Raw genomic sequence first — 126,461 nt, 5'->3', positions numbered from 1 at the left:
AATATCATGTAAAATCAGATAAAACTGTTATTATTATCATCAGAAACAACAGCTATCTGCTAATGCTCCTTTCCCGTATATCTTCCCAACTATTCGTGACATATGGAGACAGGCTCTTAGTACTGTTTAAAGTTAACCGAAAGCTGATGCCTACAGAGCAGGACGACACGACCTGAGATCACTTAACTGAACGTAGTCCCTGTCTCTTGTCTGTCTCTCTTGTTACACTCTATAGGCTCCATCCTTAGAGGTTACTATTCTCAGTGGTTTGCAGATTTTAAAGGCACCACGAGAGCTAAACGAGGATTCCATACAGGGAAAACATTCGGTCGGAAAACACAAAATTAACCATTATTATACTGTAGTTCATCCCTTTTTCTTCAAACAGACGAAGAAAACGAGGATTGATGACTGCGTTGGCAGATACAGCGGCAATCTACTGCCATCATTTGGCAATAAGTCAACTACGATTCTGTCAGTTGACAAAATGGCCTTTCAGTCAACGAAGAGGTTTCTCGTTGTCTTTGAAGGTGACGACTAATTTTGAGCTCCAAATAGAAATATGCACTTCTTGACGCGTATAGATTCATATGGCGGGAGGCGAACCCGTTCTTGCTGTTTGTTGGTAACTGGGTTCGGAGGCGCGAGGCCTAACTGTGGTAAACGTTCATCATTGAATGAAACGGTGTATTTTGAACGCTTTTGTAAACAATTTAGCTACGAGTAGTGGCAGTTGGTTAAATAGGCTCTAGTGCCAACAGTAACAGCAGGAGAAGTAACACGACACTAAGTGTGGCAGCTGTGTCAACGAAGATCTGTCGAAGTTTGGGCTTTGGGGGAGTTCGAAATGCTCATAAGAACGTACGAACACGTATTGGTCAGTAGCTAAATCAGTTCGAAAGACATTTTAATTTCGCCAATTTATAAGCCTCTTCTTGATTTGACCAGATTTCGTGTAAATTGTCCCTTCTAAATCTACCCTACAGTATCGATTGCTTGTCCGGTATCGCCCGTGCATTTATAACCGGGCTAACTGAGTTCTAATGTTTCTGCCATTCAACAACCATCGGCACGTTCATATTCGTTGGCGTCATCAAGCTCTCACCGACCTCAATGATCTATAAGTCAAAAATGGTGCCATTGTGGGTCTCCATGAGACATTTGTGCTAACGCTCTTTTTGTTTTGCGTAGCCCCCCAGCCATTTGGAACTTTCATCGGACAAAGATGATGATGATGTTGTTGAAGAACCTCGCTCCATTAAAACTTAAATTGTATTTGTTGAGAAAAAGGATGCAATTGATTGTAGAAACCTTTTTGATACATGTCAGGATATATTTCAGAGGGGCATTATAGTGCACAAATTTTAGCTTACTCTATTTTAGATTCATAGAAGAGTCGTTCGTGTGAAGACTGAAACTGTGAGTGACAGTACAAGATACCGGAAGCGCCACAAACGGAATACTCTCGAGTGGCAATCTTCGTATCTTTAGAATGCGTATTGTATTTACGTGACATTGGCGAAACAACGTTGAAACAACGGGGAAAATGCAACCCCACCAAACAACGCTCATAATACCGAGACAGGGGTCCAGTGCTGATGCTAAGGATTGATAATCGGCAGATGATGCTAAGAGACTATAATCTAACGTAATGCATTGCTGCAACCTCAAGAAATTGCTAGAAACATTATCAAATAGGTATATGGCAAGATACCGGCCTAATGAAGCTTGACTTTAAATTGTTCCTGTAAATTTTTTTTAACATGCAGCTTGTGAGCGTAAAGCCTGGCGGTGGCATACGTATTACCGTTCTGGTTACCTGTCCCGTTGCTGCAATGTGGAACATTGTAGTTATTCAAAAGATTACTAACTACTCTTAGTACCTACAAAAAAACCTAATAAAGACCGGCTTTGAAGTCTCTGAAACCAACTGCGTTTACGAGAGTAGATGTATCTAAGGGACCAAACGAGAAAATGAACATGGAACATTACGCCAAAATATCCAAGCCAGCCTCCAACCTCCTTTGACCCTTTCTTTTTTTGGGTTCTAGAGATAATTAGGTGTAACCTAATGATTTGCTCGGTAGCGAATTACTGGCTGTCGAGTCACCAATGGACATAAGAACGATTTGTTCTCACGAGTTCTCTCTGTACCATTTTTTAGCGACTTTAGAAAATCTATTCAGCGCTTTTGCGGTTTCAATAAAGTTATCCTTAATTAATCGCGTTTTATTACACAGTGGCTCTAACCGTATATCGGCTGTTTAAACGATTTGGAAAAGCGTGACTGCTATCTATAAAAGGAAAAGCTATCTTACAAGAGCTTTTATTCTCATATGAACAAATAATATTTATAAACATTTTCCAACTCCAACTCGCTGGCAATGATCCAAGCGGGTAGTCGCATTATAGTCTTAAGCCGATTTTGTAAGGTTGGAAACTTCTCGAATATAGGGCCCGCTTTTCAAACGTATATGTAAACAGTTACTTAGCTGTAAGGCGCTAAATCGCGTACTAGTACTACAGGGATTGTCATATAATGCAGAAACAACTACTACTACCCTACGTGCACCTCTAACATGATCCGATTGTTGTTAGCTCAGAATTTGAGTCTGCGTGCATTTGCTTTGTCGATGGCAAGTGTTTGTCAAACGAGAGATAACGATGCTCTCCATCGTGTTATTATTAATACTAACAAACGTATCGATACTAGGCACGAAATTTCCTCGCAAGACGAGGCGGCGGGTGAGTGAAATCTATTTTGAAACAAAATGGTTGATCCCGATGGGACTCCTGAGATTCCGAGGCTAATGACATCCGAATTGAAGACCGTTCTCGCGTTTCTTAGCTGCGCCGACAAGCTCTTAAGCCGGCAGCTGATAAATCTCTTCGAGCTGCATAATGAAGCAACGCGTTTAAAGCCCACGATTCCCCCAGCTTTGTTCTATGGGGCTCGACTTCAAGTGCGATGCACTTTGCGACTTGTCCACTTCCGGAATACAGGACTATATCGGAAGAAAGTTCACATGTTTATTCAGGATTGTGATGGGAAGATCTCTCTCAGAGGCCGCACCGATGCCAACGGGAAGATCTTGTATACGATGACTTCAGACGACGTCGATTTTGACGCCTTTGCCGGAATTATCGTTACCGTATACAAGGACTCTATTGTGAAAAACCAGTGTCTGTTTGGAGACTATTTAGGATTCGTATTTGTTCGACCAGTTTCCGTATTCTGCCACGGTCTACTGCTTAAAAAGACGCTCGATATTCGTTTGACGGTAGATTCTTTCGTTATTAATTTGTGACGAAGGGACGAATAGATAGAGGAGCGTTCGGTCATTCCGAATACGGCAATGTAAGACTGATCATACAGCTTTAACTCGGGGGTTACGAACGAGTTCGGGTGTTATGGATTTTATCAATGTACATTCATTGACGTTGATGGAGGTCCCCTGCGTCGTGGAACCGCTTGACACCTACATCTTGGTAAATGCCAAGTAGTGTTTGAACACTACGGGCAAAGTTCGTGTTGCAGGGCAATTCGACTACGATGGATCGTTGCTATAATATAGCTGAGACTATCGAACTTTAGAAATAAAAATTCAGTTCGACACAATTGGCCAGTACATGTTGTGGCCAAATCAACTTACTAAATCGTTTCTGAGGCTGTACAGCCCAGCCAGTTTAATATTCTAATAAAATAAGCTAAGCCTTAGGGCCCGAAACAAACGAAAACCTTTTTTATTACTGGCGTTATTTATTTGTTGTCCAGGGCTAAAGCAGCCATCATCACGATGCTGCTTCGTTAGCCACTCATTACTCACCGCGATAAAAACTCCTGTCCGAAGTAGGTGCTGAGTCGGTTGGCGAAAATAAAAGTATCTCTGTTTTATGTCATTTATAATATGACATCAATATAGAATAATAATAATAATAATAACACGACTAGCTAATTTGTAAGAAATAATCTTACAAATGACTGAAGTGGTGACGCCTCGTATCGTCATGCAAATTTTCATGTCTAGAACCTTGGCTATAGTTACTGACGACTCTTCAGCTCTGGAACACTGAATATTATTGCACCTTCTCTCTATAAAATCGACATTGCACCTTCTCTCTATAAAATCGACGTTAAAAATGTATTCATAACCCAAACTAAATAAAAAAAAAAGCACATCTTTATGGAGGTTCTGGGTATATGTTCTAAACTGGGACAGATCCGGATCAAGTAATCCTTTACTATATTCCACTTAATGCGTCTGCCTTGGCCCGACGCCCGCTCTATTGCAGCTTCCCAGTATCATAGGTGTGGCCCTGCCCAACTTTTCGACCCGTGCCATAAGTCACGCACCTAGGTATAACAAAGCAAAATTCAGTTTTTGGACCATAATAGTCTGGGAAGTTTCTCTAGGTTGCGTTTTCCATTTTGTTGAAGTAGTGATGCAGCCTGAAATTTCACCTCATACTTCCAGGTTAGCCAAAGGCTAGCTCAACTCGATAGCCGGTAGCTTAGTAGATATGGAATCGAGAATGCTGGCACGTTTTCGTCTCGATTTGTGAGCGTGGGACCCATTATCAATACTAGTGCATGTAATAGATATCATAGGAAGTGGCTTACGTCAAAATCGCTGGTGATTGCGAGTTGAGCGCTCATATAGCTCGAACGTATAAACTGTACTCGGTCTACGAAGGTACCGGGGAAACAAGCACTCGCGACGTACATTCGAGTAAGTAGAACATTTATTTGTATTGCTCTAGAGAAGTTCCGCGGGCTGGCTGAGACGAGAAAGAGGAGACCTTGGAATCAGTGAGGCATAGCCTGGAATGAATAGATAAATGCCAAAACGGAATACTTAAATAAAAACAACTGTCATAATAAACGATTGCCCCATAGCAGCGAAAACGCGATCATGATCCGCGCAATTTTCTGATGCCCATTTTGTGAATAATCTCCTTTTCGATGTAATAACTATTCAGAAGACCCAGAAGTTACAAACACGTACCGTAATGTATTATTTACGACGACTCACCGAGAGCAATGAAGCGACAGAAATTTGGAATGCCGCAGCTCCGTTGAAAACTTTTTCGGAGCTGAAATCGTGGGGATTGATTTCGCATACGTAGCAACACTTGCGGAGTAAGGCAGCAGAAACGGAAAGCTATGAAGACGCTCACAGTCGTTCGAAGATGAATGAGAAGCATAACATTTCGACAATTACCAGACGAAGAAGGAAGACCGGCATCGGCCGATGACTCGCTCGTGTATGAAATACATAATGCAGATTTAAGGCTGGCAGCGGCAATTTCAGATAGAAATCAGTGTGTTTATGGCTTTGAACTGCGCGCATTGGAAAACCACGTTCGTTACACCCGTTTTTTCGTATTAAACATTTTCGAAAAATCATATCTATACAGATACACAGGCCGCGATTGCAATTAACGTTGATGAATTCGGTACTGGTCTGATCATGCAACATATTATTTTACCGCGTACAGCACGCGATAATTGCACGATTGTCCGATGAGCTGATCTACAATGTATGGACACACACCGGCGCTATTGTACAATGCCTTGGAACAGATAGTAGTAGTTCGTGCTATGTCGAGTGTTAATATTATCATTAAATCGAATTAGAACTGGTAGAGAAACGCTGCTAGCTGGCCACGAATAAGACATTTACGGAAAACAATAGGACGCTTTTGTTTTAACCAACTAGCGGCGACATTTGGCATAAGTAGTAAACAGGCACCTTTCGTTTGGCCGGCGCCTGAGCGAAAGAATGCAGGTATAATAACCAGAATAGAGTCATATTTGATTACAAAAGTTATTATTCTTTCACTAGAGAAATAGCATTCTGACGCACGATGTTTCTATCCTCGCGACCGCCCAAATAACGTGCGCCCACATGGCACTGACGTATTGGGCTAGTAACGCGGCGTGCAGTTCGACTAGTATACGTACTGCTGTAGAAATCAGTTATGACCCACGGTGTGTGTCGTCCAGATTTCGATACATTATGGGCTAATACGACCCACTGTCGTTCCTGTTTTTTTATAATGTCAGTCAATGATGCTGGTGAGCAAGTGAAGTTCTCTGTGCAGTAACAGTTTTTCTACACTTCGTTCTTTTTTAGATTTATTAAAGGAAAGGAAAGGAAAGGAAAGAAAATACGAGATTTAGAAAGGAAATCTTGCTACGGCTCTGAGAGTCCCGTTTACAGCGAACGATACTCAAACCCTTTAGTCAGTCAACCAATTAGTGCATCAAAAATTTGTCCTAGGTCATTCATACGGAACACACAATTGGTTACGATCGCTGTGTGGACAAAGTCGATCAAAAAAGCTTCCCTTGACGTGTCCTACAATAGCCATATTCTGTGACGGGTCGCGTTGTTGAATTTAAATGGGTCCGTATATTTTCATTGAAACATCGCCCATTTCTTGTTGCACCAGAGTCTCGATAGTTGCACATCAGTCATTGATAACGATAATCAAATATGATACAGCTCAGCTGATAGAGTACTTTAGTGAAAATGATATCTTTTTCTTGCATGTATATCCGCACTTTTCAAGCTCGCCGGCCCTTTTCTCTGGAAGGCCAACTTTAGTTCTGCCGTAATTTTCTCCATGCACACTTGCCAATTCCGTTTAGCCTGTTTGCATTACTGTTTCTGTGCTTACAACCTACACGCAAGCCATTGATTCCCATAGTTTACATCGGTATTAACTGCTCGTTGTGTGCAGCAACGCCAATAAGACTGAGGCTTTTCTATGGAAGATGGAGACTTCGGGCTATGTTCATTGATAGTGAAGTATTGCGACGTTCGGGTGACAACAACAACTACTACTGCGATATTAGATAAATTGTATTCTATATAAAAAAATATATATATATATGTATATAAATTCAGTGAATAGAAACGCTTAGGAGTGCTTAAATTTACATGATATTTGGCTGTAGAGACAGACGTTGAGGCAATTAATAGAAGTTTGGTAAAAATAAAAAAAAAAGTGCAAATAGCTTTACCATCGAACAACTGGTCATCTTCTATAACGAGTATTCGAAACGTACGCTAGCTGGATGTAGTGTAACAGGGGGAAGCTACCAAAACGTTGCGAAAAATGGGGATTAAAATTATTTTTCTAATTATAGTTCTTCTTTTCTTCGAAATTGCAGTCTATAACAAGTATCTTGTTTAAGGAGTAGATCAACCTAAACATTAGATCATCAGACAGTTTAAATGGATTAAAATATCCTGATATAGCATTATGTTCTTTTAGAAAAAATTGAATTTAGGGTGGCTCAATCCCATATTTTACGCATTAGTTCGGCCCTTCCGTCATTTTCTGTGTTGCTGTGGTGCTGAGATATTGATAGTTTTTGCAAACTTAGATTCTAAAACTAAGTGTAATGAAATGTTCAAAAGGTGACCCGACCCAACCCAACGGAAGGCTGGTCATCATTCGATGGTTTTTACGTAATTTTTGGGTGGCTTTTTTCTAATATGTGGTTCATAACGGACGGTACATTTAAAAATGTAGTAAAAAGCATATATCTACAGGAAATGATCTTTGAAAAACTGCTAACTCTGGTTAAAATCCCGTAAACGCTAGATTTGCCTTCTTTGAGAAAGATCGTTTACAGCATCGTTCGGTATTTAAGTTTTGCCTACTTCACTTATGTCTTCACTAAAGGACAGCTGGCCGAAGTATTAGTTCTAGCGTCGAAGTAGGATCTTCCACATTTTCCCAAACGAGCAACAGAACAGCGACTCGACGAGGAAGTGACAACCATCAACCAGTTTCGTAGAGGTATTACAGAAACTATTGCCCGTATGGGAATTGTCGCTTGAAATCGTACAGAAACTTACACATTAACCGCAAAATTTCGCGCGGTGTCCATTTGGCTGACGTTTCTCGACGTCGTCACCGAAAAATCAGAATAACGTCATCATCAGAAAATGGTGGAACGAGTAACAGAATTACTTTGTGTTCCACTCGTCTGGGATGCATCATGTAACTTGTGCGTGGAGTCGTCAACTTTCGCAAGTTTATTCAGATCTGTAAGTTTTCTTGTTTTTCTATCATTCCTCTGAGCGTTTTGTAGACTCCTGCAGCCATCCCCCACTGGTCTCACTCAAGTGATTTTGGCTGGAGAACAGGTAGAACATAAACCGAATTTTCGAGAAATGTCAAGTATGTGCAACTCATCGTTCCGCTGTTGTTAAAAAAAAAAAAAAAAACTGTGAGTGACAGGTTTCGTTCAACGATTTCATCTCCTATTTATACCCTATGATTAACGCTCTGCGACTATATAAGGCGAGAGTTACATGCAATGAATCGCGGACAGCCTTAGGCGGTCTGTTGCTACGTGTGTTCATGAAGGCAGTGCATGACGCTAGAGTTATGAGAATACGAGCCGTCGTGAGTCAGCCGTGGGCAGAAAAAAAACAGGTAAAATAGAAATTCCGTTTGTTACTGGTATAGTTTCTGCGGCCTTAATAGATGGATGATCCTGAACGACAGGCAGAACAAAAGGCGGTGACTATCCGAGTAACAAGGCGCCGATATCAGTTGAAAAGAGCTGTCTGTCGAGTTAAGCCAAACAGAGTGCAAACAAATAAACTACACAGATATCGGAGTAGTTAGATCGTTCATGACAAAAAAATATTTCACGTACTTACCTAGTTTTATAGCACAATTGGTTACTAATAAATTACATTACACAATACTATCTGTTTGATTTGGCTGGAATTAGATCATTTCCGATCCGCTAGGCTGCTCCCCAATAGTTCTAAATGAATCTCCTCCGATTCATAGAAACAAACTGTACATATGAAATACTATGGCGCCTTATTCATACATTACATAGATGTCGAAACGAAAGCGACCTTTGATATAGCGACAAATAAGCTAAGGACGGACAACAAGTCTCGAACTTGTAACGATGAGTATCGTTGGGCGGACGTTATCGATGCCCGAGTCCAGCTATGTGAGTATACAAATGTATTTCTATGAGCTGGCTGGTCGCGGCTTCCTTTGAAGTCTGTCTGTATTAGGGCATGGGTTGGGGCAGGCCGTTCGCATTGGCCTCGTTTTACATAGGAGATTTATTGTCTGCAACGCATTAGACGCAGGTCGAGACACCGTCGAGTTATCCATGTACTACAAGGTGCATTAAGCTAAAGGCCAGCTATAACTATCATACGATGGTACGTTGACGGACAAGATTGTCGCAGTAAAAGTTTCGGCTAGTAGGCTAGCTTTCCTGCTTTCATTTGTTCTAGCCTAAGCAGCCATCAGCATAAGGCTGAAACTCGTAAACGTTTCAACGAGCTAGTTCTGGTAGACACGCCGAAATCAGCGTCGTACTCTTGTTAGACGTAGCGCTATGGGTACTCGGTGTGAGGTGGCAGCACGAAAAGGACAAGATAGTCGTACACTGGCTATACCATTGTAGTAGGTGTGGACTATCCAACGAGATCCATAAAAAGGGGCGAAGAGGGATCTAATAATCTCGGGTTAATGTTTTGTTGAAACTAAGCCATGTCCAACAAAGGGACCTAACGCTATTCAAACTTGCCACGAATCTCCTTATTTCGATAGATATATCATATAATATAAAATACTTGTGAATAGATATATTATCACTAATTAAAAAATCATTGTCAATTTAAAAAACAACGCGATCGTTACGGAAGATATGATAAAAATTTTCAACATTTAGTTTTTCAATTGTAATTTATAACGGAATGCCAGAGTAATAGTTCTCAGCGATTCATAGACGATGGGAAAACCGGTGAAATAGTAATAAATGTACAGCTTAAAAGCTAAATGAGCCATTTGTGAATTTATTTCATTATGACTAAATAAAGAGCATCCGTAGATAAACATTGTACCATCAATCGCGCCTTCTGTAGCCCTGGACATCTAACCTTGTTCTCTACGCTATCCCACTGGACAGCAACCCTTTGCCCTAAGCAACTAATCACAACACTGACATTACTTAATTTTATAAGTATTAAATTCTGAGCTATATGTATTTTTCGAAAATTCTCAACCGAAATATCATCCTTACATTAGAACTCAATACCGAGATTGAGTAAATTTTCAAGCCTGATTTTGAACCTTGCGCAGAACTTAGCAGAAGTTAGCTAGGCTGGCTTTACGTTTAAGCATTTTGCGTCTTGTCAGCCAGTGCTGATATAACGTCTCGAAACATGATTTTCCGCCAAGTTAACTTTAGAGCCTATGAATGCTGTTTGTTTGTTTGTTTTTTTTTTAACTAAAATAAGCCGCGTGTGGGTCAAGCGATGATACACTTGGCAAAGCTGAGTAGAGAGCGTGGCGGTACAATCTAAGTTCTTGTTCTAAATCTAAACTTGTTTCTAGTGCGGGTAAGTTTTTCAGCAAGCAAACTCCCTCTATCCTGTGTGCTTATTGATCACATTAATAGAACTGCTAAATTCCTCCGTTGGCGATAAGTGCCTCTTGACCCAGTCACAAATCTGTCAAAGCAATAACACAAAGGCAACACATCAATCAATTGCGTACATTTTACTCTAAATACTATTTCGTCTCGTTGACGTACATACGCGGACGAAATGATGTTCTTAGAAGTGTCACAAATATATCAAATGATCTTGGACGGTGCAGCATAACAATTAAAGACATCGGTTAGATGTTAAAGCCCGCGCAGCCAACGAGACTGGGCAGCCGGTTAAATCGTTGTCGATTATTAGGCCTTTTTTTTTGCTGCCTCGCTCTGGGCCACTTTCTAGCTACTGGTTTTCCCGAACTGCATTGTCTATTGATCCAATTATAATCCTTTCAATCTAAATGTATACGATTAAGTATGCGAACGCATTGTTAACGAATGCCCTTGAGATGTTCTCTTATCCGATGAGACCTACCCGTCATGTTGGACATTAGTCGTTCCTTGTCGTGATCATCTCCCGTGCGTCCTATAAGAACCGCCGTGCTTCACAGCATCCCATCGAACACTTATATGTCTACTTAGACAATTTGCAAGATCGCATAACCGTGCACACGTTATATCACAATGCACATTTTCTATTTCTTTCGACATCATCCAGAAAATAGTTCTACACTGAAACAGATGTTTGTAAAGTTTATTTTTACTAACAAATACGATGTTTATACGACATAACAATACTGGTTCAAGGTTGTCGATGGAAATCGTCAGCGTACGCGTGTTAGACCAAATTAAGTACGCAGCCAGAAAGGCAGTGCCAGTGAATCGGGTCTCTCCGTTCCTGCACTCGTTCACTGCGTCGTCTTGTTTCGGTTTTCATTTGAGCGATAGTAAGAAACAATCGAAAAGATAAGAGCTCGCATAATGTACAACAGCTAAATAGAAACATTTACATTAGTACTGCTGTTAAATCCAAACGATCTCTTCCCTGCCATATCAAAGTAGCCTGCCATTGGAGTAGAGTCTCAGTCGCTTTGCTAAAGCGCGCGTCGCGCTGATTCAACCAACCTTTTCGCTTCGGCAAGAGCGAAACTGGCCGTGAAATGGATAGCCGCTACGACTAGAAACGCTACCGTTGCTCCATAGACCCGAATAAAAAGGCCCGAAAAAAGCAAAACGAGATCCCAGCCAACGAGAGTCGAAATTGTGGTCCGCACAAAAAACAATCATGAGAAGCGTAGATATCCTTTGTTAATATGTAAGTAATTGTAAATGTACAAACGTTTATCTATATTTATCCTGAGGAATAAATATTGCCCACGTCTACGGAAGCCAAAATACGAATCAGTTCAAATATTTTATCCTCATTTACGTCACTGGACATAATAATGATTCAATCCTCTTTACGTTAACGAACAAGCGCAGGAGTTTCTAGTCCTGTTGCCTATGTGACGCTAAGTCGAAGTCGCGCCTCATACCAGCTCAAAAATCAACAAAGGAGAACTAGTCGACGCTGACGAGAACAGTGTGAAAAACGCAGCATTCTTAGATAATTTAAAATGTGTAATGGAATTAGGACATGTAAAGGACATTTAACTGTGTGGCAATGTGATGGCTCCGCGACCGAAGCCTCGCTGCTGTAGCCAGCAGACGGTATCGTAGCTTGGTGCTCCGCATTTCGAGAAACCAGTAATTTCTGTGATTATTTTTAGCTTATATTCTTAACATCTTACTGTAGTATATGCTGCTAGCGGTTCATTGAAAGCAAAAAAAAATCAGAAAAATGCCCTATTTTGAGTTACCGTTTGCTATAGTTGAGACTAACGTTAGTTGTCGAGTAAGTTAACAGACAATTGTCGCCTGTCGAGTTTCAGGTTAAACCACGATTTCCGTCGAACGTGCAAGGTCGGTGTTAATCACATAGCATTAGCAGCGAGTAGTAACGAATTCGAGGAAAACTTAATTCTATCATCTTTTGTTTTGAACTATTCAACTCAAAATGTACATATTTAAGAATTACATATGCGAAATGAGGGCACAATAAAGTATCATCGTTTGTGAGAAGCTTCTTGGCTGACCGACCAGAAATCGCATTAAGCTTTCTTTCTACGTTAGCTAGTTGCACAAAAATGACCCTTACCCGTGTACTTCACCGACAGTGATTTAGGGAACCGCCGCAAAATGGCGGCGTAATTTCGCTCCCGTAAACGCTTATCGAACAACACAAACTTCAACGCGTTCTTGCTGTTTCCACAGTTGTGTCAGCCTGTTTTGAGGGGTATGCTTGCCACCTCAGCACCCACGTGTACGTTTCGGCGCGAGATTTGTTCATGTTACCATGTGCAGAAAACGGACGCCCAGTGCTTAATTGGTTCTACCTTGATGACGAGATTGAACCGAAACGCGGCGACGGCAGGATAAAGAAGAGCGATGCTTACTCGACCTTCCTCATAAAAGTGCCCATCGAAAACCCATTTACTTTTTGACAGCTAAAATCAATTTATATCTCTGTCTAGAGGGCCCGTCGATTAATAGTTCCTGGTGGCGATTATCCCTTATCGTCTTGCGTGTGGGAACGAAAAGTTGAAAATCATGTTTAATGCAAAAGTTGTCCAAGATTTAAGTGGCAGCGTCCAAGTCGGGATCTGGCCATGTCACATACAGACCGATAGTTGCCACTGTTGGTATGTATGCGACATGTTGGTAACATGTTTGTACGGGGGGCGATCTGTCTCGGAAGAAGGATAGCTTTTAATCGGTATGTTTAAGATTCGTGCTGGTTGCGGCCTATGAATCGAATACGAATCAAGCAGAAATTTATACTGCGAGTTGTCCGTGTAACACAGAAAAAAAATTGATTAGTAACTTGTATGACGAAAAAAAAAAAAAAAAGCAGATTCAGTCCACTAACGTCATAAATTCGCCGGTGTCCACACAGCGACGGAGATATATTAAACACGTAACCATATTATGCATAGGCGTAGACTCACGTTAACGTTAGCTACCGTGGCGAATTTTCTTCAGATGCAAACATAAACGGCATACGTAATTATGTTGTAGCAATGCCCGGTATCTTATCACAGAGTGTAGACTCCCAGTCCGGATTATCTTCTTAAGTTTCAAAGACGGAAACCGTCGCAAAGCCAGATACGGGCGTATAAGCTTCGCAGTCCTAAATGCTTGAACATGTGAGTAATACCCGCTTTTGTCTAGCAGACATTTTCCAATTACGTTCATTTGCCAGATTCATCCCTGACGAAGTCTTAGTTTTATATTAGAAAAATCTGTTAAAATAGAGATAACGTGAAATTTATCTCTAGCTTCGTGACTTGATATGCCATACGGCCAGCCAATATCTTCGTAGCTCCACCTGTCGCGGCGCGCTTCAAATTGCCCCCTTCATTTAGTTGAGTTAAAAGCACTTGCGTCACCTTGGATGTGATTTTTCTTCGTGAAGATAGCGCTCATCCCTCAAATCCTGAAATCCAGCTAACCGTTTGAAACGCAGTGAGATATCGCTGCACCAGCCACCCCTAATCGCCTTGAACACGATCCGACCGTAAAGGGTTACGACGCCTATAATTTACTTTGTACGTATTTTTTATCTCCTTCTCTATGAAGGTATTTTCCTTTTTTCTTCTTCTTATTTTTTGTTTTAAAAGAGAAACACAACGTAGAGCTGTTTTTCGCTAAATTGTCATTATTACAGATCGCTTGGCATAGTGCATCATAGAGCCGCGCTAATGATAAGAGTGCGTTGGACACTCGCATTGCTCTTGCTCGCCAATATACAGAAACGTTTAGCCGTAATAGAAATAATTAGCTAACAAATCATATGGAAATTGTACGTAAGTAGTGTATGCCATCAAAAATTAAATCTAAATCAACTGTATATAAAATATCGTTCCACGTACATCCATCTAAATCATTCAAGAAACTAAATGAAAAAAACAAAATAACACCTCTTCAACATTAAAGTACGCCGTCCGGAACCTACAAAGAAAATCTATAGCTCATGCCTACAAACTGATCCGTCGAAAAAACTGATTGCATATTTATATCATTGAGAGATTATATCATGTGATGAAGTGCTTGAAGATACCGGCATTACTTTTCTGCCCAGATAAATTATTTCTCACGTTGGACATAGGCAACACGTTTCAACAGTGGCTAATGTCTACTGTATATAAAAAGCACCTTCGTTTTTTTTTTTTTCCGTGAGGCTAAATATGTACTGTAAAATGTATTTCACCGCCTGTTCAAAGCTGCCAGTCAGTATCGTTTTGATGTGCAGCGAGCTTCATTGATTGCAATAAAAAGTCATCGTCAGCAACAAATCAGTTCTGTCGAGCATTTTTGTTCAGGCAAAAGGCGCAGACGTCACGTGAGAGATACAGGCCATTTTGCAAGCGTTTCAAGTAAGCGAGCGATATAATGCTTCATCGTCGTTGCATCCGTTGTTATCGGCCGTATCGTAGCGGGTCGCTGTGCGATCGTATGTACATCGGTGTCTTTCACAGATATGTTGATCGTATTACGGGATAGACGTGTGTTTTTCCAAAGGCTGCGGTGCGCTAGCAACTCGGTTGCACGCTCAGAGGTTTACCATGACGGGGGGGAGCAAGTGGGGGCCTGTAGGGTGGGATGTAGCCTACAAGCGCGCCGGTGTCGTTCAAAGAACATCTTCAAACCATCCGTCTAGCTGCATGCTCAATCCTGGTAGTATGCGCAGCCGATGATGCCGAATCGGATTGCTTATCGCGTACTACATGGCGTTCGACCATTGTGCTAGTCTACCGTAAAGCTTCAGACGATCGTTCCGAATACGTAGTCTACCGGTATTGAGTTATTACGCAGTAATCTAAAGATACTGCTGCAGTACAAAGACAAATTATCTAATTAGTAGGGAATTCATTATTGTCTGATGTATCACAGAGTTCGCCGTTCTGATTGCGGTAGCTAGTTCTCAACGAAATGTCGCGACTCACACAGAAGAAATCGTTGTCCGACCGTCTTGACGGTGAATTAAGTTAGCCCAGTCTGACGTTGGCCTCGTGCTTCTTGTGTCGTCTTTCAACTTCGTGGTTAGTTGATAGCGTCGAAGAGGCCGCGGATGACATTAAACAGTATTTAACTGCGTTCTCACCTGGGCAAATCGTCCTGTTGCCGATATCGCTTCCAACTGAGCGTTTTGCTAAAATTTTCGACAGTGGTCCGATGTCTATCGTTATCGATAATTACAGGACTATTGTTACTATTCGGATACGTTTTATTGCATAACGCCCATCGTGGGGTCGGTCACACAATAACCTGGCGATGATGCCTAGCCAAGCCAAACGGTCTCGCTGGCGACTATCCTGTGAGCCACCCGAGTTGCAGTTGCTCAATATTTAATAAATCCTCCCCAGAGAGACTAGTGGCGTTCCTGTATTTTACGATACGAGATGATGTGCAACGTTCATATATGTTCTATGTTAGTTATTATCAAGGTATTTTTTGTTGTTTTATCTCGCGATGTTATCACCTATTCAACGAAGCATCATCGCGAAGTCACCATCCGTAACGATCGTATAAAGCTTTCGCTCCGCTTTAAAATCTATAGATTGTACGAATAAGGCAAGCACGAGGCTTCTCGCTTGCCATATTCTTGCGGTCCGTAAATGGACCGTGTGCGTCGACAATCATTATCATTTGCGCGCTTGCATTAGTAGATAATTCGTCGGTTTATCATTGATTGAGAACGAGGCAGGCCACGGAAGGCAACTCGACTAGCGGACATTTTCGTCGATTTTTACCAAAACGAAGGCTGCAATGTTTGAGCTCAGTGTAACGCACGTGCAAGATTTGTTGATGGAACTAAAATTTACGTTGCTATGGGCAATGACTCTTAGGTAGATTGCGCTTTTTCATGACCTGGGCCTCTGAGAAGCTGGAGTCAGGCCATTCTGCCAGCGGCGAGTTAGTGTTTAACAAATTACCCTGACGAACCTAAGCTGAAGTGCTATTGTTGTACTTTGGGCCGTCGTAGAGTTGTGCTGAGTATTTCATAGGTACGATTTCCAATCCGGCAATGATCGAAACTAGTCATGTAATTGTACATGATGATCTAAGATTAGTGTAAAACGATACTATTCAGTAACAGTCCTCGATCGCTGACGCTGATCCTGGTGAGTTAGATGTGGCCTAGTCCGGTAAGGTCTATTATCGTGTACGCTAAAGTACGGTCGATTTTATCGAGTTATTCATTAACTTGCTTGTAAAATACACTATGTTTCGTTTAAAGGGAGTTCCTAAACGGAAGGCTCACCAATGATGCTTAAGCCGTTGTTCTCATTTCCACACTTCGACAGTCCTATAACAAGGTGACAATCAAGTTCGACCAGTGAAAACATATTGCCTTCAACTTGAAATCGATGTTTTTTCATTCAGCTACGCAATCCTGGCTCATCAAGTGACGCTAGCTTTGCTGTAACAAATTCGATATTATAGGAAATGTTTTACCGGTGCAATGGGCTAGTGCACAGTACCGATATGCCAGCCCACTGGGGCAAATCGCACCAAAGTTGTGGACGCCTGGAAGCTAGGCGTTAGATTCTCTAATTGGTAGCCTTCCAACCGCTAATTTAGTTGGGCGACTAAATGTTACGACGGGCTATTATTATTTTTACTGCTAAGAAAATATTCTACTGATACAACGACAACGTAATTTAGGAAAAGAAACGTTCCTTGTCATATACTTCTTCCCATTAAGAGTGCACTGCACAGATGCTCGTTTACTGATCTCAGTGACGTGAGATCTGGATTCGAAATCTCCTATGGTCACACCTCGTCTCTAGCAGAACGCAAGCTATAGAACACCATGTTTGAGGGCGGCATGTGAACCAGAATCCGAATAATTACATATCAAGCTTTGTAAAGGCTTTCATTCTATCAAATAGTTTAAACAACCGATCCAGATGAACAGGGGGCCCAAACGAGGCTAACCTCTAGTTCGTTGAACGCATCTCCTAGATAGACCGGCTAGTAGGCCCGGCTATTTTTGAGATCAGAGAAAGCTTACTGATAAAATAAAGCTGACTGTATACATAATAGTCTATTGTTGCTCATTTAAGTATTAGCAACAATGTGATCTCTATGGCAGAACGCAGCCCACATCAGCCACTGTATCAGGAAAGTGAGGTGATCACTTGTTTAAAAGTGTGTAATAAATTTTGCTATAGGGCAAAGATTCAACGAGTAAAATCCTGTTATCTATTTATATATGCAATACAAAATCTCCTTTATCCAAGGGATTATTTTCGACAGTCGTAACTAGCTAAGAACGTGCCAACGAACGAATGAATTATGTATGCGTGTCTCGTATACGCTACTGCCAACGTTCGAACACGCTGACACAACTATGAAGATTATTCATTAATTTCTCAAACACATAATGCAAGATCAATCGCTTCTGCTCAAAACGAGATTTTACAGCGTAGTTTAATACGAACCAAGCGAGAGGATGGGCCGAACGTCAGCTAAAGACGTTATGGGCTATTCGGCGAGCTGGACGCATTCCCTACTACGAATATTATTCGATCTTATTCCGTGACCGTTCTGTCGTTCGAAATTCGTTGTAAATCCACAATGCGATAGCGGCACCATATGTATATGCTACTTATTTTACAAAATTTTTACAAAAATGCAAAACGCTCCGGAAGGAATAAATCCCGTCGGTGAGAGCGAGATCGGTGTGTGCATTTAGGTACCCCAGTGCATTTTGTACAACCTAAAGTATACATCCTATTTTTATCACGGTCTTCGGGATTACTTTGCGAAAACGAGTGCCGCTTTGACCGCTTACGAAATATGCCCATTAACCTTTATAACGTTGTCGAACATAGCTCTGAAATCCCCGTATATTCTGATATGTCAGATGTTGTGCGATAATTTAGAACATGCATCATTGTATTTGGTATTGCCGAACATATATCTCGTTAATGCTATATTATTTATTCAGAAGATTGATAATTTTTTGCAGCTTTAGCTGTTCACTTTAGCTGTTGACGTGTGTGTGTGTGTGTGTGTGTGTGTGTATTATAAGATTTTTTTAATGCCCAGCATACATTTTAGAAGTAAATGTAAGTTGTCGTAAAGAATCCACAGTGAAATCTTTTGCCAATGTCACGTACAATAGTAGACTTAAGCATTAACACTGGGGGGTGAAGAATCGAGCTTCAGAGAAAACGTGACAAAAAAACGTCACAATAGCAACTTGGTATTTTAGCATTTGTAGAATTAGTCCAGCGCCTCTATATTTAGACGTGGAATCGCATGGTCCACCCGACTGAGCGTATGTGAGCCATCAAAAAAACATAACACGCAGAAATACTCGAACAATGGCGGTGGCATCATTTTTGTCCGATAAAACAGAACGCTGTACTCGACGGACCCAATTGGGTGGCAGTTTTTGGCGTTGAACAGGAAATGTATCAAACCATCCTCAAAATGAAAAGCAGGGACGATACATATAGATTCAGCCAAGGTAACCAAATACAATCAAGTGTTATGCCACCAGTGCCACCTTGCTAACAGTACAGAAAACATCATTTGAAGCATATCAGATGGCTGGCTATCAGCACTATACCCGTGCTAAATGTACACGGTTCCGAGTACACTACACACTGATTCAAGATGTTCAAGTTACTGATGGACAAGTTGAACAAGGTTCGGTACATTTATCGATAACTTGTTTTTAAACACTTATAAGTAGCATGCACATCCCTGGCTAAACAAGGCATTATACGAATCTATCTTGGCGACAGCAAGACAAGCTTGATAAAAAATTTGATCAAAAAGTACTGAAATATCATACTTTAAATATTCTTCACAGGTTAGACCCAGTTTGTTGGGTGGCTGGAAAAACTTCGACACAGTTCGAGAACCTAGAATACCAAGAAACTAAAGCGTTTTAACAAGCTGCGATAAAACCATTTAAAAATACACCTGGGCAAAAACATTAACCTATTTTATTATCGCAACAAAAGTTGTAATCAGCTGAGCCTGCTAACATCGCCAACAATATGTACATCGTTAGCATTACAGATACTGCAAAAAAAATAAATAAATAAAGATCGTCGGACAACTTAATTCTGTGAACGTACTTGTCTAGAGACAATCGATGTTGATGAATAGGAAAGACCGGAAGGCCATTATAAGTAACAGTATTTGATCAACCGTATTGCAATGTATCATAACAAAATGTGTTGGAAGACATTTTGAGAATGCATTGAAACAACACCAGCCATAACATTTTCAGCCATTTTTCCTCTGCAAAACGACCCGCAGCTGTCATTGTGTTGTGACCTGATCGTTTTTGTTTTAACTGAAGGTCTGCTCATCTCTGTGCTGTGCCAATATCGATTTCTCGATAGAAATCTCTGGTCATTAATCAGATCTCGACGCCGTCGTCGTAGTATCCCCGGTGGCGTAATTGGTTAACGCGCGGTACTTATGTGGCAGTCGCCGTGAGCAATGCTGAGATTGTGAGTTCGAATCTCACCTGGGGAATAATCTTTTTGATCTGATCTACAGGCGGTCGTACATTATCAAAGACATATGTTACTCCTCTAGATTTTAATAGATATCTTATGTTGGTAGTTGGCTTCCATATTCAGTATGATCGATTCAACTGCATATTGGAACCGATCTTGCACCGTTTACGGTAGAAGGTAGAGTCGTTCAGAGGGAAGGGTTTTCTAAAATGTCGTACGTATAACTATTACTGGCAATCCACGTTAACTGGATCAAATACTATCGAATAGTATTTGATTTAAACGGACACGTTTATCTTATACATCTACTATTAAGATTTACGTTAGTATGTACGTCTTTATTAAAGGTTTGTTATCAGCGTTCGTACACTGATAAAGAGGTTGGTAATAGTTCAGTTATCGTTAGGAGGTGCGCCGACGACAGGGCAACAAAGCGCCCTTTAAACAAGAAATTTTCAATATGTTTTTGCATGAACATCATGACTCTGAGAAAGATTATGCGATTCAGGCTTTCTTTCTTGTCCTCAACAAGGTTTATCCGGAAATCACAAGCATCCATACGTAAATACGCTGCCATACCGAATATGACGCGACAATTTAAGCTAAAAACATTTTACGCTAACCGTCGTGGCGCCAGGCAGATACTTACTGCTGCAGTATCAATTCCAGTCAAGCCAGCCTTCGAAACAGAGACAAATGGTACAGGATACGATTCACATATAATACGGTCTATTTAGATAAACAGGAGGGGCAATAGCGACGCATTGATATTAAAGTAATTCAAGTTAAAAATAAATATTTTCATTTCGAAACATATTTAGCTAGCATATTAAAACAAATTACCAAAAATTTTGATGGATAATTAGAAAATTATACCAAAGCTTTTGACATACCGCTGAGATTCTTCTAAAATCAATTCTTTTGTTCAAACTCTTCTCATTAACCCTAATCAAACTAAGCTTACGTTTATTTATTTCTATATTATATATTTCTTTTCAAATACTACAATTTGATTGGATTGGATACAAACAAACTGGAATAAGTTTATCAAACTGACTATAGTCTATAAATTTTTTAAGGGAGAACATTGCAGAGTTTTTTTTTTTAATTTTTTTGTAGTTTTTCTATAGAAAAGGTTTTTAAAAAAATACGCTTAGCAGCTCTCGGAGTACACAAGCTTTCTCAAATAGGAAGTAACAAAGCAAAGGGTGAGGCTAATAGTAAGGCATATTTCTTGATTCGAGTAAAGTTAAAGTTGCGACTCCAATCGTCGTCTAAAATCACTTTAAATAGCCCAGCGGTGATCTCTTTGCCCGTAAAGCTTAGAGATACGTGATAGTCTAGATAGAACTCCGAACGTAGGCACATTTTGTTTTACGCTCGGATTAGCCGTGTGGAGTGATGTCTAATGGTCGAGGTATCGGACAAAAAACACGAGCAACAGACATACCTGTCTCAATTCGTTTTATCTCAAAATGATCATTGATTCTACAGTTTACAGCTAATTGTTTACGTACTTCATACGGTTTCCAGTCGAACAGCACGAAAGTTGTCAGCAACGACAGATGACTAATTCAGTGTCCGTATATAGAAATTGTGTAGAAACAGCGTTGTCACTTGACAGTTTTAATACACGATCTGGCTCGTATTAATCTGAATGTCTATTACGAGACATGATCGTGTAGTTCCTTTTCTAGACTAGCAGATAGAACACTTTAAACGAAGTATTACATATATGTTTTGTTTCTTAAGTTTTTTTTTAAAACTTTCAACTATTCCAGTTCCGGGGTTTACGTGCGCTGAAGGCTGCGGAATGGTGACGCCAAGATTAGGCAGGACCTGTCAACGATTATGGCGGGAACTTTTCTACATCGGGTAGGTATGTCGCTACGAAGATGGTGAAGTAAACTATGCAATAGATATGGATAGTGTAAAAGTATATTTAGCCCTAATAGCGACTTTACGCTTATTCCGTATAAAATAGGGTAAAGAAGTCGCATTTTAGTCGAACTTGAAACACCTTTTCGTGTTTTTTTTTATTATGCTAAAAATGCAGTGACCGTGTAGTTGTTAAAAAAAAAAAATTATAAATATGAATAATGTTCAACTCGGATATTTTTTCTTGTTATTTTTTTATATTAATATCTAATTTGATTAGCCGCTAGGGCAGTCGGTGGTCGTATTGCAAATATGTCTTTCGCCCTTGCCATTGTCAAGAGCTTAAAAGTTATACACTTATTTCAAAAAGGACTATACTGTAGTTATTTTTACCCTACCTTTTTTCATATTTACACCGAAAAAAGCAATTAATTTCTTGTGCCTATCCTATTATAAACAAGCATTTTTGCGGTCAACATCGCTTATCAATGTCCTGTTCTATAAAGTTCTTTTTTAGCGTAAGATTCATTCTATAGCAAATGGCTTCCTTAGCCCGATGCTTTCCTATGAGATAGCCATTCAGCCACTGATGGCACGGCTTTCACAAGTAGTTTTTTCTAGCCATGTAAAAGAAATTATTGTTATCCTGATTAAAGGCTATTTATCTGCGCACCTATTACGGGGCAACCTGATGTGGCTAGTCAATCGGGCCTGATGCTGGTCTTTACTCTCTGTTACCGCAAAATTGTATTGGAAACTAACATATTATCCCCACTGTCTATATATATATATGTAGGTATTTATTTAAGCATCCCTGTATGTATCTAGGCATCACTGATAATGGACATTTTCTCTATAAAATGTTCGTTGTACACCTAGTTTGTATAGTATATATTAAAAAAAGCTCAATATCGATCCGGGGCAAAAGGGCGAAAGAAGGCTACATTTGCGATCTTATATTAATTATACCTGAATTTTTGCTATTAACGAAGATATTCCGTAACAATTTTTATTATCTTAATATTGCAGTTTCTTCGTAATGGAAAAATACCTCAACTGAGATGTCCTCTCTATCATATGGATTTCATTGGTACTATAGCTATATATCTCTTACTATCCGCCTGATAGTAGGCCCAGTGTTACTGCTATTTTATTAATATTTAAGATTTGGAAAGAAAATCACTGTCTCACAGTTATACACTGCTGTTTGTTATGATATTTATTTGTTTTCCTCCTATAATAATTAAATGCGGCTATCCTCATCTGCTCGTCCACATTGTCACGAATCAAAAAAAACCCACTGGTTATTCATCCATCATGCCGCAGCACTTAAGCAGAAAAACGCATGGAACGACAACGCAGCTTAGCCATTACAAAACAAAACAAATCGCACGAGCAATTCATAACGTTTCCCATTGCCATGGGGTGTTTGTGTTTCTCAACGGATATTTGCTATCTGCAGCATTTTTTTTTTTTTTTACAGATTTATACGTCAGGCGTCACTCCGCACGACTGCCTGGCTGTCAACAGAGATATTCCCGCTGCCTTGCCTCAACAACGGTATCTCTATGAAACTTAGTTACCCCTTTTCTCTTGGGTCACTCATCAGGGCTTCCATATCTCCTTCATGTAATGCTTCTGCACAAACAACTTCTACCTGTTCATCCTTCCGAAATTCAACGTCGTCTGCTCGCCACTCGACATTTCTTATAGGAATTGAGGATTTGCTCGTTCTTAGTCCTATTTTTAAAAACAGGAGGCTGTTGCCCTTTGTGTGCGTACGCTTGTTTGGCTGAAAGGCAGGTAAAGAAGAGAAATTCGGTCGGCAGTGGAAGCTGACACGACGTAGCAATAGTGGAGCCAGCTCGCAACGACGAGCAACTAGTTTGGGTCAGTTTCATATCCAGCGTTGCAAATCTATCGTGTTGGCGAATCAGCACATGCTGGGTTCTGTCGTCTCTACGTGCGCCCAGCGTCCTCGTTCGTCGCCCACTTCCAACACGGCAATAGTGAACCGCCGATTGCCTCGATTCAGCTATATATCCAATAATACCAGCTATTTAGATCGCTCAATGAAATCTGTCCTTCACCGAGTGACAGGGTGATAATTCTATCGGTTCATACTACTACTCTCACTCGATAGAGTATAGATTACGTATGACAGCCTCTTAACCAATGAAGATTTCAAGACAGAAAACATAAACAGTGGACTCTTAAAGAATGGAAACGAATGGCAGCAGAAATGCCGTCAAGAGAAAACACGGGGTTATTTACATGACTACATAGGGAAGCGCAAACGATATTAAAGGGGTATCACTCACTCCCCATTTGGCCAGCTATAGTACCTCTTAACGTTCACCCTCGTCGTCACTTGTTACAAATTACAATTATGCAACGCTATACTGCCTGTGCATTGATGTGTTCGGTATTGATTAAAAAGATGTGTGCAAATACTTGTACCTTTCATTCGGAGCGATGTAACGCAGGATACTAGACGTGTGTTTATGTTATAGCGTTCCGCTCGTTCGTGCCGTTCTAAAAATTCGCCATTCCCATTGTAAAATCGTGCGAACATACATATATGTATGCCTCCCCCTACATATACTGCACGTAGGTTTTTGCGCGTGCCCTATATAGGCTTGTGCGTTAGCTGTGATCGGTTCATATCGTAGAATCGTGCAGACACAATCTCAACAGCCCGAAAAGCTGATTGTGACTAATTGTGATTGTGACATAATATTATAAACCGCGTCTTGGCGATGGATAAACATGTAGGTGACGGCTGGCCCATTAACAGGGAGCTATATATATATATATATATATAGATGGACTAGTTTTTGGCCACTCATGTCGTCTACAGCTGCAGCTGATTACGTTATCAGCGGTAAGTGGATCTGATGATTGTACGAACGGGCAGGAGTATTAATTATGCAGACGCTGGATCGAGCATTTACAGCATAATGAGATGCTAGCCTATGTGTTTAGTTTCTGTGACTTTTCCACATTCATATTGTCAAGCGCGGATAGACAAAAACAATGATACGAACAAATGAATCGAACATAAAATGGAGCCATGTGTCGTCCACCATCTTGTGTGTGATATAGTTTAATGTTTGTATTGAAGTACCAATGATCCTTGCGCTCGTCCCATAGATAACGCAATTTTCAAGCTTGACTTCTCCGACGGCCGCACGCGCACAATTATCATTGTGTTATCATTGTGCCGATACCCCTCAAGTTTAGCATTGCGTTTGCGCGTCAGAACTGAATTCATTGACCACGTAAATTATTCCAAGTCCATTGGCATCAGCTTAGGTTCACGTTTATCCAGGATCTGGGGGCGTAGATTTTTCAATTCGTTCTTCGTGTGCAAAAAAATTTTCACTCTAAAAAAGGTACACTGGCCATTTTCTAGAAGAATTTTTTCGTGTTCACATAAAAGGGAGTAGGAAAGCTGATGATCGCTGATTTACGCGGAGTGCACAGCGGCTGACGTTATTTCCGAACAACTATTTCAAATCAAAATTTATACATCTCAAATTAGCCATTTTAAGTAACATCTAAGGCTATGCTTAAGCGGCAATATGTCGTATAAATGTTTCTCTTTACTCGTACACATATGCCACAGGTTATCGTACGCGACGCAAGATAGTACTGCTATCTATCTTCAATCAACGTATTATCCGCTAAAATTGTGTTGACAGTTGGGGAAAAATGAATGGAATGGGAAAATAACTCGAGCCTCGCTCCACGGTCGCATAAAACAGCGTCTCAAAAACACAGTATTACAGATAACATTAAAAAATTATGCAGTGCTTTAATCTCGTCGATAGTGGCAAAGGTCTTATGCGTTTCCAAGCAAAGCTTCATTGATTTTTTTGATGTGCCACTTGCAGCAGAAAATAAATGCAAATTTATTACAAAACTTTCGACATATTCCAGGGTATTAATTGAAAACATCAGCTCACCCGTAAATTCAGATTTTCGCTTCATTCAGACGACGTCCAGCTATCGGACAGCTGAAGTAGTGCTCAACCAGCGCCGAACTGTAAAACGTGTGGACAACACGCTGGCAGCGTTGGCAATGTTACCACGTGTGGTCGGCGACGGATTTTGCTCGGAGAATAGCACTCAGCAAGAATAGGATCAATTGAAACAGGGCAACACTGGTGATAGTAGCAAGCACACAGATCGAGTCGTCCAAAATCGCCAAGTGTTACGCCAGGCGACACCCGCGGCGCTAGTGGACGCCCATCGGACTCCCGTAGAGAAAAGTGCGTCATCGAACTTAACTCGACGTTCTTCTGTTGGGTTCGTCCACAAATCCCACATTATGTCGATACGTTGTAGGCGTGTTCTGTGGACTATCGATGGTGGCAGCAACGCTGGTTAGCGTTTAATTGATCATAATACAATAAAGTAAATAGAAACATCGGACTCCGGGCTATCAGACTAACAGCCAAAGTAGTGTCTTATCAGATCTTGCTTTGGTGCTGGACCTTCTTCGATAAGTGGCTTGTACACTGTCGTGAGTTTGTGTTATATTAGTACATGTGCGCGTCACAGATTGGGGCAAAAAAAAGCGAGCGTAAGAGAATTTGTTTGTTATGTTCTGCGACGAACAGAACGTCATGATAACAAACGGACGTTGTCTATCCAATACATGCGTCTACTGTAGATCGGCTAGCTTGATATGCGTTATGTCGGAACTTGAGCAAGGTATCACACCGCGCCTAGAAAGACATAAAAGAAAGTCACGCAAGTTGCGCATGGTAAAAGAAGGATCGTTGGAGTGACTATCTGACAAATTTACGCAAACGAATTGGGAGACTTTGTCTATTGAGTTCTTACTTGCAGACGTTTGTTGTCTCCCCGGATCTCAGCTCTGCCATCTGCGTCGCTTGCTACAGCTTTCAGTCCTAAAATGACCCGTCTAGTTTGAGTTGCTCCTGGGGGCTTCCTTTGTTGCGGTGCTGTTCGACTTACAATGACGAAAGGTAACCGCCCATACGTCAATATGCATTAGCACTATCGTTTTTAATAGTGAAGTAAAACAATTGCAGTGGGCTACGCGTCCGCCGTCTTTCCTTAGCCCAAGCAGGCGAGAACCATTGAAAGGGTTGTTGACAATTCGGGTCTGGCTTTGTCAACCACGCTGCATCGAGGGTACGTCCAGCGACTATCTAACGAAACACTCTGGGGTCCTTGCATTGCCTCTGATTGAAGCAAACGCTTTGTGATATGTATAGCCGGCACATATTAGTTGGATATGCCAACGCTTATTAAATTCGGCGACTTTTGTTTAGACACACTTTGACATCGTTTCTTATATCCGACTCGTATAAATCCACACTCGTTCGTTTGTTAAACGCCAGACATAGATAGTAAGTGGTGCTTTTCAGCGCTTTTGAGGTAATGCCGTACTGCCGCTGCGGTCGTCGACTGCCATTGGCTCTACAGCTCATCCGGTGACAAAATTTCGTCACCGGTGCGATCGCGGCCAGACGCAACGGGAACGGCCATCAGGAAAAAAAAACAGGTAGGTAGAAGTTTACGAAATGTAGTAGCACAACGGGCCGTATCAAAAAATACATGCAAGGCAAATCAGCAAAGATTAAAGATGTGGAGCCGCCAGGAGCTTATCGCAGTCGTTCGCTGAACCGTCTTAGTCGACTTGTATTCTCAGATATAGATTAATGCAAATCTTCCATTATATGAAAATGATATACAATTAGATGTTCTTACTTTTCTGGTGACGATTTGTTCATCTAAAGACCGTTCTCGTTTTGTTCGGGACAACCCGTTTATCCTATTTCGTTAGGCGTTTACCATCTGCTGAGGGGTGCGCAGCTGTCAATGGCGTTGCCTTCATTAGCGTTTTGCTTTCCGTTTGACAAAGGGAAGAAGATCCCATTTGAACAATTTGTTGCCGCTTAAAAGGTAACTACGTGCAGACGCCAAGGTAACCTTCGGAGTGACGCAGTAAAATTGTTCTGTTTCATCAAGCTTCATTATTTAAATATACACCACAATATAAATTTTCTTTTCGCTCTCGGCGACAGGCTTAATAAGAAAAAAAAAAGTCATCAGTGACGCCTTCGCTAGAAGAAGAGTTCTTCTTTCGTTATCCTTTCACGGCAATGATTAGTCGTGATACAATTACGAAATCTCATGGTTTAGTTTGTTCATGGTGTAATAATGCAGAACTTGTTAAGGCACCTTTAGGCGCCACTTATTTTCGGTTACGTTTAGCCCTAAACGCTGACGCCTTTGATAGAAGTTATGACCTTCAGCCATTTGATTTTATTGTTTTTAAACTCGTTAAAAAGCGAATCATCGAGAGTTACGTCAGTCGTAAGTATGTAGCAGTGAGAATAAGATCATAACTAAAGTCGATGATGCAGATCCGTATTGAGATCTTTCGCTAAATCCATGTTCACCCGCTGCTCCTGCTTCTAGATTCCGTGCTCTATAATAAAACACCAAACTCGTTTTAGCGAAAAACCGCATGTCGTTTTCGAAATATAAGTAAAAATTGGCTACAATCGACAAGTCTGATCAAACCTAAAAACGCGTTTTTTTTTTTATTTGCCCAAAATTGCGACTTCTAACGAAGATCCAGAGAAAAGTTTCGTGAAGTACATCGGAAGATTCACAATAGATTTACACCTAGGTTTTCGATGCATGGTCCTCCTACGGAGGAGCGAATATCACCTCTTAAGTTTCAGCGTTTTTTTCCGAACCGTTTGGAATATGGTTTCCGAAGATTTGTTTACACTTGGGCGACACTTTGACACAAATGTTAGATGTAAATAAGAAAAAAAACAAGGACTATTCCTCAAATAATTAATTAATAATTTATGTTTTGAATTACAGCTGTGACTGATGATCATATTATGAAGAAATGACATTTGCATATCGTGCACGCGAAAAAAAATTAGCCAAATTTCTATTTTTATTTAAATATAATCCTAGAAGCAAGGTGCAATCAAAATTTTCGGTTTGTAACAAATCTCAAATTGGACCTAGCATCTTATTCTACTTATGCTGCTAATGAATCAAACGGATTATATACTGCTCCGATATTACGTCTCCTCTGGTTAGCATTAATCTCGCGTTTTATAGTTGAATAGAACCGTTATTCACGTAACTATATGTAAGTTGACACGCATCGGAGGTAGAAGGGCTTGTTCAGAATTTTCTACCTGATCAGCTTGCCAGACAGTGCCTTAACGGAACTACTATATCGCAACTGCGCTATCCTAAGAACTTATTTCAGGAGCAAACAAGAAAAAAATAGATACAATGATACGAACTAACTGCTGGGACTTAGGGCACTCTACGCTCTAAAAGCGCGCTGTCATTTGGGTCGATCGCCGAGCTGAACTCTTTCTGAGCTTCACGACCGATCTATATGTCACCGAATGTATATTTCTTCAGGTGGCTGCTTCAGACATGGCGTACTCGTTCGTCCGCCGTTTTTCGCTATACGCTTGTCGTCAATGTAGCAGATCAGATCGAAATCAGATTTCGGGGATGATCTCCGTGGAACCTTCTGTCCCCGCCGTCGTGCTATGCTCTGCTAGTAATCGGATGACAGAAACATCGCAACAAAATAAAGGGAATGATAATATGGATTAATGAGACAGAAGAGACACAGAATGATTGCACAGTGCGGTGATCGCCGAAAACTTTGACTATAAAGCTGCTACGGTGGCTGTTACCGGAAGTGACGTACGAAACAAGCACAGCGCATACGCTGCTCAATGTGTAGGTCTCGTCTTTTAGAGAAGCGAACTCATATTGCCAACGGGTTTGTGACGATTGACTAAAAAATTGAATAGACCGAGTTGACGCGGGGTGGTTGGTCGTACACGAAGGCAAACATCAACAATAGTCGACTGCCCAACGTGTCGGACTTGATGATTTGTATTCATTTACGTACGATATGATCTATACATATATGAATTACAGATACATCCGTTGAGATCTCAAGTATTTAGGTTACGTAGGTAAAAAAACATATATAGCTTCATCAGAAATTACGTATGATAGTGCTGTTGAAGTACAGTATATTCTAAGTGTGATGCTGACGGAAACGTTGACGTTTCTGGAAAAAGATTCCTGTGACCTTCAATTTTTTAAGAAAGCAATTTTTTTTTACTGCAATATGTTTTCGAAAAACAACACGTAAGCTGAATAAATAAATCATGGGTAACAATAGAGAATAGTAACATTTTAGCATAAATAGTAGTAATTGCTTACACGATTGTTAGTAAAGATATTGTGTTTATCTAACATTGTTAAACCGAAAAAAAAACACGTGCTAAAGAGCGTCGTCACTATTTTGTTTCATTATATACGGGGCAGTCATCGGGTTCTTAAAGTATAGATTTGTACCATGTGATACGGCTGTTTCAAGCCTATAAAAGGAACAGAACTAGAAAAGATAGGACACATTCGAAAAAGCTAGGTTCTCGCACGTAGTCGAAACTCTGTGACTAAAGCATATAGGTATATCTGACAATCGTTTTCTTTCAAGCTGGTTTAAGCTGAGTCTCCCCATACCGGAAAAGTGAACTAAGATACATTTTTCAGACCGAGGATGCCATCTTTTAACTTAGTAAACGGCCCTTTAATACTTTTCTCAGTCATAGAACCTTCATCGTCACCTATTCCGGGTTGTTCTCGGCTAAAGACGGATAAAAAGTGTCGATCGAAGATATTGTTTTTTGCAACTCGACCTTGCAAATACATAAGTACTTGCTAGAAAAAAAACGAAAGGATAAAATCCTAATAAGAAGAGTATAATACGTAAACGTGTCAAGGTAGACCGCTAATTTATTTTCGACCTCGAGGATCACGATCAGAGCCAAGTTGTCTATACTAGTGAAGAAGATGCTATACTGTTGTATTTCTTTCCGAACGCTTATTGAGATGTCTTATTTTAAATGCGAGCAAACCTAGATCGATCGTATGCTGGATGGAAAACCATATAGGTTTAAAACCGGCTTAAGGCATCCATTGAATGAGAAAATAGCTTCCTCTAACAAGAGCATTGAAGTCAACAGATTTCAATGTATTGTGTTGGAGCTTGCTTAACTAGCATTTCACCGTCGTACCACTCATGCCCTCTATCAAAACGTTCTGAATTAGTTTTTGGGTATAGATCATGCAAAATACCGTACGATATTTTTACGAGCTATTACTTTATTACCATTGCTAATTATCATAATGAAGATTTATACAAGTTATTTTATATGATATATGTATCTTTGCAATAACGGTTTTTATTGTTTGTGAAGTCTTCAAAGATTCCACGTCGAGTACAATTATCCAGACGCATAATGGCTTCAATTTATTTTTCCCTATCTGTTAATCAATAGAACATGCGGTTGTAGACATTAGATTGCTATTATTATGTATCGTTCTTTCTGATTTTTTAGGCTCCATTTAAAACAATGCTGTACTTCATTTACGTGACATTACAATTGTCTTATTAATTAGCGGACCATCTCTATTTTTTTTCTAACAAAATAACGAATTTATCGGTGCGATTCATGCTCGACTACTGAAGTAAGTGCGACTGCCACGGTGGCATTATAGTAACATGTGTAGATTTGGCTATTAATGGTTTTTAGGCCATGTACCGAAAAGCGACTAATTAGAAGCTTATTCTAGCGGTAGATGGAAGTTCACATATATAGTGAGTAGCGAATTGACGCAGACCGTTACAGCGGCCATTTAACAGATAGGCCATAAGGAAGTCACTCGCGGCAACGTTATTGGTTACAAGTTTTGCTGGTACAAATGGAAATGAGATAGAAACAAAGTGTACAATGCTTACAATTTAAGTTTTTCGTTACACGTCTATGAAATACATTCTACTACTAAGAAAGAAAGGACCGCCATAGCGTTCTCTGACGTGGAACTGTCGTTAGAATCAATAGCTGATCCGGTAAACATCTGGAGCTAACGAGACCATTGACAACAACGCGTTAGCATAAAACCCAACCACGCTGTAGAACAGGTGATATTAGTTCATTTTCAGCAAGTTGTTATTTCGCATGTTATACATCTGTCATATAACATTTAATTAAAAAAGTCGGAAAAAAATCGAGAAGTTGACTCTGTTTACAAGTCGTTGCTGGCGTAAGCCGACTCGAACTACCAGCGTATGCCAAACGTGGGCCGAGGATCCACTGAAACCCAAATGGCGAGATTAATCAATACCGGATCTGTTGATCAGCTTTGGGCCCTAAGAAACGCAGCCTTTCTTAACACAAATGCAGCTGTCAAGGGCAACTATTATATGTTCTTTGCTAGAAGCGCATTTTTTTTCTAGAAGCTATTGGTAGAATAGCTTCATAATGGTAAGTTCCGGTTTTGATTGGAACCATATCGGTTAAGGGACATATGCCTTTATGGGCTATAATAGATTCTCTAGTGGCATCTTTAGAGTTTGTATAATGACAATTTTTCCGTAGACATGCTCTTAAAATACTGTGGTAGCACTTCGTAACAACCACCCTGATTACCTGGCGAAGCTGAGGCTGCATTTCCTCAGCCAAATGATACAATATATGCACCCCTCTCCAATAAAATGTTCATTATCAATTTTGATTTTTTTTCTTATATATTTAAAATACAGTTGAGGTCCCAGAACGGTTACATGAAGCGTGACGCGAGTCGTCCCAGACTCGTCTATTGTCCATTACACACTGCCGCGACACCAAGTTGTCTAGTTTTCGTGAATCTCCTAACTTTAAGTAATTTTTGAAAGGGTTTCCTTCAAAAAAAAAAAAACAGTTACTATCAATATTTGTAGTTACGATGCAAAAGTCCGTAAGCGGCGGAAACTGTAAGTGATGACAACTTTGGATATAAACAAAGATACACAAATTAGCGTTTAGTATCTTGGGAAAGGACTCAACATTGTGTGTCATACGCTACTACTGCCTAAAATCTTTCTTTTCTTTTTACGAAGAATTATGATGACAACCAGTTTGCTAGGCTACCGTGGAGATGGGGTGCGCTCCGCTCGCTTGTACTTCACATATTTCTTCATGCCGGTCATATAGTATGTACCGTTTGTGTAACGATTTATATTGACTTTTCCCAAAAATAGTGAAACGCTTAACGAGTTTCTATCAAACAAAAACTGTACAAATCACCTATAGGCTTTTCAAAGCGGGTAGCGCATTGATGATTTTGATTGACTTGATAATCGGATTCCCATTACATAGTGATTTTTAGATCTAAATTCAGCAGTTGAATAGTCACTTTAGAGCTACTAATTTAAAGTTAAAACAGTAGAATGTAAGTACATTTTTCGAAGCCAGCTGGTCCTTCGAATGTTATCTGATTGCGTCTAGGTGCAAACCTCTTATCGAGCGAAGATAAGCTTTTCCCTCTTCGGTGCTTGGTAACCATATATTACGTTTCAATAGTACAATTCCGAAAAAAAAACAAAAGCAATTGCGCGTAATTGGTTTCTATAGATATTATCTTCACCGTAGTCTCTGATAATGCAAAATAATAAAAACGTTCTTCTGTTTGATATAGAAATTCCCTACGTTATACTTATTCATTGTTGTTACATTAAGCATTATCGTACAGCTGTTCTGTGTATGGCGTTTGGACTCCAGATTTTTTGGGCTCCAGACTGCAATAGAAAGACGGATATTAAGTTAACTAACACATCCTGTTGAATTATTAAAATTTTAATTTCCTTTGGTTAAAACTTATTTCTAAAGAAATACAATGGAAGTAGAAACAATTGGGAAAGTTTCCTCGGAATCATTTCCAACGGAGTTATTTACGAATACTGTTTCAATACATACTCCATGTTAATCTGTAGGGTGCGTACATACATCCCATATATAATATGATATAATTCATGTGACATTAATAAACTGCCTTACGGGATTTAACCATATTCAATGTACAAGCTGACGTTGAATCAATTCATAGATAATTAAATGATGAGCGTCTTTCTGTGCACCGTCTGTGGATGGCGAACGCCTACCAACAGCAAAGCGAACCTTGTAACGAAGCCACATAACTTGCTATTCTAACATGGAACTGGGCATAACAATTATGATGTTCGGGTTTCGATGTGTAAAAACAGTCGTAGAACACTCGTCAAATAGACTTTATAGAATTGATTTTTTTGACGACTTTTATCGAGCACTATCTTCTGAAAATACCTCCGGAGCATGTTTTAATAACTATCTAGTTTTTTGCTGTGAATACCGTATAAAAGCCCTCATTTGTATAGGAACCTGTGCGGCCTAGTACTTCTCAATTAGTGGCCATTTTATTAGCGCACAAAATTTAACGAGGAGTGTATAGACGGTACTGTAGAAATTACAATGCAAATATATACAAATTGTTTCGGTAGCGAAAACTACTCTACAACGGCATCATAGCACGGTGGATATCTATCGCCTGGCAGCTTTCAACTTTACAGTTTGTCGAGTTGAGGAGACTGTAGCGTGCCCTATTGTAGCTCATTTGACATCATAAGTCAAAGACAACAAATCACGCCACCACAGGCCCATGATGGGTAGTTTCAAAACCACATCCATAGATTAGAATAATTTACTTAGATTTCTTCCAGTCATCTGACCGTGCTGACTGAGAACCTTTTTAATGCAGATGATAATAGCGCCTCTGTCAGAAAATCCGAAGTTCTTTGACAAATCTTAGTTTTTATGTTGAAAAAATTGATGATACACTTAGTTCCAATGATACTCTCTGCACCATTTTCCACTCAGGATTGTCATTCGAAATATAAAGGATACCATTCCCTACTAAGGTATAGTATAATCTCGCGCCGATGAGCTGATCGTCTCTCATAGTTACAACAAGCTTAGTGTACAGTGAATCGTTTGTCGATACTAAATAAGATAGTCCATGGTTTTACGCCGCTACAAATATTCGAATGAATAGAATGTTCCTCTAATTAGCCAGAGTTTGATTTCGATCTCCTGGAAAGCAGATCGTTAGATAAGACTCACTTGTCGTAGACGAAGCCTGCCTATATCTGTATTATATTCGAAAGCAGTTTATAATGTGTAGCGTAGACTGCTTTAACTTGATAACATAAAAAAAATGAAAAAATATAGCCTGCAGCATGGAAATGCTTAGTGCGCTAATAGGGAGGCTAAATGCATATTATCTGCCCAACTTCGACTGAAAAGCACGATTGATTCGAATGTTTCCTACTTAATTTGTAAGTTCCCGGGATCGATGTTTTACAATGTCGACGCATGTGCCTCTCGCCATGGTCGTAACCCAGAAAAAAAATTGGATTAAATTCGTCATTTTCTTGATTCATTTTACTTCACCTATGGCGGTTCAAAACTTTTCATTCTGTCCTATTTACCTCGTCGTTGTTTAACCTAACTACAGTCTTTTGCGCGGTCTTCGACTTCATTTCCGTCAGGATTTTTTGGTGCAAGCGACCATCGGTTCTTCTTTTTTGTGAAATACTTACGAGGGACGAAAGCGCTGTCCCCTTCATAGTACTCTCCTGCAAACATAGTTCCTCCATCTCGAACTCCTCGTCCGCTGTCCTCCGCGCTTCCCATCACTTAGCTCTAACTCAATTTCACTAATGGAATTGTGCAGAACCAGCAATATACGTTCGATTAATCGTTAGTTCGTCGCCATTCCACGTTCTCCCCGGCGCCATGAGTAATTGTCGCGAGCTAATGTTCATATCTTGTCGGGTGTGCTATCGATACGTTGATGTTTTTGAGGCTGTCCTTGAACCCTTAATGTGATAGCAGTGATATTTGAACGCTCAGTTCGTAGCATACGTTTCTCCCACTTCGCTGTTCGACGTGGGCTACGGTGACCCAGTCATCTTGGAGCAGTTACCTCTGAGCTGAGGCTTTTCTAATGGACAATTAGTATCAGCAGTGGTTCTCGTACGGCGGCACTACTACTACTACTACTACTAGTAGCTAAGCCATTTCCGAACACGTTGGTCACTGTCAAGCTCTTTGTCTCCCTTGTGTGCGCGCGCGACATCATTTAGTTTAACAATAGACTCGAAGGGGGGTGAGCGCACAAGCCCGTTACAGCAGATAGTGCGATGAGCTGAACGGATCGAGGCCGAACGTAGCAGGGTTAATACACGTAGCGACGAGATAGAACGGGTTTGCGTCTAAATTTCATTAGTTCTGAGCTTCTCCAACAGCAAAGAAGTTCGAAGCGACGGCCGTTGAGGGTGCTCGCAGACGGGTCGGGCCTCCTTTTGCCCTCTGTTGCTTTTGTTGAGGTAGGCGACGTAAAATGAGAGTGGAGCAAATTTTAAAGGGTCAAGTAAAGCGAAACAAAAACGATTTTCTGAGGTAAGCTATTTTAATCCAGCTCGAAATCTCTTTCAGTTTCAGCGGAACTGTAATATGGCTCTTGCAAAACAGGACTCCTTGCGATCAATATAAACTAGCTGTATGTTACAATAAAACAACCTAAAAATAAAGAAGGGAGCACCCTTGTTTATTATTTCTTCTTGTTATTTTCTTCTGCATGAAAACAGCCCCAAAAGCGACCTTGACGTAGATCACGATTTGACTAATTTATAACAAATAATCCACTGTATATTTTGATTCTTTTATTATTAGGTTGTTACAAAGAAATTCAACAGGCTTTGAAATGACGCCCTGCTAGAATAGGCAATTTAATTGGTAAAATCCAATCTTCTAAAACCTAGTAAACTCAAGCTGAGTTTGTTCCAAAAGATATAAGTTTAACAAAGAAAAGCATTTTCAGTTTTGAACAGCAGCGTTCAATGGTGAAGTTTTTTGAAATGCCGAAACTGGGTATAAGTTGGTCGCCCGTCGATTAACTCAGCTGGAAATTCATGCGGTGTATTTCGCGCGCTATTTAATTAAGCGCAGTGGACGAGGCATGCTTCAATTCTAATAGCGCTGGAGAAAAACCAGACGACAAAATGGCGTCATCCTGAAGGGAAATCGAGTTCGGTGGCTGTGCTGAATAGGTTTGAATGTAAAGTGATGCTAATGGATATATCAGAAGCATCTGTCACTCTAAGGAAATTGCCAAAGATAACAAATAACGCCGGCTATCCCTTTTCACGACACTTATGGACTATTGGCATCGCAATTGACTACTTGATGACGACGCCGGACCTCACCCCATGCGTTAGTTATTTCTTGGACTGAATATTAAACGATGATTCGTATCCACTTGATGTTTCGATCTGGGTCTATGTGATCACAGGGCTTTCCATGTCTTGAAAGGGCAACCAGCAGGCAGCCGTATTTAGCTATAAATCTACTTCGAAAAGTCACATACACGTGGAGACGCGAATTGTACGTATATGGCCGTTCAGAAGCTGGCAAAGCACCGAGAAATGCGTACAAAAAGTAAAGGAAGGTATCTCTAATACGTATCAGAAACTTACCATTCATGCCTTTCAATTTCAAAGTCCGCCGGATTTGTTAGTAACAGCCCGATATACAGCACGAATACTCGCAAAATGAAGGAAAGCTTTGTTTGCGGCCGTCCACTAGTCTTTTTATTTTTCGGGTGCTTTTCTTTCCTAGAACGCTGCCCCTGCATCTTAGAGCGTCCTTTGTATCTTATATAGAAAATGGTTTGGTAACTCTGCGAAGCTCCCAAGCTTTCCAAAAGCCAGATACCGTTGCAGCATCAGCCTTTACGTCAGCGTCCGACGATCTCATTTCTCGTAGTGGTAATTAGTTCGATTCGAGCAGTAGTGAGTAATATGGGTCGTCCAGCAATAGAACCCGATTGGCTAACGTAGATGGTATTTGGAGCTGTACGCGGTAATTGTTGCACAGGTATGCCTTTTTCCGAATTTTACGAACGACCCTGATATTTGCCAGTTAGTTTAATAATTACCCTAAATTATATTTTTTCATTAAAGCTTAGTTAGGGAAATAACTTGGAAAACTACACCAAGATATAAAATGCATCTAATTTTTGCCTTGGTTTTTTAGTGGACAGGTGACACGAAAAAACGAAATGAAATGTATGAAAACGATAATTACGATTTTGTGATTAATATATCTTGAACAAGAGACAGAATAGGAAGGCTTGAGGCATACCTTTATTATGTTCTTTTTTAAATTAAGTGTATATTATTATTAGTTATTTATTACTATCGTTACTATTAACGGTTTTTTGATTGACGGTTTTTTCCACCTTCCAGATCACTTTACTCCCCTGGGGGTTGGCATTGAATATCGCTTGAAAGCCTTTAATGGTAATAGATGTACTAGTAATTGTTACTACGGACTTATGATAGAGCGATTTAGAAATAAAATGAAATTTCAATGAAAATTGGTTATATTTTACAATTTTCTTATTGTACAAGGACGAACGATGTGCGGCCATATTGCGCTGTCGCAAGAAACATCCCAAGTATGATTTTGTCGCTTTTGCTCCGGAAAATTCAATGCGAAAGATATTATAAAAAAGTTGATGATAACTTTGCGAACTTTCAACAAAATACGGGTAGCTACGATATCGCCAAAAAACTAAGTATCCACCATTGAGCAGTTCTAGACCATTTGAAGAAAGCTGACTATGAAAAGAAGCTCGATGTTTGTATGTCATGCTAACTGACGCGACAGAATTTACTTAATAATAGATACATCGATAAAACTTTACAGAGACGTAACAAAATTAAACCATCTCTGCAGCGGTTGATGAGGAATGGAGCGCATACGACGACAATGCAAAGTGTCTGATTAGACTGAAAGTGGATCGTGCATCCTGGGCCGCTGCCGCCTAGCAAAACGATTTATAAGACTGGAAAAAAAACACTGGCTGTCCTTTTCGACCAGTCAGTGTTATTCTATGGGAAATTAAGTAAGGTTTGATGATTTTGAAGGGAAGCCTCCGTTCAAACTATATTGATAATTTATTCTGTGAGTACAGATTCAAATAGTGACATGAATCCCGGAGCTGGAAAAGGCAAAAACATAATGGAGAATACACTGTATCCCTGAACACGAAACTTCGATTAAGGATACGCCAGCCGTTCAAGATTATCGTTTTTTAATGTCGAAACTCTAAAATCTCTTTGTTTCGTACCCTGTTGAAATTCCTTATGTAGTAATTCGATCTGTGGGTAGACGATGTGAACTTATTGACAAAAATATTAAGATTAACGAAAGACAACGAGAAACGAGAAAAAGCTCAGCGTCTCCTTGAAACTCTAGCGTATGTTTCCATACTGCGCCAGTATTGATACATTTTGAAAATTTATCCTAGACTACTAATGACTATTGTTTTTCCTTAACGGAGTTCTAGAATGTGATCGAACGCAATGACAAGTGCCTAAAACACATGTTTTTTTTTTGGTTATGTACTCGCCTGCTGTTCCTTGACCCATAGTCTTTACACCGAGGGCAGCAGCAGCGGCAACACCGACGTCAAAACGGCCCCCATTTTTATCACGGATTGGAACAGCACACGGTCGGCTGACCAAGTAGATTCGGCGTTGCCTCCCAAGAGCCATCGCTGATGTGCATTTGATATGATCTCCAAATGACCTTTTCAGCGCTTACGGTTGTATCGAACCGTTCGAGGTAGCGTGATGACCGGGTAGGGAGAGAAGTGCTCATTCTTATGTGCGACAAGAATCTCTTGTGAGCGAAGCTAGAGTAGATGGACGACAAAAGAAGTAGAAAGAAAGCAGATTTTTAACTTTGGCGAAAAAGGATATCTCCATAAGTATAGTCTCATCTTCTTAGCATGGTCTTTAGACTTCTACCGACTTGAGCGGGAGCACAACATTAGATACCCTTGTGGTATATAGTGGTTGACTTTTCTTTTCTACACACACGTACACATCTACACGCAATACAGTCTATCGCATGTCTACTGATATACACTTTCTTCTTAAGGTCTTGCGTACGCGTCGTGGCTCATACATTCCTTTCGTTTGTAATCTCTTGGCGTTGTCGGACGTGGAACAGACACTCGTCAGCTAGTTGGTTACGCGAGCCCGAGGCTGCTGTGCTGGTCACAGCTGGGGCGCGAGACCATTACTTACAGAATCGGGCCGAACTGCTACCAAGAGGTTAAAGAAGTTCAGCCTTCCCTAAGGGGAGAGAAGTTAGTAGGTAGAACCATTGCCTACCCTAACGTGTGGCCGGGGAGTCCTCAGCCTTTAAACAGGCATACGTGAACCAATGGCACCAAGTAGCGAAGCATGTAGTCTAAGAAACATTCGCTGATCCTGTGACCTTGCGGGCATTATCGCTATTCTCGCGTTACAGCAGAAGCATGGGCTCGAAGAGCTAGGCCGGTGTTAGACGTTTACGATAAATGCGCGATGAAAATGTCGGGACGTTTGTGCCTACTGCCGCAGACAATTAACATTCAGTGTGATCGTGACAGATGGGGCCAGCCACTACTTATAGCACACTAGTCGGCAGAAGGAGTTAAATAAAGATAAGAAACCAAATTATACTGGCAATGTAACTCCCGTAGGGGATATTCACGCCGGGGACAGGGGCTATAAAATGACCCAACGGAAGCACTATCTGTTTCCTTATCCGTCTAAGTTACAATAAATAACGTGTACGGGAGATATTATAATATTGGCTTCCACATATATGCAAGGCAAGGTGAGACACCTCTAGAAAATAAATAGGTGCACCGTAAACAAAAAATAGGTTTCGGGCTTGAACAGAGTCCGTTTGTTGAAAAAGAAGAGGTAACTTTGTCGTAGACTGCTGATCTAAACGCAGTTTGGACAACTCGAGCATTAAGTGACTCAATATGCTCCGTTTAAATCTTGAAACGTCACCACCGAGCAGATGCTGCCACTTGGCCTGTACAATTAAGGTTAGTAAATGCCACCTACGTCCAACCCCATTCTCTTCATTTAACACCTAGGTCTATTTCCCTATTCATGCCTTTCCCACACATAACCATATGTGCAGCAGACATTATGTAGCAACGGTCTTTTAATAGTTTCAATGTAAAGCGAAGGCCTGTTGAAGTTCAGGCCTTCGCTTTACATTGAAGTAGCTCTATCACGTTGCGGCGCTAGCCTGTTAAAATGGTCCACGTTGTCCTGTTTCAGTTTTCCCCTTACGCTGCGCTATCACCCCGTTTCAGGCCACTTACGGCCTTACTTCGTATTTATGTTTCCGTGTAATACCATTACTTAGCTTAGTACTCGCTTCACTGAGATATTTTCTATATATTCTAGCTGTGCTCTGGTCCTCTAACCGATTCTCTATTGTCGTGTGTCAGATACTACGCTTTCCTATTTCTGTTAAGTTGCCACTATGCTACCATTGACCTCATACCACTGCGCGGCTGTTCTGCTAACTCAAAGTGAAAATAATTTTAACTTTTTATTCTAACAACAATTTTTGTTTACAATTTATTAATATGAAATAAAAACTTTCATGTAAATATCGAAAAACAAAATAGGTCGGGCGTATGTAGGTATGAATATTTTTTAGAAAATCTGAACCGTTCCCTGACAAAGTGACCATATACATCAGAGAACATGAAAAATTAATTTTACTTACTTGATTTAAGTTTGCCAGTCAAAATAGGCGCCTATTGTGTAAAGGTCAAACAACTAAGCGGCTTTTTCTATTATTTTACAAATGCTTAATCGTTTCTCAGATAATTGTGCAAACAGGTCATTTTCCTCAAATTTTTATTAGGGTCATTAGTAAAATAGTTTTGGAGAATACTTTAAAATGGTTTGTATATACGAACTCATATTCACTTAAGATCGTAGGCAGCGCTATCGATGATAAAAAGTAAATATTATAAATATCTATTATGTTTCTATAATGTTTATAGATACAAAATGTCTGCTTTCGATAATCATTTGTAATAATAGTATCCTATTGCTATATTTAGATATGTATGGCCTGAAATTGAACAGAAAACACCACGATCCACCAATGCGAAGAAAATTAGCTGTCGTAAACTGAATTCGTAAACGTCAAATCCAAAAAGTGTAGGCCTATAATGAATATTCTTTGTTGTCTCTGAACTGATACTTGGGGTTTTATTTTTAACAAGAGAAAAGAAAAACATAAATTTCACATTTAATTTGATAAATATTTTTTAAAATTTAAATTAATTAAAAATTACCAAACTATTGCATTTCGCACTCAAAAAATTTGTATTTTTTCGAAATTTTCAAGCTTAGATAAATTTCAGCTTCACGTATATAGAGCTTATTAAACGGTCACCTTTTTTAATAAGCCATCTTAAGTTTTATATTATCTATCACAATTGCTGGCAGTCAACCCAGACGGAGAGATCTCTTGACAGTAGGGGGTCTACTGCGTGAGCGGCAAGGGTAGCTGAAACCAGTCAACGAATGCTTCAAGAAGGCAATCAGTTTTATAAAGCCCCTGGGGCCCACTGCCACTGCTATCTCTCGTAGAGCAATATTCTCGCGATTGCCCGCGGCTGGCGAATAGGCACTGCGTAATGGGATGCTATACCATAGTCTCTGAATCATGTAACAATCCAATAAACTGTGAAACAAAGCGCGCGTACATTTGCTTCACGCGGAACGGGTCAGTGCCAATGAGACGCTGCGTCTATCCGTTCCCAAGCACATGGACACCCATAGTGTAATCTACCAGACTGCGTTTTGATTTCGGATGTTTTTTTTTTTTAAAATTCCGCAACGTTTTCCGTTGTGTGAGTTCATAGCGCAGCTTGGAGCAGGACGATGCTGCCGAGACAGCATCCGAACAATTCTATTATAGAACCTGTTCAATGAATACGTCTTACGTGCATTTCATAAACCACTCGCACTAATATTATTGGCTTCGTACATATTGTATAAAACGCGTCCTTCGATGGAAAATCAATATTTTTTTTTGTCGCAGTTATACCTTTCCTATTAGGCGTTGCCACTGGACTTAATCGCTAATGATACAAATGCCATTTTTGCTCCTTACAGTGGTTGATCTCGTCACCGACATATACGTTAACGCTTTAGGGACATTATTTCTACAATTAGAAACTTGCTTGTCAACGTAGACAAAATTCAGCAGACTAATTCAACAAAGTCCAATGACACTCACACATACGTACCGATAACAAGGATGCGCGAAAATGCCTCCGTTAATCAGATATTCGAACAGCAGGGGCAAGGACAGCCCAGACAGAGAAACGAAAGTAGTCGCGTCTATAAAATAGGGTACAACTCTATCCCAGCTTAACACCCAAATTAAGAGGCAGTGATAAAGAAATTGCCCTCATAAAATATATGCCCCACCAGCAAAGAAAAGCAGTTTAAGGAGAGATCGTGTAACGCCTGCTTGCCTGGTAACGGTGTGTAGTTAGTTATTCTTAAGTGCATCTAATCGTGGAGTTGGCTGGGAAATTGAATACTCTATAGTCGATTCATCGCACCTTCGGCCGTAATAGTACCAGGTGTGTCCGACTATATAGCGCCGACACGCAGATGCGGACCTTTTTGATTGATTGATTAGATCGTTGAGCTCTTCTCGGTAATATGACAGCTTTCATTTATAGACGCCGCACGAAAACATTGCTTCTTTATGACTACGTACAAAGCTTCGTTCGGTCATAAGCGGAGATAAATAAATATATTGTTGAAGCAATGCACACTACAGTTACAAACTAGGTGCAACTTGACGTAAAACATGCTACATTCATTTCTACCTCTGCTTAGGTAAGCTGTTGGCCTTCGTGCAAGCTTTTTTTCTTGTCAAAATATGGTATTCAATAGTCTAACCATCTCTCAGACGTCCTGTTGCGCGTCCTTTCGGTAAACTGCTGGATGGGCAGGATATCCATGTACAGCAAGCACTACACGGGTGGGACCCAACAAAATAAACCAACAATTCTCGCAAACTAACAATTTCTATAGATCGACGGGTCGATTTGAAATCAAATATGAGTTCACGCATTTCACCAAACATCGATTCTAAGGTTGAAGACAAGAATAATTTCGAAAATACAACACCTTAGTTAGGGCAAATTGGTAGGAATTGATACGTTCAACACATCTCATATGGCTCTATAGTGAATATTAGAAAAGTCGAGCAATTCAATTAAGTGCAAACCAAGCAATATTTCATTAAATAAGTGGGACTGACTAGCTCAAGCGCTATTTGGACAATGTCATCTCTTTGACCCAGTGGAAATGACAAGCTCTATAGTGAAGTACGTAGCGGCAGTGGGTGACATGTCTCTGAATGTAAACATTTTCATGGCCACCAATGTGCGCTCTCTCCTGGTTCCTAGTCGCCCACACGGTGACCTAACCTGATTTGCACCGCGGCAAGAACATAATGCTAGCCAAGGCGTATCGCGTTCCACCGACATCAGGAACACATAAAGAAAAGTCTGCACTGCAGTCGATCCTTAGCACTCTTTTCAATGTGCAGAAAAGAGGAGTATTTGATTAGATTTGTCTCCTGTTATTACAGCGCCTCTTACATGGGGGTTGGAACAACAAGGACCGGCACCTCTTAGATAAGTTGGTATTTTTTTAATGTCACCGAATTCACGGTTGTAGTCGGGCGGCGTTTGATAGATTGTCATTCGACTGCCACTTCTTAAGTTGGTTCCTCTAATTAGATTGCACTGAATAACGGCAAGCTGAACAATAATATGAATAGGAACGGGGGCGCTTGTCCACTGATAAGTTTGCACGTTGTTCCAGCCCACTTATAAACTTTGCAGAGGTTTCACTTTTCGCGACCCAAGTTATGAGCTCGCTGGGCAATGAAAGCACGACACTGTACTCTCTAGCCAAACGGCAATTGACGGAACACCGGTCTTAAACGCTCAGCTTATGAGTGTGGCAATTTTGTAAGATCGGCTTTTTACTGTGTTAACCCTATACCTGTTCAGTCCAATATTTAAAAGGAACTCGAGTTACCAAGGAATATTTGTCCTAGCTGTACCTGAATATCGTTATTTTACATTAACACACTATTCTCTGCAAATTGATTACTGACGCAGAACAGGTAGCGCAAATATCTACGTCTATTACATCGTATCGCAAGTATTCGATGAAAGGGCGGACTTGTAGGCCGTTTCAAGCCAGGCTGGACGATTGGAAAACAGATATATATTTGCTTCGGTACTTATGTAGGGTGTTTGACTTCAACAGCCGCGTCGGACACTCAACACGCGCAGGGGGTTGAGTTAAGGAGGCTGCGTGGATTCCTGGGTCCTGCTCTTCTGTCGTACCGATTACTGGATAATGTTAAGGTCTTACTAATTGTGTCGGAATGGAAACTGATCCAAATTGAATACTAAGGTATAATGACTAGTGCTGCGTATCCGTCTGAAGTATTTAAAATTTTAGGAGATACAAAAAAGAACTCGACATACAAAGGGGGAGCGATGTTGTGAAGTCACCAGGTGTCACCCTATGAGGCACAGTGAAATCAAGACAACGTTTTTTTTCCATCTCAATTTCAGCTGAAATCATTTCTTCTAAGAGATCTTACACAGTTCATATACGCACCTACCTGGAAAGTTACTGCAGTTGAATATGTTTCGTCTTCGATGCCGGGTGAAGGTAAAGTCGGGACGTCATTAAAATAATACTAATAAGTATAAAGCGCGCAATCCTAAGTTAACTAAAAGCGTCGGCTGAACTTTGCATCATCAAAATGGACGTTTTATCCTAATTAAGAATTTTATATTATTTCCGAATCCTGTCGATGGCATAGTCAGACAAGTGAGAGCACCATGAATGTAGGACACCATGCTGGTAGCCCGTACCGAAATAATAAGCCTGCTATGGTGCGTTTGGTGAAATATCGTTCAGGATACCTGTGTGTAATGCTGGCGTTCGTTTAAAGTACATGTATTGCCTGTAAAATTTCCGCGTTCGGTCAACGAGCAGCAGACGATGACAAAAATAGTTCAACTAACTGAAACCTGTTAGAAAGGAGGCTCTGACTGGCCCTCTCTTTATTTCTTAATAGGCTGTACCGAAGGTTTCACAAAGCCTTAAACGGAGTTGAAGGCTTTTGAAGCCAACAGTTTTAATCACAAATGTTCTTCAGGTAAGTCGGTCTCTAAAATAGGTGTCCTCTGAAGGCATCTCGACAATGATGTGCATGAGCGCATAAAATTGAAATTTAGATAGAATAAAACAAAATTTCATTAGATGCTATATTGCTCAATTTACTGTATATTTACTGTCCCTGAAAATGATACGAGATTCTGCTTGAACTCATCCGAAATATCGGTTAGGCACCACAACGCAGATGCTTCAATAGATATGGCGCTGTTGACCTTCCTTCCAGCCTACGAATCTTGCATTGATTTATCTTCGGTTTTCAATTTTGCAACACACGTCGAGCGCATGTAAAACGTTCTTAGAGCATAACGTTAATAAAGTTCTTCACAACTTCGTTTAAACGAGATGCTTTGTAACAGCCAAGATATGGAAATTTTTATTCACCTGATTTTTAAAAAATCCAAACCATATACGCGGCCTGCGCAGATTTACCTGAAGAAGGGCTTATCTGAGGTACGATGGATGCCGATGTCAGAGATGACAGGATAGTGCGTGTACATGAAAGCAATTACGACAGTACAATTTCAAGTTTCCAAACAGTTTTACGGAGAAACATGCAATGTCTTCTTCGCAGAGTTCAATACCCACAAAATACATTTTTTGGACCAGCCCATAGCCCCACAGCACTCTTCGACATATCACACGATAGATACAATTGAATAACCTTTGAATTGAAGAACAACTTAATAGGCCTCGAGCCTTACGGTAATAGAATACAAGTGTTCGATAAATTCCTCAACTTTAGAAAGCAGTATGAGCGGGTTTTGAAAAACTTCATACTTCGTTTTCACGAACAGATGATTTTGTTTCTGGTTTAATTTCTTCTATTTAATCTTTACAAGTGTTTAAGTCCTGGAAAGAAGAGCTATAGTTACGACAATCGCCAAAATTGAAAATGCCATCACTATTCTGCTTGCCCCTTCGTACCTTCGCCTCGGAAGGTTACTCTATTTTAAGGCACAAAAAAAACAACATATACTTCGTTTCCTATTTATAGCCGTCTACTTCCTCATGACAGTCGAGTTTCTTGCCTGCAGTGCTTTCCGGGAGCACCATTAACAACAACTTACCCATGAGCACAATATTGTCAACTTGATATTCTTGAGTGTCTAAGAAGTTCCCTCATCCGAGCAAACCAACGCAAAGAGGGCAACCCATGTGAGACTCGCGAACCACCGAGCATTTGACAGGTGCATATGTGTTCTTTGGTCTAATTCGAGTTTACATTTCTGACAAATAGAACAGAAGCAACGCAAGAGATGAGGATAAAACTAGAAGTAACCGGTTTTGGATAGCATAAATCGTGTCGAATTGAAGGTTACAAACTTATTCTGTGCTTTTTGCCAAATGCGTATTGATCAGGTGCCGTATCTAGGTGCGGCCCTATAAGAGATAAACGGGGGAGCCATTGTGAAATATTGAGGTGTTTTTTGTAAGAAGTTTGCGTGGAAGCTTAGAATCTAAGTGTTTCTGCTGCAAATAAGGCTGCAAGAAACTCCTGCTAGGGCAACGTGTTTGCATGAAGAGCATCTCAAACACGAGTTTAGTCGTTAGGACCAGAAAATGCGTTCATAATGTCCAGTGAACGGGCAATCTGGGCAGCATGTCCTTTATACGAAGAGGACCCCATACTATGCTGAAACGGAGTTCCCTTATATAGGCAGTTTTTTTTTATCACGGGCACAAAATAGAATTTACTTTATTATTCAGCTAATTACAGGTAAGCAGCGAGGTATAAGAAGCTCAGAATAATGAGAATCGCACTAGAAAATGGAAGCTGTTTAAGGCTTGGTGGTTGACGTTGGCAATTGGCTTTTAATAGATTTTTAGAGGATTTTTTTCATTTTGCATTTGGAACGAATGCGTTCTAATGATAAAAGTTATGAACATTCTTTGACTTGCCGAAACGAATACTAGCTATAAGCACGAGCACTATATGCCTGCTTTTGTCAGTGAGCAGATTGATACAGACGAAAAAAAAAAAAAAAAAAAAAAAACAATCTCTAACCCAGATGGTGGAACCTAAAAATAGGCATCAGCTATGACGGAGTAACATGTCTGAAGAGAAAGGCGCACAATAGACACAACAAAAGTAAACGTCGGTGTATTGAAACTTCGGTGTATTTCACTCCGTGTACGCCTTAGAGAATTTTTCGGATGCATTTCTTGGTGGAGAGCAAAATGGAAGAGCAATAACAGCTTTTTACTGCAGCGCAGACAACAGTGCAGACGCCCTCCGACAACAATCGAGCTTCGGTTCCCGTTTTGCACTTCAATTTGAGACCTCATTACTGGGTCATGCTCATAGCGAGTGTTGAAAGTGAATCGATTCACAGAAAATAGAAAAACGATTTCAGAGAAAATTTATATCCGCCCGTTGCAACTTCTGCACTAAGGAGCGAACCTTTTAATCCGTGGGTGACACTATAATAATTATTATTATGACTACACAAGGCGAGGCATAGTGAATTTTTTTCAAGTCGTTTGTCTGGTAACTTATGTTACACAATATAACTGCGAAAAAGTTGGACAAAATGTGGATGGCCGCATAATAACCTATGAATAGTTTTTAATCAAAACTTTATTGTTGTAATTCACACACGACGACTTATTACGGCTATGTGCTTTATTTTGACGGATCTATCAAGCAATCTTATTGATCAGATCAGTCGTCAGTACCCAGCTAAACTGTAATCATATAAGCCGATCACCGTTTGGAAAGATGTCTTCCCACATGATATGAAAGCATAGAGGTAGACAGCTACATCTTTCAACGAATTTATATACAGCAAGTCCCTGCAATATCCCCAAAGCCTTAAAAGCTGACGAAAAAATATCCATTTAGTTTTATCAATTGAGTAGATGGAAATTTACTATATAGAAAAATAGAAATTAACCATGATCTAAAATGTACGTATATCAAATAGCCTTTCGGCCGGTGACGCATTCGAGGTTTAACTATTGCGTCCCTAAGGCCTAGTAGTAACGGAATATTTCGTCTGCCCCACTGTTACTCGTAAAAGTCTATTGTATCAAGCTAATTATACGAATTCGCTGTTCGTTAATAACTTGGAAAGCCTGAACGCAGCTTGAAACGCTTGTGCCCGAATCCGTGCTTGTGATCCGGCCAAATCTATGTGTTTCAAGAAGGAGGCGGTTTAGAGCCAGTAAACACGCAAACAGCATCTAATTCAGCTCACCGTCCATTAGTTTCGTCAACCGAAAATAATGACATTGTTTCGACACGGGTCACTGCTCTGCCACCATACGCTGATCAGGGAGTCAGAGGGAACTACTTTCTCGGAGCGAAAGGAGAAGGAAAATTAAACTGTTCCTACGATTCGAAAAAAGTAATTTTCAAAAAATAAGCTTTTATTTGTTACAGCAGCGAAAAGCCCTGTCCGGCCCCACAAGCCCTGATATGTTTCATTAAAACCATTGTCATCGTCATAACTACCGAACAAGGAGATCTCGAAACTAATATTGACAGACACGCCTCCCACAACGTTGCCGGTATTATTTTTCGTAGAAATTTCATATTTTCATAGAAACGTAATGATCAGCTAGAACACCAGAGTCGGCTGTTTCTTATCGAGCTTTTCATAAAAGGCGAATAGCACTCTAGTATAGCAAAAAGAAACAACAGCGGCCCCATATATCAATGACCTAACGGAATTAGCCGTCGCTACCATCGTCGTTCCATAATATAATAAGAAAAGTTTTATATTGTAATTTCAATTGCGCATCGCGGTGACACGATTACCGCCTAGCTCCACTATGTAATATTATAATTATGCAAAGCCCAAAGGCGAAATGGAACACCATCAACCCGTAATATCTCAACGTAAACAATAGTTTTTTTCTTTTTTTCGAAGCACTGGCGTGCCATCAGCGATCGGAATGAACTGTGTAGTGACTGCGATTTATCGAATTATATTGAATTGAGCCAGCGGCCTATTATTTTAGCAGACTACGATGTAAAACAGTTACCTCCCTGTCGAGGTCTCCCTAGACCGAATTTTGCACTACAACAAGTAATTATAGAACGACAGTATAATTACCACCCGACAATATAATAACAAGCTATAAACACATTGAGCACTATCAGGCGAAACAGCGTTACGTTCATCGGAAATAACGTAGCTTAACAGATCCATCATAACAGAGTTCTCCATAGATCTGAAAGGATCATCATCGTATCGATCACCATGTTCTCTACGAGAACCGAGACGAACGGAGATGTTTTGACGTGCTTTGTGCGTTGATAGATTCGTAAGCTCTACTTCTAAAAACTGACCGGCAGAGGAAGAAATGTTTGCTCAATATCCATGTATGCAGCATTAATCGAAACGTCCCATCGTAGAAATCGGTATTTTACGTTATTCTCAATTAAGCGTCCAAATATATGTTCTTAGTAAATAGCAGCTAATTAGTTAAGACCGTATCCATAATTCCTTTCATGACCTAGTGACGAGTATAGTACAAGTCGAAATTAGGACAGTTACCGGATCCCACAGCACTTCGAACTCGTTCGTGTGCTATCGGAGACCGATCAAAATGGTCACCATTTATTCAACACAGAAATATAAATGAGCTTAGGTCCAACATGCGGGATCTACAAGACAAGCAGATTACGCAAAAAAAAGAATCATTTCATCCCGTACTCCTATCCCGTTGGGATTTTTGCCTTGCGGATGATAGACGCATGCATAGTACGCGAACCCTGATAACGGCGAAGACTAAATATCGTCGACGCTGACCGGGCGATAACATGGCCTAAATAGTTAAAAGGTTCATTAAATGAGTTCGGAAGTTTCATACTCTTGCACATTCCGTGAAGAAATAGGCTTCGTTTTTATAAAAGCGTATTGGTGACACCGCTAGCGAATTGAAATAGGACACGGCGCAGGGCTGGCGGCAATGGACGTGATAGGAATATCGCGCACAGGCAGAAGTTGTCAATGGCTCCGTCGTCGATGCTCTACTGCGATAAACAACAGTTCGGTCATAAGATGGCTACTGCAATCTTGTGTAGACATGCCGTTCCCGACATTATTCCTAAGTAGCTATTACTGGTTTTCAATATATAAAAGCTGACGAACTTCTTTTGGGCAACGAAAACAAATTTCTCTTATATATCGAAATCAAAATGGACGCGCTTCCAACCGTATTATTTTCGTAAAAGCTTCCTCTTATTTAATCATCATAGAGGGCAGTTCTGTGCGTTTCCTCGCACCGACTTCAACACTTTACGTTCGTTTAGTTATCGAACGTTATTTCAACTAAGGTATGGTCGACTGCCAGTCTGACATAAGGATAATAGCTGTTTAAGAGTGTAAAAAAGGATTCTTTCTTGTCAATATTATTTTTCCACTTTGATCAATTATAATACACCGGTTAAATGTGCTTGCGTCTACGCCATCGACATACGACGGCTGAACGACGCTCAAAACTAAAACAGCTGTTTCGGCATCACCAAATATATACAATTTCATTAATTTATAGCCAAGTTACCCCTTCCTTCTCATAGCCTCGCCACCGCCCCCCCTTGAATGGGGATCAAAAATTCGTTATCTTTCTCGTTGCTCAACAGACATTGAGCCGATAACTCCGCGCAACCCTTGTTATGCCTTATGACTCACTGAGCTTATGCGAGGCAGACGTCGTCGTAACGGGAAACTGTTCGTTTAGTTGAACATACGCGCGTGGCTGTCTGTCTATGTAATACTAGCCCAGTGCGGCTGTCCGCAAACTTTAAACATGGTTAATGTCTTCCTATTCACGATTTGCTTGCAAACCGTGTTTACCTCCTTCGTACGAGTTCTGCGTGGGCTAGCCCGAATAAGATTGGCTAAAAGGAAGAACGGGTTTAGATCGAGCTGGAAATCACTTTCTATCGAAGGCCAAGTAGTCCGATCCCCGTTATGCCTGGAAATATTCACTCGCCATTCATTGGTTCCATTTGATATCATTACCTTTTTGCGCCATGATTCTACAGCCGTTGCAGGTATTACTAAGAGGCTCAACCTTCCTCTACAAGACTATCAATCTTCTAGTTGTTATCTATCGAAATCTAGGCCAGCTAATTGTGCGGAGATTCTACAGGTTATGTTATACATGGTCATATATTAACTTATTAGACTCGCAGAAGCAGAGTAGGAGATACTGTGATACGTTAAGAATCAACTGACCCCAGGGGTTTGTTTATCCTGGCATTCGCGCTGTACGTCACCTGAATGTGTCGCTCTGATGTGAGCAGAACATTTGTTAGAGAAAGGCAGGCTTTGATTGTCAGGTCAAACCGGTTTAATCCAACTGAGGAATAGTGGAAAATTTTGGAAAGGTGGTATCATTTCGTTGACCCATTACAATTATGTGTTTATCTGAAATCGAAATATTGCCCGCTTGTCGCGTTATTCAGTATTCGTATGGCTATATATATATCAGACGGTTTCTATATCGAGGTGAAGTTACTCGGCTAAGTACCATCTGCGCCGGTACCACAGGCCGATAAACATAACGCTGATCAGGAGAAACGATTAATCCTCCATTAAATCAAGGACCTTTGAAAATATAATGACAAAGATGTGCTCTTACCCTGAACGATATTTTAAGGTCCCAAAAAGTGCATACATCGGTAGAATGCTGTAATGTTAAAAAGATGCTAGACCCAGTTAGTGAAGTTTACAGTCGTTCCTACTATCTAAAGAGGTTAACGCTGTGAATTGTGCGTACGTCACAGCTTCGTACAATTAAACATGGATAAATGCGCAAGAAGAAAGCTTTGAAGTTGAACGTTCTGATATTAAGGAAAAAACTATCTGCAGATTAGTAAATGTCACACGTGTTTATACAATTATATCGTCAGTGATACAAACAAATATGTAAAAAATTACGTCTTTACCCTGTGTATTTAATGGATGTACAAGAGGAAAAATCAATGATTGGCTGGTGATGCTTTAATGTAAACGTAATGAAACTATTGTTTCGTTAAGATTGCGATAGAATTTAACTTAATTAAGAAGACAGATACGTGCAACTATTACAATCATCTACATCAGCGCCTTGACCAAGAATAAGAAAACGGGATCATTTATTCACGAAAAATTTGTATATCTTAAGGCGATCTGCACCACCTGCATCCAAAATCAACCGATTAACCCAAAATTGACCCAGCCTTTTCATTACTTTCTTACGACGAAATTTTTCCCCGTATATTGATGATGATCTATGACTACTATAACAGTTTACACATCGCTGTAGCAATAAACGCCTAAGAAACCTGCAAAAGTGTTTATTAGGCTGTGTCCATGGAAACTCATCCCCGACATTGACAGTAATGTTATGCATAAGCTTAAGCAATCTGTGCCCGACTGCAGGACTCCCAGCTCGCGTTGCTGGAAAACTTATCCGTTTCTATGCTATTTTGTTGTATTCCAATAAAAAAAAAATAAATAAAAGGCACTTTATTAACCATCATGGTATCTAAACTTATGTGATCAATCTTGATGAGGCCAACATGTAAACTCTAATTTTAACTTCGTTGCCGTTTGTCATTCAATTAGTACGTTGAATCTAAAAATGTTGTTTTCAATGCCTAAGTTAATTCTGCCTGCTACATATTTTCAAGTTACCCTTTGAAGGTTTCCCGCACATATTTAGCTGTGTTATGGTGACAGCTATGTGCCCACAGGACGATACATGAGTATGTACATTTGGCCAGCTTCGCCGTATAAATTTTTTTTTATCTAGAAAAAAGGTTGCATTGATAAATTGTGTACATATTATACAAATAGTAATAATATTACATCATAATATTTACAGCTATGTTGCTCATAGATGATAATTCGACCCAGACACAGTCAGGGACCATTATGAGGCTTGCAGGTACAGTATCGTCCACGCAACCCATAAGCGCTAAACGACGATATTAAATAGTATGTTAATTGGGTTGTTCTATCGAAGTGGTCAATATCAACGGGGTGCTATTTAGTGGTGACGAAATATAAGGTTTTTCTTTCGACTCCGTTACCGTAATTTTGTACTTATCATTCCATGCCGATGCGCTCTTCCCAGACGAGATCGCTCGTTTTAGATTGCTAGGTTATGGTGGCGGTAGTGACTTGTGTACGTTCGTCTTTCCTTAGGACATACCCTTTCCAGCCCTATTCTGTCGCGTCTGGTCCGCGGTAGCCGGAGAGACTGCCAGGCGGCTAGACTAGTAACCAGGCCTTCTTGCCGCCGTTCTGCCGTTTCTTTTGTTTGCGTTACCGTAAACAGAGCACTCGAGTGAAGCCTGTACGAAAACGGTTTGTGGCGCCCGATAGGCGAGTGGGCCCCGCCAGGCCATTGCTGCCCTACTTTTGTTTTCGGATGAAACTGATTCCTTATAACTGGGCTCTGTATGTGCCTGTTTCCCTGCAATCAGGCCTAGTAAAATTTTCCGCTGGAGAGAAATTTACGGAAAGACAGTTATAACTTGACAGACAGTTGCGCCATGCTGCGTCGCGTCGCCGATCGGCAGCAAAAGCTAAGGCCTTGCTCTGTTCAGGTATGGCGTTCCTAGGATAGCTCATCATCCAGGATGGAGTCGTCATTGTTGTTCGATGAACTGGCTGAGGTGCCGTTGCTAGCGAAAATGTACACAGCATAATACGTGTTTGCTATTTCGTTACCGTCGTCGTCCTGTTTATCTCCCTTTTTTCCATTTACGGTTCTTCGATAATGACGCACGTAATACTGATGACAACAACATGATGAAAAAACATCCCATGCACGCACGCGCAAACCTTATCAAATCGGACGGGCCGGCTCATTACTCAGATCACCAGATGTCATACTGCCAGCCTGAGGCGGCGTGGCGACCCCAATGCTGTCCATGGAAATCATAGTAATGTGCGCTGTTGTCACTAAAACATGGGGTATCAATGGCGTGCCGAAATCGTTCATTTTGATAGAGATATCTCTCCATCTCTTCGTGCAATGCCATGCAATTAATATATGTAGCGTAGGTCGTGAACAGTACCTAAACTCGGTCGAGTGCGCGTTAATCTAACAGCTCGCATAGTATCACCGTAAGGTCACTTAGCTACTACCCCTAGTGACCAAGTAGGTCGTTGTTGGATGCTAACTTTATTGTAGACAGGTACTTTTCTCTAACGCATTTAGGCTCGTTAGCATAACGGCACGTCGTCCGGCCGTGATTGCAAAACAAACCCGTCGGTAAACCTGTGCACGAAAACTGCTTACTGTGATACACGGTTAAAGTAGTTATTGTAGGTAACGATGTGTACTCGTGAAAATGTGCTAAGTTGTGGTATAACTTTTCCTAAGGAAGTGATGAAGACGACTGGTACAAAGTAAGTAACTAGCGAAGGGTTTTATGGTCGAGACTTGATCGACACCGTCTTCAATCACTTTATGAGTTAAAAGTAAAATAGGCGAGAAAACCAAGAGATCAATCAAGCTGTTCATATCATTATTATTGCACATTTTTCATCAGATTGCTGTAATGCCGTGAAACGAATAAAAACCATTGAAATTATTTTCGAGCTCGGTGCGAGTCTGCTTTCCGTGAAGTCTATTGATGAAAATCGAAATCCTCACTCTGTGAACCCATTCAGCCCATTATGAAACCACAGTCTTCAGAGCAGGGTTCAAGGGGACTCGTAAATCAGCGTATCAAATGCCAATATTCTTACTAAACCGCCAAAGACTAAGCACCTAGCCTCTGCCAGCTTTACTTCTTTTAATAGTTATATATATATATATATATATATATATATATATAAAGAAGGTCACGACCGGGTGATAAGGACAGATAAATTGCCGACAAAAAAAATTCATCCACTGTGTTGATATATGTTAGAACAATGAAGTTTAATTCTATAATAATACGATGGGTATTATACACTTTTCTCTATGATTGCCCAGAACAAAATGTCATCGAAGTCGCTTTGCTTATATGCGGGTTGTTGTTTAAGTTTTGGGAAATAATTTCGCCCCGTGCCGAGAATTTACTCGTTTGTGTAGTTTGAATTACATACATTATCATTAATTTTCACAGGCTGATGCTCTCAGGACCTTCATAATGTAGCAAAGCGGTAGAAAGAGGCTACTAGCGTAGACATTTTACATTTCAGAATCACCCATAGCAATGCTGGGACCGAAGCAAACGCGGAAATGATTATTGTACGCGTCATTTTGCTTTCGGCTAGGTCTAGTCAATCGCGTTTCGGATTTGATCCTTCAACTGAAGCCATTTTCTTCTTTTTACTTGAGAATCATCAGATGACACTAGTTCTTGCCTATCATAGGTACATGACAGTCTTAGCTCTTCCTTTTACATCGGTTAAGAACGAAATTTTAATTTATGTCCATGTTCAACGAAGTGTTTGATGTGACCGATGTACCCGAAAGCACTTTTACGCCGCGTAGCTTTTCGTATTACAGATATGCTTCGAGATAGGTGCTAATAAGCTTTGGCCTATGTGATTAGCTACAGCGTTTGTCAATTTCGCACATATCTATCTATCTATCTATCTATCGCACAGGAGGAAAAACCCACCGCTACTCTGATTTTGGACATATGCACCTAATAACAATAGGAACCTCAATTCAGACTCGGTTTCCTGCAGTGCTGATCCGCGATCGTACTACAAGTCGTACGAACCGTTACCGCGGCCGGGAGCGCTAGAGCAGCACGTGGCCAAAATAACTATTATTTAGATCACTCTGGAAAGCTCGACAGCAATATCGTACAGAGGACGTTACTTCAGCGTTTCAAACCACCCAAAGAACACCCTTAACTTGTCCGCTCACCATATTACGCTGACGAACGCCCCATTTATTTAAGCCGGTTGCATCGAAGAGTTGTACCTGTAGCGTTTTCCACTTTACTAATTCAGTGTTTGTTCGAACCCGTTATAGTAGTTGATCTAAATGTGTGCATATGTAGCTTTTTTTTTCGAGACAACGTTGGGCTCAGCAGTTGTACACATACGAAAGCTGCACATATACACACTCAGTAGTGTGCGCAATTGAGCATGCTGAGATTGGCCGATATTATAATTAAATGAATATTTGGATATTAGCTAGCAGAATAACTATACGGTCACCTTTCCCTTGGCACCGAGAGAATTGTATAATTATTGGCTAGCGATAAGGATTTCCTTTTATAATACACGCATAAATGCAAGGGTATCTGTATGGATTTGAAACTATGCAATATGGTCTCCAGATGCATCAAAACCGGTTACGCTATTATAGTTATTATAGATTAGTCCTACCCTACGAGACCTTACTAGATCACCTGAGAACAAACTTAGCATTACCTCTGGACCCCATAAAGCCGTACACAGCCCCTATGTAAGAAACTCTAAGGAAAGTAATTTGCCTCCATTAACGCTGCCTAGCCTGAGTCACATTATCGCGACCAGTACGATTTATATTTAACACTAAAACAACAATCACGCTAACCAGCCTGTATCAGAATACAATATTAGATCAGGTATCGTTTTCTAATGAAGTTATTGATTGAAGTTATTGATCATTGACAAAAAGATACAGCTTCGTAAAAGTTAATGCTAGCTTCCACTTGGCATGGATCCACTTGAGCTGGGGTAACTCCACAGACGAAATGCCCCCCATAAGAACAACCAAGTAGGGGAAGAACTGATGGCAACGATCCCTTCGAACATAAATCGCAACTCTACCTGCATCAACCGCTTAATTTGTCTCGTTTTCCTGTCTTCAAGCAGCGCGTTTAGTCCAGTTAACTAAGGTAAACGGTATCGCAAACACACTGTGAACTGCAAGTTACAACTGGATCACATGGAGAAACACGCTGTGCATTTCAGATTTCGACAGCCACAGCTCTAGCTGGACTGGAAATTGCGTTTGTTACAAATAGGTTTATAAATGAGACGACGACATTTATGGACGTCATTATCGGACAATTACGGTAAGCGCGAATCAGTGTTCCAGCGAGAGAAGCAGATCCATAGGGGAAACGATAATGTCTAGCAGAATTCTACGCACGCCGGAGAAACGCTGGTTAACTCAATCCGTAAGCCGCTACGGACGTAGAGTGTGTCATACCTCGCATTTAGCAGCTTGCCGACAAACTGTGTAGCTGGAGAGGGCGTTGGCAAGTCGTTACTGAGCGGGATCAAGCGAGAGTCCGTCATGGGTGCTGTTTTTGGCATCATCTGACTCCTCGGTGAACGAGTTTAAGGAGTGGACGAGTGGGCACTCTGCAGTAACTTCTCATAAAGGCGGAGAGGAGGATAGGCCGAGACGTTCAATAGGAAGGAGCTGTCTATAAAGTATAACGGCCGGCTGCAAGCTGTTGGCAATAACGTTACTGTAATTATCGAGCAAAATAGTAAAAATGAGGGATAGAGAGTCTCCGATGTAAAGTATTCGGTCTGCTCCAGCCGCCGACAGACATCGCGAATAGACTAGCGTTACACCAAAAAACACTGACACTCCAAGACGAACGTGTGGCAAATTAAATTTATTTCTGCTGTACGGACCTGTATAGATTAATCTACATACACATACGTATGTCTTATGTATAAATCATCAATGTGCTGCGATATGACAGCTGGTGCAAGAATACGTTAACTGTTTTTGGCGCCGTCGTAAAGGCACCGTCAAACGGAAGGGAGGGGTCGCCATCACTGGGCATTAATTGTGCTGACTGGGTGATTCTAGGAGCAGAGTCTTTCTAGCGGCGGGTTAATAGTTGCAGCCCGCCGTAAGAACGTCCGTATTTGGGTAAGAGCAAAGGAATCGTATCGGCTGTGCGCGTTGTCAGCGGCGTTGCAAGAAGGAGAACGAAGCTGTGATTGGCGCTGAAAAAGGTTCGAGAGCTTCATCGCTCCTAGGTGACGCGACGTAACGTGAATGCCACGGTCGATCGGCCTCCAGTTTTTTTGTCGAGAATATCTACGAGCCAAATGATTGAGCTGTTGTCGCCCGGCGTCGAGGGCAAACGAATGCAATACCACCACAGCACAATAACAAAGGGCACAAAACTAAATATCTCTAATTATCTCTGCGGGCAAGTAATGGTTAATAGGATCTTACGGTGTGAACGGTAGTAACAGAATATCGGCAACTAACGCCGATCCGTTTTGGAAAGGAGGTGGATGGAAGTTTTCGTGTGCGTGTTGATACAAATAGCTTAAGGTGCTCCTGATCTGGCCAATCGACGAAGTGCAACATGTGCCATTAGTAAAACCCATTCGGCCCAGAAAACTGCCCCAGATTCACACACATCACTTTAAAGCGATAGAGCATTTGGGCAGTGAAGTGATACTCAATGTCGGTGTCAATCTATTATCCTGTGTTTGTGCTAACTAAAAATATACGTTATGGGTCAGATGGGATAATTAATAAAGAAGAGAACACCGAAAAGTAAGTCGAACGATGAGGACTACACTGTAATATAATGGTTTATTTGTTTTTGCTAAGTAGGTCATGGGCACACGCGCTGTTTCAGTTTGTATCTGGCAAACAGTAAAAATTATTTACGCACAAATCACTGAACATTAGCAATAAGAATAAATAAAATTATGAATTATTTATTTATAGGAAAATGGGCTCTTCCAATCTTTTTAGTGTTAAGTTTTCGAGATTAACTTCCATTGTAAGTGCACGATGCGGCTCGTATGTGCGCCGCAGGTTGATTAACTCATTTCAACTTGCGCTGCGTAGGCCATCAAAAACCTCAGGACCTCGGTCCTATTTCATATTAAATTTACTCAGTAGAAAAATGCCCGCATATAGGATTCAACTTCCCAGTTTTAAGGCCGTCTGTTCGTGGTATGAACTGTGCGCATTATTAGAAATTATATGTTTTTTTAGCTGACCTACCCGTTCCGTCAGACAGATCCGGTTGCCAGCGTCTGCCTTGCACTAAATAAATATACCCTAATTATATTTGTTTCGTATATAAAATAATTCCAGTTATCAAGCGTCTACTTCTCAAAGAGATGATTTATTTATATAAATATTCAATGGGAGCACCGTAGACAGTTCATTATTGCTAAACACGTTTTTGCATGTATTGATTGTTTGCTATTTTAATCAGCTTCTACAGCTTATTTTCAACCCGATACTTGCAATGCGGAGTTTGATTTGAAGCAATACTGTGTATATATAAACAAAAATTTCGAAAATACCTGGTATATAATCCACCAGTTACAATTAGCCAAAGTACCACGCGTGCTAATAGTTTTTCTCCTCGGTACATCTAATGAAAGCTGTCAGAGTAAAAATTTTCTCGCGCGCCTGTTTCCTATGGCTGTCTTAACCGCCCGTTGATAAATTTCGTTTATTAGACGAGTCGTGAGGACGCCGAACGTTTCCAAAGCAAACAGGCTGTTTCCTCACTTTCTGGTATACAAACTTCCATACCTCTTAAGTTTGGTCTGGCCCGGGCTGGCGAAGACGGCTAGGGACAATGTGTGAAAAAGTTGAATTGTACAGCAAGGGATGTAGCATGTTAGACATTTATACACAGTGAACGTATGCAGGTAGCCAGATGCCGAAAACGTAACTCATTTGTTATTCGTTTATATTTTGTTTTTATTTTTATTTATAGAGTTTATTAGATCGCCAAAGCTACTTCAGCAGTACTTTTGTGGCTTCAGTTAAAGAAACACGATCAATCAGAGGCGACTCGTTTGAAAATTTTCTCGGCTTGTGTCGTGATGCGATACAACATCGAAACATTGTCGTTCTACTTGTAGCTCATCATTTTAGCTGGCAAGAACTCGTAAATTTTTGTACCTGTTTGACTAAATACATTGATACTGTGTGGATATTAAGAAAAATCGCGTGATATAATTATATCGATAATTATGATCGTGGATCTACACAATAAAAATAGATAAACTTCGATCTGTCCATACAAACACGAGGCGGGCAATGCTACGTGAAAAACTGGGTTTCTTGAGATTTGGCCAAATTCAGTCCATCACGGTCACAGTCGATACTGCGCCACCAATCAACACATGATAGCTTTACTACCAACAATGTCAACAGTACATAATATTCTACTGCAGTGGTTAAGCGGTTTTTTTTTTCCCAATAATTAACAGATTACAGTATTTTCCAAATGCTCACCCCCTAGTGACGTACTCACTAATCGCCTGATCTAGACCTTACAGGGTAGTTCGCATATGGCGTGGAACGTTTTTTGCTTAGTAGAGCTCAACTATTTAGTTCGTAGAAACGAGAGCAGCAGAGCATTCGCAGGCGTCCATAGAGATACGGCGATAGTAAACACGACCCGCCAAACAAACAAAGCAGAAACTCCTTAAACCGCATAACTAATAGTGAGTAGTACTTTTGTTGACCGAACAGGGGTTCATGTGAATCTAGCAAGAAAAAATCTAGCAGAAAATTACCTTCAAGTTAGTCGCACCTATGCTCAAATAACGCCTACCATTGTTATTATGAGTGTATTTATATATGTAGATATTTTTACAAGTCACAGATTGAAAAAACTTAATCGATTAATGGACTAGTATCGGTGTAAAATTGTACTTTGGTAGCAGCAATTCAACATGTTAACAGTGGAGCCTCGAGAGAGGACGAGTAACGCTCTAGGCAATCTGAGCATCATCGTCCCATAGAACAGAAACCGAGATAGACATCTTGTATCCGGCTCCTATATTCGAAAAATCATAGTCGCTGCCCTAAACAGGTTATCTTCTAGGTCTAAGCGTGGCTATCCTATTCCAATAATGATGATTGCCCTGTGTTAGGTACGCCTTCGGAACGATGCCATGCCTGATGTCACTCGTCAAACCACATTGTAAATAAAACTATTCTAGCGAACTGGAACGCCCGTAATTTCATCATTGCACTTATAAGCCTCTCGCTAAACCTATGTTAACATAGATTCAATGCTACTCGAAAAAGGGGCTGTATTCCATTTTCAATAGTTATTTGCTCCTTAATTTAAGTAGTTCTCTGATTTTCAACTCGCTTTTTGATATTCTTCGGCCATCGCAAAGATCCTCCGTTATCCTTTAAAAAAAAACAGCAAATTTCAACAAATCGGCACTATAATATACTTACGTAAGGATTTTTACTTACGTAAGAAGAAATGCTAGCTTGAAAAAATTCGGTCATTGGACCCAAAATCCCATGCTGACTACGGGCCGCTTTGCGCTTTCCATTGTTATTTTGAAAAAAAAAAAAGAATGAGCTCAACCGTTGGCTGTTACTACAGCCTATTATGAAAGATGTCTTGAACGTTACAAATTCATTATTATTATATTCATTATTACAAATTCAAGCTCTAGATAGCGAAATTTCGGCATCTATGTGTCAGGTTTTATATCCAACATTGCCGCTGGGCATTCTATCGGACCGCTGGGTTTCAACAAGTGTGTCTATGACCGGGTTCGAACTTCTACCACGACATGCCTCTTAGATTAGCAAGCAAATTAAGCTATCAGGGGAACAGCGAAGTTCAGTGAGCAGACTGTAGCGCAAGACTATGTATCTACCAACATGCAGATGTGGGCTGTGTCACCTGCGTGCAACTTATGGAAAAGATGTTTTACGTTTGAAGCAATTTTCGACCTTGCGTTTCGTACGTTCAAATAATTTGTACATAATTAACCTTGTCAATAAATACGACGCATAATATGTATTTATAAAGTTTTTTTTGACAAACATTAATCCATACGAATCTTCCATCCACCTGCAGGTATATGAAAAGCTTCAAGCCAAGGGCCCGACACACACAAGTACAGACGGAGAAATCACATCGGATTAATCAGGGCGATTTCTGCTTCGTCTGTAAAGAAGATAGTTTCTTAACGCTATCCATCTGAACCAGAAGGACTAGAGAAGCGTGGCTTTCCATCATCGTCCATCTGTCGTTTACCTATTGAATTCTCAGTATCATAAAACGCAGTAGCGATAAGAATCAGAATGCGAATGGACGTGAGCGACGTAATTGGCTCGTTCGGCCTATATCATTTCATTGTGCTCCTGGTGACGGTGCTCCGAGCCCTGCCTTCAGCATGGACACTGACAGGAATTGATTTTATCTCGGGAGATGTTCCATTCAGATGTGCGTACGATGAAGACACTTGGTACCTCATTAAAAAGGTAAAGTAAACAAAAGAACAATCAACTAAGTTAAAAATCAGATTTTAAGTTGATATAAGGCTACAGAAGTTGCGCGTTACTATTTTTTTAACATTACCGTGTTTCGAAGAAAAGCTATCTAATAGATGAGGGAAGCCAGTCATATGAATAGGACTTTGTTATTTTCATTTGAAGCTGGAGGGTGGCTAACTTTTGCTAAGGAAACTATCTCGATCGTATCCGTAGAACAATCAGATTCTGCCATGAGACAAATACTTGAGTCTCTACAGAGAGGACTGAACAACTGAATGAAATGCTATTTCCATTGATATATTATACAAGTAGAACTATATGTGGGTCGCAAACATAAAAATGTTGCCGACCCAAATAAGTGCAAAACCCAGTCCGTTCATAACGTACAGTATTGATCAAGAACTTATCCGGATCAACATTAATCAGTGTTTAATTACGTACGTCAATGGCACGGTTAAGTACTCATGATAGAGCTGTACTTCTGCAACTTGTAATTTTCCTTAGCTCCATTAGTAAATTTTCCCCTAGATTCACGCTGTGACGTTCTTCCATGCTGTTTTTTTGAAGCAGTGCGCTACAACAAATATCATTGTGTCCTATGAATAGAAATGTCCCTAAAGCCATATGGATTTCCACACATATACTCCGCTATTTCGTAACGTGTCAAATTTTCAGTGCTGCTACTGAATAAGTAGTACCTGGAAGCTTTTCAGAAACTTTTGGGTGTGTCTAGGGCAAGCATTAGCTGGACAGAGTGCTAATGGTGTGCACTATGGTTGGATATAGGGCATGAGAGTGCTCAGTGGGAGGTCCGACCATATCAGACTATGAACCCCATTCTATTAGTTTTAGATTCGCGCCGTTGTGATAGTACGCGCACAATCCTTTGTCTACACATGCTAAAGAAATCAAACGGTTTAGGAATTATATTTTGGTCCGATAGTAGACTAGGAGTCTCGCAAATTTACGGGCTCAGAATGGGCGAAAACAGCCAACCGTATGAGTTTATCTGGATAATCTAATCGGCAGCTGATATTATCCTCTCCAAAAAAATCTATTGTTTCTGTATCAGAAATAATGTTTTGACTAAATTTTTAATCAATTTTCAAATTTAAACCCTATCGCAGATCTTTTGCTTTGCTTCACGGAACTGCCCTTGGATCTTTCAGAGGCCGCCCTAAAACTGGAAATAATGTAAATCGTTGATTTCGGTAGATTGATGTTTTTAATTACAGTACCTTCTATCAATACGGCAACAGTAAATAATAACTGCGCTTTGTTCAGTTTCCATAAACGACACACTTTCGTTTGCTGTGACGGATCGATTGTTTCGTCTCAAAGAGGACTGGCGCTCGGCAAGTAGAGCAGCAGCTGAACATAATCCCCTTACGAGAAACAGCCCACCAAAGATCATTTAATATGCACTATAGGACGCTAGCTAAAAGAGCACTTATCTTAGAACAGCGTAATTACCGACAAAATCTCCAATAAAAACTATTCCCAAAAACAGGATAACGACATACACATTTCTTCGTACGTACCACGTCTATAGAAAAATTTATGGAAGACGTTTTTGTGTAAAACATCGCATCGGTTCGATTCAATTATTAGCTATATACATTTTTTCTATCTATTGAGTCGTTTCTTAGGTTAGATTCTAGAAACGATCTACCTAACATCCAGGTAGAGTTAGATTGCGAAGATCTACAGATAGGTAAGATACACTCAATAAAGATCTAATTAAAAAAATATTCTTTTTATCTCTTCGTCCTTTCAGAATCATTCGTTAGAGCGATATTTAAAGAACAACTGCTCAAAATTTCATATACAAATAGACCACAAGGGTGAGTTAGTTCTCCTGAACATCTCTGCTCCGCTAAAATGTCCAAAGTTCGCGTTCGACAAACCTGATACCGCCTATGGCTGGTCCGTCGTTGAAGAAGTAAGTTGACTCAATTGCTAACTTAAGTTTTTTCTCATTGTAGACCTACATATTATTCACCCCTTTTTGAATACTAGTTCCCCCTTCCCCCGGCACGTACAAGTTGGCTATTAAGCATGCATAGTACTGAGCATTTCGTGCATAGAACTTTTCAGTGCCCGGTTAATCACATGCTAATTGTAACCTTATCTTATCTTCTTTCTAACCAAATCTATTTTCCAGTCCCAGAAATATATTCTATGACGCACTTGTAGCCCGTGGAACGAAGTTACTGTTCGACAGGTAAATGCCTGGCGCACGCCCGTTTAGCCTGAAAGGGAGCAAGGATCCATAAATTTATTTAGCTCTTTTTTAAAAATGCAATTTGGTTTTCTAAAAATAGGTTTATATTTAGTTACCCAAATATGTCTTCATCTTATGGCTTGAAATAAGACGTAAGAAAGAACAATTAGTATCATTAGTGGCGTTGCCTTCTGAAGCAACAGAGCCATTTTCAACATTATTTCAATAGCCATTTGTCGGTTACGGATTTTTACGCTATTGACGTTATTGCGTGGTAGGTTAATAGCTATGAGACTTCAAACATGAGCGTGTGTCCGATGGTCTTACGCAAACCAAAAAAAAAACCGGAGGATCTAGGTAATTGTTACATGCGTGCGTAACGCAGAATGATCTTGTGCTGCCATAATAAATCCTGACAGCTTAGGCACGCAATATATATATACATATGTTCATATATATATATATACATCATATATATTTTATATATATGTAAGCATATATAAGCACGGTACCACTGATAGATGGGTAGATTACGGTCACTTAAGAGGAGTGAAAGTATATTTATCGAAAAGTACGTCTAAAAATGTATATATTTTATATCGCCAAGAGGAGCCATTTCAGTTGTAATAGAATACGTTTTGAACCGTGTAAAGAGATAGTAAAGTTAGCGCCGTGCCATCATGGTCATCGATCAGGTAGATTGATAGCCGAGGCATTGTTGAGAAAATCAAAGTCGGTGTTATTGTGCCTTGGGCTTTTTTGCAATGCATCTTCAAATAGGCAGACAATAGGAAATCTGTGGCATTTTTCTAGATCTTGCAAGTTTAGCTCAGTTCTATGTACTGACTATATATGCAAGGTTAGGTCTCAAAAATGTTATTTATCCCATGCCCAATTCAGTTTTACCTAAATATCTTTGGTTTTACGTCCGCTATTGCCATTAGAGACTTCATCAGACGCCTGATTCCCAGCACCTATCTGGACCAGCACGTGTCTCTAGACAAATGTATCATACGCACTCAACTACTACGGGGACAATTCAGTTTTACCTCTTCTTTCTTTTCGATTTGTTTACACATACCTAACTCAACCGCATATATTCAATACGGCGATTTTGCCACTTAGGACGCTATATACGGCGCAGGAACTGGTTCGGCCATGTACCGCTATAAGCGGTCAAGATGGCCAGCGACGAAAGCGCGATGGTTTAATACTTTGACAAGAAATTCATTTGCCGACGACCATCAGTGAGCGGAGACACTGTTGAATGTCAGTCGGCCAACGCTATTTCTATAAACCCCTGTGTCAAAAACAGCTCAACTAAACACTAAAGTTAGATAACGCGAACGACTTGTTAGTGGCTGATGGTGTCTAATTTTCGATTTAAAATTATAAAATATAGCTTAATATGTACCCAGTGGCTGTGTTAAACTAGCTAAGGTAAAACTTTCTTGTATGGAAAATAATCCGAATTGAAAACCTAGAGCCTAAATTAGGTGCAATTTCGATCATTGCGTTTCGTTTGTCCTGGACAATACAACTAGGCCAATACACGTCACTGTGAAAATAAAAACGACAAGAACTTTGCACCGAAAAACAGAATAATTTTCGTTCAAAATTATACGACATATAAACATAATAATAATAATAATAAAGAAGAATAAGAAAAACGAAAAGACTATGGACAACGTGAAAGCCTATGTTGAAACTGTACTGCCTTACACGCTGCCACACGCTTTGCCTCTACGCAAGTATATAGTGTCACTGGCCGATATGACGCAGAAAAACTGAGTTGTGTTACAGAGCATTTTGTTATATAAACCTTAAGTGTCCTATCCGAAAAATCTAGTATACTACCTAGCTAGTTGTATAACCTACATAATTACTGTTGCTTCTAGTGGTCGTTGGTCTGCGACCGGCATTTGATGGGATCGGCGATGCAAAGCATCGTGTTCGCCGGATCGTTCGTCGGAGCGATTATTTTCGGTCTCGTAGCCGATTGGTAAGCAATTTACACTGGTCAATTGATAGAAAAATGGTCTACAGGTCGCCTTAAACACTCAGCAGAAACATTCACTACTTTGTTCCACATCCAAATTTTCGCGCCCTTTTATATCGCCTCATATGCTCCCTGACGTGAGACGAAAAGCGGGTTGGGTGTGATGGGCCATCAAAGGACACAGATTCGCGTATATGGCGCGTACGATAGCGATTCCCTTGACACTTGAAGTGACACTTGAAAAGAAAAGTTCAGTCTATTGTACCATGTTTGTTTAGGCAGGGCCGTCGGCGTAGTTTGCTAGTGAGCACCGTCACCTTTGCAGGATTCGCGATGATATCGGCGACTCAGAAATCTTTCTGGCTCTTCAACACGTTCCGTTTCTTTCAAGCCGCTGCGGTAGCTGGTATACAGATCACAGCATCAGCCCTTTGTAAGTACGCGGCATACACTGATAGATGATATACATGGCATCGATCTCATATGTTATCAACATTAACAAACCGACTATTTAAATGTACTAGTTTTTATTAGTGTGATCAAACACAGTCAAGCAGAGTAATAATCATAATTCTTATTAATCCTTTTCATGTACATAGCCAGTAGTTGTCCTATTGCTTTTCTGAATCCACATGACGGGAGTTCGCCCGATGGACCTGAACCTGGGTTCTGAGCCTAAACGTGCCTGTTGCACTTGTACAAATCTTCTGTTGCACTGTCCTTATTATTCCGTTACAATTGTGTATTTGGTGCCTTGTTGCCGGTTTATTGTTGCGGTCCTATCGTCAATCTGTTTACCTTGCTCCGTTATTCCATTAGTCCGAGTTTGAGTATCTTGCTCCTATTGCATTGATAATTGTGTCACCTCTTTCCCTGATTCACTTATTCGATTCAGGTGTACTACCATACTAGTAACTCGTTTGCCTAATTAACTTTAGGACACGAAGTAGTTGAAGTTCGAAATTGGGCGTAGATATACTTCATTTTTGTTGGAAGGACGTAACCGTCTGAAGCAGTGATGCATAATTAAGGCAAGACATAGTATAAAATTCTCGAAATATTTACGTTAGCTGCTTTGTTATGCTGTTTAAAGTCGAGAGGAGCGTAATTGACCTGAATCAGTCATTCGAAATCAAAGCATCGTTGCGGTATCATTAACTTACTACGGCCGTTATTTAGTATTTTCGAAATGAAATAGATCATAGTATTCAAAATGCCATATAATATTGCTAGCGAAAGCAAGCAGGTAAGCAATATTCAGGCAAGATAGTTATAATAACTCGTCGAGGCAAAGAGTAAATGTCTAGCGCGTCTTTTACTCAACAGTTATGGAGCTTCTTCTACCAAGAGATCGATACCTCTTCAACGTGGGGTTCTCGATAGGCTTTGCGGTGTGTACGGTGCCGATTCCTTATGTTACCATGGCACTAAATTCGTGGCAATTGTTCCAACTCGTTACGGGCCTGTGTGCCCTTTGCATCCTCCTGCCTCTATTGTGAGCACCCAAAGATTTCTTAATCATTCTAATTAGATCAGATCAATAACACTGTTAAGGGTCATTCACTAAAGAGATTTTTTTTTCTTCGCCGAACCTCGGTTTAATAAAGATATGACCTGCAATTAAATCCGTCTTTTTTTCGTAAACACACAGAAAATATGTCTATGTTTCCTTTTCACAAAGTGAAAAGGAAACATAGACATATTGGGAGCATTCCTTATGCCAATATAACCTGTCTACTAGGTCGAAGTACGGTGGTAGTATGATTTTTTTGTGCTAATACGCTAAATAAAAGAAAAAAAAAAAACGTTTTCAGAGTTGTCGAGGAGTCTCCTCGTTGGCTCGTCAGCCAGAAGCGAACGCTCGAAGCTCGTGAGGTGCTCAACTCAATATTCACGACAAATCGAAGGATTGTGTCTAATTTCAGCTATCTGATGTCCAATCTCGTCGAGCAAACTCATGTGGGTTTTGACATCTTTTTTATGTGTGTAGCGTAGTTAAATTCCTGTAAATGTCGGAGCTTGTATGATTTCTTTCTTATATGAAAATAAAAATGCCGTGTTGTTTCTTTGATAGACCTTAATGTTAAATATACTTACTATATATATATAATATACTTGCATTTAGCTGAGTAAGCATAATTTTCTTTTTTAGCATTAAGGTCAGTAACGTTGTCTAAATTCATTGAAGACTCGAGGATGATGACCTGTTTTGCTCATTTTGTTCTGCTGTATTGAAAGTAGTGTTTTTAGTCGAAACCGAAAACTCCCGACGAGCTTTAAGTATATAATTAGCGTTCTTCAATGAAAGTAAACTGTTTATTTATCTCTGAGTTCGTTTAATGCCAACTTAAGTAAAAACTAAGTAAATGATACTCGCTATAAGAAAAACAATCGTTTGCTCCACAACGATTACCCTCTATGCATTGCACGGTATTTTATGCAAGCGTCTTTTAATTTTTACAGACATTTTATATGACGATTATGAACAGATTGGACATTTCTACGTCATCGAATAGTGCTATGAAACGTGCCCAATTTGATCTGCAGTTGCGAGAAAAATACCTGGTTTAGTTTAAAAATGCTGCCTGTATTTATCGTACACAGAATACTTGCGTTGCACGACTCTAGTAAAAGTTGAAATAGGTTGACTGTCTTTACGAACAGCCTTACTTACATCTAGCTTATTTGTCATATTCTAGAACAGAGAAATTGAAGGAATCTTCCGTCTGCTGGGTCATGGTCGATTACGAATTCAACTTTCGCTCATACTACTATACTGGCTTATCGAGAACGGCATCTACTATGCTGAGATTTTTCTCTCGTCTCATATTCGAGGTAAGAATAGATCTTCTTTTCTTCATGATGACGACTGGCTGTATTTCGAATTCAAGGATTCTAAAACCGCACTCATTATATGAACCATGCAGTACATACGGATCTGCTACTACAGACAATATCGGGTACCAGTATGTACAATCTGAAGAATGTATAACGCCACAATCTGTGACGTTCACGAATCACAACGGTACTGTGAAAATTCGAAATTGTGCCGGATGACTAGCTAATGATTTTCGAGACCCGCAAAAGGATCTTGGTTCGATTTTCTTTTTATTGACGTCAAAATCAGGTAACAAAAATTACCTTTGAGGTAGATCAGTGGAGCTTTTGGCTGAGGACGCTTCCACGACGCCGTCTATACTTGTTACCATTCTATTGCACAATTTCAGATACAGACCATAAGTTGGCATTTGCAATTAACGCCGCAGCGGAGATTCCAGCTGGGCTCATCGGAATGATCTTCCTGCGCTATTTCAACCGCCGTTCCTCCATGGCGTCATCCCTAGCAGTAGGCTCTGCCTGTGCGATCGTTGCGGCAGCGATACCGATTCGTACGTAATGATAGTAACCGAGGTTCAAAATGACTAGAACGTACGATGGTGCAACCAACCGGTGCTTACCATTCGAGACGTTTGTCGTGCGAGTGTTTCTCTGAATTTTTAAATTTTATTGTCGAAATCTCTAGAGCATTAACGAATTATATGACTAAAAAGGCCAACTGGCATGGTGATGGGGAGCGAGACCTATATTATTCGAATATGGAGAAATCGGTCTTGTAGAGGCTCACTTCTATATAACAAAGTGAAGAATTCTTGTTCGTGACTATAACTGGACAGTCTGGCAGCCGCGTCTCCGGTGCATTATACGCGATTCTATACGATTTTTCTCATATCTAATGTATATAGCTGTATAAGAGAAACGTTTTGCTGTGCATATGTACATGTACGACTGTTTTGCAGAAGATGCTTTGTATTCGCTTGTCCTAAGTGGTCTCACTCGCTTCTTCTTAACGCTAGCAACGTCGATTAAATGGGTCTACACACTTGAGCTGATGCCGACCAATATACGATCGCTTGGATTTGCTATGGCTTTTGCGATGGGTCGCATCGGAGGAATATTTGCGCCGTACATTCGGGATATGGTGCGTATTGATTCTAAATATTGTAAAGACCAATAGTGTTTTTTGGCCTAGTATGGACGCGTGCATCTAGACCACGATGCAAATGTGTCACAATAGCACTGAATAAAAGCAGCTATAGTCAACTAATTAAGATTATGTTCCGCAAACATTTCTTCTCTGCAAAGGCATACAAAATTTAGGATTTCACACTAGTTATGATATGATTAGAAGGGTTATATAGTGTTCTATAAAACGATAGAGCTCAAAATCAGAGTGCGATCGTAAAAATCTGCGGCAAATATATGTTTAATACAGGTCCAACTTTAGGACGGTGCTATCCGACGCCTGATAATTATTGAATTTTTAGAACATAAGGTCTGCAGATGGACGAGCACGTGTTTCGTGTTCTATCGCCGAAATCTTATTTAAAATATGCCACTGTCCTTAGAACAGTAATAATTCATTACTAATTTTTTTTAATTGCGCCTTCATTTTCAGGCCATCAGTTCGCCCGAAAACCAAAAATGGTGCTTTGTCATAATCAGCGTAGGTTCGCTTTGCGCGACGATGCTAGTGTTCTTCCTGCCGGAAACGATCAATGCCCAATTGCCTGACAGTTTCTTTGAAACCTTCCGACGACAACGAAGGAGACGGGGTCAGTCGATACCACGGACCTAAGCCATAAGGAACGTAAGCTATACAGTAGTACTATTTCTATGTATTGAAGTACGATTTCATGATGACCACAATATCGTCTTTCTCACTATCATCAGCCAAAGGTCTTCATTAAGAAATTGTATTTATCGAGAGAAGGAAAAGTGTGCTAAACGTTGCATGTAGAATCCTGCTGGTACGAATACGGGATAAAATTGTCGATACGTCGTTGGGAATCTGCCCAGATTCCAGCATATCAAATACTGGCCTGAGCTAGCCTTAATGGTGGGATGAATTGCCCTCTTGCTACAAATGCTGTCATTCGTTTTGTGACTTTTTTTTTTTGTAGGGATAACATAGGCTATCTTTTCGGAGTCGAAATTATTCCGACGTTTCCACCTTAATCGAAATAATCCACAAGGTACTTTTCAAAAACTGAATATGTACAAAAACGTTGATTTTTCTTCGCTTTATTATTGAACTATCTTTAAGATAATTTGGTATAAACCAATACATAGCAAGGCTAAGCGAGTTAAATTATTGAAAACGTGCACTAGCTTTAGAAATGATGGCAGGAAGTAATTGATCCGTTTCGTATGAATTTTCTAATGATCAAAATTCTAACTAGCGGCCGTGCACCTTAAGTATTCGTTATCACATACCCTTAGCGTTATTTCAGTTACTAGACAATGTTATTTGATGGGTAACACTTCGATGAGCATGTTAAATATGGCGCCTTGTAAGCACAACGAAATTTATATTGTATGCATGCAAGGCTTTCTGTTTGTCCTAAGCCGCCCGACATTAACTGATATACAGTACTACTTATTCAGACAGACGACCGTAGTCCTTCATCATCAGATAGTGAGCAGCAATTACGATAGTGTCGCTATTGGCGTTAAACATCGCGCAACGAGATAAGGCCTGCTTGCGCAAAATCTGTTACACGCGCTGCCAAAATGAGGGATACATGCCAAGTTAATGGATTACTCAGGTCCTATGGATATAACCGCGGTGACTAGTGAAGCCTTTTCCCTGATTTATACTCGAAATTAACTTATTTGGAGTAAAACAGTACTTTACACTGAACGATTGAAAAGAAACTATTCTGGCTTGTATTCCTTTTTTTTCTTTTTTTTTTTTTTTTCATTCAACATAGTTCTGCTGGGCAACAGCTCAACTTACTAACTAAGCTCCCAAATATGAAATGTAAATATCGAAAAATTGCTTTATTGCCAATTAGCCTGCAGAATGTTTAGGTTCTATTCGTTAGCTTGTCGCGGCTGGCCGTTACCTTAAAGCGTAATAGAAAATTGGTGATGAGTTGATACATATACACAATCCTTGATGGCTATGATACAGCGAGGGCTTGCAAGTTTGATAGGTTATAATATAATTCAGCTTCAAGTTACTTTTGTATGATTTATTGAAAGAGAATCACGTCTATCTCGTAACCTAGCTAGCTATAAGTAGCATTTCTGGCTGCTGTCCGAAAGAAGTTTTTGCCCGGATTCTGGACTCGTTCTGATCTCGTTCATGGTTCTTTGGGTCAAAGCGCCCTTTTCTAGTTCGTACATTAAAAGCTGCTTTCTTTGGGTACTAAATATGTATCACGCCGGTAAGGAAGTCCTGGCAATTTTCAGTGCATGATCGAATAAAGTGTACAGCGGGCGAAAAACCTCATCTACGTCTTCGCCTTCAAGGAACTTCCTAGCACACAAGTTGAGATAGTAAAGTTTTTGAACGCACCATCTTAAACGACCCAGTGCAAGTAAAATGCTCAAACGGGCTTGTGCTGGGATTTAATTCTGTGTGTCAAAAAAAGTACATGACGAGCAGGGGGACGGACATCGTCAGAAACGTTATTGGAGCCTATTTATATAAACATGTGTAAGCAGATTAATTATTTGAAAATAGAGTAGTACATGATGATATAAAATGCTATGACAGCGTATACATAATCATTCCCTTTGTTCCCATCCATCGCGTCGCCATATATATAAATTTTTAACGTCTCGAAAAATTCTCAGCTTAAATGCCGCGTTATTTCCGAATGGCGTTGGTAGAAATGAGGCAGCATCGGCATCTATGATGTATATTACTACGATAACACTGAACTTACCAAAAATGAAAGGACTCTCACTAGGCTGTTAAGTTCATTTTAGGCTGTCTAGTGAATGATACACCGGTGAGCTAATCTTTACAAAGGATTTTCGAATTGATGCCGTTACAGGTGTGTAAAAAAGCTGTAATTTTTAACCGAATCTTTTGTGTGTTGTCAAAAATGCGGGTCTAACTATAAAATAGTTCCCTATCATATAGGTACAAATAAATATGCTCATAACTAATGGGCTGTTTTATTTAATCGGTAAAAATTGAAACTTGGTTGCGAACCAGTAATCGACAATGCGGTCACCCAACCGAGCTTACTAAATCCAATGCTAGGTTCATCTATGACTTCAAATAGATAGGACATAAATGACACCTATTTTATTACCATTTATGAAAATTAGTAATCGTCTGAAAAAAAAATTATGAATACTACTATAGCTATTGAAATAGGACAGGACATTATTGGTCGGCGAAACCTATGGTGTTATACTCAACTCTTCGATTTTCATTTGAGGTATCGATATTCAGTTATGAGTGCTTTCAAACAGCTAACGTATAGTCGGATATATCCGACGAGACAAGCAGTGAATTAAATGATATATAAAGTATAACCGTAACTTGTGCCGACTACCGCTCGAGGGAGGTGCAATATGATAAGGTCGCAATGGTAAGCATGCGTATAGACGAAACAAAAACATATATACATGTGGTCCGTATTTTTCGGCGCGCGACCAAATGTGTTAAGCAATTGTTTTAGTAAAAAGTCAAATGGCATTAAAAATTCCAGATCAATCCAATGGCATTCGGCTTTCCGGACTTTCCTAATGGGACAATCAGTGGTAATTAGGGACTAATCGACCTGATACGCTCGTCGAAAAAAAAAAAAAAGTACTGTCCATTATAATTTGGCCTGTTCGATATGTAGTCTATTAATAGGTTAAGTTAGTTATTTATTAAGTATTCACAACGAGAATGTGCCAATAATAAAAAGAAAAACGTAACAAAAATTGCACCTTTACGAGAGGAAAAAATCGACCATTCTTTCTTATTTTAAATCCCTATATCCTAACTCGTACATTTTGTACCCGTTCGATTCTATCAATAAAATGAGCGCGCGTTTATTTACGATGTCAATTTATTTAAAATCGACATTTGTAGTGAAGATGCGTCATCGTTGCAATTTCATGAACGAACAATGATGGATTCCTGCGATAACACTTTGGTGATGCCCAATAGTTGTTTGCCATAATGACTGAATTCAGATCTGAGCCAAGTAAAGGATCAGTAAACCAATCGTAGGATTTACACGCTAATCTGCCGAGCTGATAACGACCGTGTTCCTCACTTGGCCTATGAAAATCTCGGCTACCTTATCACAGGAGGTATGTTTCAGTGATATCACTCTGTTCTGGGAATATGTGGTACGAGTCAACCTAGGTAGGCTTTTTGTGGCGTGTCACAATTGGTCGATGTTGTCACAGAAAGGAACTTGCTTTCGTTGATTGTTCTGTTATGGGAACATGAGTGGCATTATTGCATATAGTGGGGTCCGATCAGTACACTTTGTAATAAGCGAGGCGACACTTAAGACCAAAGCAGAACATTGCTAATAGTTCGATTATATGTTGGGCTCAACCAGATCCCATACACAGCGGTCCTTCCGAGGCTGAACTCGGGAAGAAGCTGCCCAGACGGCTACAAGAGCGCATCATTAGCATTGGTAGGAACTTTTGCCAAGACACAATTTTCTACCAGTGTCGTGAAGTACGGGGCCACGAACACCATACGTGCTGTTCCTCACGGTCGCACGGCTTTGCCTATACAATAGCTTAATTATCCCGAGCGTGACGAGGACAATGCAGAGATTAGAGTAAGCTAACTAAATTCGACAAATTAGGATGCATGTACTCATATGTCTATACGGTCATGGATCCAGGATTGGCGTGTAAAACATTATGATATAACGAAGTGTTGTTTTCATAAGTAAGAATCAGGAACACCTGATAGGTGGATGTAGCTATGTTACACGGATGTCAGTCAGTACCTTGGGGCTAGACTCTGAGAAAGAGCGAGACAGGGAGAAACAGAAATCGGATTATAGCTGGCAGCCCTCCGATCGTGATGAGCCCCTATATCTAGCTAGCGTTCCTTAGCACCTAAAAGAAAATCTGCATAATAACTCACTATACTAAAAGTCTGTTTCATATGTCACTCTATTCTATTTAAGAACATAAACTTAGATAGACTGCATCGGCAGTAAGTTATGCTCTAATCGTATATGAAGATACTGTTAGAACTGAATCACTTGAAATTTCCCTCGAAACTTTCTACTCCTCGAACGTTCTACATTTCTTTTTTCATTATTCATTAGTGCTTTGCTTTTACAAATTGCAATGAGCAGCAGCTAAACACTAAAGGATATTTACAAAATAACGAATACAACGTTTGATGAATGTGGAAAATAAATATGGGTGAAATTTGGCAATATATAGAATTAGGCTCATGGGGAACATTTTTTGGGAGGTATAGCCAGTATTTTTTTCTGCAATAACATTAAGCTTCAAACGAAACTCTACCGCTTTTACTCTAACAAACCTAGGCGCCTATGTATGAACAACCACCTGGGAAAAAACAATTCGACAATATTATAGCATAAATGTTACGCATAAAATCATCATTCAATCTGCTAAGTTAAACCAACTTACTTATCGTAACCCCCAAGAAGAAGAACGTACGTTGTGGAACGCAGACTTTTTGCTTGATCACATAAATATGTAATCGTTTATTTTTGTTTTGGTTGATCATTTTCTTTTTAGTTCAAGCAGTTATATTTTCTTCAACTGATTTAAAATACGTTTTTAGTTTACAAAAAAAAATACCTTGCTTTCTGTAGTCGTACACTGTGGATCAGTCAATAAATAATATCAATAATTATTATAGAGATATCGACATTTAATGTCCAACATACGTATTACTGAAATAATGTAAGTGAGAATAAGCGTTATGTAGATAAGCGTCAACTCTCCAGCGAGTTACCAAAAGCGAGAAATCGCGGAAAAAGGCTTACTGATGATCACCTTTCCACCGATACACCAAACAAATAGACTATACGTATTATAATCCTTCCAAAAGAATAGGGTAAACATGGTCTACATGTTTACGCGAACATCTTTTCCATTACAGCGAAACAAAATGCATTATGCACAACCGACTTCTTTGTCGTCCTAGAGGGAAGAAGGTACGATCCTTGGCGCCGTTAGTTTAACTGTACTTCAGGACCCGTTTCAGCGCACCACGGCACGCTTTTCCGCCTAAAGGGAGACGTTATTTGGATGTTTCCATTGCTATTCAACGGCGTCAAAGTCCTACCAGACCTATTTTTCCGAAGCCTTGCACTTTCCTTATCTACTTCATTGTACCTGAATATCAACGTGTGTTCTACCTTTTGCTTTCCCCGTAGGTCGTCTTTTCAACTTGTATGTAGATACTTCTGGAAACATCCATGCTAGTCATTGGCGGCATCATACGGTCATAAAGCATGACAAATATTTTCTGTAAACGGCGTTCGCTGAAAAGTAATGACATATTACCCTTTAGTGCTCCATGTGGTCGAAAACGTTCACACGACAAATGCTTAGGTTAGCTATTTACATACGTAAGCGTGTTGCAATTACTGTCAACAGTGCGCTTCCGCGAATAGGAACGTATGTAGAAATTATCTGTTCCTAAAAATTAGGACAAATTGATTCGATGCTGGTTAATCCACATTAAATCATAGACATTTGAACCGTAAACAAACAAATGCGAATTAATCTGGCCAACCATTTCTTAACCAGTTTACTTAAAAGTAGTTCTGGAAAAAATTTCATTAGAATCTTAGTAGCGTAAACAAATTTAGATATACTTAAAACTCGCCTACATTCCGTATACTCAAAAGCTGCGTGTGCTATAAATAAACGCGTGTTTGACTTGTCTGGAGCTATGAAGCTGTCCGGTGGCAAACGACCGCGGCCGCATGCAAAGGCTTTAGGCCAATGTCTGATCGGCCCAGATAAACTTAGCCCCACGTTTCTCACTGGTATAAACCAAGCCGAGCTCAGTTGACCTGAATGGGATCAAGGTCACCTCGTGGGAGATCGTCCATCTCTGTTCCCGATTTGCTTGACGGAGGAATCTAGAATATCTTTTTAAATTATAATTCCGACATTGGGTATTATCGTAATAAGTCGACTGCTAGATCTGCTGTTAGGTGTCAGCCCGGTCTCGTTTGCTTCCTTCATAAAGTTGGCTGTAATCTTTGAGCTGTTTTCAATGGCGTCAGACATGTGATAGGTACGCAAACTATAAATCCATTTTACTTTTAGTATTATCAATTACTTCAATCTTAGATTTAAAAAAAATCAACTTCGACAGGTAGAAATGTATAAGGTTGTCACTGTTGCGTCCCTGTCCTTTATAACTGTTCCTGTGAAACAGCCTTGTGCTTGTTTCGAGGATGGCCTTTCGTTTGCTTTAAACCAAGGAAAACGTATGCAGGAACTTTTAATTTAAAGTTATCCGGCTTATCGCCATCTTTCTTTGAGACTTTATGGAAGATGATGTCCGACTGACATAATTTACTACCTTTTTTTTTGGGTTTTACGTGTTCCTGCTCGTATCGAAGAAGCTCAGTTATGCTCATTAGTAGTTCAAAAATGATCTGCATCATGATGATGCTCGATGTGTGGTCGACCTTCAAAACGAACATATAAATAAACAAAATGTCCGCCCCCAATATGCCATCGCGAAGGACCTATTTTCTTCAGAATAGCCATTAGGCCAACGCGTTTAACTGGCGTATCTATGAAGGAGAAGGTGAGACTCAAGGAATCATTGTGGGTTTTTTCCTTTCTTTGGGAAAAGTAACCTGTACTTATGAGGTTGCACTTTGTTCTCGTTACCATCAGCCACCTTTTCAGCATCTATCTCGTGCTTCCATAGTGCCTTCAAAGAAAGTTTCCTCTTCAAAGCTGAGTGAGGCGGAATTGTGGAAGTTATTATCTTTATTCGGAAAAATGAAACCGTCAGCCTATCAATGAATTAGATGTTTGCGTATTTCGCTCTTTTCATAAGATATAATACTTATGACAAGATATGATAGAAGATGTTATAGTTAAAAATATGTTGTGCGTAATATTCAATACAAATCTGTATACGATCTAACATGAAGCCACGAAGTCGCTTCGTAATACTAATGGTAATATTAAACATTGTTTACAGTAATTAATATAAGTTATCTATTTCAGTTTAGCAATACGTGAAAATTATGCTATGTAAAGTTGGTATCCAACTACCGTGCCATTATTAATGTCCCACTGAAAGCAAAATAGGTCCCGTACTTCCTGTACAGACTCCCAATGATCAAAGTTCGTTCTCTTATGGCGGAGATTTTGTAATGCACGTAGGAGAGACTTAGTGAACATGAGATAATTGCGTCCCATACAAAGGATTGTAGATAGTCACACCACCCGGCCCCTTTGCGCCCCCTAATGACAAAACACTCGATTCAAGCGTTGAACTATTCTGCACAGTGCCTTCCAAATAATTACAAGCTTTCGGTTTTGCGTGTCCTACTACCTTACTAAAAGTATGTAAGCCGTCACTCTTCATCACGGCGACACCAGCGGCAATTTGAAAGGGTCTCATAATGGCGATTAGCTTGAGCTTGCGAAGAATCGAGTCGAGACCTGATGTCCCTTATTCGAACTTCACATCCGTAAACAGCAAAAGTATGTTGTTCTGCGTTACCCTGAAAAACATTGTAATCTATCCGTGACCTTAGTGTGTTCACAGCTTCATATCTGACCCTTTTCAGACCTGGACAAATTTCTTCATAGATCAAAGATGGAGAGAGTTGGCTGAAGGCTCGCAGACTTCCGCCTTTGTTGGCTGGACTTACCGCCTTTCAGGTAATGTCTGTGAAGTCGCTCTTGAAAACTTCGTCAAGGGTGTGCTTTATTGCCTCGGCATAAAATTACAATACAAGATCAACCGGAGTCGGAGAAGTGCGGACCGTGAAATTTGTTTAAGTTTATATAAGGCAAACTGTATCTCCAAATGCACAAAGTCGCTTACGATTTCAGTCAGCCGTTGATAAAAGGACGTTACGATGATAATGCGCAGCGTTTGAGATATCTTTTGCCTATCAGAAAAGGTTCCAAAAAAAGCACACATGTTTTGTATCCGTAAATCCGTCTGATCTTTGGAAGTATGTTTGTTGTAGCACCGTCTACTACTTTCTCATGCTGGGTGCTGCCATTGACTACCGTGATCTCATATCTAATCGCGCTGAAATATTGCATTGCACTTCTACGAGTCCAGAAAATGTGACTGGTGTCTAGCGCTCGGTGAACACGTAAGGTATTCATTTGAGATGGACCTTAACGACCAGCTAAACATTGCATTTTACCTACAAAGGATGACTAGAAAGATCACACTCACGATTTTTGGGGGTTTGCGCAAATGCGCCGCTAAGAATCTCTTGAAACGTCATACTTCACTTTTTTTTTTTATTTGACACAATATCGACTGCCCTACCTATCGGCCCGATGGATCAAGCATTGTTGACGGCAGGGTGAAGGAGCCTAATAAATGACATATGGCTTTTCCTCGCACTAAAACGTCGCCTAGGCTGAGGCGTAAGCTCCTCTTCCGCCCTTTCCTAATCACTTACCACGGCCCAAGTGCAACCGGTGATTTTATTTGTTTTTAATGGATTTATTACACCCTAGCTCCTTTAGTGTCATTATTGGAAGTCGCTGACTCACCACTGGCCCATTCTACTTTTCGAAGATTGTCTCTGCTTTAGCTGGGTCTAAAAGCTTACCAAAGTCAAGCTGTGATCTTCGCCGCCACCTCAACTTTTTGTAGGGATGTACGACTAATTCTAGCCATTGTAAAGAAGTCTCTACTCAGTCAATCTTACTAAACAGTTTCAGCCTAGAATTTCTTTGAATCATTGTCACATAATAATAATACAACCAAAGCTTTATTAAAAAACTTCCTAGAGCAGTAATTATCTAAAGATAAGCATTCTGCTTAAGTATGCATTTTTCTTAGCCACGAATCAGATCTCTGCACGTTAATTTTTTTGTTATCCAACCCGACTTATAAATGTGGTAATATGTACCTTACTATATCAAAAAATGCAATAGGCCAGAAATTTTCCTTTTTTAATGTACGTCATATAAAAGAAAAACCTATAGATTACCAAAAGTATAATGATAAATGTCTCTATAAATATGTATAACAAAAAGTACCGTCATCAAATAATGGCATCGTAAATTGTTTTAATATCACATTCCCAAATAAAATACATCAACGCAAAGATATCAATTATGGTATATCGTACGTGATATAACATACTGATCTACTCTCTATATATATATATATATATATACCAGAAAACGATCTTGACGAAAATTAAGCACAATGTATAAACTGTGGTACTTTTTATTGAGAAACAATAAGTTGTTATAAAAAAAGAGAAAAATTAAACAATGATCTCAAATATTTAAATAGAGAGCTACCTCAGTTTGAAGCCACCCACAATCACTCCATCTGCGTTCCTTAAGTGATTATTTCCATACATTTTACGATGTCGTTTGCCTGACATAGCGCATGATTGATTGGAAACCCAATTGACGGGTCGATAAGAGGTGAAGCGTTGAAAAGGCCGCTTCATAAAGAAGTCACACAAAATTCTTCTGCAGTAAACAACGAATTTGAAAGAAAATAAATGTTTCGCGAGCAGGTACACAATCAAAACTGACTGCAGAGGTGCTCTGATCCTATGATGTGCCTCATTATTATATTCATTTAAATACGGTCTACTGTATGAACCCTTTAAAATTAAACTTTACTCCATTAGAATATGTGAAAAGCCTAAGGTTACTAATAAGTATCTAAGCAAAAAGAACCTTGTCTTTGAAGCAGTTTAAAATTCTGTTGAGCTACAGTGAAGCGGAAGAGAAGGGAGATGTCTTTTATAACGTTATATATATTTATTTACAAATGTATTGTCGTATATTATACTAAGCCCCCAATCGATTTTTTTACAAAATACTTTTATTAATTACGTATAATATATTAACATTCTTGACGCCTCTAGTCGTACATCATTGCTAAGGCTACAAATGGGAAGAGAGTGTTCATCCATCAAAAATCGACCCATATACTTGCTGAGAGTACATAAAATCGATAAGCTTTGGTTAAATACAAGAAACGAATTAGATTTATCTGTCATACGACTGGAGTTACAAATGAGGTCCTTTACAAGATGGCCGAATTTTAGCTCTCACTAGAAAAAAGCTATGTTGCGACAGAAACAGTGCAGTCCGATATAACTTACTTCGATGAAGCGATGTCGTTGCGTTTAATATCGCGAAAGGCAAAATCAACAATGACAGCTTTTCTGACTCGTTAGACAGGGAGGAAATAGCCAAATAGTTATGCCCACCAACGTACTGCTAGTCTAGCGATATACTACACTTACTTACTTTTTCTAAAGTATACAAAAAAAAACCATGAACATATTTACCGCAAGGACAGCTATGAAAAAGACACAATTTTCACCAAGCGACAGCCTTAACCATTTTTCTTTACTGTATCTTACCACGACGTGTGTGGCGTTTGCCCGCAAGCGTTTTCGAGAAGGCAGTACAATCAAATGAGAGAAATTAGATTTAACAAAGCTGGTGTATCGCCCGCCTTTCGTTTCCCATGTCTCGTTCACTCTAGGGGAAGTCTCTAGCCTTTGATTAGCAAGCGGCCAAAGGAAGATTGTAAGTCGCCGCAATGGGCTGGAAGGTAGTTACTAAGAGTTGCCTCTCACTTCCATAGAGACCACTTAGAGGGTGGTAGTGACCAGCGGTAGACAACAACAGTCGTCACAACAGGATATCGTTTCTTGACCAGGACAGGAAGTAACAGTGCTTTCTGTTTCGACTGGCTGCGGGCGCAACGAAACAAGAATTGTCTATTGTACGTTGCCACTTCCGATTACGACTGCGTCCACGCTGCGTTTGCGGTCACTCGACTATGAATTTCGTAAGGAGAGCCGGCATGTTCCTTTGCTCGAAGCGCACATTTGTTGGAAAAGCAGACAACGAGCAATTCTGTTTTGGCCATGAACAACTAAGGACAGTCCTCAATAAATTCGTTTGACGATAAGCTTGTACAATCAACATGTTCCGTATGACACGCTCACATGTAAATGACAACACAAATCGATTTGAAACGAAGAGTGGTATTTAGTTAGCACCAATTAAAGCGTAAGCAGATTAGCATGAACTTCTAAAGATCGATTAATTCAATTGTACTAAACGTGTATCTTAAAATTTTTCAGCTTACATCCCTGAATATCATCCCATCTGAACCACTCCTGTCTCAACATATAGCGCTAGTTTATTAAAAAAACTAACAAAACAAACTAACTAACTAACGAGCGTAAAATAAAAAAAACTTCCACTTCTACGATATATATATATATATATATAGTACGAGTGTATTTTTTTTACTATATTTCAATCCACTTTTATGCTGTCCTCGTGTTCGCAAGTACTCACTAAACACGTCTTGTGTACACATAAATCGTAATCTGTCTGCTTGAGCGATGCCACGACAAGAATGATCGATAAGTCTCGTTTTTCTTTATAGTCAGGACCACGCTTTATCCAGTAATCGTTCATCCTGTTCCCGTTTTTGCTTTTCCTCCAAAAAGTGTTTTCGAAACGGTACGAGCAAATAGTAACTCACTAATCATTGCTTTTATCATTCTTCCTAAGTGTCCCCTCCACCGACATCGTCTCTTATTAGCTAAATCCCTCGAAGATTTGTCAGGTATTCATTCATTTTCTGCTACGCGTCCGTCATTCCGGGAACTGTGCATCTATCAATGCAGTGAACGACATTGTCATTACAATATAGCCCATCGCTCAGAAACAAACGGGCCTACACTGTTTAGAGTAACGGGTTTATGGAGACGACATCCTAATTAGGCTGCTAGAAGCTGTTTTTCTACCGTGATTCACTGCCGAACACTACCTTGATTCAATGACATTGTAATTTCCCCTTCTAACAATGGTATGTATATAGATATCGTGATATAGAAAGAAATCCCTCAGTAGTTGGACCTTCGAATGATATTTAAGCAATTTTCTTAGTCAAATAACACACTCGTTAAGAAAAATTCTCGTAATTAAAGCATAATAATTACTGGGTTCTCCTGGGTTAGATCCTGACCATGTCACAGGTAACGTTTATTACAGTGTTCATGCTCAAAAAGGCTAAACACCTGTCGTCAACTATGTAATGTCCTTTCGGTTTTATCTCATAGCCTTTAAAGCACTGGCGGCCTCTGTATATGTATAGTAAAATACTGCTATTGGCTCCGGCGGCTGTTCGAACATGCCTTCTTTAAGCTAGTAAAGTATTCGATTATCATTCCGAAGCCAACTAAACTCTGCCAAGGAGTCCGGTCGTCTTCTGAGGGTGAGATCGCATTCTTGCGCCCTTATCGAGGGTAAACGTAGTTAAAGTGCGAACAAACGATACACAATCAGCGTTTATAGCAGGCTTTTCCACACCTGATAAAACCTAGAAACAGACGATTGTTTCATTGGGTGTTTCCTAAATCGCATTGGTTCAGTACACTAGCGGAAAACTTAGCACGACATGGCGTGTGATAGGAGAAACGAAAAAATTGGCCATTTTGCAATCGCCTTTTACCAACGGTGCCCCAGCCTTATCTGCCCAAGAACGCCGTTGTTCCGACCGGCCTCGTCCGCGTATTACACAGAAGCGGGACAGGGTTGCCCGAATGGATTCTGTGGACCAAGGGCGAAGGTTCGATAGGAAAGCTCGACTTCCGGAACACCATGAACATCGCTGTAGCCTTATCGTTTTCGTCACCTGCGATTGCAGCGAGAAGTACTAGCTATTCGATAGTTCACTGGCAAAGAGGAATCGTATTAGTTTCCGTGTCCTGCCGTTCAGGCAGCTGCAGAACAAGGAACTGGAATGACAATATCTATCATAGGTTTTACGTTGTCAAAGCCAGGAATTGGTTACTGATTGGCATGGCTGAATACATGCCGTATAATTTTAACAATTGTTGAATAGCTGCATATCAATAGAGCACGTCCGCAAAACTCTTCAAGGTATAGTTTATGGGAAAGTTCGAACCCAGCTGAAGGCCCACACTAACGTACAAAGTATTAGGTTAGGCTAGGCTAGATAGATTATTGATGCTTAATCCGAGTTTATTACACTGAGATATCCATAAACGATTAAAATGTTTACGGGCTTTTCATGCTGAGTAGCAAAAAAGAACGTTGATACTCTATTTCTATACGCCATTTAGATTCTGTTTTAATCTGTGTTCTCCTATACATTGTTCGATTTCCATGTAAGTTTTTCTAGCGCCACGATACCAAAATCAAACCTAGCAGACGAAACGTTCTCCCTTAATTTTATCAAGTTCACATTTCAACAAACTGTTGCCAGCCTAATATTGTCATAGAATCTTCCCCGAAGGGTATTCTTTTTGCTTTATTTGATTTATTTAAATATTGGCTTGCCGCCATGGTATGGCCTTCTAAAATGTACGAATAGTCTTCTGGAGAAGCAATGAGGCTGAATGGATGCTATTATGGTAAACATTTGTAAATAGCGCTGGACATTGACATTGTGATTTCAATTCTTATGGCAATCTACTATGACATGATTTGTCTAATATCAATCAATTTTAAAAGGTACATAGCTTCGTTAGAATCAGTAATCAACTAGTATTTGTTTAGGCACGTGTGCAATTTTTAGCATTGAGCTCGCAGATTGTACTGTAGGTGTTATTGAATTATTTCGAAAATGTTAATAGAGCCCATCTTAAAGTTAAGGGGTTGCAACTAGCTTATTTCGGAGATTAGTATTTGACCGCTTCTGAAGGGAAATCCAGTGCTAGCGTCTTAGCCGATAATCGACTAACTTTCCGAAAATGGTTACAAACAACCGGACAAAGTTCACTTATCTCTGATTCGATAATAATAATAATAAAGCTTTCTTCGGAAACAAGTAACCAATACATTTGTTGCATTCGCGCATTTTGTCAAAATAGGAAACCTCTGAGATAGTTCAAGGAAACTCCCCGTGCAAGGTTATTCATAACGTTTTAACAAAAAAAACCTGTACAAAATTTCCGAGATACAAAATGGTCGCTGATGTATACCGCCAGAATCCGAGACGGACGAAGGAACGGTCAAGAATAGACTGAAATGCCATTCGTGTCAAACATTCGATAGACGTTACCATACACGGACTTCAAACGGTCGAACTCCACTTGCGGCAGCAATGCATTATGGCCACGCCGGGTATATAACTTAAATGGTCACAACTACTCTGCGAGCATTCTGCGACGTCTATCAAAATAATGAATAGAAGTTCCGAATCCTAAGCGACCTAAACTATCGGCTAAATTCAGAGCAGTCTGACGTTGTTCCCGCTAAATGTTTACGATGAAACCGTCAACCAGTATTGTATAACGTAGGAACTACTGTTCATCGACTGAGACAATCACATTAGTGAGTAAGCCATAAGACATAATAGAATGAAACCTGCCATAAATTAATAGAATGTTTTAATTTTACTATGTGATTGTAATGAATTTAAAAGAAGATGACTAATGTACATATACCGTATAAATAAAAGTTGTCCAATGCGTTACGCACCAATGAAATCCTCCTATGAGGATGACATCCCAGTGTAAATTAGTTTTAATACGTATGTGTATATGTGACATGTTAGTTTTACCATGCTTTCAGCTTAGCCTTTTTCTATTAATTAGCTGCTTTTCAGTTGTTTGTTCCCGATGGCCCAACTGCTTTGTTCAAATCGTCTCCACTGCGCTCACTGGAAGCGAGTTTTTTTTTATTTATAAGCAACCATTCGGCCAACAATAAGGGCCTCTTCTTGCGTTAGCGCAAATCTAGGCAGAGCGACTAAGACACAAGTGTCCTGATCAGGGTCGCCCTGTCGAGTGTAACCTTGCCATCGTACTTGCAGCAGCGAATATCTATGGTTGAGCCCTTCTTCAGATGTCGTGATCGATATGCGGCATCGATCATGCCACAGAACGACTCAGCGATTTTCTGGTTACTAAATATTGATTCGATTAGCGGTGAACGCTAACGGGGCGTCGTTCAACCGATTGTAACGTAAAGCTGAAATAGCTCTCAACCACTCCTTGTTATGGTGAAGTCTTTTAGAGCACATCGTTACTCGTGTCTGCGCCATTTGAATAACAAAAACCACCGAGCCTATGAGAGAATGAATGGTGAGGGGAAAGCGTCAGAGAGACAAAATCACCGGCACCAAATAATCTTGCATAAAAACCTAAGGAGTACTTTGAAAACCATAACTGAAAATGATCGCATCGGAGCATATAGGGTACGGCGTCTACAATCAGGCAAGGTTTGGCAGGCTGTTTGCCGCAATGGGCATGTATACATTCGTAGCACTAGAAAAAAAAAAGCCAGTTTTTTTCCATAATAAAACAGCAAATCCATGATGACGAAATACATTGCGCCGTTTCAGCAAAGATTCATAGACCAAACTTTCCGCGCTCAACGAAATCTCAACGAGACCAAAACATCAGCAGTCTACATTACTATCAGTTTTCATATGATTTCTGAAAGATTCGAGAGAGATTTCCACTAGACAAGCCGGATGACCCTCAAGAGGATTGAAATTTGAAAAATTTCAAAATCGATCGAAAAAAGCCATTTTTCAATCCATATTTTTTGAGTTTTGAAATTTACGGCTGTTTTGGAAAGAAAAATATCAGTGGCCCATTGAGTCGTGCAGATGAACTCTTTTGGGACTCTGTAACATTTGGGACTTTCTAATACGTTGATTACGCTGAATGATGAAAGCCGTCAGAAATGATATTTCTAGCGCATGCAATACATCTCAATAGAAAAAATGTATTCTTGTTTAGGTACAATTATAGAAACAAGGCATAGGAAAAATTCCGGATTTAAATGCTGCACCCTATATGCTTGCCAGAGGTACTTTCATACTGCCGTAAACTCTCGGTAAAAATTCGATTTGTTTTAGTTTTCTCATCGTTTCCGCTTCTTTGATATTCGATCATGTCTGCTTATTATTATGATTATTATTACACAACTTCTGTCGACGCGTTTTCCTAACATAAGGGGCAGCAAACATGTTCGTTGACTGTCAGCTTTATCAGATGGGACTTCTACTAAGGAGAAGTGGAAAATTGGGAGTCCGGCTTGTATATACAGAATAGGACTTGAAGGGCAGGTCGCAGGCACGCCCTTAATTCAACTGAGCGACGCTACGCATAAGCTCATAGCGGGCGTCCTAATGTAGCATTGCACACAGCACACGGCAGTAAATAGGACCCGAACGATGTTCTGCCTTTCTACTCCTGCCGGCGTCGTGTTGTGGCGCTAAGCTGTCGGAGATCAAGCGACTCAACGCCTTCGCCCTTCGCTGCTCTTTCCCTGCGTCGAGTTGTTTCAGTTCCCGATTTGAGCTAAAAGACAGAGGCGCGTATCCGCCCCGTTGTCAGATCCAATTTGCCTTCAGCGATTGACGTATTGGATCGGCCAGGCAACTGGCGAGAGGGCGCGTGCAGGAGAATGTATGTGGACCAATAAGGGCATACCTTCTATAATCGGCTTTTGCTACTGCATCATTTGTATGGGACCCTGTATTGCTTTGATTATTCGTACGATTGGTGTAGATTTTGCTTATGCTTCCAACTCTACTAGTCATATAACACTCTCTACAAGCATATTGCTATAGCTTTACGTGTATCATGTGTCCGATCTTATGCTGGATTGGATTTGATGGTACATTTAAGTCGTTGGATTTCCTGCAAAGGTTTGTTCTAAACGATTTTTTAAAAAAGAAAACATCTACGGTGCTGTCTCAAAAGGTATAAGGCATTTGCAACTCTATAAATTATGAATAGTTGCTATAAACACGACCAATAAAACTGAATGAGGTTAGTAAAAGCCATCAGCCTTAGTATTTTGACAAGGTGGATACTAGTGCAATGAGTTACATGCTCGTCAGGGATCGAAATTCAGTCAATTCCTAGTTATACGGATGTCAAAGCGATAAAAAAGCACGACACAGAAGTCACGCTCACCCTACCTACAGAATTGTAGGCAAATAAGGGGTTACTAATACGGGATCAGTACAACATCAAAACAGATTGGAAATTACTCCTTTGACAGCGGTATATATAACGGCGTATAACCACGCCTTCCACATAAAGAGTGGCTAAGGATAGACTAAGAGTCAGATCAGATCGCGGTATATATTTTACTCTTCCGAGCAAAAATGGGGATCCCAACTATGCTAGCTGGTGAATTTTCCCACATACTACTTGTATCTTAAAAGCTAGGCCTTGTGTGAAATTTGCATTTATTTCTCTGACATGATACGTTTTCCTGTTTCGTCTTAAGGTAAAGCGTAGGTAATAATTGCTTTTCGAATGATATGGATATTTGGCGTTATTATTGTATGTACTTGTATGCACAGATCACTTTTATATGGCACGCGTTTGTGCAGAATCATGACCGCTGTATGCTCGACATTATAATACAAGAGCATAAAACGTGCTTCTCCTGGGCTTTCTCGAGCCTCGTGGATGGAAATTAGCGTAGCAAACGCACTACGGTCTATGAGGTTCTACGATCGATAAATCCAAACGAAGGCTTTAAATGGCAAAATAAGCTATATGCCCTATGAATAAATATCGTTTTGATAAAGGGCTTATGAAATTTGCGTACGACAATGTATTTAACACCGCTCTGAGCCACGTAATTCTCTGAAACTAACAAGGTGTATTGATCAGCGGATATACTCTGGCCGTATAAACAAATTGCTTGATGATATGACATGCTAAAGTGACGAAGTCAGCAATCAAGCTGATTAGTTTAGCTTACAGCTTACATTTGTGACGTTGTGTGTGAAATCATCTAATATAAAAGCAAGTATCGTGAAATAAGTTTCTTAAAAAATAGACCGTTTTAGCCGGAAGTCTTGTTAATGAAAGCGTTCTTCTTGACGTACCCTCTGCCTGGAGCGCCTCGCAACCTCCTTTATTAATAAGGCGGCCGCCAGATATCCTTGAATCGGAACTTATTTGGCTCAAGTGACGGTGGGTGCTCAACTTGGCAATATAGACAGTTTTTGCCAATCTCTTACACAGTCTAACTGATCCGGGTACGAAATATTTACACGTAAAAATTATTTACACATAAGCTTACCGGGGAATAACGTGACTTTCAAGTCTTGGTCGGGTGGGTCCCATCAGCGCTATATTCGTCTTAATGATAGAAAATACACGATAAAATCAACTCACATTAATCCGCCTCATTTCTTAATACTTCGATAACTTTTTACTCAAATAAATTGTCTTTTGCGGTTGAATCATTGCTTTTAGTATGTGCAGTAATAATGTAAAGACGAAAGTTAGTGGGAGCTCCAATGGGGTCTATGCTCCAGCTTCACTAAGAAATCGTTTTCAAACTGTTAGCTTACGTACATTTCTTTGGTCGAAATTTAACCGGGCTAACGATACAGATCGATGAGCGAAGACGTCAATCACAGTCGAAGTAGTTCGTAGGCAAGCTAACAGCGAATGCGGCGACCGTGAGCTTCAACATAGATCCCACGATGGAAACAGCTGAACAAGGCAAGCTTTCAGCACGAGTGAAGACTGTACCCGAGAAGATGCAGATGAAATGAAAAAAGGTCGGCAACTTCTTTTACAGATTTGCCTAAAAGTTAGCGTACGCCATAGAGATGACTTCTCGCGACTAGGTAGCTGACCACTTACCGAATTTAGGTCGTTTTATTGGAAACTCTATTGCCCTACCTTCGGCGTTCGATCAGTCGCAAGTCGGAGCGATTGTGGGGGCTTCAAGGAGACGGAAGAAGCGTTTTGCCTGCGGGCAATGGCGATATTTGCAAAAAGTGTTTACTGCAAGCTTTTGTAAACGCTGGTCGTTTCGGTCCTGACTCGCGTTTCTGTTTTAAATCTATCAATGTTTTAGGTGATGCGATATTCAACGAATGGCCCTAGGCATTCTTTTGCTGCTTCGTTGCAAATTAATTCCAGTGAAATGGACTTATCCAAAGAAGGCAGGTCAATAATGATGGCGTATCAATATATTCTTCGTTCAAGTGCGCGTTTTAGATAGCTGTTTAATACCGATCACTGATGCCAGAACGCCAACATGAAGACTTAAGTGAAAGCTGCTTCGTTGAAGTCCTTATTTGTCCTCGAACGCGTTCAATGACGAGCAAATTTTCCTGTTATACGTTGTGTGCTGGATATGAAAACATATCTACTCGGTATTGACAAATTTCGTAGAAAGTGTTATTCGCTTCCGTACATTTTTAAAAATACGACGTTACACAATGATGCTATACAATGAAAAGTGACTCATCATTCACTTACGGTAAGTTTCCGTAAGTTACGGTAAAGTGAGAATCTATAATGGAGAGTATCAGAGATGGAAGGTATACGAACAAAGGATGGCGTACACAAATTCATGGCATGCATTTCATGAAATGTAAGCAAGAACGTTTCTAAGGTTGTTGCCATTATTAAATGTTGCATGATGGTAACTAGATCTAGAAACGTCTAAACACGAACTTTTACCTGTATTTTTATTAATTCATGTGGATTGTGAACCTGATGGTCAACTGACCAAAGGTCAGTATAACATTCCAATAATAGGATTGGAACCACACTTGATTCCACCTTGAGGTGGATCTTCTCGATCGCTATGAAAAAGTGCAGTGATAAATATGGACGCGTTTTGTTAACCTGACCCCTCATGATTCATTATTAACACACATAAATGTGTTACAAATGTAGCACTCGCTTCTTGATTTACACGTGTTTGCCGGCCTTTCTCGGAACACAGTCCAGGCTCCCAATGTGCAGGCATATCGGCGTGTTAAGCTTAGAAAGGTCTGTCGTATAAGAAAACCCCTAACGTGGGTTGAGGACACAACACCATAATATTACACTGTAATCACTATACGTCCGCGACTACTTGATACGTTATTACTACTAAGTCAAAACGGTTTTGTAGGTAGGGGAGTGGGTAATCGGACACTGTTATGCCTATAGGATGTGTTTCCTAGACAATATTTTTTTAGACAAATCGCTCAAGTGAGGGAGGAATTTGACGCTGAAGTTGCCTATCAGGTAGCGGTTGAGTAAAATGTGCTCTATATGCCATAGCTGCCAAGCAACGAAGTGGGCGTATCGCGAAGTGTTTTTGCAAGGGTATTTCTGTTTCTTTCAGGCCTAACCTATAATACATGCGAGTAACTAGCTGGGCGCTTATGCTTCTTGAGAAGCTTGTGTTGTTGTTGAGAAGGACGCTGAGCCAGCTAAAAATCCTAGGTTAGCGCCATGCATCCACATATTTGTAAGGCCGGTTGTTCCAATCGGTTAATAGTTTTGCTGCTTGCGGAACATGCAAGAATGAACAAAATAAGGTCAAAAGGGTATGCGGTCTTCCCGGCCTTCTGAGGTTGCTTAAATAACGTCTCCGCCGATAAATTCAGGCAAATTAGTAGGATTGTATGGCTTAGTATAATACTCCTTGAACTTCTCGTGACAGCAGAGGTCTTGACGAAATAAATTCTTCAAAGCAATAATGGGGAAAGTCAGCCAGTGAAAAATGGTCTGTTGTTGAAACGGTTCGGCAACGGAACATTGAGAAATCTATGAAAAAATCTATTTTCCATATAGTCAGGCTTAGACTGTGATCGCTCGGTAAGTTATCGATGGCTTGAACAAAAAACTTTTTCAGCTCAATGAAATGGCATACCTCTCTCCGGAGAAATACACGCTGAACCCGTATCTCACTTAAAACATGACGCTCCCAGTGGTTGAAATTTTTGTTCGAAAGTAAATACAGCGAAAGCTTGTCATCTCTACCGGATAGTAAAAGCTGCCAAGTGAATTCTAGATAGTCGCCCATGTTCAGTTGGCTTTGTAGGCGGTTGATGTCCTCTGTTGAATGGAATAATTTGCGCCGACTAAAACAGATTCTGTCTAAATCTGAGGGACTTTCTGAAGTTCGAAATTAGTGGGGCAGCATTTTTGGGCTTGAAGGTCTCACACAGACAGTAACTATTTGCCAGAGTATTACTGTCCACACGTGGGACAAATGCGCACATTGATTCGACAACAGATGGGTATCTAAGGCGAGCAACTTCAGTCATGTCTGCAACACTAAACTGGACGTAATGACCCAAAATTTCAATATGTGCCGAATAAGTAGTGTTAGAATTTAGTAATTTAACGGCGTATTTCAACAGATCACTGAGGCTCGGCATTACAATTCCGCCAAATTTCAGCGATTCGCCCAATATGGGGCTTAAATGTGCTACGTCACAGGGCGACTTGCCTACAGATGAAATGCTTCTGTGGACACGGGACAGTCTTATTCGACGAGATAGGAAACGACGTCTGGTGAAGGCTTGTTTTCGTTAAGTCTATAAATAAAAGAGCACAATTGTTTAGCAATGTTGAAAACGCTAACGAGCAATAGTCCTTTTAGCCGCACAGAGTGTCCGTAGCAAAGCGTACATCCTCAATATTGCCTTCGGCACAAAGTTGCAGCAGAAGTTCTCGTCCTCGCCCGTAAACATCGAAGCATTCGCTTTAAAGAAGGTGGAAAGTAACCGATTATTTTCGCTTGCTTCCATAACGGAATGTACCAGGCCGGTATAAGCAGCTCTTCATAAGTGTATGGTGATTTCTTTGCAAACGAATAATAATTAATGCTACTGCTGCTGCTGCCATTTTGATCGATGTTCTGTCAAGCGGACCGAATCACCATAATGAAGCCTACGAAACGTGTATGAAACACGTTGCACGTTATCACGGGACCAAACACAGGTACGATCCAAGTTGATTATAGGTTTAAACTTCTGTTAAGCTGTAAACAGTATGGCGGTCAATATCTAACAACCATTTCAGAATGATTCCTTTTGAGTACGCCATGTATTTGTCTATAATGCGAATCTAACCAAAGTATAGAGAGGGAACACCCGAGAGCCGTCTTTTCGTTTGCCCTTCATGAAATAGCGCAACATCAAAATCTAAACCCGAACCGGACTCGATAGCCCACAAACAGTTAATACTCGTAACAAAAATGGGAGGCCTTGGATCGACACTTCTTTCTCGTCTACCCTTCAACAAGACCAACCATAATAGCAGACCACACAAATCTTTTTGAACTAAGGACGAAGTTTTCACATTCATGGATACGTACGTGTATTTGGGAGTTAAAGTCTAAAGTCTTGCCACTACCAAGAAGATCACCTGCCAGCAAACATGGCCTACCGCGATTCCAATAGTTGCGGATATCTCGGCCGCAATTTGACTGGTAACGCGTTTGAGCCACACTGGCCTCTACTGTTGTTTGTTTTAGATCAATTGCCAGTTCAAAGAAGCTTGCAATCTCTAATAACAGTGAGCAAATTACTAACCTATGCGATATAAATAATGTTAGGCCATTGAAAAAGGACGATTCCCCGATGATGACGATGACGAAAGATTGAGTGCGATTGTTGTTTGATATATTACAACGGGTCCAGCAGCGGCCCAACGAGCAACGGTCAAATGATTCGACTCAATTAAGGACACCTTTATTGCCGGTAGGTAATTTAAAGTAATTTGGCTTCTCTCTTGTTGAGTTCTATTTACTATTGTCGCGCTCTAACATTGGCTGTTTTCATTCATGGAAGAAAAAACCAAACCTGCCTATTGCATATTTTTTTGTACCTAACTTATGTTTGGGCGCACATCCATCATGGTAGGAAACTCCACTTTGAATTGGAATAGCAGCGTCACGTGAAAAATGCGCAAATTTTTTAGAACTTCATGAGAATTAGCGCTCATTCGCGCCCCGTGGAGTAAATTATCAAACGTGCAAAATAAAAAGTAAATTGAAACTATTAAATTTCTTACCAGCTGTTCAATGTAAAAAGGATAGAAAGATGGGCATACCAATATGAGAGACTACGTCGTTAATATGGGTAATCGAAATACCTCATTTTCTTGTAAGCTATATGCGTCAGCAGGGCATTGGAGATGGAAACGCTCGAGCAATCTAGTTCCATATATACATCACTCATCCTATGGCTGCTGATTTTGCAGATAGTTCCATAATGTGATCCACACATTTGACGGTCTTGATTAGAGTACTGAAATCCAGATGCAAAAATCACAAATGAGTTAATACCTAATTCGAGCTTGAACAGAGAAACAAGAGTTTCACCGAGCGCATACAACGCTTTATTTATAGTCTGACGGCGTGAGCATTCAGTAGACAAATGGGAGCTTTCACTTAATGTTTCATTGGTTTTAACTTATTTTAATCGTTACATTCAAAAGCTAAAAATCATTCTCAATATACTATAGGTGTTAATGGGATGCTGATACCTATTTTTGATGATTACCTATTAAATATGACAAAAACTACTTGTTTCGAGAAATCTGTAAATACCTATAGTTTTTGCTATACTGCGACTTGATTTCGGACGCCACTATTGATCTACGTATCTCAGTTTATTTGAAATATATAGACGTGAAAATTACAGAGTCTCACCGCAGGTATAGCACCTCTACCTTGAAGACATTGCGGACCGAACTGTGTTGCGTCCCTCTTTCCGGACCACGACTTCACCGGTAAAGGCTTCTCCAACCATAAGGCATTCACTGCATGTCGCAAACAAAAACAAATAGCATCTATTAAATGCCAGACTATTTCGAAAAAACTTTGAATGTGCATATGTGTATTATCGATGTTAATGTACTTTGTTAGTCATGGAAAAGTTGACTCCTAGTTCTTTTCGTTCCCAGGATTATGGGATGAGGGGAATACTTACCCGGAAGTTTAGCGTAGAATGTTCCAAACGAATTAAATGAACTTTGCCACAGTAAACAATTCCTTCAACGGCAACGAGCACTTCGTTTGGGGTCGACACTCTGAGAGGAACCTCTGTGGATTGCTTCTGCCAGTGCCAGCACTGAATTCGTAAAACGACCAAGATCGTCTGAAATCCTGCTAGATGCAAACGAAAATGAGAAAGTACATTAAATACCCATAGGTACTGCTAGAAAAGCAAACTCGGATCGCTGACTAGTTACGATTTTTACACTAGGCATTACCATGCATTTAATTAACGTTTTAATTAGGCTGATACGATCATGTTTGATTGAAATGAATTATCGGGTTCGAATAAAAGCCCCCGTATATAACCGACGGCCCTTCACAATTTTGCTGTTTGTTTGAAAAGGAACTATTGTCCTAGAATAAATTCGCCGGCGGCAATTGTATATGTTTGGTCGATAATAATCTGTTATCATCCTGATTCTAGTCATGTTGAATGAGCGTATTCTGCTTAAAAAGACAGCCAAAGATTATTTTCGTACCAGTCAATCATTTGCCTAGTCCGTCGTGCGGCGTCGCGCATCCAAATCTATACTTTTCAGCTTCTATCTGAAACATCTCGTTTAAGCAATTTCGTGCCACTCTCTACGTAGACATCGGGCATGCAGGTCATCGGGAAATGCCCAGATACAGTAAGAGCTCGGCTTGTAGAAAATTTTGGTTCTAAACGCTGCGCGACGGGTAAAAACAAAACGATTTTCTTTACGTGGTATCTCCTAGTTAATATTAATAATCGTTATCATCGATGAAAATTAGGGATCGATGCTACATATTTTATCTTTCCCTGTCCTGATGAAGGCCTCAATCTACAGCAGCTTTGCGAGGTGATTGTAAGTCATTACTATATGTCAGTATTATATATCAGTAAAACAGGATGTTGCTATTAGCTGAGGGCTATAGAGCTTACAGGGCCGCTCCGTAATAACAAACTATACAAAATGTTGACTCATTCATAGATTTGTGTAACCTTGTTTATCTGTTGCAAATATTCGCCTTTATAAAATCTACAGTACGTCATCCATAGAAAATCCATTGCATATTTTTCAAATTGTAATCCGCTCGTGTCAGTCGGCAGTAACGTATCTGCCGATGCTAGATTTCTGAACATTCTTTGTATCTACTGAGCAAGCTTTGTAACGTACCTGCCTATCTTTGCCACACCTGGCAGGATCTGTTTCCGGCCATCGAATGCAGACTGCGATGCAAAACATCGTTTGTCAGATCTCATTGACTTCTCAGCAAAATCTCTCTTGTTTCTCAATCTATTCAAAATTGCATTCCCTAGAAACGGTTTTTAGGAGAATTCCTGTTAATTCATTAAGGATATATATATATATATATACAGATATCCTTAATTAATGATATATATAATTAAGGAAAAACAGTAGCATGATCTCTCAGGACTTTGATTTTAAAAGCTTGGTCCGCATTCATTATTGGTGCAATAGTAAGAGCCACGGACGTATATAGGAGATGTCAGATTTTGTAAACTAGCAATCAAAGAGAACGGGTTTCGATACTGTCCGTTTTATCAACGGGAGCGCTTATCTGTTGCTCAATAATAGCACGCGCCTTCCTTGGAATATTGACTTCAGACTGACTAGCCAATCGCATGCTCATAGCGTTATTTAGGTCTCTAGTCGAAAGTAATGAATACTTATAGCTAAGTATAGAAATCCACGCTGTTGTTATATTTAAACCTGCACCTGCCTACGATGTATGTTTGGCTAAGCGACGTATGTAAGGTCGACGCACGGACTTCGTAAAGGTTGAATGCTTTTTCACAACTAAAAGGCTACAAAAGATATCAAAGAAACTAGAGAAGCATCAATCTCTAGACCTATACAATATTTGTACGAGCGAGTCAGTCTACGAGCAATTTACAAATGGAAATAACGATTTATAATCATTTGCAAGAGAAGCGCTCCGAACGAACGAGCGAAAGCAGCCTCTGCAGTTTGCCTTCAATATGCTGATACTGATCTTGCATTTCTCCCCATAAAATGGTCGTAGAAGTCATTCCATTGACTACAGTTTAGTTCGGCATGATAGGATCGTTACTATCGTTCATGAAAAAACAACAGGACATGCCACACGTGATTCCTAAAAGATATCCATCCAGGGCTGGGATCATCCTGAAAAGTTATTTGTTAAAACAAAAAAGTCAGACAAATAGAGATAGGTTTTGTTGAAAAAAAAGTATACCAAGCAAATGATACGCTCCAAATGCGCAGTTAATCGATGTTACGGAGCTTTCACGGGTCTCTATATTTACCGTAATGTGGATTTCGGTCTCTTCTAGATTCAGCGGCTTGTCAAGAGGGAAAGCCGATTTCCTAAATTTTGCTCAGATGATAAATGGAACACCCGTATTAGGTAAAGTGCATCACGAAACCGGACAGACAGGTAGACGATGTATTGTGATGATTTTCGTCATAGGAAGTATCAATGTTTCACCGAGATGTTAACGAGCACCTAACTACTGATAACAGGTCATCCGATACAGCTGAAGCAGCGACTCAGGTTAGTCAGCGACCTGTAGCATAAAAACTCTACAATAGCAAAACAGGTTTATCTCTAAGTGGGTTTCACTAGTTCTAACTATATCAGATAATGTAACCCAGTTTTCAAAACGCAACAAAAGCATGTAGAACGATTATTCCATATAATTGCGTAGATTTTCCGAAATTTTAGTTTACTTTTCTTCGCGTCTATCGAAATGCGTTAGCGATCGAATAGACTTAACGAGAAATCAGTAGTTAGCGGAATGGCTTAGACGGCCGTCTTCGATTGGGGCTCGCTACAACCTCTTGGCCTCTCTAAACTTCAGCGGTACACGCACCCGAAGGTGCTCCGTTTTTATATGCTTGCCCCCATGCCCAAAGAGGCTACCTTGCTCTTTACAGCTGTTCGTTTCACCCTTGGACGGGTGTTGACGACTATTCGAAGGCTACCAAACCGTTGAGCGAAACAGAACACATTATGTTGACTGACACCATATCATGGTGGCACTACGAATGTCCTGGTTGTTTTGATAGGGGTTTTGATACAGCAGTAGCTTAGCACGTCAACACGAAGCCTTCTCCTTTCATTCTCTTCAGTAATGCTGTTGCTATTCGTTCACCTTCGGAGTAGACTTCAGCTCTTTCTCAGGCGCACAGTAATGAGGTTGGCAAGATGATTAAATCACTGCCTGCTTTTGCTGTCCAGTAAAACTAAGCGAACTTGCAGTTTTATCAGACCAGGTAGTTAACGAATTTGCTGCTTCGGAACGATTCAGCTCAGCCTCAAACGCCTTCTTTGTCGCTCAGTTTGTGCTAATTGAAGAGGACTGGTGAGAGCTTTCTTGTTTCAGCTTGTTTGACAGGATTGTTAAGTAAGCTTCCTGACAAGAGCTGTCCCCACGACGACCTTTACTTTTTCCGGGGAGGCGCCTCTGAGATGGGTAAATATAGGGCGGATGAAGCTGAATGGCTAACGCTTCGTTTGGTTGACCCAAATGATATATCCCGAGTGAGGGTGTATTGGTGCCTTTGCCGGCCTACTCCACCAGGTGCTATCAGCGGGCGGGCTAGCACTGATATCAACAAACCTGCAGCAAGCTGAAAGCAACAGTGCTTTCCACGTACACCACGCGGCCTGATGCTTCGCTGTCTTTGATGGAAGACATTGGCCTGAAGGGAAGACGACATTGAGTACTTAACTCGTGCAAACGAACTTAGTACATCTCGCTAGCTAATGCGAACAAAAAACCATATAGATCAATTAATAGAATAATAGCTCTTTCACAGTTTCATTGAAATTTGTGTGGTTCTTTTGATGGTGATGAGCAGCGATTGAGCCATCAGTCAACGTGGCGCAGCAGGGATGTGATCGCCTGCAAGTGTAGCAGGCGTGTGCAAGTGTAGCAGTGTGTATATATATTTATACGCTGCCAAAACTAGAAATTCTTCGTTACTAATTATATTGTTATATTAGAAAATTCTATTTGCTCGCATTGGTTTGGTATGTATTTCATAAGATAGGCTTACTTGTTGGTAATATTCAATAGAAGGTGACGTATTAGCAACGAACTAACTAAAGCTGGAAAATGTTCTTTCGCACGTGCCGGCTTCTATAGAATTTAAAGATTACTTCATGGTTCAAGCTGGCAAACACGTCTATGAGATATCCAAGGCTGATGGAAAAGTGCGACGAGATATATATGATACTTGGTATGATACAGATATATGGTGCTTACTCAAATACCTTATACTTGAATAAAAAAAGCTAGTTTCGTGATAACATTTTAAAGATAATACCGTGAGCTATCCCCAACGGCACAATAACACTTCAAAAAAAGAGTTTATTTTAGTTATCATTACAAGGTCTCCGCAAATGTCTCTGTACAAATGAAGGGTACAAACGAAGATATCAATTAACGTAAACTTAATTTCATTAAGGTAGATGATTCTGTTATTTGACTATCAGAATAGGCGTTCGTTTAGGCTGTTGGCGACGCCTTTCGCAGGTCATGTATCTAGCTCGTATAACGCTTCGGTGACGGGCGCTGCAGCATTTTCGTTATCTAATTTAGTTACTATTTACTACGGTAGTGGAACATTTACTGCCCGCTTCGTCGAATTCCGAATGATGACTAGTCGCATCTGTTCATAGTATAACATTGTAACGGCCTAAAATAGGACAAAAAAGTCACGCTGGTAACGTTACACATGCTACACCATACGAAATAAATACGATCGCGCGCGATCGTAAAGAATTATTGTTGCAACGTGATATATACTTAATAAGTTAAAAAAAAAACGCTATCTGTAAATTCGTAAACATCAGCCCGAAGATCGCGATTCGATCAATTAATAAAAATATTCCGACTCACCTTTATTTGTTTGTATTCACTATGTCGCTGCGGTCGTGTGGGAGTAGCGTGATTTGTGTATGGTATCCACCGATTCGAATGTAGCAGACGAAATAGCTTAGACACTTCGAAACGCCATCTAGAATCTGTTAGAGATACATATCCTAGTCTTTAATGTTTGGTCAAAGTTTGCATCTAGGGCGCATTAATCGTATTTGTTTGTCGTATTGTCTCGCTCTAATAAATTGACCTATCTAAGTCTTCAGAGCTACCGCAATCAGCTGAGATTCTTAATTACGAAGCAAACACGATAGACAAGTACATGAAGGCGCTAAATTTCTACAAGTCAATTTCTTGTCCTACAACTAGTAACAATATGTCGAAATTCGTATCGGAACTTTTAGAGTGAATCACTATATTGATCTAGCATGAAGCGGCGTAATCTCCTATAAAAAAAAAAATAATCTAATTTAAAGGTTTACTTCCTTGTGGTCTGGATTTGTCCAAACGCTGCTTGATCTCTACTGTTTAGTTCCGACTGAACAGAATAATCTGTTTACAATATAACAGAAAATAGTCACTGCCGTATATCTGCTGATTACCCGCTAGGAAGCACTAAAACGAGTAGTGACTAAGTGTACAAAGTTACATGTTCATATATAAAAACAACTAAGATAGTGGAAAGGTAAACCATTTGGTAAGTGATCAACTAGTGGCACAGCTATATTGGTAAGTGATGCTTAGACAATAGAGTGCGTCGAACATCACCCTATAGCACAGTTTATTTCTATATATTTTCCTATAGTTTGTGTCGAGGCATTTTATCGTCTTCCACTTAATCACACGTCGTAAGTAACGAATCTCGATTACAATATTCGAAGTAGCCGCACGGTCTTTCAACCCGCAGTGTAAACATCTAACCAATGTATGTATAGATGTTTCTAATATATATATATATATATATATATATATATTGTACGCGAAAAGCCTCCAAGGTTTTTGACTTGACTTAACGAGGTAATACTGAGGCTGAAAACGACTCATTTTCATTTCAAAATACGTAGAGAAAATCAGTAAAAAAAAATACACATTTTTCAAATGTTCTACCACATAGTTGAACTAGATATAGGGTTTCCTTCGATGATGGGAGAATTTCATTGAGGAAGATTTAATAGCGCAGCTAGAATACCTGTAACGGGCGTTGCGTTTCAAGAAACCATCTCTACAGAACTGCAAAGCGTTTAAGTACAAAACTCAAATGTCTTAGATCAATTTCGGAAAAGAAATAGGACAATGATGGCCAGTGTCCTATCGGTTTGTAGAAATAAATGGGAACAAGTATGCGGATAGTATACGTGTATAATGCTCTATGTCGCAGGTCAAATAAGTCTATTTATCATGAGAATGATTATTATTACTATCAAGGTTCTGCTTTGTTTGACTAACAATAAAAATCTGTTTTCGAAATATGTTTCGATCTTGTATATGCATATATATGTAGATATATTTTGATTGTTTTTTCTGTGGTATATATATATATATATATATATATATAACGTTTAAAGGTAGGCTGTCGCAAACGATGCACCTTATAATATCTCAAACGGAGCCTGATTGACGCCACTTGACTATATTACTCCTTGAAAAAGGACAAATGACCGATTAGACCTACTTTGATTTGTATAGCCCCGCATATAAATCTTTTGCAGACGTACCTATGGTTTATCCTTCAGCAATAATGAGATCACTAATAGCTGCTTAATATATACAATAGAGTCGGCAGTTAAGACATACAGTGCACGCTTTAGTCTATGCTCAACGCAAAGTCCTATACGATTCAGCGTTTCTACGTAGGTTTTATAATTTTGCTTTCCCGACTGCAATAAATCACTAAACTGATTATGTACGGACGTCAATGTAACGCTTACCCACTTAGCATGCGCGAACTTTTTTCGTTGACTGTTTTATCCCATAAAATCCCTATTACGCAAACCACTTCTACACAACGAACCCACCTCTCCATATATTCAATATGCGCCTCCACAGTGCACCAGGCCCTCGAAGACAAAGTTGTTCATTATGGAGCCTTCAATACTCGTTTAACGCGGTCTTACAACACAGTTATCAAGATGTTTAGCTACCGATTATTTGACTGCAGAATAAATTCTTAAAGGGTCGACTTTCAAATCTGACGTAGCTAACGAGATAGGTGCAGAGCAATAAATCTTTCGGAAGACGTGAGTAAACATCTTGTTGAAGCGACGCTTACGTCTACGTACCTTGACCGCCATTGCTATGCAACGTCCGGATCCTGGTCGTGATCTAATACAAACAGGTCTTGCAGATAAGAGAAAGTTTATTGAACCCTGGTTTCGGTCGTTGGCCTCACAGCCTTTGCACCATAGGTCAGATTGATAGATTGAGGAGATAACTTTCTATACAGAAGGTAATATTTAACTCTAAAAAAATAATTTTTCTGGAGAACGCCTCTGGCGCCATATAGTGGCTATTTCAAGCAATATGATGCAAAATAATCAGAAAGATTCATTTGGGAGTCCCATTTTCTCTTTTCCCTCGATTCCCTTTTAATGTATTCAGCCACACGAAACTCAAAAGATTGAAGATTATTATTAGCCGGTGATCGGTATGTCCACATATGAGCTTTTTGGGAAAATGAAAATTACAGGGAAATAAAACGATAACTGTTTTTTGGAACAGCAAAGAGTTTGAGATATATAATATTCAGTCTGCCGAAGGACCGTAAAAGTAAATTGTGGAAGTGAATGGTCCCGGTTTAGGAGAATCACAGAACAGAACATGTTATAAAAATATGAAACGGCAGAGGTTCAGTTGTCACTAAACTAAGCATCATATCCGACACAGTGCGGCATAGTTGTAAAACACAGGATGTCCAAAAGGACCATCGACCATCAAGTAGATGATATGAGAAAGAAAACAGGCTTCTCAAGCTATACCTATAACGTAAACTCTACGTTAAAGGCATCGTCTATCTACAGCAATAGCAAACCGGCCATGCTGCCATCAATAGTCTGTGAAAAAATACCACATGGTTGACGATTCCGCCTACAGTAAAGCGGAACGGCAGCAAACGGATCTATGTGGAATAGCCCATACAGCCATTTCAGAACCCCAGGTATGAGAACGTTAAGTCCGACACTTCCGCTGATTTAATCGCCTTGCTATGTACTTGGTGTCAGAATATTCGCGCGTTTATACAACGGCTTTCATTTGTTCCTTGTTTCAATTCGCTGGGCGTGTGTGTGACTAAGCCCAACTAGCTCAAGGCGCTACCCAATATAGGGAATAAATTGTGAGAAGCTCGCCCCCGTTATCACCATCGCCACCGGTAGCCGGAAAGGTAGACGACAAACATGGCCAGGTTTTTGCATGGCGTTAATGGCTTTCCGACTCTGCGTACTATACTCGTGAGCTTGAATTTCCCATGTCTAGCTAGTAATCAAGTATATGCACGTTATTTATGATACCATAAGCAGAAAAATCGATTGAGCTAAATTAACAATTCCTGTTTACTTACTCTCCCTTTTTTTTCCAATTAACGTTTATCTGTCTTCCCCTTCAAGTGCAGTCTAATATGATATGCACTGTCCGTCCTATTATAATATTTCCCTTGTATGTTTTGAGATAAATTTAGTACTAGGTCTCTACAAAATATCGTCGCCATAACAATAGTAAAAAAACTTCAACTCTTAGTTACGTATTAGCTTGCGTAGTACCTTGCGCCCTAATATACGTTGCGTTCTATCAGAGCCTGTCTCACTTGCACATGCAGGTAGAGGCATAAAGTCTCTTGTACATCGCTCTTGGTTACGCCACATAATCAACCGGTCCTTACGGCCTCGGCCTAAGGCTCACATACGAATTTAGTCTGACCGGTCTAGATGCACGTTGCCCTACGTTCTAGTCGCACCAGCACCTATTTTCCGTGCATTACGAACGCGGCTTCTCATTTCCGTGTGCTTTCTAGTTAGCGAACGGTAGTGCTCAAAGACGCCGCACAAATATCGACCTAAGTATCGCTCCTGAAGCCAGCACCGTTTATAGGTTCATGTGTAAGGCTCGATCCGGCTCGACATTGGTGTAGGCGGCGCGGGGTAACAAATATGGAGAACGACGCTCGAGACGTGAGGGAAATAGGGAAGAGGAGAGATCCCACTGCTGGAAGAGCGGCGTTTGATTAACGGAGAACAGGGAATCGTAACAGCAGTCACAGTTGTTGCAGCGGCGGCATCGAGACTGGCGTTAACAGCGCGAACGGAGCAGGTAGCCACCTCGAGAACGAACTACCCCGCCGGTAACCATGACACCGAAGGCAACACAGCAACGGGGGAGTGCTAACCGAAGCACCTATTGGCTACTAATGCTGTCCGTTAAGTACTGGCCTGTTCGCTTCGAAAAGTGTAGTCGGGTCAAGACTTTTGTCCAGTAGCTGTTGTTTATAACTTGCTCAAACGCGGCGAAAAAACAACACGAAAATATAGAGGGAATCAGAGTAATTGAAAAACAGGACGAGACGGCAGGGGGAGACGCACATCATGATGTTATTATTATTACTTATAGAATTACTAGTGTGATAGTTGTGTTAACATTAGAATAAATGGATAGCCAGTGTCACCTAGGACGGATAAATGAGTTGAACGTCTACTAGAAAAGTAAAGAGAAAATAATTAACTCTCGCTCAGTGATTGCTAATAAACAAAGAGAGTCCAGTGCTGCTATCAGATTGGCTAAATTTGCCTAAATCATGACAGCGGAAAGCAAATCGTCACCAAAAGAAGGTGCCGGATGATGGTTTTGACTCAGACTGCAGCATTCCGCTTGTCCTGACAGCTGACAATGCGTCAAAGTTCGCCTGTGCATGGTAATTCGGAACAAATAGAGAACCAGGAGCAGCAAAAACAACAATTACAAGAAACGCAGAAAATTTGTGCTACAGTCAACAAAAGCATGAACTAATCGGGTGCTGATACTCACATTGGCAGAGAATCAATTGGATAGACCAACGTTTGACCGCGCTCACGATAGGAATGGGCGTGAGATTAATATTGACAGTGTGCAAGAAATGGCCGAAGTGCAAGCGCTAACTTTCAATGTGCTTAATTCGCTCGATGATCAAATGCCTATTGAGGGCCTGCAAACGACCATGGTTACACAGTTCGGCCAAGAATAGGAATAATGTAATTCTATGGCGAGGAATATTCGAGATCATGCTGATATTACGAATGAAAGCGACGCCCTAACTGATCTTGTCGAAAATTGTCAAAATGGAAACGATACATAAAGAAGAGTCACCGACAGGTATGATTTAGATGTTGTTCGAGAAAGTAGCGCCACGGGAAAGATTTGTCATTGGTCATATATCCTATGAAGGCCTTTCATAGAAATATTCTCGGCGAACTTTCTTATGGCTCCTCTAAACCGATGTTCTCGTCGCAGTTTAAATTGTAGAAGCCATATGTAATTGTACGTGTTTCGGCGCCTTTCTTTTTCTCCTCTGCGCTAATAAAAGGCAATATGTAAATTAGTATCGATCTGACCCGTTCTAAAGGCCTACGGACACATTATAGTAGAACTGCTAATTTTAGAACTACGTTAACAGGTTATTTAGTATTACAGAACATTGCTGAAAACCGGATATAGTCCTCCGCGAATTAGCTAAGGTCTGTTAGGCTCACCTACTTTCAGGGTGTTCTAAAATAGGATACATGAATAGTGAACGCAGCATTTTTTTCAGGCTTTCCACAATTTTCTGGAAAGCTCGTATATTTTAGGATGCGTTCAGTTAATGATAAGATATTTTTCTTCATTGACAACATCCACATTGACTTATTATACACCATTATAAAATTGAAGCCTGACCTATCAGTTTGGTAAATGAGGAAAACTATGATTACTCAGATATACCTAGACGACCATGTTTTCCAAGGAAAAAATATTCAAAAATGATTGATATGAGAAATTGTGTGCGACAAAGCTAGCATAGTTAGAAATTATGGGCGAAAACCTCAAATGTAACAATTCTAAATAGTTAAACAGTTTTGTCTTATTACCTGTCTGATTCAAACATCATGAAACGTACATGACCTTTTCAGAACTTGTACGATCAGCCGGTACGGTTTCGGCCACATCGAATCGAGTTTGGTCTAAAACCTATTATTAGCGCTGATACAGACAGTCACTTGAAACTAAATGCTAACAGGCACTGTGTTACCGTTACGGAAACGTCTCGTAAATAGAAGGTACAAATAAGGTCAGTTTGAAAGCTCTTTGGTTACGCCCTTTGCAAGCAAGAGAAGAAGTGTAGGCGCAAATTGGGTCCTTTTCAATAAGTTTGTTTGTTGTTATATCTATAGTGACTCGTCGAGCACTACGCAAACTTAGAGGCTAGAGGCCTGTTAGGAAATCTGAAGCAGCTAGGGCAACCTAAATCTAAATTTAGTGCGGCTCATGAAGGCTGTGTTCATGTAGGCAGAAAGCTGCCCCACTCAATAAGTTCTGTTTACTTTGCGACTCCTCTATGCATCTCGAAGAAGGTTTAGCTGTAAATGACCACTCATGATCATTCCTTGTTCGTTGGTGTCCGTTCTCTCTCCGAAACTCAGCTAACGCAAACGCTTTTATCATCATTTTCCTGATCTTCCTTGAGTTAATTATGAACGATACGAGTAATCAACTTATTTTTCAATTAATTGATAATTAATGATTGCACGCTTGTTTCTATTAGGGCAGCGAAGGCTAGGCACGCTGAAGATACAAACAATCTACGATGTCTACAGGTTTCAGTAATAGCAAAGCAATAATGGACTTGTTCGAAAGCTGTTAGCTCATATCTGAAGTTGATACAGATTTTCTGATTCAGCGTACTATTTTTGATAAAAGCGCTAGTGAGCTTCATCCATGCAAATGAAGTTACTCAAACAAAGCTTGGAAAGACTAATCTATGAGATAAATGTCCAGTGAAGCATTTCTTGGCAAATGAGCATAGGGAAGGGTACAAAAATCTAGACGTTTTCGTCGGGCTGGGTTACTTAGAAATGTTGTATAGTTTTTTAGTACGTGTATTTATGGCGAATTAGTTAAAAAGACGAATGTACTACAACGTAAGGTCATGTTATAGATGGTCTACCTCTCCCGTTCCTTGAGAGGAATGTTTTGTTCACAAGACCGTTCTGCAGTGACCGTTTTAAGATACAGAGTAATAATCAGGGTTAGTTAGCGGTCGGTCATCTTTTGATCCATTTAGTACCTAGAAATCACGACATATCTATGCCACTGTGTAATAGAGAATGACAACACGATTATCATATAGCCAATATACGTTCTCTTAGAAAAAGCGTAGTTCCGTAGTAAGTTTTTTTATCAAACCGCAAACGCGATTGTTCCCCACCCAGGCACCGCCTAAAGCTCGCGACACTCTCGTTAGTCACTCGTTGATATAAACTGCCCTACAATCGAGCCATTACTGCTTCTATGGAAATGGGTTAGCCAATAAATGACGTAGCATTCGCGCGTCCAGTGGAACCCATTGACAATCAAACCGTTCAAAGAACTTCTAGTTTATGAACTGGCAATATTTTGTATATACGAACAGCTCGTTTTGTATCCCGAGAGCCGATGTAACATTCAGAAATCTGACGTACAGATGCCACTTCAGCCGGATTCAGCAGCGGTCTATTGGGACGTTTCCAAGTTTGTCTGCCGTCACGACTGTAGTGTTTTATCCTCGTTTAGCAAGCAGGACAAGCCCAGAATTGCTAGCGATATCACAATGACGCAAGAGACAAAAATATCTGAATACAGATGTCCGAACGAAGGTCGTCTTCGACTGAAACCTACGTGTCCTGGTCCTGACTGCCAGAAAAGGCCTTATGGGTCTTAGTTTAGTTGGCGAAATGTAATCATTCGAATTGTATCGTGCCGTTCGAATTATCTACGATTGAGTGCGATGCTAAAGCAAGGACAAGAATTTAGTCAATCCTTGCCGTAGCCAGAAAAATGCGTTGCATTGATGTCTGTCAATGTTTTTTGTTATTAGCCATCAAGCACTACTAACCAGTTTTAGCGAACAGTCTTCTGAAGACTTAGTAATTTTCAGGATGATATTCTTACCATACTAGAGGTAGTAAATAGTTATGTGCGCATGTACAGCTGACATTGTGGTCTATAGTTGGAAAGCAGGAACAAAGATCGTCGTTCAGTTGGTTTACGGCATATAGATATGCGCTTGAATCAGTAAAATACATGTGTAAAATGCAGAAAATAGTAACGTTTATAGAAAAGTTTGTAAAGAATTTACCTCAAAGGTATCCGAAAACTACTCGGATGTATGCACTAGCATACGATGATTTCTCAGAGCTTGAAGCATAGTGAAGTGTTACTCTTCAGATACACGACACTAGATTTAATCCGTACGCCAGAGCATCTCCCTAATTTCTGGAGCGCACAAGCATCTTGAAAAAGCTTCAATTTCTTGAGAATTGTTAAAAAATTCTCATGGGTGCTCGGTTATCTTTTGCGTGAGTTCCTGTGAAGGCTAGAAAGCACCCTGGGATAGATAGGCGAAAAATAGCCACATAACCTCATCCTAGACGTACAACCTTTAAATAATACTACTACCTCAAGCGCTCATTAATTCGCTAGACGAGAAGAAATCAAAACGTGCAATGAGCCAACTCTCTCATTTTACAGGCAGTCTTTCAAATGAACCCGACTCGTGATAGTGTCGTCCACTTGACGCCGCCTTGTGATTTTCGTGGGCCGCGTTCACTTGCCGTGGCACTGGCCAAGATTACGTAGACTACTACAACACAGTTTTTGTCTGTCTACGCGTTTCTCGATTGCATACTTCTTAGACAATAGATTTATGGTCTCCATCAGAAGCGTTTGTCGTTCAACGATATCTCGACGTTTCCCATCCGAGTGATTACGTGTTCTCCCAGAACTCACTCACATGGCCATAATTCCGCTAACGTCAAGTGGCGCGGCAGAGCAACGGGGCAAGGAGGTGGGGTGGGGTGGGAATCAGGAGAGACACCAAAGCCCGATACTGTCGCCGCTGGAATATCCTTCCAGCTGCTGCGTAACGATTTCCATCAGATAACTATACATCTGACCATCTCGTAATTTCGGATGCGGTTCCGATGTTAGCTCAATATTGGGGTAGATTAGACTGACACAGCTTGAACAAAGAACAAATACACACTGGTGCGACCGATTCCATAACATTTTCGGCCAGCCTAAAGCAGTAAATCGCATACAACAGCAGACATTATTGACTGAGTAACTTAGCTATAGTTATCAACTGCAGTAATGTTGCTAGAAACCAGTTATTACTGTGTGATAATATAGTACTACAAAGGATTAGTAATGAGTTCATTTTGATAGAGATTATCTCCGTAACGTTAAGTGTGTAATAGTTGTCCTCACTATACCAAGTAGCTACCTGTTACTGGTAGCTTTATTTTTGAAAAGATCTAATCTAATTAGAATGAAAACTAGAAGCAATCAAGGGAGAAAAGAAAAAAAAGTACAAATTAGCTAGCTTCGTTAAACCTATGCAATGCATTTGTTGGCTGTACGAAGCAAATTTTTCCCGTACGAGAGTGTTCTAGGTTGAGTAATAATGATCAATGTCACCGGGAGGGGGCCAGTCTCAGATTTATAATTCTGATGGTAAGGACTAATTGAGGTTTTGATTGTTCTAAGTGTCTTTTATATGGGCTGGTCGTGTTTTGTCTTGTTAGTAATGTAACTGGGCTGCTTTGATAAAGGTCAGATACGGTCGTGCAAGAGATACGAGCTTAAAAATACACTGGATATATATTGCGTTTCGGCAATCTATAACTGCCAACGTAAAAGCTGCTCTGATACAATGCAGTTGTCATTATTTAATATTTCAATTACGTTCTAAACCGAACATTTTTCACCTAAACATGGTACATAATTTACATGTGTACAACAGTTATCCATAAATATCAGATGGGGCCAAAAGACCCAGGTGCAATGAAATCGTCTCTATCTTCACAAACAAACAGTTTCAGCTGACAACTGTAGTTAGTAATTTGATTTCGTAGGCCACATTCGTATCCCGGTACGACACTAGAAGACCACTTAGTTTAACGAGTGATTGGTGATTTACGCTGGGCAAACAGGCCTAAAGGCACTAGGCACGCCCAAAGGAGCGTACAGTCATTGAATCCGCTATTCACTTGCAGGGGATATGTAAGAAGCCAGCCTTATTCAAAGGTAATTGCAGGAAAATTGCCGTTTTATGCACTGTTTCGTAGAGGTCAAGGAAGACGGCTTGCTGGATCAGCCTATGACGACGATCGTTTTCGACGAAACGACACAAACGTCTGGCTTTACCAGTCAGTCTATCTGTATGTACCATTATAAACCTATTGCTATGCGAAATACGCGAGGGACTTTGAGGCAGTTCAAGACGTTCGCCTGAAAACTTACCTCGAAACTGTAGCTTTGTTGCGGAGTATATTGAAACATGTGGGGGTGCTACATATGCAGCATGAAACGTAAGTAAAACGCGTTGTGTTAGCATAAGCAATCACGCATATATATAGTATATGTGGGATACGTCAGAGCCATTCAAGACAATATCGAGAGAAAGGTAACACGTATTACGGTTGTCAAGCTGACTTTGAAACAATGGTTTCGACTAGCGTACATCCACTCGTTCTGTTGTCGGCATACACCAACGTCCTCCATAGACCCGTCCCTGGTCCTGACCCCCTACTTCCGCCTGTTACAGTCGTATCATGAAGATAAATGGCTTAATCCAACGTTTGGCTACGAAGCCCTGTCGTGCGAGAAGATATAAGGGACAGGGTAGCAGAGCTAAACAGGCCGTTAAGCAAACGATTTCAGTAACCGCTAGGAAAGACCAGCCCTAGTAGTAAAACAACGAACAATAGGAGAAGTTGTTTTTGTGGCTAGGTGCGTACTAGCGTTTATTTATTCTACTTACAGAATTTTTATACATTCGAATCATACCTATCCGAGAGTATGTGGAAGGTAGTGAATTACACATTATCGTCATAGATATCAACGATCAATTCGCTGCAACGTTATCTTCGGTGAGCGACAAGACGGCGGTAGATCACCTGGTTCCATAATAAATTGTTAGGACAATTGAAATCGGCTGTCGTCTGAATCGCAGGATTCTCGTAGTCGTACTTGATACGCAGATGATACCTACCTTGGTAATAGGACAAACAACATGGCATTAGAACAGTAATGACAATTCGTCAGGTCGAATAATCGCAAAATAACACATTTAATAGCTAAGGGTAATACAATGGGTTTGCCTCGTTGTCCACGGTGAATTTGCCCAAAGTAGCGCGTTATCAGCAGTGAATCGAGCGTATCCAATACGAGGGAACACGAACCAATGTAATCAGAAGTGGTAGAAAGCGTTTTCTAATTTTTAATTATCGGATTCACGATTATCTATTTCGATTCTACTTAGCGCACTGCTCGCTGTCGGTAGCAGTGTTTCACGAGCGTCCGATTTAATAGAAGAAATGTCTGAATTGCCGGATCGCTCGGAGCATAGCCCTGCACGAAGCTAATGTTATCTTATCAATCGATATTTGATTTTGACTATCCAGACCGTATCGGGTCTTACTTTTACACTTTAGATTGTTAAAATCAGATTGGGGAAAAAGGCACTATCCACAAGTGTTCAAGGTAGAGAAAATCACTCTCTGTCTTATTTCTCGTCGTTTTGGAAAGAAATAGAGGTAGCAAATACGATTTATTACGACCCATTAAAGGATGGTAGCACATCATACGCCAGTAAAACAGAAATAGCATATCTATTACAATTCAGTTTACCTCGCATCGTATGACATGCAGACAACTTTGTTGATGGGGTAAAGCGCTGTTGCTAGAAACACATGCTTTATCCACGAAGGATCTATGAAACGTTAAAGTATGTCTTGTGGAAGTAAGTCAGGTTTGCCGCCGTTCATTTGACGTTAATTGTTCGCTCCCGCTGCTGTTAAAGATAGTAAATTTTGCCACCAGTTCTTCTTTCGTTTTTGCTGAACCTCAATCTCAGATGCATGGCCAGTACTTTCAAATCTAAACTCTGCAAAATCTGTCTCTCCTGCGTTTCCTGTTATACTGAATTCCCTGTTCTAGTAACCCCCTATGCAAGTGTTAATTAAAGTAACGCAGATTTAAAACGTTAACATCTACTACTTGAATGGTTGAAATCTGTTCCTATCTAGGTACACTTAGGTTAGGTAAAAGGGTCTACAATTTAGCATTAAATGTGGTCTCGTCGTTTTCGATAGTCGCTAAACATTGGGTACAACTACCCCCTCGCGGTGTACATTTAATAGTAAGGCCCGTTCTGAATTTTAGTCGTCGGCCTGATGGCTGGCAAATGCCAGCGGCAATTCGTTGGCAATTTGCTGAGCCCCAATGTAGTTCCATAGAACTTTTTGCCTCGCAGAACTTATATTTAAAAGAAAATCATTGAGACTGTTCGTTTTGTAAACTATATTAGGACATTTTACTGTACAAATGTGATACATATGTATATACCACATTTTTATATATAATATATATTCCGTCGAACTTTAGATGATGATAATGCTTCTTGCGTATAAGCCTTCGAATCGATACTGGGTTTTGTTACATAAGTACTAGCCCACTTTTACGGCCAATATTCCTGGCACATGAGGAACTCCTTTAAATATTCTATGGGCACATATTGTAGACAATGCAGGTTTAATCCAACTAGGCAGTATACGTTCGCTGGAGGTCACTAGTGAGTTTAGCGTAACAGTCGAATAGATATGCATAATCTATTATCATCTCCAATATATTTCATTAAAATATATCTATTTACATACTTATTATTAGCACCTCCTCAGTTTCCGGAAAAAAATTCCCATATATCATATACATTTCAAGTTAACGCAAACAGTCCGTATCACGACTGCAGGCATGAAACTCTTGACGGGTCCGTTTTATAATTTCGAGGTCGCAGAGGACCAAACGTAATAAAACGGCGAGCCTCATAAAATATCTCAGAGCCTCATAGAATAATATATTAGTCCTTCACTATAAATTATATATATATTGTCAAGTACCTAACTGTGTTTTTCAACAGCGTACTTTTTTTAAATTTTTTTTCTAAATACGGTACAGACGTCTGGACAAGGCGCAATTGTCACCATTGCTAATCAATAACTTCAACAATGTTCTGATCGTTGTCATGCTCTACAAGATGCCACACTATGCCTTTTAGCTACCCTAACGGATCAGTTGATCAGATTTAATCACGATAGTATTTGTAGCGCTCATACACAGTTATTATATTTTCATTTGGCATTAATTGCGGTATAAAGCAATCAGCCTTACTCGAGTGAGTGTTGTGGGTGGTTCATGATCCCCATGTACTACCATGTTAAACTGGTGAGTTTCTACGCCACGCATCAGACCTGTCCCCTTTGGCATTCGGTATGGAAAAGGCCCGTCCAGTGATTTCCTGCAATTGCATCACGTGGCCGTAGAAACAGAAGTAAAAAATAGCGGAGTAGCGTATTCGACGCAATCAGATAACAATACGACGATACAATTGCGCCTATTACGATAATACAGTATCAGATCAGCTAAAATCATTGCCAATATGGCAGTGCATCTACCTATTCGAATGGGACATGTTAGTCTTAATGCTCGAGATGCATAATCGTATTGTACACAGTAACAGCAAACTTGTATCTGCCGCCTGACCAGAGAGGGATCCCACTGCCATTCATTCCTTGCATCCTTATTGGATCCTGTCTATTGTTAGCCAAACTGTACAGCGGCGACGTGATGTATTCTTTAGGCTGGTGTCGACGGTCGTTAGAGGGTCCTCTTCTGTTCTATTACGTGGAAAGCTTCTGACGAATACTGAAATATTAGCCAAGTAAATGGTTATGCGCACGCGATCTATAACCTCGCAACCTGGCAGTTGCTCAGAAACACGTAAGAGATGTCAGGGATCAGAAAAGACAACGAAAAACAAAAGTTCACAGTTCCGGACAAGGAAGCATCATCAGTGACCAACGTATGATGTGCTACTGACGTAATTATTCCATAACGGAAACACTTTGCTAATAGTTAGATCATACATCATCCACTGATCGTGCTTTCCTACCATTGCCTGTTGCTTATTTTAGCTATCTACGGCAAGATGTTATCTACCCTGTTCTCATCGATCGCTTTATAATAGTTTGTTACTGTACCCTTATCGACAATACGACTGGGGGTTTGCGCGAAATGTCGGATTTCTTCGCATATCAACGAACCTTATTCAGATCAGTGTCGTTCGAACTTACGTTCTCAATGTTACGAGATTTTAGGAACTTGTACTTATGGTATGGAAATTTTCGTAGCAGATAATGCCTTTCGGCAGACCTGACTGTGTTGTGAAAAAGGTGACGGCTAAACGCGAATACAACTGATCATGGATAGGTTATTTTCATTGTATTCCGGTTATCAAGTGCAACAAATCTAACCGTATTCAGTCCCGTGTAGCCGGCAAAGAATATACCTTCATTTATATTATAGACGCTATATAAAAAAATGGTCGTTTTATTTCGATTCGGAGGTGTTTCACACAGTCATTCGAGTCTCAACAAAGAATACCCAAAATGCTAAACGAATACGTATTGTACAACACATAGCCCAATGTCAACCTGCCTAATTGAATCCGTCCACCTCTATGCCCTGACGATAGGCGAATGTTTTGTATAACTTTTGAGTTAGACTATGCAAACGATGGCGTCTAGGGTCTAATGGATTGTAAAATTGTTAATGGATACTTTCTGCCTACGTCAGTAATTGATACCTTTCTAACATCTATTTGTCCTGTTTGTACTAGTTCTCTACCATGGAATAAAAGTCAACGTCACACCAATTCTAGGGTGATTTACGAATGCATTAAGATCGCCATTCTACCGTACAGTTTCGACTTGTGGTGAAGATGATTGACCTGAAGCCATACCTTATTCCCTACACACTCTAGGCAAGTCTTAGAGGCGATCACCACTCGAGACCTGACGCATACGAAGCTATTACTCGGGCAGATTACGGATCTGCGCAGAGATCTTCAGAAAACCACTAAAACTATGATCACTGAGCGAGTTACGTCAGGATACAGCGGACAGTCACGCTGCTCCGATCTACGATGCTAACAAGATTGATAACATCATCTTACATACACACAAGGCCAAATTGCAGGACGAATAGATTTCTAGAGAACAAAAATCAACCCAACTACTATTCGTTTGGAATATATGTACTGCCGTTGATGATGCTTGTCGCTCCGCCTAATAACTAGATCCACAAATGTCGTCTATTTAGTATTTACCAAAGACCTACTCAGTTTATTATTTGTACCATTTGTCTGACTAGCAACACGGATGTAAAATAAGTAATACATCTAGGCGACAGTATTGACCTATTATAGTTCGTTCGACTAGGCCTAGCTGCAAGGAAACCATATGTCAAGTAATAAATCAATTTATTTAACGTTGTCCAATGTTCTATCCAGAAGGCTCTATCAGCACGACGATTGGGAGAAATTCAAAGTAACACGCCCCTGCGTGTTGGCCACGCGGAGACACCCTATAACGTTTACTTTTTCTTCCCCCTTCTGCTTTTCTTATACGTGTGAGTGTAAATGAGGGTCAAGTCTAAATGGACTTGTTCAGTTTAACTGACGTACAGCCAACGCTTGTCGGCGTGGCCAACAATTGTTCATGAGCTTCTGAATCGCTTAACGGGAAACGCTGCTTCTATCGTGATAGGTAAGTGAAAGACGGCCGCGTTTCTAGCGTGGTTTTACAGAACATCGTATAAATGATTTATTTACAGAGACATGAATGAGGTTATCGGGTTGAAGCATGACAACAACGGCAGAGGTCGCAGACCTTGCTTACAAATAAATCGACGCTCGACGAGGGTCATCTCAAACAAACCCTAACAAGGATAGAGCTGATAATTTTGGCTACCTCTACCGGAGTGCAGAAATAAAAACGTAGTCGAGAGTTAGACGTACCGAATCACTACAATTGGCAGGGTCGCCGTAAAAAGTGGAGCAGACAACAACGAGATAGGTTACTGTATAAGTCAGCTGATGTCGACCCGTTAGAGTTTGCTCCATTGTGCGTAGTCGAGACTACTTTTGGGTGTTTTAGTCAGTACGTAAATGCTGATTGTACACCCAGCTATAACTGATGTAAGCCACTGTCAACGGTCTTCTTCAAGGTACTTGGAATATGGTGTACTTCGGAGCAGTCGGAACTGCTAATAGCCTTCGTGAACAATTTTACCAGTCCGCTAAGATGCGTCCGTAGAAATCAAAGGAAAATTCATTGAGCGTTTAATCTCAAAACGCCATCAATGAACCTAGACTGAAGTCCTCCTAATTTTCAAACAGAAACTTGATTTAATAGAAGCAGAGGAGAGTAGCGTTTCTACGCAGTGACAAGCCGTCGCTTGGTCCAGTCAACTCAAGCAAAGATGAAGTTTTACTTGATCTGATTAAATGCTCTTCTAGTAAATATCGAAATACTAGGATGACGTACGGCAAAATCTAACTACTACGTAAAAGTATCGCTATATTTTTAGCCATTAGATATAGATATCACCCCTTTAAGAGGAGCAAAAAATACGAAATGAAAAAAGTCCGTTATTTAAGCACGTGCTCAAAAAGTCATGATAAATTGGTAGTTGGCACGTCTCTGATGCTGCTATATACTGCCGTTGTATTGCCGCTCAGTGTACTCATGCTACCTGTCATTGCAGCTCCCATTTGCCAATAAGACGAACGTTAAACTTCTGCCATAACTCGTTATCAGTAACGTAAGCAGCAGTAGATTCTGTCTATCTGAATATTATGATTGACGTCACATTGAAGACAACGGGACAAGATAGAGCTTACCAACTATACAGTATAGAAAGTTTAAGAGAACTATAAGCTCGATCTTAAAAGATAGCACTGAGATGTGTGTGTGTGTGTGTGTGTGTATATATATAGCCCATATGCTTCTGAATCGAACATAGAACATTGATGTTTTGTTGGGACAAGGAACGACTAGCGAGGGTTGCCTTTTCCTCAAATGCGCTATATGTACTGTCATAGGTAGTTGTTTGAACTGGATCAAGCTATGCTGCTATCTTGAATCTTGCTATCACGAGGCCTGTGTGGACCTTTGTTATTTGCTGGAAGCAAAAATCAGGTACCGCTATCGATTTCGAAATTACGTTTCTCTATCAAAGCTTGAAGTTCAATTTTAACTGCCTAGTCTTCAGCCTAGACTTCAGTCTTGATGTACGCGTATATTTCGCAGACAGGCAAGTATGGATTGCAAATGTAAACTAGTAGATGAATATAAGCAAGAAAGAGATTCTCTTCTGTGTCATTAACCCAGCGAGGTGCTTTAACAGACAAGGAAATTCTCTGAACGCCTTTATCGCTGATCTTTTATAGCTAAAATTGAGCTTACTAGTAACAATGATTCATACGTTTATTTAATATTGTAATTTATATTCACAGATTCGGATCTGTCACTCGAGAGATCACGAGATAATGAGAAGGAAGAACAAAATCAGCCGGCCCTTAGCGGATGTCCGTCTACTGAAGGTTTTTACGCGGCAGCAAATTTTCACAGGTTAGACCTAGACCTAGACCGAGACCGAGACCGAGTGTCAGATGTACCTAACTGCTAATCGTTCGGTGACGTAGAGATCCCGTTTCTGTTATCTGCAATGTAGTTGTCGGGTGCGTTACTAATATATCCTCTGAGTCTCAGATCCATAGCAAACGCTAGGATATCGATTTCAGCGAAATTGTACGCGTTTAATGCGAGCAGATTTGATACGGATCGAAAAAATAAAATCCAGAAGGGTCGACTATATAGGTTTTTTTGTGAGATATTAATGGTCAACATTTCTTATAGCTGACATAATATTTGAGGTAGTTCTGTGTTTGCTTGAATCCTCAATGCTTCTGACCTCGTAATATCGTCATTAACTGTAGTATCATTTGAACTTCCGCTAATTTCACAGCTGCCGAAGCGGATTTTGTTCTGTAGTTGAAAGCTACTGTTTTACCAGCAACGATATACATTTGGGCTCGTACACTTCGGATTCAAAATCGATTAGCTGAACTTATCTTAATGTGTGTGAAAGGCTTGCTCTTGCTATCTCATGTACGTATACGGAAACCATGATTGTAGTAGTTTGAATTTGATCCTATATACGGAAAACACTCTCACGATATACGTCACTGCAAGAAGCAGAGCTAACATCGAAACAGGAAGCGGCTTATAAATTCTGCTTGGTAATTTTCCAACGCCGGCTGAATAAGGCTGTCTGTTATAGTATTAGTACACGCTTGACGTTGTGTCCGCGGCTGATTTAGCTGAACGCTAGTCGTTATTTACCCGCGCAGTTCGTAGAAACTACACATTTTCTTTATACAGCTCCTTCATCCGTACGTTAACCTAACTGAAAATTTGACTAATTCTGACCCATAAGTTAGGCGATTAAGACCTTGTCGTTGATTTGAACCGTTACAAAACGATGCTCACAGATAAAAAGTTCGGTCGATGGCTGTAAGACTAAACGTGACCTAAATATAAAGTTCATTCTGATTAGCGTTCGGCGCGTTTGGCCTTCTTGGCCAGTGTTCGAGAACTGGAATAACTTACAAATACTATAACTGAATAATAGATTTTAGAGCTAGCAACAGCCGAAACCATGGACGCCATCTCATTGCATGCTACAAACAACATGGTTGGCTTGTGAAGGGATGTAAAGGCGAACGGATCATCTCGAAAGCTGCGCCGAAGATTAGCAATTCTTATGTATACGCGATAGGCACGGGTTATCATGTCTTTTTCTGTTAATATAAACATGTAAGAGATCAGTATCCCCGTTTTCAAGCTCTAGACCATAGCGGAATAAGCAAATTATCCTTAGCCTCATTGCTGATCAGATCAGTTGCTTAACCGGTAAGTTAAACAATGTATCATATCATAGCTTTAGCATATTGTATTTTTGTACCAACAAATTACCGCATAACGAGTAAATCTACTTCATAAACCGCACAGCATCTGGGCTTAACCTGGGGCAAAAACTATTTAATGAGCACGATTTTTTGAAGGCTATCAATTTATTTCTAAGATGAGCCCGTTGTGGCTGTTCCAGACGTATTCATTGACGACTTCTTGCATTGTTCCTACACGATTCTGCATATCGGATACGCGCACATCTTGTAGATAACTCGACCGAAGGTTCGATTTCTATTATACATAAAAAAAATGATCTATACGAATAAAAAGATCATTCTATCAGTAGCGTATGTGCGTTTGTTCCAACGGCACTTTACTTGGATATGAAAGACGCTCACCAGCGTGAAATTGATCGAGACATCGTTCACGGATGTTTCGCCAGAGGTAATTGTCGGCTGTGGATCGTCGGCTGTCGTCTGCAGCTCAGACTATAATACCTTTAATACGAGGACAGGAACAGCCAGAACTATAATATGTGTATAGATGAAAAAAAAAAAGCGAAATCACGCTGCCAAAAGGCTGCATTTGGCATGCATCGTCATACTTATCGTGTGGGGGGGGTCAACCGGCGTGGACGTCAGTGAATAGGGCGGGCCAACACCTACCCTGTGGCTGCTGGCAAAATGCCTGTGGTGGCGTAGCGACGGCTATATTGAATAAAAAAGAAAATGCCGATCTCACCATAGGCGGCCAAAAAAGCGGCGGACATGATTGTTCGATCGCTTGTTCTTACCACTTGTTCATACCACTCCATTGCATAGACCGCTAGGCAAAAAGGACGACCTACCGATAAACATCCTCAGCACCTTCGTCGAACGTCAAAAGCAGGATAATTTTATCGTTGTGTTGCTTCTTGTCGCGCGACGAAGAGGCATCTTAAACGATTCTCTTTGTTCCACACGTCCTTTCCAAGCAGGCGTCATTTAGAGGCGAAAGTTCCGCCCACGGTAGGGATCAGTGTTACCCCACGGTGGAAAAAAAGCTGTACTAGTAGATGTGAGACGGGGACTCTCACTGACAAGGGAGCAAAAATGCCATTTGTAGATTTTGCTTGAAACAGCCTCGTTCTCTACTGCGTAAAAGCATGCGAGTCGTCGGAATTTCGCCCTTCCGTCGAGCCGAGAGTATGCGAGGCTATATCGACAAGCGAGAGTACGTTACGTATTTCATAGAACAGCGTATGTAGATGTAGATGTCTTGATGGCAAGAGCAAGGGTGAGGAATACAGAGTGAAAACAAAGTCACTTGGCAACTGCTTTAGAGGTATTCACACGTACTAAGAAATACACATCCTACTCTACGATCAAGTTGACCTCTACCCTTCGTGGACCGCTTAACGTTCCCGAGAGTATAAAAAAAAATTGCTTGAAACAACAAGAAAACGGTATTCTCATTAGAATCTGTATTTAAAATGTGGTTCTACGAGCTGAACGAGAAAACGTTTTGCTGGTTAGCTTTCTAACAATAGGCTGCTTTCATTTGACATTGCATTATAAGTAACACTAAATGTATCGGCCAGTTTTGTATTATGTCGGCGTTGATAGCAAATATTAAGCGCCTCATAAATCAAGACATTTTCTGTTGTTATATTGACTAGCATCCATCCTATTTACTACAGTCGTTAAGTTCAATTAAGTTCCAGCTCTTCCTCAACTGCTTTCGGATTAGAGTTGGAGCCATCGTGACAGAATAAGAAGAAAAATTTAAAGCTAGTGAATTGCCATGATCAGGATATTACCTACAAACTATATTCATCCATATGTGTTTGTATATATATGTGCAATGAACGACAGTCAACCTTATGTCCTTTCAGTAGTTGCTGAAGCAAAATATCGATCCGCTTATATATAATATCAACAAATATATTTTTTCGTTTATGGACAACGTCCATATTACGGCCAGCTTAATGACTGCAGCAGTCGTCAATAACATGAGTGCTTCAAGGAATTATTAGCTAGGTACATTTGATTGAAGTAGAGCTAGCACCCAGTGCCTAAGTCTTGTGCAGTGTTCGTCCACAAACGTTGCGCAGTTCTCTAGAGCGAAAATTTTACCTGATTACCGGCCGGCTTATATATGTATCTGTACAAACTACATTTAAATGGAAAATCATCCTCGAAAAACTCGTTTAGACAATATATATAATCAATAAAAGGGGTAGATGTGAAAGACTTCAGTGCGCCAGAGATACTTCACTGGCGACCAATCAGCGAAGTGTGTCCTCCTCTGTAGCGAGATTCATTCGAAAACGTAATCTTCATTGGGTTCATGCTGTTTGTTGCCTCACAAAGCGTACCACGTAATTGTGTAGTAGACGTATGTTCTTCTCGGCTACTTATGTTGTACCTACGTCTACATCTATTTAGTACGTTGGTTGTTTGGTAAAAACTAAACAAAATATAATACATAACGGTTCCCTTTAGCAGGCTGTGGTTAAACTTGTATGTTGCAACACTGTATCCCATTGTCGCCAGTCTGTGAATATGCTACCCTGAATGGATAAAAAGACGTCGTGTCTGATCACGCGCGTTTATTCCGGCATGGCAAACCAACCTCAACCGTTCGGTCTGCGCGCATGAACTGAAGTCGATGAGTAGATTTTCAGTGTTTCGATAACCCTTCATCACCCCACACTACCTCACGCCTGTTCACTCGACAAGAATGCATCGGATGAAAGCGCTTACGCGTCTCTTTCGTCGCGGCCCGCTTCAGTAGTCGAGTCAATTCCCTTTCGTACCACGATGTGACAATTCAATAGGGAACAACACGTGAACAAGGGCAACTTCCTATGTCATGTCACTTAGAAGCGCCAGCAGCCAACGTAGCAGCTTACAAAGCACAACACGAGAATCGAAGTATGGCCGGTAGGCCAGCAGGTCACCGTTCCGCTTGTCGATGCTTCCCTTTTAACGCGGGGCGTGGGGAGAAGTAAGCAGGGCTACACCTAGGCCTTGCATACGACAGAACGCGATAGACCCGCAGGCTCGAGGGTTCCATTGTAAACGACCTGCAGGCTGGTTGGCGCGTTATTCACCATGCTTGTCAATGACTGAATGAGCGAACAGCGTCGGTGACGGCTAGGCGATAGAACAAACGAACTACGAGAATACTTTGTTGTTGTGTATAATAGCTGGCAGAAAGCCGAAATTAACGATTTCTATAGCGATCAGCCTGGGCAGCATCCAAAGATTCAATCTGAATCGATGCATGTGGCGTTTGCGGTAGCAGCGTGTCAAAATTGCTGCTGACAAAGCCTGTTATTTGCAGTCGAAGAGACATTAATGAGCTTTTCGTTGCTTTAGTTAACTACGAAAGAGAGATTTAAAACTTGTAAATTCATGAACATTACCAGATCAGTCAAACATAATTTAGACGACCATTCCACGTATTAGTAACATTTTGGTAACTTGTTGTTGTTTGCGCATGACCCTACTTTGTGAATAGTTGCAGAACGTCTTTAACTTCGGCACGTTCTTCAGTCTATTCAAGGAGTAACGTTGGACATCAAGGAAGACCGTACAGTCTTTATCAGGGTGAGAGAATATAGCATTCGTTGTGGAAATTTCTAAATAATTCTACATATGCACTATTGTAAGTAATTTCAAAGACACCGATTTGGTTGAAGCGAGTTAAAATGCTTTCAAATAGATGGGATTGTTAATTAGTAATACGAAGCGTTTAGTCTCGACTATTTGCGACTCTGATACTTCCCGTATGTTCGAAATTCTAACTTCGATTGAATATTGTTTTAATTATTTAATACATCAGGTAGAAGTGTATTCAAATCGCTCTTAAACTCGTCGGCCGAACGTGTTCTGGCGAAAATAAAAATGCGTACGATTTCTCTGGAGCCTCTCGACTCGCACTCGCGCCGAAGGATGGCGCCACCAGCACTACCGCAAACCCCGCCATTGATACCCGCAAAGACGACGCCACGAAAGCTCGAGCCAATTTAGGTAAATCTATCATTTGGTGATATCACCAGGCCTGTCTGGCCATTGCATTAGTCAAAGAAACATGTAAGTATTCAGTCTTTACGTAATGGATGTTCATTGTTGAAGTCGAATCTCCCGTTCCAACGACTCGGTTACAAAAGTCAATAAGGGTATTTGCATGAAAGGCAACGGATATGCGGACTGTTCGTACCTCCATTGCTTACTCCGCTTCCGTCAGCGAATTTGTTCGAAACCTTAAAACTGGCCAACGAACACCTATTATAAAATAAATTATCAAGTGAATTCTTACACAGACACCTCAGTGCTCTTTGCCTAGCGCCATCAGTACTTCTTATATTCAACAAAACAATTGATTTAACGGTTAAAGCAATTTTTTATCCAGTCGTTCCGTTTCACACTGATGCCTGTTTGGCGAAGTCGCAGAGTAGACTCGTGCATGAAAGTCGCTTTACATAAAATCAAGGCACGAGCCATAACATCAAAATGTTAGTAAATTCAGTATACGACAACAATGCTATACGGTATTTGTCTACGAGAAAAAAACACCGTGGACTCATGCTGATACAGACACCTGTGAAATGAGTTTGTTATCGCAGGTTAGTTGGCGTAGTAGGTGAACTGACGACCGCCTTGCGTAGATGGTAGGATATGGCATTAGCTTGGCAACAAAATGTCGAAAATAAAAGAAAAAACAAAAAAAAAATGTATTACACATGTTCATGTTTGTACAAATGTTCGGCGGGCAACGAGCGGGCATTTAAATACCATGTACTATGGCGTTTAAATACTGGTACATCTTACGCAGGAATATCTAAGTATCCATGATTGGTCACTATTGTTTAAACTTCTCACGAAGTCCTGCCGCATTTGCCAGGCGTATATTGAAATGAATACTGCTTCAAATGGTCCACGTAGAGGTCGCGCAGTCGCTGGGATCGTAAGCGATGAGTCGCAACAAAAACGAAATATTAAATAGATCGTCTATATACAGCTTAGAAAATGTTTGGCATAATATTTTACGCTGTTTGAGAGTCAAATCTATCATTAGCCACTGCGAACTGGCCGTGTGGAGATTGCGTATGTACGTACAATGATACAATTGTTTTAAGACATTCGTTCAAGAAATTTTATGAGAATTCTATGTCATTTTCTCAAGAAATTTCGTGCTTCGATCGACAACATACATACATACATACATATATACATACACGCATTTAGCCATGTTCAATGATACTAAACTCGTCGTTTGTTAAAACGTTTACTACTCGCTTTAGCGGAGTAAACTACGCCTTAAATCAGGACCATTATGGCCTTGTATCTGATTAGGTTTTAATGGCAAAATTTATTTTCTCCTCCAGAATAAAAGAGTGCCTCCACGCGACCTTCCTATCATTGACAATAGCCCTACTATCTTGGGAACACTGTGCGTTTATACCTTGTGTATATGTATCTTGATTGACTTTAATAGATGGCAATTTTGACCCTGATAAAACCAGGCAAATCTTCTCAAAGTATGGTAATCAACGGGGCTGTACATTGTATTTCACAACATTGAGCCGCTCAGACACGTATGCTGACGTCCTACATTATAATAGTGTTATATTATATTATTATACAAATATATCTCTAGATATTAGATAAGCGCATCTACGTATATACAATTATCAATTTATTATATATACGCATATAGAAGAACATAATGGTTCGGACGCTTTTGTTATTTCCTTTGTATGGGACCCATTTTATCCGGCAACTTGTGGTTTATTATTATTAATTTTAATAGCCATTATCAAAAAATGCATTGTGTAATTCATTCAATAAAAGACCCGTGCAGTCACAGCTGTGTATCTTGATATAGAATCGATGGTAAGTAAAGCTATGAAAAACACTTCATACATAGAGGACCCGACTCTTTCCTATTGTCTTCCTAACGTTTCAATTACGTATGAACACGTAAATTGTCGTAGAAAATGATCGGATTCAATACAAAAAATTAGTCGACCAGTCGAGGCAGTGAACTCAGAATATGTATAGATCCGTTTTATATAATTAGAAAAATTTTAAATGTAAATTTAAAAAAATAACTAACATTAATTTGGCGAAAAAAGTCAGTCCAGCTGAATTTCAGCTCAGTACCATGGTTGTCCGTTAAGATATATGATAATTAAGGTAGTTCAATAGTCGATCATTTTGTCGTTATGGCAGACGTTGGTGACACGCCCCATATAAACGGATAGCTACAAAAAACCGAATGTTCAAAATTCCGCTAAATTAGCCGCCTGATACGAAGCTGGGCCCTCGTATCAGGCGGTCTAATAATAGAACATTCATATTTAACTGCTTATATTAAACCTATAAGATCCCATCAGATAGTGCACTACCTTGATTATATGTTTACGCAGAATCTTACGTCTGTAAAACGAAATATGTGATTTC

The 126,461-nt window shown here is 40.3% G+C and overlaps 4 protein-coding genes, 2 long non-coding RNA genes and 1 other non-coding gene across 15 annotated transcripts in view; 4 read left to right on the top strand and 3 right to left on the bottom strand.

Moving 5' to 3' along the window:
- The window catches only part of LOC147755827 (uncharacterized), a 13,282-nt gene extending 7,231 nt beyond the window's left edge, over positions 1-6,051 (bottom strand). Inside the window, exons 1-2 of the long non-coding RNA XR_015326212.1 lie at positions 5,034-6,051; positions 4,622-4,822 (exon numbers count right to left, since the gene is read on the bottom strand). This is a non-coding gene — a long non-coding RNA (uncharacterized LOC147755827). The remainder of the gene's footprint in view (positions 1-4,621; positions 4,823-5,033) is intronic.
- Positions 6,052-18,058: 12,007 nt separating this feature from the next.
- LOC111249386 (uncharacterized) lies at positions 18,059-23,645 on the top strand. Of its 2 annotated transcripts, XM_086986817.1 has the most exons (4): positions 18,059-18,168; positions 21,753-21,846; positions 22,879-22,939; positions 23,333-23,435. In XM_086986817.1, the coding sequence occupies exons 1-3, from the start codon at positions 18,120-18,122 to the stop codon at positions 22,907-22,909; spliced, it is 174 nt and encodes a 57-aa protein (XP_086842943.1). In that variant the 5' UTR covers positions 18,059-18,119; the 3' UTR covers positions 22,910-22,939; positions 23,333-23,435. The 2 variants fall into 2 exon arrangements, with proteins under 2 accessions (XP_086842943.1, XP_086842942.1); XM_086986816.1 differs by lacking the exon at positions 22,879-22,939 and having other exon boundaries at positions 23,333-23,645.
- TRNAI-UAU (transfer RNA isoleucine (anticodon UAU)) lies at positions 19,896-19,987 on the top strand. The gene is given in 2 exon segments: positions 19,896-19,933; positions 19,952-19,987. It is a non-coding gene; the product is annotated as a tRNA-Ile (tRNA).
- A 7,531-nt stretch (positions 23,646-31,176) lies between the features above and the next one.
- Positions 31,177-58,240, bottom strand: LOC147755826 (uncharacterized). 3 transcript variants are annotated; one of them, XM_086986823.1, is made up of 4 exons: positions 57,637-58,240; positions 39,229-39,513; positions 33,467-33,514; positions 31,177-32,051 (listed from the first exon to the last, which is right to left on the bottom strand). In XM_086986823.1, the coding sequence occupies exons 2-4, from the start codon at positions 39,371-39,373 to the stop codon at positions 32,017-32,019; spliced, it is 228 nt and encodes a 75-aa protein (XP_086842949.1). In that variant the 5' UTR covers positions 39,374-39,513; positions 57,637-58,240; the 3' UTR covers positions 31,177-32,016. The 3 variants fall into 3 exon arrangements, with proteins under 3 accessions (XP_086842949.1, XP_086842948.1, XP_086842947.1); XM_086986822.1 differs by lacking the exons at positions 39,229-39,513; positions 57,637-58,240 and adding exons at positions 35,351-36,128; positions 37,289-37,422; XM_086986821.1 differs by lacking the exons at positions 39,229-39,513; positions 57,637-58,240 and adding an exon at positions 37,289-39,218.
- Positions 58,241-58,639: 399 nt separating this feature from the next.
- Positions 58,640-83,541, top strand: LOC111248717 (organic cation transporter protein-like). Of its 6 annotated transcripts, XR_015326195.1 has the most exons (13): positions 58,640-59,344; positions 62,655-63,061; positions 64,851-65,015; positions 67,196-67,299; positions 67,575-67,729; positions 68,623-68,791; positions 69,111-69,255; positions 69,996-70,131; positions 70,524-70,685; positions 71,094-71,275; positions 71,753-71,944; positions 72,258-72,329; positions 72,742-74,256. XR_015326195.1 is itself a non-coding variant. In XM_086986810.1 (12 exons), the coding sequence occupies exons 2-11, from the start codon at positions 62,882-62,884 to the stop codon at positions 71,930-71,932; spliced, it is 1,578 nt and encodes a 525-aa protein (XP_086842936.1). In that variant the 5' UTR covers positions 58,640-59,344; positions 62,655-62,881; the 3' UTR covers positions 71,933-71,944; positions 83,406-83,541. The 6 variants fall into 6 exon arrangements, 4 of the variants coding, with proteins under 4 accessions (XP_086842936.1, XP_086842937.1, XP_022657261.1 ...); XM_086986810.1 differs by lacking the exons at positions 72,258-72,329; positions 72,742-74,256 and adding an exon at positions 83,406-83,541; XM_086986811.1 differs by lacking the exon at positions 72,258-72,329.
- LOC147755825 (uncharacterized) lies at positions 76,757-109,907 on the bottom strand. The gene is made up of 7 exons (XR_015326211.1): positions 109,272-109,907; positions 100,958-101,082; positions 97,224-100,754; positions 96,017-96,192; positions 95,737-95,846; positions 95,178-95,332; positions 76,757-77,588 (listed from the first exon to the last, which is right to left on the bottom strand). It is a non-coding gene; the product is annotated as an uncharacterized LOC147755825 (long non-coding RNA).
- LOC147755824 (uncharacterized) lies at positions 105,220-125,864 on the top strand. Its single transcript, XM_086986820.1, has 4 exons — positions 105,220-106,273; positions 118,551-118,665; positions 123,514-123,602; positions 123,838-125,864. Exons 1-4 carry the CDS (start codon positions 106,240-106,242, stop codon positions 124,023-124,025), a joined length of 426 nt encoding a protein of 141 aa, XP_086842946.1. The 5' UTR covers positions 105,220-106,239; the 3' UTR covers positions 124,026-125,864.
- The last annotated feature ends 597 nt before the right edge of the window (positions 125,865-126,461 follow it).

The sequence above is a fragment of the Varroa destructor genome, unplaced genomic scaffold, assembly GCF_002443255.2.
Source record: "Varroa destructor unplaced genomic scaffold, Vdes_3.0 BEIS01000004.1, whole genome shotgun sequence".
Lineage (NCBI taxonomy): Eukaryota > Metazoa > Arthropoda > Arachnida > Mesostigmata > Varroidae > Varroa > Varroa destructor.
This window is presented reverse-complemented; position numbering and strand designations above follow the sequence as displayed.

What these genes read in the sequence shown, in the direction of transcription:
- LOC111249386 (XM_086986816.1), top strand. Translation starts at nt 18,120, where the DNA reads ATGCAAAACGCTCCGGAAGGAATAAATCCCGTCGGTGAGAGCGAGATC. An exon ending in CGTCGGTGAGAGCGAGATCG is followed by an intron (nt 18,169 to 21,752) that starts GTGTGTGCATTT and finishes CAACTATTCCAG; the next exon opens with TTCCGGGGTTTACGTGCGCT. An exon ending in CGGGAACTTTTCTACATCGG is followed by an intron (nt 21,847 to 23,332) that starts GTAGGTATGTCG and finishes TTTTTTTTACAG; the next exon opens with ATTTATACGTCAGGCGTCAC.
- LOC147755826 (XM_086986821.1), bottom strand. Translation starts at nt 37,446, where the DNA reads ATGCAGGGGCAGCGTTCTAGGAAAGAAAAGCACCCGAAAAATAAAAAG. An exon ending in GAAATTGAAAGGCATGAATG is followed by an intron (nt 33,515 to 37,288) that starts GTAAGTTTCTGA and finishes TTTCTATTGCAG; the next exon opens with TCTGGAGCCCAAAAAATCTG. An exon ending in ACGCCATACACAGAACAGCT is followed by an intron (nt 32,052 to 33,466) that starts GTACGATAATGC and finishes TTTGGGTTTCAG; the next exon opens with TGGATCCTCGGCCCACGTTT.
- LOC111248717 (XM_086986810.1), top strand. Translation starts at nt 62,882, where the DNA reads ATGCGAATGGACGTGAGCGACGTAATTGGCTCGTTCGGCCTATATCAT. An exon ending in TGCATCCTCCTGCCTCTATT is followed by an intron (nt 68,792 to 69,110) that starts GTGAGCACCCAA and finishes AAACGTTTTCAG; the next exon opens with AGTTGTCGAGGAGTCTCCTC. An exon ending in CGCCGTACATTCGGGATATG is followed by an intron (nt 71,276 to 71,752) that starts GTGCGTATTGAT and finishes CTTCATTTTCAG; the next exon opens with GCCATCAGTTCGCCCGAAAA.
- LOC147755824 (XM_086986820.1), top strand. Translation starts at nt 106,240, where the DNA reads ATGGAAACGATACATAAAGAAGAGTCACCGACAG. An exon ending in TAAAGAAGAGTCACCGACAG is followed by an intron (nt 106,274 to 118,550) that starts GTATGATTTAGA and finishes TTATATTCACAG; the next exon opens with ATTCGGATCTGTCACTCGAG. An exon ending in ACCGTACAGTCTTTATCAGG is followed by an intron (nt 123,603 to 123,837) that starts GTGAGAGAATAT and finishes TTAATACATCAG; the next exon opens with GTAGAAGTGTATTCAAATCG.